At 36.5% G+C, this 102478-nt stretch overlaps 13 protein-coding genes and 1 pseudogene across 16 annotated transcripts; 7 read left to right on the forward strand and 7 right to left on the reverse strand.

Annotated features, from left to right (window-relative positions):
- Positions 1–252: 252 nt before the first annotated feature.
- On the reverse strand, positions 253–1218 carry LOC137734758 (wound-induced protein 1). Its single transcript, XM_068474040.2, has one exon. The coding sequence runs from the start codon at positions 930–932 to the stop codon at positions 558–560; it is 375 nt and encodes a 124-aa protein (XP_068330141.1). The 5' UTR covers positions 933–1218; the 3' UTR covers positions 253–557.
- Positions 1219–16008: 14790 nt separating this feature from the next.
- Positions 16009–18886, reverse strand: LOC137735077 (uncharacterized). 2 transcript variants are annotated; one of them, XM_068474450.2, is made up of 2 exons: positions 18551–18886; positions 16009–18010 (listed from the first exon to the last, which is right to left on the reverse strand). In XM_068474450.2, the coding sequence occupies exon 2, from the start codon at positions 17921–17923 to the stop codon at positions 16265–16267; it is 1659 nt and encodes a 552-aa protein (XP_068330551.2). In that variant the 5' UTR covers positions 17924–18010; positions 18551–18886; the 3' UTR covers positions 16009–16264. The 2 variants fall into 2 exon arrangements, with proteins under 2 accessions (XP_068330551.2, XP_068330550.2); XM_068474449.2 differs by having other exon boundaries at positions 16009–18105; positions 18551–18882.
- Positions 18887–19999: 1113 nt separating this feature from the next.
- On the reverse strand, positions 20000–23920 carry LOC137733814 (alpha-soluble NSF attachment protein 2). Its single transcript, XM_068473007.2, has 9 exons — positions 23607–23920; positions 22712–22761; positions 22552–22624; positions 21895–21974; positions 21245–21396; positions 20817–20976; positions 20686–20733; positions 20477–20557; positions 20000–20347 (listed from the first exon to the last, which is right to left on the reverse strand). Exons 1-9 carry the CDS (start codon positions 23749–23751, stop codon positions 20267–20269), a joined length of 870 nt encoding a protein of 289 aa, XP_068329108.1. The 5' UTR covers positions 23752–23920; the 3' UTR covers positions 20000–20266.
- A 5494-nt stretch (positions 23921–29414) lies between these two features.
- On the forward strand, positions 29415–32311 carry LOC137735126 (amino acid transporter AVT6C). Its single transcript, XM_068474506.2, has 5 exons — positions 29415–29870; positions 30002–30154; positions 30287–30490; positions 30942–31407; positions 31936–32311. Exons 1-5 carry the CDS (start codon positions 29513–29515, stop codon positions 32060–32062), a joined length of 1308 nt encoding a protein of 435 aa, XP_068330607.2. The 5' UTR covers positions 29415–29512; the 3' UTR covers positions 32063–32311.
- On the reverse strand, positions 32109–34361 carry LOC137735127 (uncharacterized). Of its 2 annotated transcripts, XM_088696723.1 has the most exons (7): positions 34123–34361; positions 33944–34019; positions 33729–33836; positions 33508–33606; positions 33134–33259; positions 32546–32672; positions 32109–32446 (listed from the first exon to the last, which is right to left on the reverse strand). In XM_088696723.1, the coding sequence occupies exons 1-7, from the start codon at positions 34150–34152 to the stop codon at positions 32377–32379; spliced, it is 636 nt and encodes a 211-aa protein (XP_088552849.1). In that variant the 5' UTR covers positions 34153–34361; the 3' UTR covers positions 32109–32376. The 2 variants fall into 2 exon arrangements, with proteins under 2 accessions (XP_088552849.1, XP_068330608.2); XM_068474507.2 differs by having other exon boundaries at positions 32109–32672; positions 34123–34349.
- An 863-nt stretch (positions 34362–35224) lies between these two features.
- On the reverse strand, positions 35225–38711 carry LOC137734056 (ribosome biogenesis protein NOP53). The gene is made up of 12 exons (XM_068473316.2): positions 38443–38711; positions 37615–37787; positions 37484–37529; positions 37348–37373; positions 36970–37050; positions 36759–36869; positions 36409–36497; positions 36182–36301; positions 35977–36099; positions 35820–35886; positions 35638–35714; positions 35225–35504 (listed from the first exon to the last, which is right to left on the reverse strand). The coding sequence occupies exons 1-12, from the start codon at positions 38609–38611 to the stop codon at positions 35498–35500; spliced, it is 1089 nt and encodes a 362-aa protein (XP_068329417.2). The 5' UTR covers positions 38612–38711; the 3' UTR covers positions 35225–35497.
- A 217-nt stretch (positions 38712–38928) lies between these two features.
- Positions 38929–42398, forward strand: LOC137735226 (pentatricopeptide repeat-containing protein At3g16610-like). Its single transcript, XM_088696724.1, has 2 exons — positions 38929–39181; positions 39333–42398. The coding sequence occupies exons 1-2, from the start codon at positions 39104–39106 to the stop codon at positions 41598–41600; spliced, it is 2346 nt and encodes a 781-aa protein (XP_088552850.1). The 5' UTR covers positions 38929–39103; the 3' UTR covers positions 41601–42398.
- An 8811-nt stretch (positions 42399–51209) lies between these two features.
- Positions 51210–53248, forward strand: LOC137735772 (transcription factor bHLH61). 2 transcript variants are annotated; one of them, XM_068475212.2, is made up of 4 exons: positions 51210–51467; positions 52469–52603; positions 52750–52920; positions 53026–53248. In XM_068475212.2, the coding sequence occupies exons 1-4, from the start codon at positions 51390–51392 to the stop codon at positions 53119–53121; spliced, it is 480 nt and encodes a 159-aa protein (XP_068331313.2). In that variant the 5' UTR covers positions 51210–51389; the 3' UTR covers positions 53122–53248. The 2 variants fall into 2 exon arrangements, with proteins under 2 accessions (XP_068331313.2, XP_068331312.2); XM_068475211.2 differs by having other exon boundaries at positions 51216–51467; positions 52747–52920.
- Positions 53249–56784: 3536 nt separating this feature from the next.
- On the reverse strand, positions 56785–63684 carry LOC148695968 (BTB/POZ domain-containing protein At3g56230-like; annotated as a pseudogene).
- A 4428-nt stretch (positions 63685–68112) lies between these two features.
- On the forward strand, positions 68113–71122 carry LOC137734473 (sororin-like protein). Its single transcript, XM_068473735.2, has 4 exons — positions 68113–68536; positions 68914–69049; positions 69740–69803; positions 70398–71122. The coding sequence occupies exons 1-4, from the start codon at positions 68257–68259 to the stop codon at positions 70536–70538; spliced, it is 621 nt and encodes a 206-aa protein (XP_068329836.2). The 5' UTR covers positions 68113–68256; the 3' UTR covers positions 70539–71122.
- A 1144-nt stretch (positions 71123–72266) lies between these two features.
- On the forward strand, positions 72267–74446 carry LOC137733195 (mitochondrial dicarboxylate/tricarboxylate transporter DTC-like). Its single transcript, XM_088696725.1, has 5 exons — positions 72267–72644; positions 72877–72938; positions 73336–73694; positions 73795–73985; positions 74090–74446. The coding sequence occupies exons 1-5, from the start codon at positions 72348–72350 to the stop codon at positions 74144–74146; spliced, it is 966 nt and encodes a 321-aa protein (XP_088552851.1). The 5' UTR covers positions 72267–72347; the 3' UTR covers positions 74147–74446.
- Positions 74447–74852: 406 nt separating this feature from the next.
- Positions 74853–76675, reverse strand: LOC137734742 (peroxidase 4). Its single transcript, XM_068474016.2, has 3 exons — positions 76181–76675; positions 75907–76098; positions 74853–75659 (listed from the first exon to the last, which is right to left on the reverse strand). Exons 1-3 carry the CDS (start codon positions 76388–76390, stop codon positions 75105–75107), a joined length of 957 nt encoding a protein of 318 aa, XP_068330117.2. The 5' UTR covers positions 76391–76675; the 3' UTR covers positions 74853–75104.
- A 15948-nt stretch (positions 76676–92623) lies between these two features.
- On the forward strand, positions 92624–96386 carry LOC137735107 (protein NRT1/ PTR FAMILY 5.1). Its single transcript, XM_068474484.2, has 4 exons — positions 92624–93009; positions 93112–93329; positions 93961–94517; positions 95353–96386. Exons 1-4 carry the CDS (start codon positions 92901–92903, stop codon positions 96242–96244), a joined length of 1776 nt encoding a protein of 591 aa, XP_068330585.2. The 5' UTR covers positions 92624–92900; the 3' UTR covers positions 96245–96386.
- A 3509-nt stretch (positions 96387–99895) lies between these two features.
- LOC137734971 (peroxidase P7) lies at positions 99896–101703 on the forward strand. The gene is made up of 4 exons (XM_068474318.2): positions 99896–100164; positions 100440–100631; positions 100732–100897; positions 101221–101703. Exons 1-4 carry the CDS (start codon positions 99955–99957, stop codon positions 101610–101612), a joined length of 960 nt encoding a protein of 319 aa, XP_068330419.2. The 5' UTR covers positions 99896–99954; the 3' UTR covers positions 101613–101703.
- Positions 101704–102478: the final 775 nt, after the last annotated feature.

The following is a 102478-nucleotide window of genomic DNA, read 5'->3' on the forward strand; positions in this document are numbered from 1 at the left end:
ACCGTAATCATTTTTGTCATTTTATTTCAATAATATTTATTTAAAAATAAAAATAAAAATAAATAAACAACTAATTACATATCACGATTATCATTTTTTTCAAATTAAAAAAAATTACCAAGAATTTGACCTGTTCGACATCATTTGGGTTAGTCCTACACGACAAATCTGCCTTGTTATATACTTGTTGTCACGTTTTATTTTATCTTAATTATTTTAGTATTAGTATTAAAATCCAAAAAACTCCAAGGATTATTAAGCAAACACGTCTTTATTGAAATAAAAGAGTACCATAACACCGCTACAGCCGCGTCAGGATAAGACCAAAAGAGCCTCGACCCCATGGTTACACCCAACACCAGCACCACACACAAACGAAATTTCAAGAAAAGAAGAGAAACGAAAAAGCGAGAAAGAAATACAGTAGGATAGGACTTCAGCAGTTCAGCCCATAACGAGTACCGGACAGCCAATGAGGTTATGACACCTCAGCTCCCGCTTATTTAGTAGTATTAGACTCCACTGCACAGGACCGCAGGGGATTATTTTTGTGGCTTTTAGATTGCGAGGACCAGACCCGGCACGGACTTTCCGACCGAGACGCTGCTCTCCCAAACGGACGGGCAATGGAACGAGGTAATCTCGGATGTCGACGACGACGACGACTTGGAGGAAAACCCGGAAGGCGAGGATTTAGCGGAGGCGGCGGGAGAGTTGTTCTGGGTGTGGTTTCCGAGGCGCGTGACGGTGAGGGAAGTGTTGAAGTACTCGCGGACCCCGGTGATTACCCCATTGGCGACAGTCCAGGCGTGGACCCAGGAAATGGAGCAGTCGCGGTCGCAGCCCTCGACGAGGACGGTGGGGCCGAAGGAGGCGATGGACTGGGGAACGAACTGAAAGGGTTCTTTTTGGGAGCCAGTGAGGATGCGCATCAAGAACTGGTGGGTCGGCGGACCATGGAACCACCACTCGAGGTCGGGGGCGACGATCTGGTGAACCGTGTCCACGTCGTGGGAGCTTAGGGCATCATAAAGGGCGAACACCACCCTTCGATTGCTGGAATCAGTGTCTTCCAGAGCTTCCTGAGAGTTAGCCAGTTCTTGCCTAAGCCTCTGTGGCGGGTTTAGAGCGAGAAATTCAAGGGTTTGGAGAGAGAAAGTAGAGAGAGAAGGCAGAGGTTTAGAAAGAGAGGGGGATTTGGGAGGAAATGTGAAATGATAGTTCTGGAGAGCAAAGAAAGGTGGGGTTTTATAGCAGGTGGATGGTGGTGGTGGTGCCGGGGGGTTAGGATTGCCTGCATCCGTTTCTATGTCTAGGTTGATCGACCAACCAATTGGACTACTGCCTTTACTGCTGACCTTTGGAAAGAAAATTACTTTGACCAAAATGGCCTTGTGTCGCCGCTTGGTACTACAGTTTAATGTTATTCATCTTCACTTGTGAGTAAGAGGTACTCGATTCGATTCTCGTCGAATGCAGGTTTGAATTACTCATTACCAATTCATTATGAGACTAAACCCATCACACACATATAGTATAATAATATCGTTTGTTCATGAAAAAAAAATGACCGTGTCGCAATTACGCAAAGGTACAAACATGACAAGATTTGATTAGATTGAGAATCTTACTTATTGTGCAGAAATTCTTCCCAAAAACTTGAAATAACACGTTGGCAGTATTATTATCCGAACGGACTTGAGTATTAATTTTTTAGCATACTATTAGGTGATTGGTTTAAGAAATAAACAAATTGTATTCTCGTTGAAAATACGTTATTACAACAATTTTGATGTTTGAACGAGCAACAAATTGTCACGAGTCTTAACTTTCTAAAACGAAAAAGGTATTTACTAGATTGAGATGGTAAGACGAAGACATCCTATGTCCAAAGAAGTTCTTTCCACAATTTTGAACGGCCGTGTGGTAAACGGATAGAGTATGCGGTCTCGTAGACCGGGGGGATATTAATGACGTGGCGTGCTCTTATAGGTTTGGTGGTGAGGAATAGGTGGCACGCGATGGGGTGGCCCTTGATTTTCAGGTACGCGTACAAGGGCGTGAGGAAGGTGAGGGTTTTGGGGACACGTGAGGGAAGGGAAGCAGTCAAGCCAACTTTTCTTGACAATTTTGGGCCCACCTGCTCTTTCCGCTTCGAGAGCCCACATAATTCCGTTACTCGGTTAATTTGTGGTTGGCTGAAAACTGAAAAGTTTGTTTAATTTCTCTACGCTATTGGCTTCGTGTGTTACGAAATGTAAATTTTGGGAAATTTGAATCAAATTAAGGTTTATTTTTAGTTGAAAATCGATTTCAATTTCATTTTGGTTTTTATAATTTAAAAGTCACAATTTTAATCTTTGAAACTCAAAATTCACAAGGTATCTTGGAGTTCGGTTTTGAAAGCTCAATTTACTTCTTAAAACTTGAAAGTCGCTTATATAAAATTCAAAATTTGCTTCACATTCGAAATGTGTTTGACATTGCATTAGAAAATAGTCAAGCCAACTTTTCTTGACAATTTTGGCCCCACCTTCTCTTTTCGATTCGAGAGCCCACGTAATTTCGTTAGGTCATCTCTAACCTATCCAGCCAAAGGATCATAAGTCAAAATATAGCTCGTTTTGACACGAAAACCGTCTCCAACCGAGAGTTAGACCAAAAAGCTTGTGGGGCCCAAAAATTAGACACCAGGCCAACGGGCTAGCCATAATGAGCCAGCCAGCCAGCCCAATCATGTTGATTGAAAGAAACAATATTGTAGCAGAACCTCCCCAGGATCTTCCTTTTATTTCGAAGCCCTTTAAATTTTAAATAAGGCCCGGTTTAAGTGATGCATCAACTTAATTAATTAAAGCAGCTTTAGCAAAAAGTTAATTAATTGTTTCTTCTTGTCGTACACAAAATAAACATTTTAATTGCATATTTTGCAAGTAATACCATCCCCAGTATTGCCTATTAAAATTTCATAATATTATTTATATATTTTTCTTATATTATGGACTTTTTTTAGGGTATTATCTTATGTACTTTTTGCAAAAAGAATCATCCCATGCATGTGGACGGACTAATAATTAAACCTTAATTTGGGCTGAAAAAAACTAATAATACAACCAGGACGCATGCAATGCAAGAGGCAAAATATCGTTGGGGTTTGGTCCATTGGAATGTTGCATATATACGTAATTAAATTTAACTTATTTGATAAACCTAACATTAAACTATTTAGTGACACTGATTTAGGTACAACCTTTTTTTATTAAGGAAAATTAACGAAAAATCTAAAAAAACTTTAGTTTTAATGAAAAATGACAAATAAAGGTGTAATGAATAGTACCAGAGAAAGGTAAAAATGTGGTTTTTCGTTAAATGTGAACAGTACCGGAAATGTTTCGTTAAAACTCTATTTTTATTATTGGTTATTGTTCGGAGGTTTTTTTCGTTATAGAACATATTAAAAAATAGCCCGTTTCGGTTGGAGATGGGGTTTTTTGTAAAAAGACTATGTTTTGGCCTGTGACCTTTTGGCCCCCTTCAATTTGAGATGATATAAAATATGGTCTGACACTATTAATTAAAAAACAATTTCTTGTAGGGCTATAGGGCTAGACATAATCCTATGGCCCCCTTCCAGTTGGAGATGACCTTACTCGGTTAATTTGTGGGTGGCTAAAAAGTGAAAAGTCTGTTTAATTTCTCTACGCTATTGGCTTCGTGAGTTACGAAATGTAAATTTTGGGAAACTTTGAATAAAACTAAGGCTCATTTTTAGTTAAAAATCGATTTCAATTTCACTTTGTTTTCTATAATTTAAGAGTCACATTTTTATTCTTTGAAACTCAAAATTCGTAAGGCTTCCTGGAGCTCGATTTTGAAATCCCATTTTACTTCTTGAAACTTGAAAGTCGTTTCTATAAAACTTAAAATTCGCTTCACATTCGAAATTCGCTCGACATTGCATTAGATATGTTAATTGGTTTGATTTGGGTGAACCAGATTATCGATTTCTTTTTTATCCTTTTCATCTCTTTATTTTCTTTTAGACTTAATATTCTTTGATTGTTGAATGTTGACGCATAATGAAGATTTATAATCAAATTTATTGCACGTGGAATCGATTTATTGAGTGTTGGGTTCCACATATGTTTTAGGAGACAACCTATAAATTTCAGGGAGAAGATAGTGCTCACAAGTCAAAGTGAAACGAATTTTGGGTTTTAGAAAATAAAGTAGTGACTTTTGAGTTACATGGGGTAAAGTGAGATTAAATGGAGTTCTAGGGGGTGGAGCTAAAAATAAGCCTAAAACTAATATTTGGACCCCAAATGAATTATAGTCACTCTTTCTAAGTTTATAGTGATTATAAACAAAAGTTGATACAAATGGAGATTTATAATTCTTTATTGCATTTTGGTTTTTCTGAAAAATCTCATTTTCAGGTCATATTAGTACTTTCATATCAAATTTTGGTTATAATTATCATAAACTTAAAAGAGTGACTATAATTCTATATTTGATCCAAAGTTTGATTATTTTTTTGATATTTTCCGTAATTTTTTGGTCTTCTACCTATTTAATTTAGTCTTTTTATTGACCTAATGTCCAAAATTTAGTGTGGCTATAATATTCTGTAAGAATAAAATTTTTGAATCTATAATTGTGTGGTTTATACTAGTGAGTACTCTAACTTTGATAAACTTGCCATTTTCAAAGTTAATATTTAGTTTTTTTAATAAATATATATGTGTGTATGAACACAATTTTTTAGAAAATGAGAAGGAGAGAGAGAGAGAGAGAGAGAGAGAGAGAGAGAGAGAGAGAGAGAGAACGTTGCGAGAGTGTGAGGTTTTTGTTTTTGGTTTTTTTTTAATTTTTAATATTAGAGGTATTTTAACATTACTTGTAGGTGAGGTTTCGATAAAACAACAGTAAAATTTGAACCTGTGAAATTACATTATTGTCCATCATTTTTTTGTATGATAGAAGACTAATTTGTCTTTTCACCCTCTTTTGGTTGACAAAGAGAGTTTTATTAATTAGTAGAGATAAAGAGAGTGTTTGAATTTGCGACGCAGAACAATCCACTACTTGCAAAGTTTAGTTGAACTTGAAATGTTATCTAATAGAAGGGTCAATAAAAGCAAATGCAAATTAAATTCAGTGATGGGGGTAAGATAATTTCTAAGAGTAGGTTAGTTTCAAGGTTCGCACATGCTCAAAATTCTTTAATGTAACAAAAAAAACAAAGGTCGGTAAAATAAAATGCTAATTAGTTCCAGTGGTGAGGGTGGCTATAGGGTGATGGGTAAGAGTATGCGGGTGTTAGGTTTAAGCTTTGAAACCTTTAAATATAACAAAAAAAAAATGCCAGTGAAACCACACGACTTTTAGGTCAATTGTCGGGGCAATTTACTTACACTTTTGCACTCGTTTTTTTTTTATTATAAATCAAAATAACTATAAATATCGGGCTTTTTATCTACAATAGTTTATGAAATTGGCACAACTTCTCACATTGGTCTTTGAGATTTAAAATCGATAAAAGCCGTCCCTAAGTTTGTCTATCATCAATCATGTTGGTCATTCCATGAAAAATCTCTATTAAATAAAGATAAAACGACAAAATACTCTTAATTTTTATCAAATCATTTTGACCCATTGTTTATTAAATCGGTCCTTATTTATTGAATTTTGAATGTCTATATTTTGTATTATGTAAAACCAATGTACAAGGGAAGCTCATATAAATGAGCTTTGGAAGAAAGGAAAAGAAAAACAGAAGCCGAAAGAAAGGGAGGACAAGCAGAAAACATGGAGCATAAAACATGGAAAAGTAAAGGTGGGGAAAACATGGAAAAGTAAAGGTCACCATACACCCATGTTTTCTTCCAATACTCCCCCTTAAGCTGGATCAAAGGGATTAATTGATCCAAGCTTGAACAAAAGACGTTGAAAATCAGCAGAGGGTAATCCTTTTGTGAAAATATCCGCAAGTTGATCATGACTGCGCGTGTAGTGAGTGTCGATCACCTTGGACTGAACTTGATTTCTGACGTAGTGACAATCAACTTCAATATGTTTAGTTCGCTCATGGAATACAGGATTCGATGCAATGTGCATCGCAGCCTGATTATCACAGTGTAGGGACATGGGTTGTTGATGAGGAAAACCTAAAGTCAACAGAAGGCTTTTGAGCCAAATAAGTTCACAAGCAGTGGACGCCATAGCATGATACTCTGCCTCTGCACTAGAGCGTGCAACAACACTTTGTTTCTTGCTTTTCCAGGTAACTAGGTTGCCTCCCACAAACGTACAAAACCCAATGGTAGACTTGCGATCGAGAGAATTGCCTGCCCAGTCAGCATCAGTATAGCCTGAGATCTGAGTGTGACTATTGTTGCGCATAAGAATTCCTCTACCAATGGAACCCTTAAGATAACGTAGCACACGATGAACAATCTTCAAATGATCCATGCTTGGAAAGTGCATAAACTGGCTAACAATGCTGACAGCATATGATATATCAGGACGTGTGATAGTCAGATAAATGAGTTTGCCAACCATTCTTTGATAGTAACTTAAATTGGGAACTGGATCACCGTGAGTTTTTAGCTTCAAGTTGCTATCCAAGGGGGTACAAGCAGGCTTGCAATCTGTCATTTTTGCTTCGTGAAGAAGATCCATGACATACTTGCGTTGGTTGAGGAAGAAACCCTTGTGAGAGTGTGCCATCTCGATGCCCAGAAAGTATTTGAGAGTGCCAAGATCCTTGATAGCAAACTTGTTGTTGAGATACTGTTTAAGAGCAATAATCTCTGACATATTATCACCTGTCACAATTAGATCATCAACATAAATGAGCACAACTAGTTTACCCACTAAGCTGGAACGAACAAATAGGGAAGAATCCGCAATACTTCGACAAAAACCAACCCTTTCCAGAACATGACTGAGCTTGGCATACCATGCACGTGGACTTTGCTTGAGACCATAAAAGGATTTATGGAGTTTGCACACCATTTCTGGATTATTTGATTGAGGATGACCTGGGGGTAGCTTCATGTAAACCTCTTCTTCAAGTTCACCATGCAGGAAAGCATTTTTAACATCCATTTGAAAGAGAGGCCATGCATTGTTAATTGCAACCGACAACAATACTCTAACAATGTTCATTTTTGCCACCGGAGCAAATGTCTCTTTATAATCGACGCCATAGGTTTGTGTAAAACCTCGAGCAACCAAGCGAGCCTTATTCCTTTCGATTGTGCCATCTGAATGAAACTTAGTTTTGTACACCCAACGACTCCCCACTGCCTTCTTTCCTTTTGGAAGTTTCACTATAGTCCATGTGTTATTTTCATGGAGGGCTTGAAGCTCCTCTGCCATAGCATTTCTCCACTCACTGTGAAGATTGGCTTCTTGAAAACTTTGAGGTTCTCGAGCTTCATTAATGGCACTTAGGAATGTAGCAAAAGAAGATGAGACTTTGCTATAATCAATAACATCAGTCACGGGATACCTGGCAGTGTAGGTCACATAATCATGCAACTTGGATGGAAGTTTCCTCTCTCGTGCAGGATTGCGACGAACTGTAGGAGATTGAACTACAGGTATTTGAACAACATCATGGTTGGAAGGATCACTGGAGGGTGCAGTGTGAATCTCTGATGAGGAAGGGTTTTCATCTTCAAGATGTTCCACCGAGTGAAGGTTAACATCATCCGGCACATGATCACTAGGAGTGCATGTTGCATCTTCTCCGTTTGGATATGGAAAAGGAAATAAGTCCATCAAATGCTCCCCCTGTCTAGAGTAATCCAGTGATTGTGAGAAGTAAGGAACATGTTCTTCAAATTTAACATCCCTTGAAACAACCATTTTTCTAGTTGTTGAATTATAGCACTTGTAACCTTTTTGGGTAGATGAATAACCTAGAAAGACACATTTGGCAGCCCTTGGGTCTAGCTTGTCACGATTTTGAGTTTGAATGTGAACAAAGCATGTACACCCAAAGACTCTCAAATGGGAAAAGTTGATCTTTCTATTTTTCAAGACCTCATAAGGTGATTTAAAATTCAACACTTTACTAGGCAATCTATTGATGAGATATGCCGCAGTAAGGACTCCTTGAGACCAAAACTTTTTAGGCACATTCTTGTGAAACATAAGAGCTCTAGTTTTCTCAAGTAGATCTCTATTCTTCCTCTCGGCCACCCCATTTTGTTGAGGTGTTCCAACACAGCTTGTTTGGTGTAATATACCATGCGTGCTCAAGTAGTGTGACATGTTATGAGACATATATTCTGTGCCGTTATCTGATCGTAAAATATGAATTTTTGAAGCAAATTGGGTGGCCACAAGTCTATGAAAATCTTGAAAAACTTCTATCACTTCACTTTTAAATTTCAAAAGATACAACCAAGTAATCCTTGTGAAATCATCCACAAAAGTTACAAAATATTTGTATCCATCAAAAGACTCTATAGTTGGTCCCCAAACATCGGAATGCACAATTTCAAAAGGGTTACTAGCCCTAGACAAAGAGGAAGTAAATGGTAATTTAGTAAACTTAGAAAAATGACAAACATCACAAGGACTTGTAACTTTGCACATATTTGGGAACAAGGTGGATAGAACTTTTTCAGAAGGATGTGCTAGGCGTTGGTGCCAAAGTTGTTGTTCTTGAGCTAAGCTTGAAGTGACTTGAAAAACCTTGGGAACTTGAATATGCTTGGAAAGATAGTAGAGACCATTTAAGAAAAATCCTTCACCAATCGTCTTCTTGGTGACTACATCCTGAAAGATCACATTTTTGGGAGAGAAAATGGCAAGACAATTTAATGAGTTTGTGATCTTGCTAACAGATAAAAGTTGAAAAGGGAATGAGGGAACATAAAGAGCCTCAGACTCGACATCACTTGAGATCAAATGTATTTTTCCTTTTCCCACAACCATAGCATTTTTTCCATTGGCAACTGACACTTGGGATGGAATAGAAAATTTTTCAAATTTATGCAAGTTTGTAGACTTGTTAGTCATATGATCAGTGGCTCCAGAATCTATAATCCAATAATCATGCACATTACCAATGTTGAGAGCAGTTGAGAAGGAGTGTAAGATACCTGGGATGTCCCTTTGTACCACGCCTTCATTTCCAGCCAGGAAGCCAGCAAACTGTCCTAGTAGTGCAGTTTGATTGTTGTCACATTGATTTAATGGTCCTTCACTATCTCCAAGACCTTGTTTCTTGTGAAGAAACATAGCAAACTCGTTGATCAGTGCAGCTGGATTAGTGGTGAACTTCAGTGCTCCATCAGAAGAAGTTGTGGCAACATGATTTGCCTTGTAAGAAGGGTTGTACGAGCCTTTCGAGACACCTTTGTTATCCCTAGGAAACTTTGGTTTTAACTCTGGATGAAGAATCCAGCATCGATCTCTTGAGTGCCCACCAGCATCACAATGGCTACATTTTAAGCCAGTTTTCTTTCCTTTGTAGCCTCTCTCCTCACCAAGTTTTTGGTTAGAGAAGTAAGTCCTAGCTTCTGGTATATTTGCCTTCATGTCCAAGGTCATGACTTTCCTTCGAACCTCTTCTCTTTGAATTGTGGCACACACACTTGAAAAAGAAGGCAGGTCGGGATTCATGAGGATATGACTTCGAAGATCTTCGAATTCAGGACTCAGACTTGCTAGGAGTTGGAATATTTTGTCTTCCTCGGCTCTTTTAGTTAGCACAGCAGCGTCGATGGTGTGTGGTCGATATACATTCAGCTCGTTCCACATAGTGGTCAGCTTTCCAAGATGTTGCACAAATGGCTTCCCTTCCTGTTGCAAACCAGCAATGTCCTTCTTTAACTGAAACACTCTAGCCGCATTGTTCTGATTTCCATACATTTCCTTGAGATTTTTCCAAAGAGTTATGGAGGATTCAGCATAGCTAAAAATTTCTGCAATCTTACGATCCATGGAATTGAGTAGCCACGACATGACCAACTAGTCTTTGCATAGCCAAGCATCATACTCCGGTGAGGTAGTCTCAGGCATTGGAATAGCACCATTAACATAACCAAGCTTTGATCGTCCTCCCAGAGCAAGAGAAACTGCTCTCTCCCATGGAAGATAGTTAAACTCATTTAGCAAGACAGAACTAAGACGTTGATTTGGGTTGATATCAATATCTGAGTGTGGTGATGGTGGAGTAGCATGAAAGCCGTCTCCTTCCAAATTTACTAAGCTTTCTTCAGCCATGATTGAAGGACAAGAAGCTCACAAATCTCTCAAGAGAACATCACAGAGACATGCCGGTTAGGGTCACTGCTCTGATACCATATTGAATTTTGAATGTCTATATTTTGTATTATGTAAAACCAAAGTACAAGGGAAGCTCATATAAATGAGCTTTGGAAGAAAGGAAAAGAAAAACAAAAGCCGAAAGAAAGGGAGGACAAGCAGAAAACATGGAGCATAAAACATGGAAAAGTAAAGGTGAGGAAAACATGGAAAAGTAAAGGTCACCATACACCCATGTTTTCTTCCAATATTATTCAACAGAGATTTTTCAAGGAATGATCAAAATGATTGACGACGGATAAACTCAGGAACCACTTTTATCAATTTCAAATCTTATGGACCAAAATGAAGAGATGCCAATTTCAAAAACCATTTTGGTTAAAAGCCTAAACATCGCTTTGTCAAAAGAAAATGGTTGGTTGAAAGTAATTGGTAATCTAGTCCTTAAAGATAGCAATCGTATCCCAATCACATTCCATTTTGCTTAATCTAAAACGTTGTTATTAGGTTAACATCATTTTAAGAGAAATTAACTTGGGGGGTTGAAAATTGAAGCCGATCGATCTCAACTTTATGGTAAAGTTAGGGTGCGTGGGGGAGCAACTGGACCGACCCAAAGAATAACATAGGTTTCTTGAAAGCGAAGGGAACTAAAAGTTGAATCAAATTTCGGGTCCACAAAATGGCGCATGAGTTGCCAAATTGCACATCAAATGTGAGGGAAGCTATTCCCCTTAGTCATACGCCTAGGAGGATAGCAATTTGGTTTTATTCAAACTTCAAACTTTCAAACCAACTAATTCTTTATTTGTGTTCTTAGAAATTGATGTCACAAAATCGATTTGGGACGTCGTATTTATGATCATACATGATTGTTGCAGAATGTGAATGTTCAAAACGATCGGCTATATAATGTTTATTGACAAAGTTCCACGAGTTTTCAGACATTGTAGAAAATCCAAGGTGTTTACGACCATACGAGATAGTTGCAGAATGTGAATGTTCAAACAATCATCTTTATAATGTTTAATGTTCAGGTTCCACGATTTTTCCGACATTGTAGAAACCTTAAGGTGTTTATGACCATACCGGATAGTTGCAGAACGTTGAGTGTTGAAACGATCGGTTGCATAATGTTTATTGATCAAGTTCTACAATTTTTCCGATATTGTAGAAAACTCAAGATGTTTATGAACATACCAAATAGTTGCAAAATGTGAGGTTCAAACGATCAGTTGTATAATGTTTATTGATCAGGCCCCACGATTATTCCGTCATTGTAGAAAACCCAAGGTGCTCCACTATCAATAGTTTTGAACTTGGTTGCTCATCCACTAATCAAAATTAGGTCCCCTTTTTGGTGAATGATGACAAGTTGTATTTTGTATTCACAAGTAGAAACAAATTGATTTGGCATTCTCCATTATTTATATGCAGCAGTAGCAGTACAGTGCTAGACTGGATGTGACTCAGTCTAGACCATCTTGTTCTGTTATTGACTCATTAGTGCTAGGGATTAAAATAAAATAAAATATTTACCTGTGTCAATCGTCTACAAGACGAGTAGTTTATTTTCTGAATGCCAGATAGTTTAATATTTGGTTCCATGAGAGAATCTCGCTTCGCTAGAACGTAATCTCAAGTTTTAAGTTTCTCACGTGCTAACGGATCATTGGCTTGAAACACTACTGAAATGGCACCCATGCTCTTTCATTTAACTTGGCTTTTGGTGACGTGGATAAAGACTTTGTACTCTACCACTCTGGACGAACCATGCAACTCTGATGTTGCTCTCCCGCTATTCCAAACCATATCACACACTATCACGTGTTTTTAACTTTTCTACTGGATGATGTATGATTTGCTTGTAATACTGTCATTAAAAGTAACATTTCAGTTGCATGTAAAATTGTAAATTCATCTCCATGGGTAGCATGGGATCCAAATCAGACAGCTAGAACAGCCCCAAGTTTTACCAAACATGGAAATGGTCCATCGCTCGTGGCTATCCAGTATCCAATGTCCACAAATTTCTAATCATGCGCTCTCTGAAAACAACAGGTTCACAGTAAACAAGAAGTTGAATGTTAAATAAAGGTGCGGATGATTCATAGTCATGTCACAGAGGATGCCAAAGAATGCCATCAGAGTGGGATACCACTGCAGGTAAATGTTTTGGAAGGCATGGGTGAAGTGACAAAGACCGGCACTAGCTGTGCTTTGAAGGAAGGAAAGTGGATTGTGACATTATTCTTGTCAGCTTCCGTGGAATAGCATCAAACTTGGTAGATTCTCAGAGAAGTGGATCAACACTTTGTGGTTAATACAGAGATCTTAAATGCTCGTTGGACTCATTCACTTGGCTATGGATGATGGAGTTAGTAAATAGGGTTAGGTTTTGGGTTGGGGGTTTTCTTTATCTCAGAGCAGTTGAGGAACTACTACCGAAACATGTCCAATTTCATCTTTTTCCTTTTAACAAAGAAATATATATACACAAACACATTATTGAAAAGGGGAATCCTTAGCTTTCTGCTTGCATGGTGCTATCTAGACATCTATTTTTATTTCTCATATACCTCTCTCAATTTCTAACTGTCAGATCAAATGAATTGGAGAAGATCAATGGATAAAGATTAATAAGAGTGTATAAGATATAAAAAGGAGTGTGAATAGCACTACCCTTCTGTTTTACAAAAATATTATTCTCATCACCAAGTGACTAACACTTATATTTGATATCACATGTGAAGAATAAGTAGATGTGTTTTTAACGTTTTAATCTCAACCATGATATCAAATTCAAAAGTCAGTGACCAAAAGAACGAGATCTTGTGTTTTAATACTTGAAAGGAGCATGTGTTTCCAAACAAGTGAAAAACTAGTTGTTGGCCAAGCCACTCTCACATAGACCTTGTGCATTGAGAGTTGTATCCAGATACAGCGCCTGCTTCTTTAAGAGAATATTTGACAATCCAGCTAATCATGTTACCCAACTCAAGTTTTTCTCCGTTAATTGTAACTAGCCAAGCAATCTTTCTTAACAAAAAAAATAGTTTAATTCCCCAAAAACTATAGGATCAACTAAACAAAGTTCATGTTTGTGGAGGTACTAAAAATGGTGGGTGTGCTTTTGTCTGTTTAAGGCAAACATTTAAACCTGATTAAAAAAAATATTAAGCACTTCAGGCAAGAAAATGGAGTCCTCATCATATCCCAACAGTCTCAAGCCTTCATGGTCACTTTTGGCAGCTCCAACCCATCACCAAATATTAAATTCTACATCAAAAAATTATATAAAGTTCTCACAACAACTAGTACATGCTGTCAATTAGTGCAATTTAAAATGGGCACGCATTCTGCAGATAAGGGACTCACAAAACTGGAAAACGAGAGCCTGCACAGAAGTATATAGGAGTATCTGGGGGAGGGCTGATATGAAAACTTCATCCGAAAGCGATAAGATATCGAAAACAAAGACATTAGCTGAAAAGTCGAAAGCAAAGCGAAAAAAGAGTTCAAAACTGGGGGAATATAAGCACTTTTTTCAAACCAACAACTGGAAAACTAAGGTAAAATAATTGAGTTACTACATTGCTTAGTACACTGAAACGAGTTGATTGCTCGAACAACGGTCCTATAGGACAACTATCTGAGGAACAAGGGAAATCGAACTCCCTTTATTTCCCATGCACTAGCCGTAATATTGAATATAACAAAGTAGAATCGAGCGGCAAAAAAACGAGGAGTACATAACGAGAAAATGGAAGTGTGAAAACGCTAGGCGAGAAACAAAGTTATTACTCTCTTTACCTAACATAAGCAAGCAAACCCCACAAATGACCTGGTGGCCCAAGTCATCATGCGACATCCTGACATAGTACAAACTGCTTCTCCATTCTCTCAAGCAAATGTGTCCAGGTGCCCGTCACTACTTAATCAAAAGCATATCCCTTTTGCTGCCATAGATATCAGAAATCAGAGATTATGTACCCATGAAGGTCTCGTTTGGCGTCTAGTATTGAATTGGAATGAATAATCCACTATCTCAACAGAGAAATGAAAAAATTGTGTCCAACTTGAAGGTAGTAGATGAATTACTTATCAAACAAACCTATCATTTCCAATCATTCACCTCTACTTTCGATATACCTTAAATTTTAAGAGACAACAAATGAGGCCTTAAGTGCAAGTCCAGCGGGAGGGCTTAGGCCGCTCCCAGTACCCTTTTTGGCTCGGCACCCAGCCGATTCACTCCAGCCCACTCCAATAGGCCAATTGACAGCCCAAGCCAGTCTCTAAACCAGCCTAAAATGTGTTAAGCTATAGGACGGCTCATCTAATGTCAAGCTGAAGCAAGCCTGACGTCGTCAAAGGCCACTGAAATTTTTTTTGTGCCAGGCCCGTGCGAAACACGCACGCATGGCCACGAGTGGCTGACAACGTAGCAAAGGCAGGGCCCATTGTGCAGGTGCAATATGGGGTTTCCGGCATGGGGACACGTGGCTCATCTATGTCCATTGGATTTCCAATGGTAAAATTTTTTTGAAATTTAAAATTAATGGCTACTAATGTGGCACAATGACGACCATTCGATTTTTAGACCAACGGTCTAGATTTTTCCGCCAAAAAAAATATAAATAAATAAATAAACTGTCTGATATTATTAATATTTTTTTTATAAAGTCGGAAATTAAAAATATTTTTTTATTGTTTTATAATAAAAAATAATAATATTTTAATAAAATTGACTAGATTATTTTTTTTTTTTAGGGGTGGAGATGCATTTGGCCTATCACTATTCACTGAGTAGATTAAATGGGCTGGATTCTGACGCATTTTTTTAGGGGTGAAGATGCATTTGATCTATCACTGTTCTCTAAAGCAGAAATCTGGCAGACTGCTGGGCGGATCATCATGCAAGCTCACAAAGCTTGTATTTGCACCCGCAGAGCTGTTCTACTATACCTCTAACTCAAAGTCTTCTATCTTTACCGTTTTACCCTTTCTACACCCGCCCGCCCTTATTATTTCTCTTTTCAAATTTTTTTTCTTTCTTGTGCTTAACGGGGTTTGGGTTCGAACTTAGGACATCTTCCAACATTGGGAAGAAATTTACCACTTGACTATATCTCTTTTCAAACCTAAAGGAAAACAACACACAGTAAGTCCAACAGCTACGAGTATTCCTCTCACTCCTGTTTGTGGTGAGCTGAGCATGTACTGATGAATCAGTACCATCTTCTCTCAGCACCTATATTTGCCTTCACTGCCAAACTTATACAATTTGATCTATTCTATGACGAACATCCTATAAATTGCACGATTGGATCATAAGAGCAGAAGCTGTAACTCGTTCACATATAAATGTTAACTAGTCTTAACCACTAAGATTACTTCTTGTAGTTACTCAAGCTACTATTTCTCTATTTCATTGCTAACCCAAGCCCCCAAAGGTGGAACCACCTGAAGTCAATACTTCAAGAGCTAAAAAGCAAGCATCAGTTATGGAAATGGAAAAAGAAGACGAGCTCTCAAGTCGATGAGGCTTGTACAAAACCATTTAAAAGTCATCAAAACCTCTAAGCAGCCCAACCATTTTCAGAAACTCGACGACAAACACAGCTAACTTTGAATCAGATGTTTATATCTCCATAGAATCAAAAGAGAATTACTCATTCAAACGTAGGCAACTTATGAGTTCTTAGTCAGATAAAATAATAGAAACAGAGAAACGGGCAACTATACTACTCAGCAAAGAAATATTGCTCAGTAGAAATAATAGAGTAGATAATTTCTTTATGCTGAATTCCCAAGTGCTATTAAACTATCAATGATCACAAGATAGCTAATGGTGAAAAAGAAACTGAAGAACGAAAAACAGTGATGCATTCGAACACAGAAACAAAACTTGTTTCAAAATTATACTACAGAAATTCATATACAAATCATAACGTTATCCTCGTTTTTGGGGCTATGTTTCTTCCCTTTGTATCATTGAAGGTGCAGGTGGGGTCATAGTTTCATCCTTACCTCTTACATGGGACTCTTCTTTCACTGGACTATGAAATCCCGCTGGAAGTCTGCTTTGACCCGTAGAACCACCTATGCCATTCTTGGTTGGGCTTAAGTAGTTCCCAAGAGGAGAATTCGGGCCAGATCTAAACCCAACCGATCCATCTTCACGAGGCAAAGGTGAAATCGGTAAAGGGCATCCACTTTCTGGTTGTTTTCTATAGAACTTTTCTTCCACAACGTCATAGGAATTCCCGGTCCTCACTTCCTGAGCAAGAGAGCACCAACAACAGCAAAGCCACAACGTGCAATCAGAGAGTGCTGGTTCACCAAAACAGAAGTTATAAGAAGGCAAATTGAATCTCTTTCTCATTTGGATCCTCCAAAAGCCACCATAGAGCAAACCAAATAGACATAGAACAAGGCCAGTAACTCCAAGAGCCTCCCGAACAGTTTCATTGTCGATATTAACAGCAGCCAAGTTAAAAATCCAGAACGGAGCCATGCAAAACAGAACAAATGTCATAATATGAACATATATGTTCCCGAATCCAAGCCTCTCCATATTCCACCCAAATACACAAAAACTACAAAAGAGTGAAACATACGCAATAGAAATATCATCCCAAATGTCAAGTACTCCTCCGCTCCATTGTGGTCTATTCTCAACGACTCGTTGTTCAGTCCTAAATGCAAAAGAATATCTTCTCTCGAATGATTTTAACCTTAATGTTTCTGCTCCTTCACCAGTTCCGATCTGAACCTGTGCTTCCTCATCCACATCTGAATCATAATCCTTCCCAAGGGGGCTGACAATGTTGTATATACCAGCAAATGCAGGTGCACCAATAGCAAAAGATATACATACTGCAACTCCTATGGGTGGCCGTTCAGCTCTTCTGTAACCCAGGTTTAAACCACAAAGTGCATACTGAGCAAAGCAATTCAGATGAAGCAGGGCAACAACAACCATCATGTGGGCCCATTCATGTGGCTTATAAGTCCCATTTTTACAGTAAATCTTTCGAAGTCTGGAAATGTCTTCTGGTTTCCATCTACACAGAAGTACAAGGTGGTGGAACCGCTTCGGATGGTTATACAAACACATAAGCGTAAAAAGTGCATTGAGAATTTGATTATTGACTTCGAACCATGTATCTCTCTGGGATTTCTTGGGTATTGCCTTGTTCAACATTCCAGTCATGACAAGAAACAAAATTGCACCCGAAATAGCAACACAGGCAATCCATGCAAAAAGAGCCATGTTCATTGGATTTCTAATCCACACTTTGCTCATTTTCAGGAGTGAAACCCAATCAATTTTCTTAGAAAAAACCCCATTGATTCGTTCTTTGAAGCCATGACCGCTTGAAGCCACAGATCGTGACATTTCATCTCTCTCCTCAGCCAACCGCTTGAACCTGGCAGATGCAGAACCAAATTTGAGGAACCTAACTCTATTAGGAGGAGCATCAGGAGGGAACCTTTTCGGAGACTTCTCATTGACTAGAAAAGTCTTTGGGGATGCTGAAACGTCAAGGGGGATTTGACCCTTCACTTCACTACCATTCGATTCTTCAATTTCCTCCTTGTGGTTTCCATTTTGAGTCGAAACCATTCTCAAATCAAAGAACAATTTTCTTCCAATCGATGTCAGAGTTGTGACATCAATGTCGCAATGTGCACTCTTTCTTCAACATTTCCACTGAGGTTAAAAGTTGAAAACCAAGCAATTCATTGCATGTGATTTCTAGTATGCACAACTAAAAGGCGTTCACGGAAAGAAGCGAATCAAGGAATCTACAAGTAAAAAATCACACATTGAAACAGAAGACTTTCAAGCCCAGGAAGCAACTTAAAAGAACCAAAACCACTAACCAAGACTGAAATTCCACATACAGAATTAAACCCAATTCGTAAAAACACAAAATATGATCAAAACCTCATGACATTCAAAGAACAAGAGGCTGCCACAGTAAACCCTCATTAGCTATTAGCTAAGCATCAATATATTAATCAATACCCATGATTTTGCAAGGAAAAATGAATCATCATACTTAAAAAAACCCAGAAACTGATTTAAAAAAAAAAGCCAATTTTTCATCAAAACAGTGATCACATGAACAATTCAACACATTTTCATTATAAAGAATTATTGATGCCCAGAAAACCAATCAAACCAGCTTTATGCATGGAGAAATAAGAGCGGAAAATGTACAGTTAAAAGTCAGAGCTCAAGACATACCTAAAAATGGCGGAGAAACCAGAAGAAGCCATGACTGTAACTTTTTAAAGGGAATTTTTTTTTTTTTTCCTGAAGACTTCTCCTTTTGTGAAGAATCAAAGACCCTCCATTGAAGTTTCCAAAAAGTACAAACTGCCAAAGATTTGACAAGTTACAAAGGGGTCGAACTGGGGAAAGCGGGGGACGGAGGCCAACTCGGGGAGATAATCTGCCAAAACGACGTCGGGTGCGTGACTGGCTAGCCAAAATCTGCGTCGTTTGATGAAATTTGAGAGGTTACGCTACATGGAGGTTAAAGCTGAGAGCTTTGAAAAGCATTACTGTGCGAAGGCAAGTAGTGCAATTAAATTAATTAATTAATTAAAGACAATGTTGTATTTGCATTGTGTATTCGCCCCACCTTCGGATGCGGACATATCACAACATTGTGGACCTATCAATTAGGATTATTGTTGGGTTTTTTTGCTAAAAATATTGTTTGAGATTAACACAACTCATCACTTCTCTAAGATTTAAAAGCAATATAAGTAGTTTTTGAAATTGTTTACCGCCAATCATTCTGATCTTTCCACGAAAAATCTTAATTAAATTAAGGGTATTTTTTACCAAATGAACCATTCCACATGAATTGGTGATTTCTTCAATTTAACAAAAAAAAATTCATAAAATAATCAAAATGATTGATTTTAAGTCTCAGAGACTAAATTGAGAAGTTATGATAACTTAAAAACTATTTTGACTAAAAAACCAAATATTGTTTTTTGGTAAAGGACAGATGTGGTCGATGATCCGTTTCCGAAACTTGTGGAAGGGTGGAAATCATCCATCGCTGAAAATGACGTAAATTAGTTCAACTGTTCAGACTAATTCATATATAAAAATGGTTTAGAATTTCACTTTTTGTCAGGAAAGAAAAAGATTTTGTAGTCAAATCATATGCGAGGAAAAGCTCGCGTGCAAGGGCAAATAGATAATAAGTTGTTGCAAGCAACGTACTCAATAGACGAGAAAGACTCATTCTGCACCCCTGTTTAATGGTTTAATCATATTTGTTGTTTTCGTATTCATTCAATCCAACGATCAGAAATAGAGAATGATGTGTATAAAGAGATTGGGGTATGACTATCAATTCTCATAAAACTTTGCAGCACATGAATGGCATTGATATGCGATTCACACAAGGTTGTAAAAAGATTCTCTCCTGCAACCAAAATATTACGAGGGTAGTCAACCCTGCGATAAATACTTGTCGCATATTCAAAAATCGCACTAATCATCCAATAGACGTCTACCACATGGTAAATTATTGACAAGAGTATCTCTCCAGGTTTTGGGTTCTTCTGCAATCACACATTTTGTGATCGAACCATGAGCATGCAAGAAATTAGTAATAATCTAATAAAGTTAAACCAACCAACGCTCATAAACTGGACAGGTTGACACAAGGGCTGAAGTTAAGATAAGGGCAGAATAGAACCCCATACATTTTAGAAGCAAAGCCAATTCATACAGTGGTTTGAATATACATACAATCCCACGGACTCACAAAGATCGATTAAAGTCGAAAACGCATGGATTAAATCCCAAATCAACTACAATTCAGTTCCAACACATTCTCAATGAAGTGTAAAGGAATGATGTACGCACAATAAACAAAACACAATCTTCACAAACAAATGGACAAACCAAACAAACATCATTTCATTATTTTTCACCTTAGGTAAGATCGTCCTCCTCAAGTTCCTTGGACTTCAGCTTTTCCTTCACTCTCAGCAGTAAGGTTGTCTTCCATGCATCCTACACGGCAAATTCAACACCGAACATCAAAATATTGAATTTGAAGAGATATGCAGATGGGAAAGAAAACACAAATGAAATAGGTATTTATTGAACTTGGATGCATAACATCGAATGAAAGAGACATACCAGTGGGGTCATACTATCAAATTCCTTGACCACGTCAGTGAACTTCGCAATGTCTTCCTCATCAACTGCAGCGGCAATATCCTGCATAAAACACAATGATGACTTTCTCAAAATTACTACCTTGTTACGTGCTGTTTTCATTTTTTTAATCAATCAACCATGAAACAACTAAACATCACTAAACTGAAAATACTTCCAAAATAACTCACCGCTAAGAACCTGTACTCCCTTGTTCCTGAAAAAGTAGGATCTAAATCCTGCAAAAGTACAAAAAAGTATGTAATTTTCCAACTGATAAGGTAGTCAATACCAAAATCCTAAACAAGAGCCAAACTCAGACCTGATATCGCTCTAATGCATTGGTGATTGCAACTACATCTCCTTTGCAAAGTTGGCATATTCCAGCATTAAGAAGATGCCCCTTAACTCCATACTTAAGCAAGTTGTTGTTGAGTGAGTGCCGTGCAATTTCTTCATAAATTTCAATAGACTTGGGGTACCTGCAGAATATAACATATTTGTTGGTTATTTACCAGCATTTGCAACAATGAGAAGCTATAAAGAGGTCTTCTAGATAAGCAAAAAAAGTGAAAGAGTGATTACTAGTTATAAACTAGAAGGTTCTAATTAAAAATAAATAAATAAAGCTGTAAAAGCGAAGAATGTAACACAAGATGTTATCAAAAGTATGAGTATCCATATTAAACTAGACAAGATGGCAAGAATACACAAAATGTTTTTGCTATTAAATGGTAGGGAAAGGCTTACTGTTCAATCTGAGCAGCAAACTGAGCAACTTTCTGCTTGCACTGGTTGGCCGACGTTGTTACTTCTTCGTTTTGGAAGAAATCAGCTGCCCTTTCAAAGAACTCAATAGCCTTCTCAATATTTTGTTCAGACTCATATAGTTCGGCAATTTCCTACATGGAAAACATGTATCAAGTAATGATTCCTATGGTTTCCATAGCATCATATACTACTGACGCATTCAGCATGAAAAGCATCAATGCCAAGAGTACAAAAGATGAACACTTGAAATATTTTTTGTCATCACCCCTTCCCTTCTCCCTCTATATGGGGTTAGACATGAATTCTGATCTTCCATTATTTACTATTACATATTCTATCTCCTTTCGTAACTGATCCCAAGTTAGTCTTTGACAACTTCTTTGATCTTCTAACTTCTAATTTAACTAATCCTCTTTGGTTATGGGAGAACTTACAAATATACAATGTACATGTCTATACTGTTTCTCTTATCTGCATACTATTACAAACAATGGTAGAACGGCAAAGGGAATTGCATATTGAGAACTTACAAATGGGACACCAAATTATAGCACACAATTGCAAGAAGAGATTTAAAATATCATCTTGAAACAAAAGATTGATTCTTATATAACTGTGGAAAACAATACCTTATAGTATCTTGCAGCCATATTAAGCCTTCCAATATCACATAGCATATTTACCGCCTGCTCTAAGCAAGAAATGGCCTCTGTAGAAGACCAGAATTATGTTACAAAATCCAATTAAGATTATCCTAATCAAACACGAACACAATAGAACAAGAAGGATATAACTGGGGATGAAATGCAAGTAGAATGGTTTTAGACCATACCAAGACCAAAAAAAGAAAATTAAATTTCATGCCACAAAAGTACTACAACCATATTACAATAAGATAAACCAAGGTAAAATTACTAACACTACCACCCGTTGTACCCAAGTTGCTTAGTTTGATCTAAACTGTTTCAAAGGTCATGAACCAGCTAAGAACACTGGGGTTTTTTTTGCCAAACGTAGATATGTCTACCAAAATATCTGCTACTTATGGTACACTATATAACAAATTCTGTATTGCTAACGTAAAAAACTTTACTCTATGTGATGTATCAAGAATGAGATTACAGACTGAAGCTTTGTGTATGTTATCCATATCTTTTGCAGATCTGTAAGACGAAGCAAACAGTTTGGCTCATTCTCTTCATTTCCCAGATGATTATTTCCCCTTCCAGGACTTTGTGGGCAGTGAGGAAGCATATACGTAAGATGTAACATAAACATATACATACCATTAACATTTGTTTTCTTGTAGCAATGTGCAGCATCAACATAAGCTGTGGCGGCTTCATGTTTGCTTTCGCTCTATAATGGAAAAGCATTGCTATCAGGTTTTATTAAAAACATTAAAAATGAAAGAAATTGCATAGTCGAAACATCAAAACCACTAACCTTCAAATGACAGTTTGCCAACTTGACATATGTTGCTCCGGCTTTGTCCCCTGAAACGCCATTTTGTAAAGATTAGAAGCAATTGAAGTGATCATTGACAAGATCTAGTTTCAAGCAACTCATAAATATTGTAAATTTTGTATTTCAAATAGCCACCACGGGAAAAATACGATATGAGAGTTGTCTTCGTGAGAGAGCGAGGCATCAGTTCCATCATATTGATATTACACCATATACATGCGACCGTACGGTTTTCCATGGCCATCAGTTGGAAGGATCCATATCCCAATTTCATCCTTTTCATAAAATTGCAGAAAGAAAATCTGATACTAAGTTAGAATTAGTTGTAAATTGAACACCATATGCAGATTTATATCTATCTTCTCTTACATAGGGAAAGTTTGGAATTTGGTTGTTGCAGCTACCAAAATTCAAAATATTTAAACATTATTTCCAAAACAAAATCCATCACGGCTTACACCAATAAGCCTATTCATCTGAGGCCCATTCCATTCATTGTTCATATCATTCAATTCAAGGCCTCCAATTCAAACAAAGTTCAATCCTTTCCAACAAAATGAGATCAAGCAAACCCTAAAGTTCAAAATTTAATAGATTTTGTTCACCAGGTCGAAGGATTCGAAGATTTCCACTTCATAAAAATAAAAATAAAAATATAAAAGAAAAAGACCCTATAAAAAGGGAAAATCCACATTCATCGATCAAGGCCATTGATTGTGATCAAAACCCACGATTGAATCAATTCAATCGCCCAAAATACCAAAGACGTGAAAACCTCCAACAAGAGATCCCCCAATTCTTATTTTCGTCTGCAATTTTCCCTCCAATCAAACGATCGGAAGGCAATCAAGGACGCAGAAAGAGGAAAACTCACAGGATTTGGCGAGCTTGTAGGCATTGGCAGATTTGTCGTAGAGTTCGGCGGCGTCTTCATGTTTGGAACCGAAAAATCCCCAGCTGCTCAATTTCTTCTCTGCTTTCCTCTCGAAATCCTCCGCCCTAGCAATCTGATCGCCCATTGCTTTTCAAGTTCCTGAGTTTTTCTGAGCTCTGGAAATGGAGGCTTAGGGGAAAAGTAAAACAGAAGTCGCGGTGGGAAATAATCTTTGTCAAAATAGTTCTCGAAGGTTTCTTTCAGGGACGGAGGGCGTTATTTTATTAGAAACACATACAAATAATGATATAATTAGATTATAAGCATAATATTATTTTGCTTTTAAAATAATTAAAAGTGATGTAATAAAAATGTTTTATAACCAAGTTTTGGTAAAATACAAGTGAATTTGAAAAGACACTTAAAACATTTAAAGATCAGTTATGTACTTTTTACATAAATACTTATGCTTTTAAAATCAAAAAATATTTTCATTAAAAACTTTCAATTATTTTAAATGAACTTCTAAACCAATCCTACAAACATTATTTGTGTTTGAAATATATAATCACTTAGTCAATCAAATATTTTTGTTGTATAATTAGCCATATGATATGAAAATTTAGATCAATTGCTTTAAAAAAATTTAAATTTGAATCATGTTGATTAAAACACATAATATTCTAATATACTTTAGCATATTCTTCTAAAATAATTCCATTTTTTATAAAATTATTCTTGTAACAAAAAAGTTCTTCAAAAGTGAAAAATAAAATATAAGAAAAAATTATTAACCATGGCCCAAATATGAATAATGGAGGCCCAATCTCAAATAGTTTTCTTGCCGGGTAGATTGTTTGGGCTCATCAACGACTTAGAGATCCATAGATAAAGTAATACAACACCCCAGAATTATGCTCATCTTCTTTCTGCAAGAACTAAGAAATGAGATTAAGCTCATAATTCCCATTAATTCTGGATTAAAATCGTGAAGCCAAAAATAATCCTAAAAATCATGGAGTTGACATATAGATTATTTTTCAAGAAAGACAAGACCGCCCTTTATTAAATGAGCAGGGAGCATTCTCATTCACCGCACATAGTTGAGATAAAGCAAGCAGAGAATCATGACTGCTGAAGGCACCCCTACTCGTAGGAAAAATAAAAGGTATTTATGATAGAATAATTCCTTATTTCTATTATAAATACATTCCTAATCAGAGAATACTTCTTCAAGTAATCCTAATTCCATTAATTTAGAATAATTACCTAATTACTCCAAGATATTTATTTAGACAAATAATTTGAAATATTCCCACTAAAATGCCACCCTAAAGCAGGCTTGTAACATCCCACATTGACCAACGAAGAAAGGGTGATGTGCCTTATATGTACATGCTCACCTCCATATAGCACGAGACCTTTTGGGAGCTCATTGGTTTCGAGTTCCACCAGAACTCTGAAGTTAAGTGAGTTCGTGCGAGAGGAATCCCAATATGGTTGACCCATTAGGAAGTTCTTGTGTGAGTTCCCATAAACAAAACCGTGAGGGCATGGTCAGGGCCCAAAGCGGACAATATCATATTATGGCGAAGTCGGGTTCTGGATGTGTCAGAATGGTATCAGAGCCACTCTGTCGTGTGGTGCAAGTGTGCCAACGAGGACGTCAGGCCCCTAAGGGGGTGGATTGTAACATCCCACATCGACCAACGGAGAGAGGATGATGTGCCTTATATGTACGAGGCATTTTGGGAGTTCACTGGCTTCGGGTTCTATCGAAACTCCGAAGTTAAGCGAGTTCGCGCGAGACCAATCCCATGATCAGTGACCCACTGGGAATTCTCGTGTGAGTTCCCAGAAACAAAACCGTGAGGGCATGGTTGGGGCCCAAAGCAGACAATATTATGTTACGGTGGAGCCGGGTTCAGGAAGTGACAGGGCCACTCATAAACCCTAGAGGGCTGGCCCTTGTCCCTCTTCTCTTTATCTCCAAAATTCATGACCCACAAACTCTCAAATACATTCTTTTTAGAATTCGAACTTTGGCATTGGAGATTTTTGGCCCCTATTCATCATGAGCGGCTTTTGGTACTATTATTTTACAGGTGCATTTAAGTCAAAGAAAAGTTGGCGAAAATTTGCATCCACAAAAATAACACTCAACAAACAGCCAAGAACACATCAGGTTGTCAACTATATATTCCACATCCAAAACATCACAAAAAATAAAAATAAAAATAATAATAATAATAAATAAAACCAAAAAATGGTGAAACAACAAGAAACCAATGGAGGAGCTCAAGTCATTGCCCTTCCACTCTTACAGGACCCCAAGCCCTTGAAAGGTTTCTGCTTTTGATCGAAAGGTCATGAGTTCAAGTCGTAGAAATAACATCTTTGCAAAGAAAAGGTTAGGATGCGTACAATAGCCATTTTCTCCAACCATCGCAATGTGTAGAGCCTTATTGGCTTAGGATCGTCATTTATCTTTGGTCATGAAAATCTACAATTTGATACATCAATGTGCAAAGAATGTTCATATGTATAGTTCTTATCCTTCATGTACATATTTAACCAACTCAGTTCAAGAAGAAAAACTTTGTTATGATGAAATATCCCGCTTTCTCTCTACCTCAGGTAATGAGTGAGATATATTACATGTAAGAATTTTCAAAGTTTACGACTCTCTTTAGGATTTGTTTGAGACTATATAAAAGAACATGCTGATAAGCGGGATAAATTTTTACTGCTTCGGGAATATAGTCTAGTACATCAAGTGTCATCATATAAGTGGTTGGATACTCAAAAAAATAATTCAACTGCTAGTATTATGATATACTAATCCGTACTCTCGACACACTAAAAAGTCTTTCGTAAAGAGAGTCAGGGGATGCATTTTTGTATATTATCTTACAAAATTAATTGTCCTATTTTTGTATTTTCCACATTTGCGAGGTTTATCTATTTTTCCCTTTGAATATGACATCTCATCCACCTATTCATTTATCCGAAAGAAAACAAATACATCGAGAAAAGCATGATCCTGAAGCATCCACACACTCATATGCCCAAAAACGCACATGCTTGTTATGCATTGTTGATAACCTAACTTTGGTGACCTCGGCGCTCCGTCCACTTTGTCGGATAAATTTTATATTCGAATCACAAAGATATGATGGCTATATATATATCTTTATAGCTAGTGAGTTGGATATTAATTTAATTTGTCAATAATAATATAAAAAAAAAGATCAACCAGTAACTTTGACATTGTAGTTCTCTTTCGAGGATTGAAAAAATTCACAAAGTCATTTTAACATTCCCTGCTCACCATTGTGTGATTTATCAAAATCAGAAATCAAATTCAAGACATGCAATGTAAAATAGGAGCCTGAAATTCGTCTGCAAGCACTGAGTCACCCCGTAGTGGTTGTCATTTGACAAGTTTCAAGACTCCTACCTATGTAGAAACTCTACTTCTATAATCCAAACAAGTCATTGTTACCAAAGAAAAAAAGAGAGAGTAAATGTAAGATTTAACTAGTTTAACAATACGTTAATTTTGAGGTCCGACTCTAAAGCAGCGTATGTTGCGTTATATCTCGATCACCACGTTAAGATCGAGATGTCGCATAAAAGTAGACCTGGAATGATGCCAATTAATCATGAACAACCTATGTTCAAATGGCATCCACATGTCCAGAAAATTATAGAAAGTGAAGTGTCCCCGTTTTGTGCAGCTACACCTCACTTTCCAACCTTACTTTCCTTTTGTTTGTGGCATCTCGTATGCCATCCGATTTGCAAGAATTTTTTTTTTTTTTGGCAACCGATTGTTTTCAACAATATTCGGATAATGAAGAGTTATTATGTCAATGTCGTAACACAGTCATACAGTATAAGTAATTTATTTTTATTATAACACGTGAACTGATTATCATATATTATATATCAAGTGCGAACTCATTCCATATTATTGAAAATAAATCTTATATTGATGATTGGTTTTATAGTGGAATCTCAACTTTCTTCATGGTATCAAAGCTAGTTGTCCCACGTGTGAAGCCCAACGGCTACTCGTACTCCTCGTCATCCAATTTGTGCTTATGAAAAGTTTGATTACTTCTCATATTGTCAATTGATTTTATAGAGGAACGTCAACTTTCTTCACACATACATAATACAAAGTAATTTAATTATGGATTATTCTTAGCTATGCCATTTGAAACTTGATTTTAATCTCACATTGCTCTATGTAACTTAAAAGTCGCAACTTTACTCCCTAAAACTCAAAGTTCGATCCACTTTGCTCTCTGGAACTCAATTTTGATCTCATTTTGCTCACTGAAACATGAGAATCTTTCTATAAAACTCAAAATTTGCTTTATATTGTCTTAGATCTGTTAATTTCTTATGTGAGTTTGATTTGGATGCGTTAGGCTAATCAAATTTTTTTTTCCATTTCTTCAAATTTTTTTTTTAATTTAATATTTTCTAATTGTTGAATGTTAACACATAATGGAGCTTCATAATCAAATTTATTGCACACGTGACATGGTCTTATTGAGTATTAGGTCTCATATATGTTTGAATATGCGACCTATAAGTTTTAGGAAAAAGAGAGAGTCCACAAGTTAAAGTGAAATAATGTTTGAGTTTCAAAGAGTAAAAATAATGACTTTTGAATTATAAGAAGCAAAATAAAATCAAAATAACGTTTCGGGGACGTAACTAAAATTAAGCCATTAATTATACAACTTAACTATTTTCTACTTGTGTTCTTTCTTTTCTAGAATTTAGAAGAAGGGGCGATAATTAAATGGTAGGTCCAAATTTTTAACAACGAAAAAACGCGAATAAATGTTTGACCACTTAAGTTAGGAACTCTCTACATGCGTCTTCAAATTGATTAGTTTCATCTACAGGCATTTCTTCCTCGACAAAAAAAAAAAAACACAAAAAATTGATTTGACCTGGTATAATTGTTCTGTCACATCTAAGTTTTTGACATGATTAACAGGCTAATTATAAAGGAATATGATTCTCTCTCTTTCTATTACCATCTTCTTCCATTCACTCATCTCACATTCTTCTCTTTATCTTATTTTTTATATAAAAAATTCAAAACATGATATAAACGTGACGTAATCGTAACTGTTTAAATATAAGAAAATGAAAGAGGAAAGAGATTAGGAGGGCAGATAATCGTACTCTAATTATAAAAGATCAAAGCATCACACTTGTTGAATTTTAAATCAAATTATCCCCTAGTAAGGCCAAAAATATGAGCAAAATGGCCATTATATTTCTTCTTCGGCAAATTAATTAAAAGAAAATTTAAACCTAATTGATTGGTTTAAAAATTTGCCAGATGGGACTCCTCTTCTAATCCGTTGATTTAAAAATCCCCCAAATATTTTCACTAAAAAAATCCCCAAAAATTAAGCTCTCACCAAACTAACTTAAATTACAATTCTACCGTTCGTTAAACATCCACAAAATAGGGCAATGTTATCTACACACATAATTTTACTTCTCACACATTATTCTCAATTTTCGACCATTATATCGAATGAATTGAAAAAGTTTAATAGTAAAAAAATAACAGAAAATATGTAAAATGTAAAAATAAATGTTTGAATAAGACTATTCCACAAATAATCACACTCCATGCACATTAACTACTCCATGCACATTAACTACGTTTGAAAAATGTTAAGAAGACTCTCAAGAAAAACTCTCTACGCCAAATTAAATCGCCCCCACCCCACACGCGGTCATCACATATTCATCCACAACCCTACCCTACATGCAGTCATCACACATCAAAAGTTTTTCATGTACAAAAAGACAACATAACGCAGAACACACTCTTTCTCTAGCAAGAAAACCGAGCATCCATCGGAATGTCGCCGGCAGCCGAAGCCCACGTGCCACTGCTGCAGGACAGAAAGCCGGTGAGGCGGGGGTCTGTTTCAGGGGCCGTGTTCAACGTGTCCACGAGCATAATTGGTGCCGGAATCATGTCCATTCCGGCCACTCTCAAGGTGCTTGGTGTGATACCGGCTTTTGTGCTTATTGTGATCATTGCTTTGCTGGCTGACGTCTCGGTGGAGTTCCTGATGAGGTTCACGCATTCCGGCGAGTCCACGACGTATTCCGGCGTCATGAGGGAGTCCTTTGGGCAGGTGGGATCGGTTGCCACACAGATATGTGTCATGATTACTAATCTTGGGTGCTTAATTATGTACCAGATTATAATTGGTAAGCTCCAATTAAATATTCACATACGTCGGCGAGCTTGGTAGGAAAAGAATCAAATTAGTTACAGGGACATATACGTCGGCGAGCTTGGTACGAAATTAGAAGGATGATTATTTTCTTTTGTTTTTCAGGGGATGTTCTATCTGGAAATGGGGCTGCCGGAGTTGGGCATTCCGGTGTTCTGCAAGAGTGGTTTGGAGTTCATTGGTGGAACTCACGTGATATTGCCCTCCTATTCACGCTTATTTTCATTTTCCTGCCACTGGTTTTGTTAAGGCGAGTAGGTCAGTAAATTCACACAAGTAAACAAACCCCTTTGTGCTAAATTTAAAACTCTTACTGGGTGAAATGATAAATTTCTAAACTTTTTAGGGGTTTTTTTGCTAATTTTTAAATATTTAATTGGTGTTTTGCAGAGTCTCTGAGGTTCAGTTCAGCCATATCAGTTCTTCTTGCTGTGGTTTTTGTTGGCATAAGTTCTGCCATGGCGATCTATGCAATCTTTGAAGGGAAAGTCAACACCCCAAGATTGTTACCAAGCTTGGGCAAACAAACCTCCTTCTTTGACCTTTTCACTGCTGTTCCAGTCATTGTTACAGCCTTCACTTTTCACTTCAACGGTAAGAAATGTACATTTTTAGGAATCGAACAGTTTGCGATGTAGAACATATGGCATAATGGATCGAAGAGAGTTTAGAGTCCAAACAATGTTAGCTTGAATCGGGATACGAAGCCAGGAATTTTCACATAAGTAGCCTATAATTCTTCTTTTTTCCGTTTAAAGAACTGTTGTGTGATGCAACGGAAAAGTTGCTCCTTTTTGATTAAAAGGTCGCGGATTTGAGTTTTGGAAACAATCTCTTTGTAAAGTAAAGGTAAGGCTCCGTACAATAGAAGTTCCCCCCTGACCCCTCACAAAGGAGCCACCTGAGTTTAAGGGTGGCTCCGCCCTTGTATGAGCGTACACATGTCAAACTGCTCTTCAATCCATTCTGCCATCTGTTATACATCAATTTACTATTGTCATCTCAAACTTTATAACCATTGCCTACTCTGATTGACTTCATGCAGTTCACCCAATTGGCTTCGAGCTTGGTAAGCCGTCTGATATGATATCAGCGGTCAGGATTTCATTGGTGCTCTGTGCAGTCATCTACTTCTCCATTGGACTGTTTGGGTACCTTTTGTTTGGGGATGCAATCGTGGCTGACATACTTGTGAATTTCGACAGAAGCTCAGATTCAGCAATGGGGGCAGTGCTGAATGATGCTGTCAGATTAAGCTACGCCCTCCATCTGATGTTGGTTTTTCCTCTCTTGAACTTTTCTCTGAGGGTAAATTTGGATGAACTGCTTTTCCCTCAAAAGCGGCTTTTGGCCACAGATAGTAGGAGATTTGTGCTCCTCACTCTTGGCCTGCTGGTTTTCTCTTACCTGGCTGCAATTGCCTTCCCAAACATTTGGTACATTTTTCAGTTTTTGGGATCAACTTCTGCTGTCTGCCTTGCCTTCATTTTCCCTGGTGCGATTGTTCTACGGTACTCTCTCTATGCTTTTCATTTTATTAAACAATCGTCGTTTACGAAATTTAAACTCAGGCCTTGTGTAGGACTCCTAGAAGAACTAAAAGCACTTACCAAAGCATTTTTGACTATGATTGATTGAAAAACTTGAAAGACTACGACTACAATACAAGTCATGAGCCATAGCAAAGCCACGTCGGATAAGCTTGTTCATGTCGAAAGCCCCAAAACTAGCTATCTTATAGCAGACAACTAACGCAAGCCTACTCTTATCTTCTCCATTTCTTGGTGCAACCTCTCTTTTTCTTCGGCATAGCGACCTGAGAATCAACTACTTTTACAGGAAGCACGTGAAATTTTAATAAAAATTTTCAACGTGTTTATGGCAAAAGCGCTTATAAGTGCTTTTTATATAGTATAATCGGCCCTTAGTCTCCAACAAGTTCAGATTAGGCGCCGTCAGACCAACTAGTGATATGTTCTATCTTTATGTTCAAAAGAATGTTGAACTTGACATTCTTTTCTATTTTGTGCAAATTGCAGAGATGTACATGGCATATCTACAAGAACCGACAGGATCATGGCAACTGTGATGGTAGTCCTGGCAGTAGTAACAAGTGCAGTTGCCATTTCCATCAATGTATATAACTTTTTTGGGAACAAGTCCTAGTTGATTTTCCTTTTTATTATTTTCCAAATTGTTGTTATACTTGGAATTAACGAAAGACTTGGCATAAAACCGAATGCAGTGACATTCTAAAATTCATACAGCTGACCCACTTAATGGGATAAGGCTTTGTTATTGCAGCGATGTAGTTGAGCTTAGTGTTGCTTCTACAGAGTTCAAAGACATTCTCTATGTTTGTACCAAAAATAGATACAATTATTCTGGTAAAATTATTTACCAACTTTTGAAGAATCCGCCAAATCCCAGCATTTTACAGAGTTACTTTCATCGACTATTGTTTGAGTATGCAACGTTTTCTAATCTCGAAACAGGGTTGTGCACCGGTGAAACATCCGGCGATCATTCATATGAGTTAAAGCCAACTTTCTGAATTCGAGACATGGCGTTTTAGAGGTTGTGATGCAGCCTATAATTGGAGATCAAGAGTTTACAGACCTTGAAACATCTGCGGTTGGAAAATCGTACCTCAGATCTTGGAATCTCCCGAGTAAGCTTGACTTGTATTTCTCAATTTCAGCATTCTCCAGGGAATCCAGGGTAGATCTGATAACTGAGATTGCCCCAGCCTGGTGTAAAGCTCCAAGAGCTTTATCTGCAATTACAGAAAATAGATTAGACGACCAAAAGAGATAAGAAAGAACTGATTACGACAGAACGACTCTAGCATGTTTGCGGGGACATCCAAAATGCTTAGCATTTTTACTTTCTAAACACTTCTATCGCATACTCTCCCAACAACTGTCTAAACATAACTGTCAAATCTTTTAGCACCGCAATTATCAAATGTGCATTACGCTTGCCGGTGTGTTACTCAACAGCTATATTGTTTCACAATATGAATGTAGGGTACAGATAAGATATGCTTCATAAATCCAGAGGTTTTAGGCTACGATATGCTGGAATCCTATCCTTCCATTCAGTACTAGCGATGTATGATGGCGGTTATCTGTAACATCCCCTAACTTTCAGTTGATACGCGCCTTTTCTAAAAGTGGAACAAAGTAGGGATAGACAAAGGTGCATGCGGCAGTAACTGCAATGTAAAATTCTAACCTGAAGGTGACAGAGCAGAAAGAGCTTTCAAAGCCTCATTTCTTGTGCGGTCATCTTTAGCACCGCCCAACATATTTACCAACTCTTGAGCACCACCCATCTCCACTATTTTCATCCTCCCTTCATCTGTAAATCAAAACAAACGAACCCTCAGTTTCATGCGCTACCTATTCAAAAACCTCGATACAAAAGTAAACATAAAAATTTACAACCTGATTTGGAGATCAAAGAAATGATCACCTATAACATGATGCAGCTCAAAGACAATGCAGTTTCATAAAACGACTACATCCAACCAGGCAACGGGTAATTAAATGAACGAATTTCCTTGAAATGAAATGCTGCACAACGGAAAATAGAGCTACGCGAGTTACCATCAACCGCAAACTGAGCTAATCGAGAAGCCCCCATTCTCTTAAACAACGGATCCTTGACTGTCAACAACGACACGGACTGTTGCAACAAAGTATCACCTGGAAAAGTAGTAAAATTCAAGAGCAATGTCAGGTGAAAACCTGAAAATCGAAACCGCATAACAGGCAATTCTCATTTTTTCATAGATTAATTAAGATAAATTAGCTAAAGATTAGAATACCCATATAAGGCATTATGTTGTAAGCTACGCAAGTTGCAGTCCCAGCAAATATCAGTTTCAACATCCACCCAATTTTTCTTTCAGCTTCCTCTTCAAGAGAGAGCTCATCTGCAATCCAGTACCAGAATTCAAATTTTCCTTCATTTTCTCAGCAAGCAAACAACAAATTACGGAATCAAAGACAAAATCTTGAGATGGGTAAGCATTCGAATTACCTCTTCCGTTGTAAGTTGAAAAATTGCGGGGCGGCGCATTGCGCACCGGGCTTCTTGTACAGTAATACTTTGAACACTGATCACGAAATTTTCACATCACAATCAAAATCGGAGAAATTCGGACGAAGAAAAAGAGAATCGGAATGCTGGACGGAAACCAATTCGAAGAGGGAGCTTACAGTGGCGAGCTTGAATGCTAACGTGCGCATGGTGCGAAGAGGTGAGTCCTCCGAAGCTCGGTGCGGCGGAACTGAAGAGCAGGTCCGTCCTTGGACGCCCGGGAAAGAGTAGAGGCCGAAGGGTCTGGGTCAGCTGGTTTTCTGTTATTTTTGGGTCTAAACACAGTGAGTCATTTTACCAACGGTCCAAATAAAATAAAATTTTATTTTCTCTATTAATTCTTAAATATTTTAAGAAATTTCTAAACTACAAAAAAGATTTGAACTCAAATGCGCAGAGTTATTCGAACTTGAGTGTAAAAACAAAGAGCACAATGTTCTGACCAACCTAACTAAGCTTGAATCTGGAAAAACAAAAAAACTTAACAATTTGATAAAGAAAATTAATTTAATCTAGAAAATTTGACTATATTCTTGCATGGAGCTTACACTAATCAAGTGTATATCCTCCTTCAAAAATAAAAGGCTTTCTAGCCAAAATAGCCCTTGAGATTTGCATAACTTCTTACTTTGGTCCTTGAGATTGTTCACCATCAATCATTTTGGTCATTTAGCGAAAAATTATGTTAAATAAGGATCAAAATAACAAAAATACTCTCAATTTAACAAACAATAGGTCAAAATGATTTGACAAAAAATTGAGAGTATTTTTATTATTTATTCTAATTTAATGGAGATTTTTCATAAAATGATCAAAATGATTGATAATGGACAATCTCAGGGATCACTTCTATTGATGAAATAACCAAGGTGAGGAGTTACGCAAATCTCTTGAACCATTTTGGTTCAATAGATTTCAAATAACCAGAATGTGGAATTATGCAAATCTCTTGAACCATTTTGGCTAAAAAGCCAAAATAAAAACTCAAGGTGCATATCCTCTTGTGCCAATTTTATCAAGAAAATTTACTATTTTGTTATTATTCTTACATTTCTCTACCAATTTATAATTATTTTTTTCCTAATTTCTTTGCAAATTTGACACGTAGAAGAACCTGCCTTATAACCGTCTGTATCCTCTTGTGCCTGTCGCCTTGATCACGTGATGACAGATACACAAGAGATGCAACTAAAGATATCAAAGAAGTCTCAAGGGACGAGGTTAATGTAAATCACAAATTGAATTCTTTTGTAACTGAAAAACCAAAAAGGCACTGGCATGATACATCTCTGTGTCGATTACAACCGGAGCTGTTTTAGAACTGAGAATTTCCATGCGAAATACAAAAATTGAAAACTGAGAGTGAGAAATAAGATAAGTATAAAACTTCCGAGCTCAACAGTCACGCTGACAAAATCTGCTGTTCTTCTCGAACCCGAACTAATGATTTTGAATCCATGCTTCATCTTGGTTAATCAAATCAAGAAAAAGGCTCTATTTCCTGTCAAAGAAGTAGAGAAATCTTTAAAGTTGTTTGTGAGGAAACAAAGAACGAGTTTTGATTAAAGTTCGGACGAAATCCAGTGAACCCTCAAAGAAACTTGGTTTAAGACACGAAGAGAAGATTGACAAACCTTTTGTTCGCTTTTGGCGGGATTAGTCCTCTTTTTTCGAAGCTCTTGAACCTATCATTGACAAGGGTGCAACAACCCTTTGGGGGAAAAAAAGAAAAGCAATAAGACTTTCATTTAGTCTTTTATGAACACAAAGAATAAAAGTGGGAAAATTTTGGCAAAAAAAGAAAAGTGCAGTGTACCTTAAGCTTCCGGAGGGATCCTGATAACTCTTCAGTCAAGAGGACTTGAACCGGGGCAGGCTCGAACCTGTAATAGAAGGATTATACATAGGAAGGTAAACAAACAAACTATACTAAATGTGTGTGTATGAGAGGGAGAGCATTGTTTAAGACATACTTATGCTTCCCCAATCGTGGGGGACATGACTTGAGTTTTTCTTGTTTAGCTACAACTTGTCGAAGATGTCTTTTATGCCTCTCCTCGTCCTCTTTCGCTATTTCTTGAATGATATCTGGTAAGCTGCGACCAAAGGGCAAAGCAAATATTAGAATGTAATCTTCACCAGAGTACTGTAGAGACAAAAGTTGTGTAAGTATATTACCCGTCAATTTCTTTGGAAAGCTGCTTCGCCTGTCTAGCTTCTGCTTCCTTTTTAAGCTGTTCTTTACGCCTAGCTCTCTTATTTAATATGACTGTTGTCACCCTCTTTGTTTTTAAAGGCCTGCACCATGTTTTTTCAAGCAATATGAGCTAATGGCATTTAGTTTAGATGACCTTATAATGCATACAACATAAAATTACCCATTATCAAACAAAAACTGGGCTCACATTTTCTCAGATGCAGCATCCCCATTCTCATCCAAATTTTCTGGATTCATATTGTCATCACTGCCTTCATCTGCCTCAAGAAAATACATCTAAAAAAGTAGATTGGTAGTCTAAGATTCTCATTTATGAATATATAAATTAGAGTAATATGTAAAATAGAAAATACTTGTCGTTATGACTCCTTGTCCATCATGTTTTGTACTACAATTGTTAAGATTCCTAGTTATATTCTTTATACCGAAAACAATTTCATTATCCAAGACAACTATAATTTTTTTAATGACGTGTATGTAAAGCTCTACATTAAGCCCAGTGATGACTAATACATGAAAGGAACGAAAGATACTCACTTCTTCTTCGTCAACAGCCTCTCCAGGAACAGTTAGAGGAACTGGTTGAGGTCCTAGCTCTTTTTTATAGACTTTCCCCATTTCTTCTGCAACAGCATGAGCCAATGTTTCCTGGATTGACAAAAGAGGCAAAGATGAGAAAACTTTATGCCATACAAGCTGAAAGGTCAACAAACAAAAAATGTACTAGATGAGTGTATTAAAAAACTACCTGATGACTTTCAAATGTGGGATTGAATGAGGATCCTGGAGGCTCAACTTCTACGGCAGGAATAATTGATGGCTTCCTCGTCTTAAAAAAAATTCAATAAACATACATCAACTAAGAGCTATGCACTGTTAGCAAAAACAGTGTCTATTCAAACAATAACACAGCAGCCTAATGCTGCTTCGGAGTCTATATGACTCCCACATAAGATATGATCCATGACGCATCTTATTATTTATAATTATGACTTGGTGGTCAGAAGTTGCATTTTAGTGTGCTCTTCACGCATTACCTGAATTGAATTAGAGTTACAGAAACAGAAAAAAAACCAATATGAACAATAACATGATCACATTCTTGAACTTAAACAATGAGCCTTACCTTCTTGGTTTTTTTGTTGTCATCACCTGCACGAGAGTTAAAAACAGTCAACACAATGCACAGAACCATGTATGAAAAGAAAATAACAGAAATAAAATAGTGGAAAGAATGCAATAGATGTTAAGGTTGAGGAAACCTGTGTAGCCCCATAAGTCAGCCATGCCAGAAGATGAGACAGAACGCTGCCAGATTCAAACTAAAATTAATACCAAATCGCTAGAACTATATAACATCTGCAGGTTTACATTTTATAATATAACAACTGACCTCAGGATTCCATCCAGATTCATCTATTAGTTCTGGAACCTTTTTATGTGCTTTCTTAGATTTCTTCAGAGTCGAAGAAGGCACTGGTTGTACAAATGGATTTTTCTGTAGCATGCTTTCAACATGGAGTACTTTCTGTCTGTGCTTTTCAATCTTCCTCTTCACCGAAAGATCTGCTCCGGCCAAAGCATACAAGTTCAGTTCCACGTAAAAAAGGACAACGTTTAAGAAAACGCAAGAGCATAAAACACAAGAAAAGAACTGAACTGAACCAAATTCCATACTTATTAAAGTATATATATATATATCAATAAGTGACTATTTGACTCACTCCAGATTTCTATACAGTTTTCTAAACCCAGATTGAATACAACAAGATTCCTTCCAAGCCATAAAACGACTCTAAACAATCAAAATTCAAGCTGAATTCTATCCAAATTAATCAAAATTCAAGCTGAATTCTATCCAAGCAAAATGGCCCTCATTTTCTCCGAAATACAGTTCTTCGTAAATGATCAGAGTTTGTTTGACCATCACTCACATTAAGCTAAAGTAAGCTCATTTAACAGAAAATGCAACAATCCAATCAAATTTTCGACATACAATAATCTGAAATTCAATCAAACTCTTCCATTTATTTGTTCGTGTCGCATCTCGATAAGTTCAACACAAAAATCCAGCTCAAAAAAATTTCTAATTTCCTACTCAGAAAACCAATTAATTCAATGTCAACCAGCTAGCAACCACAGGGAAGCGGGATACATAGGGGAATTTGGCAAAACCAAAAGGGTATGAAGGTACAAACATTGCTTCGGAGAAAGTAGGTACCTTTGGACTTGTCTTCGAAGAAGAGAGACTCGGCGGGGGCGGAGGCGAGAGAGCCGCCGGAGAGGGCGTCCTTGGTGGACTGCTCGAAGAAATCGTGGATGTCATCGGTGCTGATGTTGGCCCTCCATGCCTTCTTTCCCTTCCTGGAGGTCTTGGCTTTCTTCCCCATCGCTATTTTCCTTCTATTTCTGAGTTCTGAGTTCTCAAGTGCGCTGCTTTCTCTGCGGGTTTAGGTGGTTCATTTATAAACCCTAATTCTGAATGGCAGGTAAACGGCGTCGTTCGCTAACTAGTTTTTTCTTATATTGAAATTCTTTTTAAGAAAAACTAATCAAAATTATTTAAATATTTTGAATTTTAACACAAAATAAAAACGTAAACTGAATAATACCAGAATTAACATTTTAATATAATATTATGATTTTTCGTTAAAATAAATACCATCGAAAACTTTTCGTTAAACATATCAATTTTTTTTTTTTTAATGGCAGAAGCTTTTTACTTTTTATTTATTCGGTAGAGTACTGTAGAATATTGTGGTGGGGATCGGAAAAGATAACTTCCGATAACAGAGAGACATTTCAAAGCATAAGCATCAGCAACTTCATCACCTCATTGTGATCACTGGAAGACGACAATCGGCTAACTGCGACGGAGGTCCATGGGTCTGGCCGTTAAATTGGGCTTTCCTCAACCTGCTTATCCTCGGGTTCTTCCCGCTTCGACTTCCAAAAACAAAGTAAGCAACTCCATCTCTCTCTCTCTCTCTCTCTCTCTCTCTCTCTCTCTTCTGCCTCTTTTGTTGCTGTTTTGGTCTCTCTTTCTTCGTTAACTTCATGTTCGTTCATTCACAAAGTAATAATAATAATATCAAACTTAATTGATTGCAGAGTAAAAATTCAACATTAATTCAATTATCTCCAACAACCCAGAAACCCAATGGAAGCAAATTTCCCAGCTTAGTTTCTGTTGATGAAACTCGGAAAAGGTTTCAAATTCAACCCTTAATTGATATCCTTTATGGTTGTGAGGACATGGGTTCTGTAGGAAAAGTTAAATCTGTTCATGGGTTGGTGTTAAAATCCGAGCTTTCGGACAGGGACTTGCTGGTGGTGTTGAACCATGTTGCCAATGCCTATTCGAAATGCTCGGATTTTGACACAGCTCGGCGAGTGTTTGATGAAATGCCGGTAAGGAACATCTTCTCTTGGACAGTCATGATTGTTGGGTCGACAGAGAGTGGGTTGTTTCTTGATGGGTTTAAGTTCTTTTGTGATATGGTGGATAGTGGAATTTTACCAGACAAGTTTGTGTATTCGGCGGTTGTGCAGACATGCATTGGGTTAGATTGTATCAAATTGGGCGAAATGGTGCATGCCCAGGTTGTTGTAAGAGGCTTTGCGTCTGATACTTTTGTAAGTACATCTCTTCTTAACATGTATGCAAAGTTCGGAATGGTTGAGAATTCGTGTAGGATGTTTAATTCCATGACTGAACATAATAAAGTCTCCTGGAATGCAATGATTTCGGGGTTAACATCAAATGACCTTCATTCTGAAGCATTTGATCAATTTGTAAGAATGCAGAAAGAAGGAATTAAACCAAATCTGTATACACTCATCAGTGTCTCGAAAGCAGTCGGGAAGTTAGGTAATGTTGACAAGAGCAAAATTGTTCACAGTTATGCATCTGGATTGGGCATGGAGTCTAGTGTTCTTGTGGGAACTGCTCTTATCGATATGTACTCCAAATGCAAGTCTCTGTCTGATGCAAGATCTGTTTTTGACTTTAATTTCACCAGTTGTAAAACCAATCCACCATGGAATGCAATGATCTCTGGCTATTCACAGTCAGGTCACAGCCAAGAAGCATTGGAGCACTTTGTGAGAATGTGTGTAAACAATATACAACCAGACAAATACACTTACTGCAGTGTCTTCAATGCAATAGCTGCTTTGAAATGTTTGCGTTTGGGAAAGGAAATTCACGGGATGGTTTTGAAGTCTGGGGTGGAAATGAAGGTTACAAGCATCTCCAATGCAATTGCCAATGCATATGCCAAATGTGGGTTGCTCAAAGACGTACAGAAGGTCTTTGACAGGATAGAAGAGAGAGATTTAGTGTCTTGGACAACACTGGTGACTGCTTGTTCACAATGTTTTGAATGGGAGGATGCACTGATAGTCTTCTCGAAGTTGAGAGAAGAAGGCTTTACACCGAACGAGTTTACCATTTCTAGTGTGCTTGTTGCATGTGCCAGCCTTTGTTTCCTGGAGTATGGTCAGCAAGTCCATGGCCTCCTTTGCAAGGCTGGCTTGGACTCGGAAAAATGTATAGAAAGTGCTCTAATTGATATGTATGCCAAGTGCGGTAATATAGACGAGGCGCAAGAGGTCTTTGAGAGGATTTCTGAACCAGATACAGTGTCGTGGACTGCTATTATATCAGGCTATGCTCAACATGGGCTTGTGGAGGATGCTCTTGAACTCTTTAAGAGAATGGAGCAGATGGGTGTGAAGGCCAATGATGTGACGCTATTGTGTGTTCTGTTTGCATGCAGCCACCGTGGTATGGTAGATGAAGGCCACTATCATTTTCATCAAATGGAAAAATCATATGGGGTGGTGCCAAAGATGGAACATTATGCTTGTATTGTTGATCTCTTAGGTCGTGTAGGTCGTCTTAATGATGCAATGGAGTTCATAGAAAGAATGCCAATTGAGCCCAACGAAATGGTTTGGCAGACTTTGTTGGGAGCATGTAGGGTACATGAAAATGTTGGGTTGGGGGAGATTGCAGCTGAGAAGATTCTTTCGGTTACACCAGAATCCTCAGCTACCTATGTTCTTCTATCCAACACTTATATCAGGACAGGGAGTTATGAAGATGGACTTAGTCTGAGGGATGTGATGAAAGACCGAGGCGTGAAAAAGGAACCGGGTTGTAGTTGGATTTCTGTGAATGGTAGAATCCACAAATTTTATGCAGGGGATCAACAACATCCGGAAAAGCATGATATTTATGCAAAGTTAGAAGAGCTGAGAGTGAAGCTTAAATCCATGGGTTACATTCCAGATTTGCGTTATGTATTGCAAGATATGAATTTGGTAGGAAAAAAGGGGGATGCATGGATGAGCTTGCTGAATAGAAAAGATTAATGTCAACAACTTGTTCAATATTTCTTGTATAACCATGTCAAGTACGGGGACAAAATGTTCAGGTCTGGTGTATATGATCAACATAAAGAGAAGTGGCAGCATCTAAAAGAGTAAATGAATCTTTGGATGATAAAACTCCAAGGGCGGAACTGCCATGTACATTCGAGGATTTTTTTTTTCAGCTGCTCAGTTCTTCTTTCGAGGTACATACAGGCTACAGATGAAAAACCCACAAAGTTCATGTTGCCACATTGGTTCAATGAACTTGTGAAAGAATGTTGATCTCATTGACTGGCAACGAAATATCATTGTTCAATTGACTATGGTGGATTTTTGGCTTCTTTGATCAGAGAGTTTTTTCGGGCACATGCGGTGTTCTCAAGAGGCTGTGTATAGGGTCAAGTGGCAGAATTGACTTGAGTTCATTATTAAGGACCCTGGGGCTCACAACTATTCGACGACACCCACCGATACAAAGGTATTGAACTGTATGGCTGCACAGGATTTCACACTCCGTGTTAAGAGGTGCAGGGGAAGAGGGTATGAAACCGTTACATGTAAGTCTTTCTCCCGACTTTGAGGAAAACCAAGTGGAAATCCTATTCTGAAGTCAGGCTATTCAACTCATCGTGTTTTGGGTTTCCACACATTCTGATTGATATAGTGAGGTCACTAATCAGCTTTGTTTTATGTAATGAGCTGATGAGAGGATGTTGGCTACTTTTCCTAAAGTGTGTTAAATGGGGATGGGACATATTTTGTCTACACTATATATTTACTGGAGGAATTCACATCACATATCATTGCGGGTTCAATCATTCATAATCCATGTTCAAAATTCTGCGCCTTGTCCAGTCTCTCCAGAGGATATAAGCTTTTTTAACTGAATAAAAGCAAGGAAAGTGTGTACTTCCTTTCACTCAATAAATCTTAGTATTTTGGAGTTTGATCGGCATATCCACGTACCACACCGTGTGGTGTTACTAATTTCCATGTTATAATCCTAGATCTGTGCATATCAATTGTGTCATCCGCTCATACCATAACTCATAGATCAGTACACCAATTGTCATGTGGCAGTTCGGCCGTTACACAAACCATTTCTCCTGGGAATTTTCTAGTATGGACCAGGGCATAGCATACATTGAGATCATTAATTGTTTGATCTTCATCCATTGAATTACTAATCACACGTTTAGTCGTTCATTCACTTGGTTGATGCTATGTGTAGTGTCATTGTAGAATTTTCCTTTTCTCTACAAGGTGGCTAAAAACTTATTACTCTTTTGCTTCTCCAATCTCCAACCCAAAATCTCAGTTGTGTCTCCTATCTTTGTGGGGCTTTTGCTTAAGCTTGTGGGGCATTAGAAAATTTGCAAGCCAAAAGAGGACATGAAGCAGTAAGAGAGCCAACAATCTGTGCCCTTGAAACAGTATCCAAAAATCAACAAAAAGACAGCAACCTAACAGTTGAAAACACCCTTCCTTTTGAGATGTCTCTCTTGCCTTGCGTGTACAAATATATACATATATACATATTCATTATATGAGGACAAGCCTTTACGCAACAGAAAAGTTGCTCCTTTGTGACCAAAAGATCACGGATTTGAATCATGAAAACAACATATTTGCAGAGCAAGAGTAGAGTTGCGTACGATAGACGTCTCTTCCCTCCTTCCAACCCCCTCAAAGAGGAGAGCCTTGTTGGCTTGGAATCGACTTTATATATATGCATTATATACACACACAGATCCATCTGGTTCTGCCATCGCTGGGAGGATCTTTGCAGGTTCCAATTTACCTGTGATGAACAAGACACACATAGCTAGGGACACATACATTTGATATATGATCCAGGTTTCTCTACTTTGCTATGCTCCATACAACTTTTGCAAATTATTTTATTTTCTCATCATTGTGATTGCAATTATGTCATCTTCGATGGCTACAACCGACCCCGTGACCTCTATTTTTTTTTTTTTTTTTTTTTTTTTTTTGGTTTTTATAAATTTTTTATTTTGTTATCTGGGTCAAGATCAATGACTCGGTGGGGTTGATTGCAACTCGAAATAGAACAATTAGGTGCACTCTGTGACTTAAGGCCATGCATAATGATGCTATACATAGACCATTGTTTGTCATGATAGATACGGAGGTCACCTCCGTTCAAATATTTCACATCGATCATATCTTTGAAAAAAGAAGAGTTTAAATATCTTAACTATAATTTAACTAATATTGAGGTTTTTTTGTGATAAAACTCCACAGATTGTGTAGGTGGTAATTAACAAATTGAAGATAATATCGATGTTGTTAGAAGTAGGCATTTGGCTTGTCTTTCTGATAATTTGACATGGTATCAGAGTCAGAGAGCGGACCCATACCACCACATGATGGGTGGGTCTCCTTGGCCCACCGAGATGATGGTGGGTCCTTTGGCCCCGCGTGCAGGGTGAGCCACCTTGGTTGCCAATGTGTAGATCTCCTATGTGTGACCCACTAATTAGGTGTCTCAGGTAAGGAGCTGTGTTGAAATAGCTCGCATCAACCGTACCTTTGAGAAAAGAAGAGTTTAAATATCCCAACTCTAGACATCCTAACCTCAGTCTAACTATACCAAAGTTTTTTGTGATAAAACTTGGTAATTAACAAGTTGGGGACAATATCGGTAATAATATGACACCTTCAAGATGATGGCTCCAAGATGATGGGTACGTATGTCAAGTCCTTGAAAATCACACGAGGCCACCGCCATACTTATTTTCATGTCACCTTCAAGATAATTAATCTTTAGAGAAAGTCGGGTTAACTAATCCTATCACTAAGATCTCGTGTCTCTGGACGTAAGATATAAAACCAAACGTGGGCACATAATTAGGTTAACTAATCTTGTCACTCAGACCCACGTCTGATTGACTAATCCTCTCACTTAAACCTCATATGATCCGAGACGCAAGACCTCTACAACTTAACTGTATATATATTTTTTATACATGGCACTTGATAGACATAGTTTAAGCTCTATATGTTTATCACTATATTCACCTCTATTTCAAAAAATTAGAGGCAAAATATATTGCATGCCGTAAACCACAAGGAATGCAAATTGTAACTGAACCTTAAATATATATACAGTGTGTAAATATAAATGATTATTTATATATTGAAAAGAGAGGAATGTAAAAGAGAGAGGGAGAGAGAGAAACCCACGTGGGTTATTTATTTATTTATTTTTATTTTTTTATTAATTAGAGATATGTTTTGATCATATGTAGGTGAAGAAAAAAATTTCTGTGCGGAATTATTTTAATGTCCATATTTTTTTATTTTTTAATATTTTCTTTCAAGTATTCATGTAAGGGTATAATAGTATTTATATTGGAATTTGGATGACAAAGAGTATTAAGCAATATAGATTGATACCCAGAAGAAGAGATTCACTAATTTTTCATGTCAGTGGCAACGACGCGAAGGAAATAAGGTGGTTCATGAGTTAGCAAAATTTGGACTTTATAATGATGGATTTCATACATGGATGGAGGAGGAGCCAATTTGGCTTGCTTCTTTCTTGGAAGTAGATTTGGAGAATGATAATTGAATGTAAGTGGGGAGTAATTTGGTGAAGTACTCTTTTTTCCCTCTTCTCTGGAGGTTTTTAATGAGGCTTCCATTGCTTCCCCAAATCTTTTGTACTTTGTTATTTTTACAAAAAATAAAAATTCAGTTTTCGATTAAAAAATAATAATAAATAAAAAGAAAGTAAGCAATATAGATTGCATGCCTCATATAGTATCACTCTGGGGGCTCTTTCAATGAATGCTATGGATATTTTCAGAAGCGGTATTGCCCGTATTGTGGAGATGAGTTGATTGGTGGTTTCCTTTTCAGATTAGTTAGGTTTTAAATTTTTGTGATATTCCCCACTTCTCACGTTTGTGATGTCTTGGTGTCGCGAGTTGATGTGGCCTCGTTATTGTAGTGATGGTTTGATGTGGCCTCACTAGTTTAGTAAAGGCCTATTTGTACACGCATCTAATGCCGAGTGTCGTGTAATCCTCTTTGTGGCAGATTAGTACTGTATGTTCTTAATTCTTGCGGTAGCTATATAGGAGTTTAACTTATTTTTTGGTTGCACTAATTTCTCTTCAGATCAAAAAATTGGTCACTAAAAATATGTGAAAGGCATTGGATTGGTTGCTCGGGTTTAGAAGACACAAACAACCATATTTTTCGAGCCTATTAGAGGGGAACGGGCACGCTTTTGTATTTGTTGGTCCCTGTTAATAAAATCACTCTAATATAAAGAATAAAATTCCAATCTAATATTGCGCACCAAAAGAAGCATTTAAGTATTATATCAAAGTGTACGCCAAATTTAGATTCTTATTTAGAAATTGTAAGGGTGGTGCTATCTACCAATTTTTATTTCTTACACACCTCTCTTAATTTTTTGTTGTCGAATTGAAAGAATTAAAGAAGATCAATGAACACAAATTAACAAAAGTGTGTAGAAGGTAATTAAAAATATACGTATATAGCACTATCCAATTGAAAATGACTTTCAATACATCTTAATCTGTCGTTAATTTTTTGCTCTGGCTTACCATGCATATAAGTCAATAGATCGATTAACCAGTGACCAACCAACATACTGTTTCTTTATATAAGAACTTAATTTCTTAAGAACATGTATTACACAAACGAAAGTATAAAGGTTATTAATTTAAGAAGAAACCAATGCATGCCGATATCATTTTAAAATATTTGGCATAATAATTTTTTGGCTTGAAAAAGTAAAAAGCAATACAGCTGTATGAAGTCTTAGGCCGATTTGTTTGCATGGGTCATGGGTACTCTCTCTGCACATAACAAGGGTCATGGGTGCTCTCTCTGCACATAACAAGATTATTACAGCAAAGCAATTTGTAGGGATTATATAACTGTAAGCTAAAAATTCTAAAATGACGACGTTGGACAACGACCTTTTTTATTCTCGAGCGTGGGGGATACATGGGGGATGAAAATGACATTTTCTTCAATCTATTTAATGAATTAATCATTTATGTAAGTACATATGTAAAGAGATATTCTAGGTTGCAATTACCTGTAGTGTCGGTGAATTACACAATCGTGGTTAGAGGTAGTTGAAATGTCTCTGTGAGTCATTACAGTTTCTTAAATGTGAACATGCACTTGATATATGATTTATATGTTGTTGTTATTATTGTTACCGTTAATATATAGGGAACTGTTATTAGCACTCCAAAAATCTCATTCTACACTCTTCACAAGTGTATTTTTCTTTTTAAATACAAAAAGTTTGCAGTGTAGAATAAGAATTTTGGAGTGCCAATAACAATTCCCAATATATATTGTGCTTGCAAATTTAGTTAACTGCAACTTAGAATGAATGTATATGTAAATGTGTATGTATTTGATATATCTAACCAAACTTTTGGATATTGTCACTTATATATATATATATATATATGTTATCCTTGCATGTAGATTCTTCAATTGCCTACAAGAACTCTCTCTCTCTCTCTATGAACAACAGAGGCCCTAATCACTCAACTTTATGCATCAAATAAATTTTGTTTCCACTGTCACATTTGCATGTGAATGTACGTTCCCAAAGTGCAACTCACGTGAGTTTTTTGCAAGCAAGAGTCACAAGAATCCTATATACATATTACTACACTAAAGAATATTTCTTGGACACAATGTTTATGTATTTGTATATGACAGTAACAATTTATTGGGTTATTTTTTTAAGTGAATCACAAAATTTTGGAACCTTATGACGGAGCACAGATTTGTTGTCAAGCATTGCAAAACGATGGCTTTATGTGGTGATTGTGGCAAGGCTTGTCATTATATGAGATTTTTATTCCATTTTCAAATAATATGGAATGTCACGAGAAGCATTTCTGAATAAAATAATACTTTCATTGCATGATTGTGCATGCCCTAATTAAATTGGTTCCAATTCTTTGTTGTTATTTTGATTTGCTTTGTCGCATGTTTTTGGATACCTAACAGACACCAAAACGCGTACAGGTCATGAGTAGTGCACCATAATTAACTACATATCACTTTCTAATTGAGATTATTATAAACAGTTAAGAATTTCATTATTGCTGTGATCTCACAAATACAACAGAGTTTAACGCGTACATATGTCCTACGTTGATCAATTAATTAATTAAAAATGAATAAAATAAAAGCCTTTTAAAAATGTATTAATATTAAGGGGAGGGGGCCAAAACTATTACAATAATTTAAGAAATGAGAGAGTTTCGAACCTGGATCACATAAGTAGAAACATAACAACATATTCACTAGGATATTGAACCACATAAGATAAAATATAAGCATATTTGTCTTCGTCGGGTTTATACCCCAAAGCATTCCCTTCATTATGAAACAGGTGAATGAGAACAATCAAATCCTCAAAGATTCTTCTGCAGCAACCTCCAACTTTTTCGCAACTAACAAGCCCTAAGATGAGTACGTATAATAGGTTAATTTATAACCCTCAAAATCGATGATAAAATAGAGCTTAAAATCCTTTGCATTTTGGGTTTGAGGGATGGTAAAATAGAGCTTAAGATCCTTTGCCTTCGGGTTTGAGGGTGAACCTCTGTGTCCTACATATCGTTCTACTCCGATAAACTAACATTGCGTAACCATCTATTTATTTGTAAAATAAATCGGAATGAATCAATTCATTGTCATCAACCAAGTAGAAATTGCATGCATATATCCTCATAACAGGTTTTCCAAATCAAATAAAAATGTAAAATGGTTAGGGATTATTAAGGGAAAAAAAGGGTTACGGAAAACCTGATAAGAATTGGACAGCACTGAACAAATTAATAAAACGAAATCAGTCACTTCAATTTGATGAAGAAATGCTAGCTAATAGGTTTCAAAGGTATCAAGACAAATTATTGCTTATCTGTTTTAATTTGTTTTTTCCTACTTTTTTCTTCAGTATATTATCATATCGATAAGCATCAGGTCACGCTCAGTATTTTGATTCATGCCTTCCAGCGTATTACAAGTAGTGCATTTCATGGAGATAAAACCAATTAACCCAGTACTACCTGATCAGTAAGTTGCATGAGAAATCAAATCAAAATTATGATGGATCTGTTTACATATACAAAATCAAAGCGCATGCGCCATGATCAACCAAAACTAATCTGGGAAAATAATTGAGGGAAACCCTAATTCTTGGAAAAAAAAAATTAAAAATAAGCTAAGGAAACCCTAATTTATGGAGGGCAAGAGACAAGGGTTGGGAGCAGGGTATGTGTATGTAGAGTATTGTTCGGTTGTAATGATTAATGGGCACACATGTGAATAGAGTTAGTACGTGATTTGTCTCTGTGGCGAATGGAGACAATGCTCGAACGAACAAGGACTAGCTAGGGAAAACTCTTGCTCTTAAGTCTCCTATAAATGTACATTTACAATTATACATGTATACACGCAGTGACTATATATGTTTGATTCATAAATATAAAGGTCTCGTCATGCATAAAAAGTACATATATTGACTGCAGATGGAAATTGGTATTTAACTTGCATGCTTATTGGTATTTGGTGCAAGCTGAGGTTCTTTTTCCTCATCTACCTGTCCATGGAAGGAAATATATTTTTGGAAATATTTGACTAATCTTTTATAAGTTTATATGCAAATGCATTGTCAAAAGTTAAAGAAGTGCTAATTCAATTAACTTAATCTGACCTGCAAGTTGCACTCAAAATGATCATATGGTCCTGGAATGGATATAAAATTATAAATAGATTTTGGTTCATGATTAATTAGTATAAAGAACAAGTAGCTAGATAGAACATGATGAAATCAACTATCCTCATGCATAAATACTTAATGTTATGCATCTATGATTGCATATACATGGTACATATTTATATGAGTTTCAAAAAATTTAATTAAATTAAAAGAGGGTATGATGAGCAGATACGAGCGTAACCAATTTGGGCAGATTGTATATATGCATATCTCCTTACACTCAAATTTGAATCATCTTATTTAATGTTGATTATCTCATCGTTTGTCAAGAAAAAGGTATAATGAATATGAACTAGAAGGTTATTTGCTAGCTAGAGATGATGAGAAGGTAGACATGGCACGTGTAGAGAGAGGAAGACAGAGAAAGGGAGAGGACAAAAGGGAAAACGGAGATGGGGAGGGGGATTGCGTGTTTGGGAAGAGGCTAAGCTAAAATAAACCCCGTGAGGCGTGTTTGGAGGCATTCCAAAACTCACAAACTAAACATGTATCGATCATATTTTGTTGCTTCTCTTCTCATGCACTTGTTTCGATGGCTCGATGGTTGGCCTATTCCACAAATCCACAGTTGCCACTCCCACCTCGATCCCTCTATATATCTCCCTCACGTGCTCATGATTCCCCCATTTCTTCCCGCGCTTCACTTCTTTTTTTCCCTTTCTACCCCTTTCTCTGTATCATTTTCGCATCTTTATTCACTAACAATTCATAATTTTGGTGCATACATACACATACACATATATATGTGAAATGAATATTCAGAATGAATGAAAGACATAAAATCTCTTTTGTTTTCAAGCTTATATTCGATCCTAAATGTTTTCTAGCTTACTATCTAGTGGCCTTAGCTTTCTGTATATCAACTTGCAGACTACTCCAAAAACATGCATGTGAAACTGATCACTCTCAATATCACTATTACTGTTTTTATCACCAGATAAATTATATACAGAATATATATGCAAAGATAAGTAATTATAATACATGTATGTATAGATTTTTTTTGTCGAAGACATGTATATATAAAAATTTGGCCATATAATTTGATTAGAAACTAGAAGAATATATACCGTATAATCTTAATCATTAGCAACTTTGCAGATATGATCTATGATTTTTTGCTGAACAGCTTGATAATGTTGGAAAGTTCATATAAATTATTAGTTTAGGTAGTACGTGGCGTGGTATGCATTTCTTTAATCAAGGACATTAATGTGATCTTATTTATAAGTAGTTAAGTTTTTTTATCTGAAAAATTTTCAGCAATATTGCTGAATTCCACTTTATCATGTATATACATGATATGATGAATATGTGTTGTTTCATGTTAAATTATTTTGTTTAGTGAATAAGTCACGTTGAATTCGATTTTTTCTGGAACAATTTGGTCATATGCACTGTTATACCCAACAAATTAAGTAAACTTTAGGTTTAAGAAGCACATTAGTACGAAAAATTTTTAATTGTGACGGAACACAAGTGGTACATCACGTGTTTTAATATGAGTGGTGAGAAATTTTATTTTTTAAGTTATTACCTTTTTAGCACACATATCTTACCATTTGTATAATGACACTTGGTGTACCACCTACCGGTCACATTGAAAAATCTCTTCATTAGTACTAAATAAATAAGAAGACAAATGATTAATTATGTGCAATTAATCATCCCAAGGATAAACGAGAAATGTTATTTCCTTAAAGCGAGGGCATGTCAGTAATTGCAGCCAGAATATATTTTCTATAGTACATTATTAATTTGTTGTGGGAAAAGAAAAAAAAAACTGAGGCAGTCATGTGCAGGGAAGCAAACAGGATCATATAGATTTGAGAGCTCATCGCCCTCTTATAAAAACTTTCAGAGCTTTTCAGAGACTTGTATAAGGAAGAGAAAGAAGAGAGGCGAAAGTGAAAGCTGGGAAATCTGAAATATATATCGAATCCGATATCCTACTTTTTTCAGTTTCCATGGTTTCTAGGGAGCACAAGAGCGCAGCACTCTATGAAAAGCTGCAACTTCTTCGTTCTATTACTAACTCTCATGCTGTAATTCCCCCTGCTGCATTCATTTCTCAGGCTTTCCCTTTATTCTATTGGCCTAAATTCTCGAAGTTTTGTATACACTAGTCTACAATTGTTTCTTTTCGCTAACACAAAATACATGCAATTGGTTTCGTTTTGTGTTGGCTGCCAGAAAAACCGCTTTTCTTTCCGGTTTCGCACCAACTTGGGCGAAATGGGGTCCCCCTGTTAAATATCTCATTTCAGCACCACTCTCTTGATTTTTAAACCGATGGAGAATTATTATTATGAATCTCATCCTTTTGGTCACCTGATAACTAAAAATTCATGGTCACTCACCTTTGAATTTGATTTCAAAGGTTGAGATTAAAATTCTTCCTTTGATATCAAATCCAAGAGTGAGCGACTATATATATATATATATATATATATATATATATATATATTTCCTTGTTGCCTGATGGCCATGAGAACATTTCTTTTAAGATTATATTCGGAACCAATTTATTTCTGTGGTTTGTTAAGCTTATCAAGAGAAAACTGAAACAATATTAAAAGTAGTATGCTGTGAGTTGTCGAAGGCTAAAAGTTCTTACGGTTTGTGTGTATGTGTGTGTCTCTCATGACTGCCCCTCCGATATATATATTCGTTTTCTGAAACATCTCAATATTCTATGTATGTTATCTTGATTTTAAACTGAGGATCGAGCATTAGAATTATATTGATAAGAATTCAATTATCTATTTGTGTAATTTACTACGTCTATATATATCTAAAGAGAGAGATCAATTAATTTGGAATTTCATTATAAGTACAGAGCCGTCAGTTATGGCATTGATGTAATTATATGACACATATCCAAATCTACGAGAGAGTGTGTTTGTGTGTGTATATATAGGTATATATACATATTGGTTATATATGTATATATGTGTTTGTGTGTACATATATATTTTGATTATTGATCGATATCAAAAGTATACATGTCTAACAGTACAGTTTTTGGTTTGCGCATGTGTCTCAGCTAAACAAAACCTCCATCATAGTAGATGCCTCCAAGTACATTGAAGAGCTAAAACAAAAGGTGGAAAGACTGAATCAAGATATTGTAAATGCACAAACTACTTCATCATCAAGTGACCAAACTTCGTTGCCTGTGGTACTTATACAAACTGAATTGACCCTTTTCCATATCGGGTGCTATGATTAATATTTTATTAATGTCCTTTTTAGCTGTATGCGTAGTAATATATAATGGGATTTTTAATTTGTTATAATTTGTATATGTCCTTATTTTTTCAGCAGGTGACAGTGGAAACCCTAGAAAAAGGATTTCTGATAAATGCGTTTTCTGAGAAGAGTTGCCCAGGTTTGCTTGTGTCTGTTCTGGAAGCTTTCGAAGACTTGGGTCTCAATGTGCTTGAAGCTAGGGTTTCCTGTGCAGACAGTTTCAGGTTACAGGCAGTTGGAGGAGAAGTAAGACAATTCAATTTCTCTCTATATATAAATAATTACTATGGATTATATATAAACTTGTTCATGACAGCAGCTATAAAGTATATTCGCTTTAATATTGTATAGAATGAAGAGGAAGGTGAAAGCATTGACGCTCATGCAGTAAAGCAAGCAGTGGCAGTGGCTATAAAAAACTGGAGTGAAAATACCGAAAATGAGTAATCAAGATTCGGTTGCTATATATAGCTACCTAGGTATGTTTGATGATGATGATCATCAGTTTTCGCTTTCTTGGATAATGATGTAGCTTATCAAGGAATTAATCAAGCTTCAAACAACTTAAGTATTAGATCGGTTTTGTTGTAGTAGCTAGTTGGCTAGGATGGCATGAATGATATGTTGATTATCAAGGAATTAATCAAGCTTTAAACAACTTAGTTACAAATGCTTGATCAGCTAGATCCATATGAATGGGATGAATTAGCTCCTGATTAAATAAAAAGAATAATTAATCAACTTCGGGTCATATCAATATCAATAGTTCTGATTCTTAGGTTGATTAATAATATTAGAGTGCTTGTAAATGGCAGAGCGACCACGATCTACTGAAGTTTAGTCATACATTGCTTCAGTTCCACTTTAAAAATTTATTTAGGGGGTGTAGTTAAATTAAGATCTGGAAAAAGTTTAAAAGACTTTTTTAAGTAGTAGATTTGCAGTGGTACTGAAAAATCAAAAGAGTACTGAGTCCAAGAATTAGAATTTCAAACATGCCCTTGATGAAATGAAGGCCCTGTATCGTGTAAGGATAGTGGTCAAGGACATTTCGTTTCATAATGGTTGGGGTACTCTTGGTTTATGTAATTGAAGGCCCCAAAATGATTGGAGCTATATCACCAAACAAAAAGAAAAAAAATGATTGGAGAACAAGGCTTATCTTGCAAGCAACTAATAGGCAATAACAATCCCACACCCACCCTGGTGGTTCTGATATAAGAAATCTGTATATAAACGTTATAATTTACTAGATCAATAGTTTCTGATACAAAACGACGTCTAAATTAAAGTCTACATTCTACAATTATATATTGATTAATAAACTATCCCTATATATAATCATTTTATAAATTTTGATTGTTACACTGATCAAAATCAAGTACTATCAAATTTTGACAGTTTGTAAATTGATCAATTCAGCTAATTTTTCAAGAATATGCAATTGATAATGATCTGTTTGATTTAATTAATTAGGGAAATATATTTTTATGCAGTAGGGTATTATATTAACAGATCTAGCATAGAGAGTGCCGGGGCTACCAATATGATTTTATGTGCTCGAATTGAGATTTTATCACCAGGATGGACAAGTATGTCACTCCAAGCAAGAACATCTGTCCATATGCAGGCCCAAAGGAATTTCATCTTCTCCTTCTGTGCTTTAACTTCTTCAATTGATTCTAACACCCACCCGGGCACGTCTTTGAGTGTCTGGATGCCATTAAAAAAAAGGATAATTAACAAAATTAATCATTCCCTAACCCTAATTGCAGATGCAATATGGCTGAGTTTTAAAAGATTGAACTATTGACACAGTAAAACTCTTTCATTAATTAACCTACATATATAGATTTTCCTTTCAAAGAAGATGCTTATGAAACAGTGAATGCCAAAGACAAAGAGTGCAAATATTCCAATTGTTAAATCAAGTCAAACTAATTAGAACTGCATACTTGCTTACTAGGATACAAAGAAAGCAGCCAATAACCTCAAATGGAAAACGTGGTTCAAAGGATTTTTTAAGGGTAGTTATGCATGTGGAGCGGCACAGCACATCACTAAACGGGAATTTCTCATATGTAACCAATATTTACCCTCTAATTTCATAAATATCAGTTTTTTTTATAAAAACTATCAATTATAGTAAAAAACACGCTTAAATAGACCAAACTGCCCTAAAAATTATTATCAAATTACACTACACCTAAAATCGTTGGAATTCCTTTTCATTCGAACTCACAACAAGACTGTTTACTTGTTGTGAAAGCCTCCCCCACCGCTGCAACCTTCGCCCCTCCCCCCTTCTGCCTCTGCTTATCCTTCTCCTTCATATTGTTTTGAAATGTTCGATTAAAAAAACTAAAATAATAATTAGTTTTTGCTCTTATACTTTCGGTATGCCTTGAAAACCTAACAAATCAATAGGAAATATATTAGGAAAGTTGAACGAGAGTCTGGCTAATTGGGGGCAAGGATGGCATGTTGCCATCTGTTCACTGATCATTAGGAGCTCTACCTTTTGTCAAAGGCCCATCAGAATTGCATGTAGACAAACAAATTTCAATTTTTATTGCAAAACCAAAATCATAAACAAAATATCTGATTGATTGGGAGGTGGGGATGAGACCGTGAGCTATGGATGGAATTGTCAAACAGCAAGTTTTCTTGGAAATGAATTCAGGTTCATTCATCTAATAGTGTTTGGATTTAGGGTTAGGTTTGTTATTAACTTTGAGGGTATTGAGGTCTATTCCAGTAAAATTTTGGATATATGTGATAGTTTTTATAAAAACTGACATTTATGAAATTAAAGTGTAAATTTTGACTATCTATGATAAATTCTCTCACTCAACCCTGATCATTCCATGAAGGCTATATTCATCTCGCACGAGATCCGCGACTGCATCTGTTGCTTGCTGCACTTGTATGAGCAATAGTAATAATATGTTCTGACGAATAGAAGGCCGCGCAGAAAAATTCTCTAGCAAGTTCACATTCGTCATCGAGTTTATCCATTCAATCATTGTACTTGAGTTCAAAATCATCCATACTCATCTCCATCCCCTTTTGTGGATATACAAAAGCGACTCCGCAAGCAGCTGCGCCTCACATTATTGGTTCAACCATTTTTGTGGGCATACTAACTGCAACAGCCATGAGAGCGCTATAACCCCGATCAAAGATAGTGCTGTCGCAAATTAGCTTTTGTTGGAGCCACTGTCATCATACATTCATTCCAGTTCAATGTGCATGTAAGGCCATAAGACTTAACGACCTCTTCTACATTAGTAACCCTCCTTCTCACAGATCAGATCATCTTTCTGGAAAACGATAGTGGCCCCCTCCAGATGTTCTTCGGGCTGGTCGTCTATGTCTATTCGACACCCTCGTTTTGACTTTTGAGTAGACCAGGGTTAGGGTTTTTATCTTGCCTATTTTTTTGGTAATTAACGGGTTAGGTTTTGTATTAGCTAAGGTTTCCATCTTTCCGTTTTTCTTGTAGGCTAATCTGTGGGCTTCTGTTTATTGTTTGAGTTATATTGGGCTGATGTATGGTTTAGGTTTAAAGTTTCAGAAAATGTTTTTACCTACATTGTACGTAATACGATCTAATGATATTATTCAGTTATAAGTGAGAGGACTTAGATTTGATTCCCATCAAATTAAGGCAAATTCAGACTAAATTATTATGGCTAGCTTATTGTGAGGCTTAGTCCACTACCTTAACCGTATGTCAAAAGTTTCAAAAAAAAGGTTTAAAAAATTGTTTTCTAAAAGGAAAACAAACAAATAGAATTTTAGATTATTTTGGCATAATCACATTGGTTTGCGGATGTGCTTCTCCTAGGCATTTGAGCTCCTAGGCATTTGAGTTTGAATCCTCCTTCACAGATGTGCATTCCGCAAGTGACAAATAGCATATGAAATAAAACAATTTGAGAATAGGTTCGGTGATTTATCCTAAAATGTCTTTCCAAAAACGAAAAATCTTAAAAGCAATATTTGAAGATGTGAAAAATAGTAAACAGTACACACGTAAATACTTTTCCGAGAAGTCTTGGGTCAATTTAGATGTAAATACTTGCACAATTGTAAGGACATGATCAATCAATAACATTCCCTTACAACTGAATTTCTTTTGTCATCCATCAATGATGCTCTAGAAATCTGTACACATAGATGTGGATTCTTTAGGGCAAACGTATCATATTTATTAGAGAAAATTATGTCATGCATATTTTTAACAATGTATTCCAAGGCATTCTCCCTCAGTGTTAGGCTGGAACAAACGTCTGCGACCTCTAAAACATCAGGAGCATTGGCTGAGCTCAAAGACTTATGCATATGACGCTCACATAGCTTCTGCAAGTACGAGATTCCGTATTTATCAGCTGCAAGGGACAAGGAGTAGATGTGTTTGTTCATCTTCTCTTTGTTAGTGTATAAGCATTGAGCGAATCTGAGTTTAGGATAAATAAGCCGTGTATTTAGTTGTGTATCCACTTTGGTTAATTTCATCAAGTGTAGGGCTCATATTGTAATTCTGTCTAAGTGACATGTGGAAGGATCCTTGAACTTAGCTAGATGTGTGGTTGAGATCATTTTTGTTTGAGATTGTAGGAATCCTTATGTATAACTAATTGTTATGCACAATGTAATGGTGTGTGAAGGAATATAGAGAGAAAAACATTCTCTCTGCAATTTCTGCAAAGAGTGAAGCATTCAAATTCTTCTCCATTTTTTCTATGATTAATTCCTTCTTCTTTCTTCAAATTAACACACACTAAATCAAACTTCATCACGGCCTCAGAGCCAAGTTCGATCATTTGAGATCTGGGCGTAAACTGTGAAGCTAACGTCATCAACGTTGAAGCAATCGAGCTACATTCAAGCTCGTTTCGGTTCAGGTGAAGTTGTCGGAATTCCATAGAATCCGATTTCGATTCGTGTTCGTATCATCTAAGCTAAGAGATGGCTGGATCTGGAAGTTTTGAGCTGAGAACTCTGATCTTCTCTGGTGAGAACTACGAGTTCTGGAGAATCAAGATGATGACGATCTTCAAATCTCATGGGTTATAGAAATTAGTTGAAAAATGGGTTACAACCTCAGATTCAAAGAAGAAAAAGAAGGCTGAAGGAAGCTCAGTAGAAGAAGACGATGAGAAAACAATGGTTGCATATATCCAAGATGCAAAAGCTCTGGGTATTATCCAGAGTGCAGTCTCGGATCAAATATTCCGTCGAATTGCCAACACCAATTTAGCGAAGATGTCATAGGATTTGCTATATGGAGAATACCACGGTGGTGATCAGTTACGGTCGGTTAAATTCCAAAATCATCGACGTGAATTTGAGTATACTAGAATGCGTGACGATGAAATTATCTGGGTATCTTACACATTTGAATGAACTGATTAACCAAATGAAGACGTTTGGTGAAGTGTTATCTAATGAAAGACTTGTGCAAAAGGTTTTAATCAGTCTTAGCAAACCCTATGATCCCATTTGTCTTGTGATTGAGAATACAAAATGTATATAGACTGTTGAATTACAAAAGGTTCTAGCAATTCTTAAAAGCTAGGAACAGCGTTTTGATTTGCACACTGTTGATGCTACTGATAAGGCATTTGCTTCATTCTCTGTAAGTTCAAAAGGGCAACAAAATAGGGGTAACTCTTAATCTAATGGTCTTAAGTCTAAGAAGAACTGGAATGCAAAAGGCAGGAAGTGGGATTCAAAGTCTAAGTTTCAGCAAAAGTTATTTATGGGTCCTGCACAGAATGCAAATTCATCATTCTCCATGAATCAAGAAGTGACAAAACATTAGTGCAAGGTATGCTTAAAGTTTCACTTTGGTGAGTGCAGATATAAGGGAAAATCCAAATGTCACAATTGTGATAAATTTGGACATTGGGCTAGGGAGTGCACTGTGGGTAAGGCTATTCAAAAGGCTAACAGTGCAAATCAAATGAGGGTATATGGTAACCTATTTTATGCTAATTGTGCAACTACTGAAGCACAGGTGAACGGAAATTGGTACATTAACAGTGGATGCAGCAACCACATGACAGGAAATGTCAATTTTTTTGTTGATGTGAGAACCAATGTGGCAGGAAAAGTGCAAATGCCAACTGGTGATCTGGTTAATGTGGCAGGAATGGTATCTCTTGTCATTGATACAACCAAAGGAAGGAAATATATCAGAGAAGTGATGTATTTACCGGGGTTGAATAAAAACTTGCTAAGTGTTGGATAGATGGATGAACATGGATATTACTTGCTATTTGGAGGAAAAGTATATAGTGTTTTTGATGGATCATCACTTGATAGTTTGGTTATAAAAGTGAGAATGAAAGAGAATAGGTGTTATGCTCTGTTTTTGATGCATAATGATCATATTGTGTTAAAGAAAAGTATCATTCCTTGTACCTGAACTTGGCACAAGAGGCTAGGTTATCTCAATCTCAGAAGTCTTAAGCAACTTAGAGAGAATGAGATAGTGCATGGTCTTCCACATCTCGAAGATGTTTATGGTGTATGTGAAGGATGCCAGTTGGGATCGAGATTGGTTTCCAAAAGAGCAAGCTTGGAAAGCAAGTAGTCCACTAGAATTAATACACACTAACTTGTGTGGTCCCATGCGAAATGAATCAATTGATGGGAACAAATATTTTATATTATTGATGATCACACAAGGATGTCATGGGTTTATTTCCTATGACACAAATCTGAGGCCCTAACTTGTTTCAGAAAGTTCAAAGCAATGGTGGAATTGCAGTGTGGTTTCAAAGTGAAGTGTCTAAGAAGTGACAGAGGGGGTGAGTTTGTGTCAAATGAGTTCAATAGGTTCTTAGAGACTAAAGGAATTCAAAGACAGCTATATATGGCCTATACTCCACAGCAGAATGGAGTAGTGGAGAGAAATAATAGAACAATTGTAGAGATGGCTAAGGCAATACTTCATTATAAAAGCAAGCCGTACTTTCTATAGACAGAAGCTGTACATACAACTGTTTACATTCTAAATAGGTCACCTACAAAAGCTCTTAGCAATCTAACTCCATTTGAGACCTACAGTGGCAGAAAACCAGGTATTGATCATTTAAAAGTGTTTGGATCGCTCTGTTATGTGCATGTACCAACTAAGATAAGACAAAAGCTTAATGCAAAGAGTGTCAAATGTGTGTTTGTTAGATATGCAACATGTGAAAAAGGGATACAGGGTATTTGATCCATGCACTAAGAAGTTAATTTTGTCAAGAGATGTAGTTTTTGATGAAACCATGTCTTGGAATTGGAAGGAAAATTCAGAGAATTCTGTTGATGTGACCTACATTTAGAATCAATCTGAAAATATGATTGGTGTGAATTCACATGAGTTGAGTGAGATTGAAGGAAGTCTATCTAGTTCCAGTACCCCTTCCAATATTGAAGAACAAGATAGTATCATTCATGAGTCTGGAAAGGTCTCACAGCCTTATGATCATACTTCAGTGAAGTGGAGAAATATAAGTAACATTATGGCACAGTGTAATCTGTGCATTGTGGAACCTGAGAAATATGAAGAAGCTGCATCAGACAAGGCCTGAATAAAAGCAATGGAAGAAGAACTGTCAATGATTGAGAAAAATGGAACTTGGGAGCATGTAGATAGGCCAAGTGATAAGCAAGTCATTGAAGTGAAACGGGTGTTCAAAACTGAGCTGAATTTGGATGGCTCAGTACAAAAGAAAAAGGCAAGGTTGGTTGCCAAGGGGTATGTGCAGAAACCAGTAATCGATTACAATGAAACTTTTGCTCCAGTTGCTAGATTGGATACAATTAGAACCTTGATTGCTTTTTCTGCAAAAAGAAGCTGGAAGTTGTACCAATTAGATGTTGAATCTGCATTTTTGAATGAAAAACTACAGGAAGAGGTGTATGTTGACCAACCTGAGGAATTTGTAATTGATGGCAAAGAAGACAATGTCAACAAATTGCACAAGGTCATTTATGGACTAAAACAGGCACATAGAGCCTAGTATGGAGAGATTGACAACTACTTCACCCAGTGTGGATTTGAGAAAAAATTGAGTGAATCAACTCTCTACACTAAGATAAGGGGAGATAAAGAAATCTTAATTGTGTCTATCTATGTGGATGAGATAATATATACCAGAAGCAATGAAGAGATGTTGAAAGAATTTAAAGAATATACGAAGGTGAAATATGAAATGACAGATTTAGGACTCCTTCATCATTTCCTATGAATGAGAGTGATACAAACTAATTCAAGCATTTTCATTCATCAAATGAAGTATGCTTCTTCCTTGTTGGATAAATTTGGCTTGAAAGAGTGCAAATATGTCTCCATCCCTCTTGTTGCTACTGAGAAATTAAGCAAAGATGATGGAAATGGTGTAGCAAGTGAAGAGCAATATAGGAAAATTGTGGGAAGTCTGTTATACCTCACTACTACAAGGCCGGATGTGATGTATGTAGCTAGTTTACTAGCTAGATATATGCATTGCCCTACAAACAAACACTATAGGACAACCAAGAGAGTGCTCAAATATGTTAAAGGGATGTTGGATTATGGTTTGAAGTATGAGAAAGGCAAGAAGGCAGTCTTAATTGGATATTGTGACAATGACCGGGGAGGTTCTATTGATAATAACAAAAGCACATCTGGCTATGCATTCTTATTTGGAAGTGGAGTCTTCTCATGGGCATCTATTAAGCAGAATTGTGTTGCACTCTCAACTACGGAGGTAGAGTATATCAGTGTATCAGAAGCTACAACTTAAGCTATCTAGCTCAAATTTGTTATGGAGGATTTTGGGGAGCTACAAACAGAAGCAACTCCTTTGCAGTGTGACAATACATCCGCAATTTCAATAACTAAGAATCCAGTGTTCCATCAGCGAACAAAACACATTGATAGAAGGTATCACTTCATCAAAGATGCTTTACAGCTGGGAATTATCGATTTGGTCTACTGTCCTACCAAAGATCAAGTGGCAGACATTTTTACCAAAACTTTACCGAAGGAAAGGTTCAACTACCTCCGAGATAAACTTGGAGTCATATCAGCTCAAAGCTTAAAGGGGAGTGTTAGTGTATAAGCATTGAGCGAATCTGAGTTTAGGATAAATAAGCCTTGTATTTAGTTGTGTATCCATTTTGGTTAATTTCACCAGTGTAGGGCTCATATTGTAATTCTGTTTAAGTGACATGTGGAAGGATCCTTGAACTTAGCTAGATGTGTGGCTGAGATCATTTTTGTTTGAGATTGTAGGAATCCTTATGTATAACTAACTGTTATGCACAGTGTAATGGTGTGTGAAGGAATATAGAGAGAAAAACATTCTCTCTGCAATTTCTGCAAAGAGTGAAGCATTCAAATTCTTCTCCATTTTTTCTGTGATTAATTCCTTCTTCTTTCTTCAAATTAACACACACTAAATCAAACTTCATCACTCTTCTGACAAGTCCCCATGGTACATAAATTCCAAGAGAGACTCGAGCTCTTCATGGTTCAGTTCGGGCAGTTTTATGGCGTTGTTTGGTGGAGCCTTGCATCCATCTGAGTCTAGAATGTTAAAAATTTCTAATCTTATTGCCTACGTACATGACATTAACAACCTAAATGTAAAAGTTAGAATTGGTTTCTCAATACATTCATATGTGGTTAACTGCGCCGCGGACGATATATCGATGATCTGTTGATAACTATGTCGATCATTTCTTTACAACTATAAGTTTACAGTATCAACAATGTCATCGATATCAACCACGTGTCCTCATTTGAAAAATAAGGTTGACCGCCTCGTAAAACAACTTTACATGTACATATGTTATTAACTGGTTAATTAATTGGTAAACAAATAGAGAAGGAGATCAGTCACCAATAAGGCTCTATGGGCAGGGACTGGAGGACCATCATCAGGTTGCAACAATATGTCGGTGTGGATTTTATCTCTAAGTGCAACAGAAAACCCACTTAGGAGTCCAATCTTCATTGAGTTCTTTGGACACTTCGTTCATATTATGTACCCATTTCGATACATTTTCGAGAGTCTATAGGAGAAAAGAAATTAGCAGCACATCACAAAATGACACTATTCAGAATTGCATAATAAGTTCTTATCATAATTAAGTTTTGAGAGTAAAGAACTTAGAACACGAGTTTTTTTCTTTTCCAAAGTATAAATTGGTTTATTCTTCGACTATTTGTGATTTTTCTAGTTGAGGTTTGTCTAGGATTTAGGGGCCTTTCATCCTAGTTAGTGGGCCGGAATTGAGAAATAAAGTCCCATGTTAGATGAGGATAAATAAAGCCCAATTTTTTTTCTTTCATTTTTTATCCTAATTGCAAACAAAATAATGCTGTACATCTTGTATTCGAAAAAATAACGATGCATATTTAAGTACCAGAAAATTATTGTGTAGTATTAGAACATGAGGATGTTGTATAAATAAATATAAACTCATATTATAACACATAAACTGATTATATACTTTATGAAACACAACAATTTCTCAAAAATAGAAAGCTGAATAATATTCTAATTTAAACACATTTCCAAATGAGCCAATACGTACATGTGTGTGTAACTCATAGTAATCATGCCAATGAAGAGAATGAAAAGTTAGAATTCAAAGTGTGGCTAATATAAAGGACATAAAAAGAGAAAAGTTGGGAACCAGATAGCTTGCCTTACACAGATTAGGTTTTTGATCAGGTGATCCATGAGCAGTGTGAAGCTTGTTTATGAAGGAGATAACGCTCCTAGCTCCCTCATAGCACGTCAAACAAATTGTATTCCTCGGAGGCCTTAACATATAACTGGCATAGAAGTGCAGATGGAGCAGTCCATATCTTCCTTTGTGTATCACAAAAACCTTGAGAAAACGCAGGGAAATAAGTAGGGGAAGAAGACTAAGGAGAAGCTGCTGCTTCTTATGGTCAATTAGGGAAGATTGTGAAGTTGGTAGTCCACTTCTTTTGAGTGCGTTTTAATTTATTTTTAATTTGTTGTCAATGAGTGCATTAAATTTAAGATGTATAAAGAATAATGCCATGGCAAATGGCAACTGAAGGAATCAGAATGTTAGGAAGAAGAAAAGGACATTCCAGCCTTACAACCTTACAACAGCAAATATGTGCAAGGCAAAACACGTACCATTAACTACTTTAATTAACACTAATAAACTTGTACAATTAGTCTACATTTCGTTGCTCTAAAAAAATTAAGCTAGCCTGGCTGGTCTGTACACCACCCTCCAAAATGATCGGATCAATCATGATTCATGATCACCTTGACGTTGTTTAATTCTGAAGGGATAAAGATTACAGCAGTTTTAAGGAAAGTTTTAAACGGGACCACTTTTTTGTACCCAAAACTCGTAATCATCTTCCTAATGAAAATAATTATTTTTTATCATAATAAGGAAAAGAGATTCGAACTTACATGAGAAATACGTCAATAAACCAAGATCTCCTTATATATATGATGTACAATACAACAACTAGTAAAAGGGAAAGGAATTAAAACAGAGAAAATAATGAAACTAATAAGATAATGTCGAATTATGCAATGGATCTCTGACTTAGGCAGGTGGTTATTGGAGAAGCATTAGTTTTCTCCATCGTGGTGGGCAGCTGCTTCATGGTCCTCATAGTAATGGTAGATTGCTGCACCAGATAGAACAGCCAGGGTCAAGGCCTGTGCGTGCATCCTAGCATGTATAAGCCTAAGGCTTGGCTTGAGGGGTGTTCTTGCTCGTGAATAGGCTAGAGATGCTCCAACTGCCGATGCCCATATTCCTCCTGTAATAATGATAACACAAACCAAAGAGATTAACATTGTTATTATTCCCTTCTAATCTAATTTAAACTAGAGAAGAGGGTTTCGAAATTGGCTGCAGTCTTGCAAAGAGAAGCACACTGCTTTTAACAAACTTAACTATTAATACATATTAGAGTTTGTTTGAAAGTACTTTTAAAATAAACGCGATCACTAAAAACGCTTATGACTATATTGTTTGGTAGAAATATGTTCAAAGTGCTTATGGGTTAAGATATCGTTCGAAATGTTTTTTGCATTAAGTACATGCATGTTCATGAAACATTTTAAGTGTTTTTTCTTTCTCTTCAGAAATGACTTACATTTTTGTTAAGAACATTAATGTAGGTTTTAAAACAACCGCTTTTACTAAAATCATTTATGAACAAAGTACATTTTAGATAAGCATTTTTAATCAAGCATTAATATCAAAAGAGAGGGAGATTGGAGTGCTGGGTGTCCTCACCAATGCTTGTAAGCTTGTGTTCTGAAACCCAAGACTGAATTGCCTCCATTTGAATTTCGATTGCTGTTGCTTCTTCGTCTCAGAAAACTGATAAAGTGAAACCTATGAGTGAGTTTATAAGGTGGAATGGAATGAAGTGGAAGCAAAGGAGGGTTGCTATTTGTACAGATGAAGACGATAAGGAGAGCTTTTGACTTTCAGATTTGGTGTGGCCCCTGGTTTACGTGGTTTTCTCTTTGCTTGGAACACTGGAAGATGTAAACCAAATGCCACACTTACCCCGGTTTTTTAAAATCTTCGGTGGTGTGGTGCATGTTTTCCGTTTTTCATCCACCATGTGTACTGTACTACTGTTGCCATTTGGACTTTCTGCCTGAAAAATCTAGGATGCTTAAGAGTCAAAAAGTGTCGGATCACTAAATTATTTAACTTTTTCAGTGCAGCGGCCGGTTACAGTTTGACAAAATGTTTTAATATCTTTACTAATTAATAAAATACTTATTGTCAATCAAAATTTTATAAAATTATCAGGTTAATCCTATAATCAAACAGAAAATGAATAAGAAATATGGTGCAGAAATGTAATTTCATACAACTAAATTTTGCTGTTTTTTTTTTCAAAGCCTCATCTACATGTAATTCTAACATATAAAAAAAAAAAAAGAAAAAAAAAAGCCTTCTCACTCCCACATTCTCTATCACTCTCATTCTATTTCAAAAACAAAAATAAAAAATTTTCTCACACACTTTGTGTGTACCCATATGCTAGTATTTATTTATAATATGAATGTCCGTATGAAGGAGTTTTGGCTTTTCAATTAAACAATGTGCTGATATTTCGTGAATTTATGCACATTACATGTGTTATAATCATTGTTCTAAAAAATTTCGTCTAGCGTCTAGGCGGCACTAGGTAGTTGGACACCACCCAATTAGTCCCTAGGTGTTTGCAGATTAAGAAAGTGCGCTTAGACTCGCTTAGGTATCCGTTTAGCCTGCCTAGGCAGGCGTTTATTTCGTCAATACAATGCAAATAACTTGTTGAATACTTGGATGAACACTCATTATATGCTTGTTCTCCATGTTTTCAATATGTTCTAATACTTTATAATCTATATGTCATTTTATTTTGTAATTTATGTATCCCAATACATTATGTGTTTTTAAATATAAATAGACACTTATTTATACAATATACAATAAATTTATTTAAATCCTCTTAGGCCCCCACCTAGCCGTCTAGGCGGCTAGGCCACAACCTACCGCCCGACTAGTGCTTAGTGTCTTTTAGAACCTTGATTATAACAAAAAATAGGCGGCTAAACTCCAACCTGCCACCTGACTAGCGCCTAACGTCTTTTAGAACCTTGATTATAACAAAAAAAAAATTCATAATCTTAATGTATTTGTCTGAATGGAATTTGAATTTTCAATTAAACGATGTGGTGATATTTTATGAGTCTATGTACATTATACGTATTATATCAGAAATAGATTGATAATCCGAATATAAGATACTCACCTAGAAAACTATCTTAGAATTTGGGAAAATCATAATTTCCGATTTTCTTTGTTTTGAGTTTTGCTCTCACTGCCCATGTTAGAGACAAAAGTATGGAATCTGCAGATAATAAGCACATGTGTGATTATTTAAACCAAAGAAAATGTGAATTTGCCGACGAAATCATCACGGCCATTGGATTTCATGGAGAAATTAGTGCAAATCTTTGGGACACGTCCGAATTGTTTATTTTTGCGAAATATTTTCAGAGACAAATGAACACCCTTGGAGATATCTCATGTTTTGCTAACCCTCTCAAATTTATAAAATTACCCTAACCCTAAGATTTTAATTAATCAATTATGGTTTTCGTTTACTTTTTTTATATGAATCTCAATCAACCAAAGCCGCATGAGCTACACATATGTGTCGCGTCATCACATTAACAAGTTATTTGATAGAATTAAGATTAAAAAAACCACATTGATGTGACATATTTATATTTAAAAACGACATTGATCAAATTTGAATTCAAAGTACTAAAGTGAGGAGTCAAAATAATTTCAAAGACCGTTGAAATAAAAACCCCCAAAAAACATAAGAGTTTGTTTGGTATTCTATTTGAGTTCAAAGTTTTTAACTCAAAAACTGTTTCTCAATTCACACCTCAAAAATTTATTTGGTAAGCCTATTTTGCAAAACTTGAACTAAAAAATAACTCAAAAACTAGCCTAAATTCTGAGAACAACAAAAGTATGTTTTTACTTTTTTTTTTCTTCTTTGCGACATCTGCAAGACCTTGGCATCGAGGCCAGCGACACCAAACATCAACTAAGAGTAATTGGCGGTGATAAGAGATATGTTTCCCGCAACTGAGAGAGATGTTTCAACGACTGTGACATGAATCTTTTCGGCGACTGAGATATTTTCTTCCCACCATCCCTAACCCACCGTCCTCTCACTCTAATCACCCGCAAGCCCCAAACTCACCACTCCGCCATTACCAAAGCTTTATTTCAAACTCAATTTGCTCAATTTCAATGGCAACATTTGAAATTAGCAAACCACCATCATATATGTGAACAAAACCCATCTGAAGACAACATGACTTCATAGTATGAAGTATGAAATTGAGAGTTCCAAATCAAGTCGTCAAGATATTGGGTCTTGGTGATTATTTTCCAAGTCACTTCTCAGATCACGACCCGACCTTAATATCCTCCCTCAGCCACTGCCACCTAATGGTTTTGTATAGACAAGTTTTTGGGTTATGTAGCCTAAATCCTTGAAGATTTAAAATAGTTTCCAAGTTAGATACCAAACAAGTTTTTAGGTTGTAAAAAAAACTGTTCTTGAGAGAAGTTCATCCAAGTTGTTTTTAAGAATTATAAATTTTTTGAGTAGCATAGCAAATAGGCCCTAAATATTTCCAAACGTTTGGTTCGGTTTGGTAACGGCTCTACTCGGTTTTCGGTTCAGCTGACTCAAAGACACCAACCTCAACTCAGCCCAAAGATTTTTCTACAAAAAAAAAAGGGTACTCAGCCCAGTTTTTCAATGGGCCGCAATCCCAACCCAACCTTGATTATGCCCATAACCCGGAACACCGAGTTGCGAGTTAACTCGTAACTCGGTAAAGAAGGGACGACGAAACAGAAATTTCCCGCCACTCCAAAAGTAGCTTCCGCCACACTCTTCCTCCGTCCTCGCAACCCACTCAGTGAATCATTCATATATGAAGAAGAAGAAAGAAGGAGCAAATTATGAAGTAGCAGAAAAAAGAAATGGAAGCTGAGCCATCCAGAAGAAGACTGAGAGCCCCAAACCCTCTCTCCGATTGCACCAACACCATTTCCTCCACCACCACCACCGCCACCACCCTAGCCACAGCCGCCTCTTCGCAGTCCTCGTCCGCCTCCACCGTCAAGCTCAAACGCCAGAATCCCAAGCTCCCCTCCGTCACCGGGAACCTCCTCTCCGCTGTAGACCCTAACCCCTCCGTAGTTCCGCCTCCGATTCCCTCCACTCCTCCTCGCCCTCGTCCCGTCTCGTCCTCCGCTTCTGGTAATTTCTCTCCTCCGCTTTCCATTTCTCCGTTTCTCGCCTTGGGTTCGGGTGTGATTTCTGTTTTGTTCTGGTTTTAATTTCAATTTGGGAGTCTAGGGTTTCTGGATTTTCCTAGAAGAACAAGAGGTCGCTTGGAATTTGTTCGTTTCAATCCTTAATAGTACCTTGAATCTATTGATATTAGTTGAAATGAATTGCTCTGTGTTTGCATTTGAGTGCGTATTTTGAATGCTTTGTTTGAATACTTGAATTGAACTTGATGCTATGCTTCAATAGGAAGTATTAACTCCTGTGAATATACTTCATCTATGCATTTTCTTTGAAAGATCTGTGTGGCTGAGACCTTACGGGTATATTTGGATTTTCGAGTTTAGGTACCAGCGATCGTGAGGCTCTTGAGCCTTGTTCAGTGTATACTCGAAGACAGACTGCAGTAAAAGGGGAGGGCAAAGGGAAGGAAAACACTGGATCTTGGAGTTGTCCTCCTGCACCAAAGACCCGGAATGCTGGGTAAGTGTCTAATTCCTTGTAGTGCTATGGTTGCGGAAATAAAGGGAGGAAACTATGTCATTGCTTGGAGTTGTGAAAAGTTAGCTGCCTTGCTATAAGAAGTTATTCATCAAAAAATTGTAGGACTCGTTTGGATACGCTTTTGAAATGACTGAAAGCGCTTTTGGTGAAAAGGTTTTTGAAATCAATTCTTAGTAAAAATGCAAGTAAGTTCTAAAAAAGCGCTTAAAGTGTTTCCTGGAAGAAACATTTGTGCTTCTTTCAGGAAACATTTTCAGTGCTTTTGGAACCAAAAAAACATTTTCTCTAAAAGCACTTTCAATAATTTTAAAAGCACATCCAAACGAGCCCGTAGATTGTCAGTACATGAATATAATACGATATGGGTTTTAAGAGTAATGTGATAACATATCACTCGAGTGGTCTGCTGAGGCACTCATAAGTTGCAACACCCTGCGTTTCTTAAATGAGTAAGCCCTAAATACACGATCTATTGCTTCTTAGTGTGACCATAAATTCTACCATTCTGATTTTCCCCTCGTCATGCTTCAATTTGATATTCCATGTGTATTGGTATCGTTATAGATTGATGCATATGAGAAATTCTATCTCTAACTCATTTGAGACATGTCAGTCCCATGTGTGATGTTTTGCTAATGCTGCTGTATGTCTTCTTCCCATTTGAAACAGGAAAAAAACAAAGGCAAGCAGATGCAACAGTGTATCCATGGAATCCATGGCTCCTCACAACAAGGTTTGTTAACATGGTAACTTTTTCGTAGTCCCGGGTAGAAACTGCTACTTTTTATCTGACTTGGGGTCTGGTTCCTACAATAAATTGATCAGTTCTGTTGTGCTTTCATATCAATCCAAAACAACATTGTGCTATCAGAATTAGAATTTCTATATATCCCCAATCCTATCAAACAACATGTTTTTGTATTGACACCCAAAGAGTATGTCTATGGCAAGATTTATTGGTTCTTTACTGTGTGGTCGAGTTGTTTGGGCTACATTTTGAGAGAGAAATTCTCTTTCAGTGTTTTGATTCCGGCAGCAGACTTTTTTTTTTTTTATCGTCTATTAGTTTTTATTTCTATGCTAGTAAAAAACAAAAAGGGAGGGGAAATATTCCACTTAATATTATATGGTCTGTTTATCCTTTCACTTGTTTAAACAATCCTCAAACTTATAAGGGACCTTTAGTTTGTTCTAGGATGTTTTATGTTTCTTAAAACAGTGAGTTCTTGTTATATTCCTATCTGGACCGCTGTGGTCAAATAAGTTAAGTTCCATTTTACCACAAGCTCTGGGTTTATAGTTATTCACTTTAAATTTGTGTGTACAGAAGCAGCATGCGGTACCAGCTGGGAAAGAACATTCCGAGAAGCAAAGAGCTTTTTTTTATGAGATTGAACAAAAGAGAAAATACTTCGCAGAGATCGATGCATTTGAACTGTCAGAAGAGGAAGTCGATTCAGTTGATTAGAGTAAATGGAAGAGCTATATAGTGCACGTATAGAAAGCAAGGGAGACGAAACCTTTATTGTTCTCCATATAGTCACAAGAGTGTGCAACCGACTAATTCTGATGTAACTACCACCGCTTGCCAATTTACATCGCTGTAAGTTCTTGATAGTTAGAATTCTTTTATCTCTGTGTGCAGTCCACTCGAGATGAAGAAGAGGGGAAGGTTAAGAAAGTAAATGAAAGAAAGTATGAGAAAGTGTAAAGGTTCCACGAAAGCAACAATTGGAACCATCACTCGGGGTCCCTGTCGACCCATTTTTGTAGCGTCTCTTTAACCTACTAAGTTTTGTAGCGGATTTGATTTGATTTGATTATGTAAGTGGAAGCATAACTGTTAAATGTGTAGTTTTACATGCATGGCTTTGCATCTTTGTAGTAACAGATGTACGGTGGAGATTGGTTTATGATTGAATGGTGGCGGTTGGTTTAGGAAGAATTTGTTAAAAGGTTATAGTTAGGCTAGTGTAAATTGTTAATTTTCTCTCATTTTCTGTAATCTGTTCAACTATTAATACAAGATTTGATTTCCTTTTAAACCTTCAACTTCTTCTTCTCTGTAATTTGGATAGTTTCATGCCTCTTCCAATGTAGTTAGTACTTTGTTACATGATGATTTTTATATCCTAGTCTTGAAAAGGTCACAGGTTGGAGTTGTGGAAACCACCTCTTTGGAAAGCAAGGGCAAGGTTGTATACTATAGACGTGCCATCTCTAACCATCGTAAGGCAGAGAGCCTTGTTGGTTTGAGTCGGTGTTTGATGTTGGTGACATATTGACATTATATAATGCACAAACTTGAATGGTGGTGTATCTTTCCAACTTCCCATTTTTTTTTTTATCAGTGCATGCCCTAACATGTATAATATTTGAGGCACAGTAGATTTGTAGTTCAAGTAGTTTTTGGACTCAGAAGTCAGATGTTGAAAATTTAAATGGGAAGTTCGATTAAGATAGAGATAAATATAACCGGAAACTATGGTTATGAATTTTTTTCTTTATTAGTGCATGCCCCAACATTTATAATAGTTGAGGCATAGTAGATTACTAGATTTGTAACTCAAGTAGTTTTTGGACTAAGAAGTCAGATGCTGAAATTTTAAATGGGAAATTCGATTTAGACTAATGTTAGGAATTTTTTCTTTTATATCAGTGCATGCCCCAACATTTATAATATTTGAGGCATAGTAGATTTGTAGCTCAAATGGTTTTTGGACTCAGAGTTAGATGTTGAAAATTTAAATGGAAAGTTCGATTTAGACTAAAATCGAGCATAAATTTAACCGCAAAATAAGGTTACGAATTTTTAATTTTTATTTTTTTATCAGTGCATGCCTCAAACTCAAGTAGTTTTTGGACTCATAACTCAAATGTTGAAAATTTAAATGGAAAGGTCGATTTAGACTAAAATCGGGAATAAATTTAACTGCAGAATTAGTATTATGCACAAATTAGCCTTTTTGAGCATGTTAATAGTAACACAATTAAATGAGAGTTAAATATTAAATAAACGTATTGCTATTCATATACTCGTTTTTTACTTCTTACATTCTTTTTTTAATTTTCAATCATCAAATTGATGAATGGAAAAAAATTAATTGTAAAAAATTAATAAGAGTGTATAAAAGTAAAAATGACTGCATGAATAATCCTTTCCTAAATAAAATACAAGGGCGAGGTCATCAGGAGTCGAATACAGTAATAATTAGAACTTAAAAGGGATTTAAGGCGGGAGAGAGGCACAGAGGGAGCATCTGCACCACAAAAGATCATGGAAGAGAAGCTGAGATCAGTCATCGGAATCCCAAAGGACGTGCACGTGAACAAAGAGCTGGGTCTGACCATGGAAGAACACCGCCGTAAGAGGAAGGACAAGGCCGACATTGCTGATCCCTCGAACCCCCATTTCATCCGTTCACGGTGGCGGCAGCATTGGCCCTCTATCAAACCCTTCCTCAACGGCGGAGCTATCGGCGTTCTTGCGGGCTCCTGGGCTTCCCTTTACTACTCCAAGAGCTATATGTATGCTCAGTGTCGCCAGATTCCGATGCTCCACTATTATACCAAGGTTCCAACTTTTTCCCTTTGTTCGCTTCCTCAGAAAGGTGGAAGCTTTTTTTGCGTTTTCTTCTGCAATTTATCTTTATTTGGCAAAAAAAATTAAATTTCCCGAGTTGGGATTTCTAATATGATGTTGAAATTGAAATGGGTTAGCAGAGATTTATGATTTGTGAGCATTTAAATCATTTTTATTAACATGCATTTTTATGAATGTTGTTAGATTTCGTTGTTGTTTGCAGATTCTTCCCGGTGCGATTTACATTCATGTGTTGACGGTGAGCCAGCAATTGGGATTGTATGAGTAAGTTTTCTAGAACCCTCAAAGTAAATTAATTTTTTCCTTTCAAAGTAAATTCTTTACTGTTGTTGTAGTTTGTTATTTAATTCAAGAATTTACAAGCTTTGTTGTTTTATGGAGATTGAAGTGTAGATATCTGTCGAGTTTCTCTTGAGCTCATGTAATCCTTTTTTTTTTTTTTTCCGTTGATTTGAGGACTGACTGCTGCCATCTGGGATTTCTCTTTATAAATTTTCGTCGAGCTCTTGAGCAATTGATTTTAAGTAGGAAGGGGCATGATGGTAGCACATACATGGTTTTGTTCTGTAATCTGATGGATTAATGTTGCATCAACTATTTGGTTTTAGATTCAGAAGTGGACAACTTTTCAAACTTTTGATTGTTTGGCCTTTTTGGCCAGGATTTTGAGAAATAAAGCAATTGCTACAAACGAAGGAATGCCACCCACTCTTTGTCAAGAGGCTGCTTGTGGGTTGGCTGTTGGAGCAACTGGAGCATTGATCAATTTTCCATTATACTCTGGGTATCTTTTGTATAATTGTCATCTAGCAACCAAACGATTTCCTATTAACAGATACGTATTTTCATTTGTCCGTAATATGGCAACCCAGAGAGCTTTGTTTCGAGAAATGTGGAATTATGTAGGTCCTTTTCTGAAGAGGAAGATGTGGTTAGACATGGGCATGCTCGCATCATATAATCCAAGCCTTGATTATCTCAGGGAGTCTTGTGGTTTTAGTGAAGCAAAAGCACAATTGGGTAAAAGCTCCCCCCTTGCCAATTTTATCTCAGTTCCATCTTTTCCCTTTCTCTCTTGTATTCACATGTTATGTAATTTTGATTGTGTTCTTTTGTTCAGGTGCAAGTGCTTCGTCAGCATTCTTTGCTGCAGCATGCAGTTTACCCTCAAAACACATTCGCATAGTCAGACGAGAAACTGGATATGCTAGCTCTCTGGATTGTGCCCTTGCAATTCTAAAATCAAGAGGTCCTCTTGGCTTCTTTACTGGATTCCCCACATGTTTTAGCCGTGTTGCACTTCCAATCATGGTACTCTCTCTCTCTCTCTCTCTCTCTCTCAAACACAAACACAAGCACAAGCACACATCTATTTATTAGTAATGATTATGTTATCATGCTGCCTGATTTTGCAGACTACATGGTTTGTCTTGGAAAAGATTCGGAAACTCGAGATGTCAATTGGACTGTAGCAAATCTGGAAGTCTGCAGTGAGATCTCAAGTCGCTTAGGCTAGTCTGCATCAATGCTTGTCCACTCTTGGAAGTACATTTAGGATTTCTACCTACTTAAGCCTCACTATTTCCTTTTGATTTCATATTTTGTTTCCCCCTTGTTTTGTGAATATGTTAGGGAAATGTTATGCAATACGGATACCATTAACAACGAAAGGGTTTGTGACTCTTTCCCTTACTTCGCTTGTAGAATCGAACTGGATTTTAATCCCCTTTCGTCTAATTTAACCAACTTTTGGTTTAGTGGTGTTTCCTCCTCTTTGGTTGGTTTTATGTACAACGATTTTGGGGTTTAGTTTTATATAATAGTTCAAACCCTAGCTTGTGTGGTAATCCACCTCCATGTAAAGGTTAAGCCTGCTTGGAGTGCAAGTCATATGATAAATTATTACATTTTGACCAATTCTTCAATTAAATTAATTAAGGGTTGCACTCTCCAATTAAATTGTATCCTCATGTTTGTTTCCCCTTTGTTTTGTGTAAATGTTGTGGGAAATGCCATGCAATAGAGACACCATTAAGAACTTCTTTACCTTACTCCGCTTGTCGAATCAAATTGGATTTTATTTCCCTTCTGTCTTATTTTAACCTGTCGACTATTGGTTTAGTGGTATTTCCTCCTCGGTTCGTTTGAAATGACACACACGTGACCGAAACTCTGTACTAACCAAACAAAACGAATGCCATAATGAACAGAAAGCATTTTTACAAAAGAAAGTTTCAGTGACAACTTGTCTAAGAACAAAAGAGAATTTCAGAGACAACTTAGGTATAAGAAAGCAGTGGCCAGGTTCCTTCTTTTCGCTTTATGCGAGAGTAGAGTTGGCGGCTGTTGTCGTAGAGAAAAAGGGTACAAGAGTAGGAGTGGGTGAAGAAAGACTAATTACACACTTATATGATTCCATGTTGTAAAATTTTAATTCACTCTTCTGCAATTGGTTCTGATTTCGCCTTGACTTCCAGTAAGAGGATGGATGTTTCCCATTTTGACCATGGCCTTGGCAAAGTGCTTGAAGAATACAAAGGTGTTATTTGCGAATTTCTTAACCAGTTTCTCCGTAGAAGAAGTTCCATTGTAGAGCTCATTGTCTGAATGAAGAAGTCCCTTTTCTTTCAACAGATTCTTGTAGTACAAGTTATCAAAATGTGTTGGGGTCTGGAGGTCAAGGCTTGCAAGGTTGTTGTCACTTCCGCTTCTCGGGCAACTTCCCTGCAATGACCTGGCGAAGGCAGCATTGATGGTTGATTCGTTGTAGATACGTGAGCGGAATGATGTGCACCTTGCACGGCCAATAGTATGAGCACCCGAAAGAGCGACCAAGTCCCTTAACGAGAGGCCTTGTGCTGAGAAGCTTGAAATGAGAGCACTTATGTTGGAAGTTGGTGGAGGAATGGAGGTGTTAGCAGCACTTCTGCTAGCAGTGGTTGAATCTCTTCTTCCCAAACGAACTTTCCATGGAGGACCTCCTAACTGCAAATCCAAGAATTTCCATGTAAAAATAGATGCCAATGAAGAAGATTGATTAAAATGTTACTTCAAATTTGAGAACTTGGTGGACGAAACTAGGGAAATATGCACAAATGAATTGGTTATAAACTTGAGAGACACTAAAAGGCTTCTTGTCTGTTTAGTGTCTGCTGCATTATATTTTTGACTAAAAGTTTGTAACCAGTTATGTTTGTGCATTTTTTGAAAGAAATTAAGATAGGTTACTTACATAAACTGTAGATTCACGGGCAGCCAGAGCTAGAAGATCAGCACATGAGACCACTCCAGGGCATGCTTTCTCAAGCTTAGCTTTAATTCTATCAACAACTTCAAATCCTCTAATGGAGTTGTTGTTAGGAACTGCTGTTTTCTCACCAACAAAGCTTGAAGTGTCGTCCAACAGCACCGACGCATCGCAACCCTGAGATTTAACAAAGAAATTATGCCAACCTCCTTCAGTTAAGAACGCTCAATGAGCACATTAAGTGATGGTATATACTTACATTTACGAAGCAATCGTGGAAATGCAGACGGAGCAAGGAAGCCCCGACACGGGTTTCATTTTTTATGGCTGCTATAACTTCTTCTTGCACAATGGACAATGCTTTTGGACATTTGCATTTGTAGAAATTTTTAGTGAGCTTGCAATTGGATTCGAGAAATGCACCAGCAATGACCAAGATAAGCAGGACTAAGTTGTAACTGGAAGCCATGTTACAGTGTTCTCTAGCAGTAGCAGCTAGGTTAGTACAAGAGACACACACATATATATAACCGACATTTTTTCATGCCTAGTAACCACACAAAGTCACAACTCAAGCAAATTAACAAGCTTTGATAAAGACGGAATATTTGGGGTAAAGTAACAATGCATTATTGGGTTTAAAGGGACTAAAGGTAAAGCTAGACTGATAGATATTTTCTTTCGCTACTTTTTCTACACACAAGTATATATAAGGTTCGTTTTTCCAAATTATTATTCTACCTTTTGGCTTTGTGACTGTACACACGTTCCACTTTAGTCTAATTTATATGTATTTTAGCTCAAGGAAGGGCCCCTGCAGGTTGAAATGTCCATCTTTTGAGAGACCTTTGGTCTTGCGTAGTCTTGTAGAGCTTTCATCACCACGCTTCAAAGGTTTTTTTGGAAGCGTTGAGCCAAAGTTCAGCACGACGTGCTGGAACAACAGTTGTCTTAAATCAATTCTTCACCAACTAATCTTAAAAAAATGTGCAGTTTCATGTCAATTATGTCACCGTCCAAAGTTACACTTCACCTTACAAAACCGCCTTGTAAGTGTCGGGACTTGAGAGTGTGAATCACACATCAAAATAATCAGATTGTATCTCTAATCGTCAATAATGTTAGGTTGAATGTTCACATTTTAACATAGTATCAAAATAGAATATCCTAGCCTTGACCCGAAGGAACTAAAACTTGTCAAACAGTTCAAGAGCCCAACCCAACTTAAGAAGTACCTCATTCAGGAGTTCTAGCTTAATGGGTCATGGCATTCCCCTAAACCCGAAGTTCTTTCCTTCCTAAAACAGGCCCATAATTACTGGATTTTAACAGAAGTCCATATGCCAAGTGGAAGAGCAGCAGATGAATCCAATGGCTATGTTCATTGTCCTATTTGAGGCATGTTCTTCTGTTTTTCTTTGTTTGCCAGAATTGAAAGGCAGAAGGAGCTTTTTTTTCCCCTTTCTTTTCTCGTTGGTTTTTTCTTTTATTATAGTGCTGCACGATAAAATGTTTCTGCTCACATATACATCATGTTCACTTAAGTTTGTGGGAGTCTACGTAGCTAAGCTAGCCCGTATGTCTACTGTTAAAGTCCCACATCGGTGGATCATGTTGGCATTTTCGTCAGTGATTGAATATGTGATAAAGATTCCAAATTCAAGCCAAATTGTCTTTCTCTGAATGCATGCATGCGCGCGTCAATATACATATGTAAACCCTAACCCTAACTCTATCATTTCGTTTCGACAACTCTCGAACTAAATTGAATGCTTATGAGTTCTTGTTTCACATAAACTTCTGCTGTTTTCGGTATGTCCGTACGTTTTTGTAACTGCATGAATATAATGAACGATGGATACAAAAATGGCTGGACGTGCAGCTGTTGCTGTAGGAAGCCAAAGAAGTTCATTGTTGTTGTTGTTGTTGTTGTGGGGTCGAACAGCGATGTTGGACCGATTTCAATAGGTTGCCCTATTATTGAGACTACTCTTTGCAATTTGCAAATGTTGCATGCAGCGCCCAACTGGCAACAGATACATCACTGTCACCCACAAAACTTTGATATATACATCAAATAAATTTAGAGAAACTGGAATACTGTACTGTCTTATATAACTTATATAATATCTTAGCCACTGTATTATGAAGCCATCTTTCAAACTGTTAGAAGTATAAATGGATGGCTAAGATAATGAAGTCATCTTTCAACCGCTTCTTGGTGATTAACGTATTCTTCTTATACACATTTTATAATTAGATCGTCCATTTAACAATAATTAGTGTTTCTCTTAAAAAAAAAAATGAAACTAAAACTACATTAATGAACCCTCTTTGTCCACCAAAAGAGGGTGAAAATGCATCTTTATTTTTTATTACAACAAAAATGTTAAAGACAGTAAAGTAATTTCACAAAACAAAATTTTATTGTTTTTTTTTTTTTTTTTTTAACTTTAACAACCAATGTAAAAAAGTTCACACATTTTATGTGTGGGCACTAGTATATATTGAACAAATTGACCGTTTTAATTAGTAATAATTAACATTCTCATGAACCGACAGCATTTATTTGACACACATATATCTCATTATTTCCAATTTGATTGATTTGTTGCACAAATGATATTTTAATAATGATACTTAAGAAAATAAATAGTTTTGATTATGAAATTTTGTATAATTCAAGTACACTAAAATGCATGTGGTTCAATATTCTAGTGAATAACATGTTAAATGTTAATGCAAGTATGTTTCAAAAAGTGAAAAGGACCCAGTCGGCTATATGATCCAACATTTGTACTGTATGAGTTGAAGGCTGCGAAACATCAATTCACCGCCTTAAATGGTGGGGTTTTAGCCTTTGAGGATGCCAATAACCTTGTCTCGCATTAAGGTTAGAGTCAATAGACATCCAATTGCAAAGATAGGTTCTGGCCACAAATTTAACAAGAAAAGGCTTCCATTTGCTTAGGTAGGGGCTCTTGAGAACTAATAGAATCTAGGGTGTGGCTAGGTTTGATTGTATCTGGTTGGGTTGTCGCTGTTGCTGTTGCTGTTTACCCTCGATGTCATGCAAGTGCAACAGTTAATTTTCACAAAACCCATTTCACCTTGCAAACTAAAATGCTATTCTTGTCAAAAGTTCCCTGCTCATAAATCATGCCGAATGAGTGGTCCGAATGGCGTTGTTAAGATAAAGTTAACGAAATAGTAATGCGTATACGATGATCATCAGGAGTTGAAAGGAGGAAAAAAGAGATTAAAGCGATGGTCTGTCGCCTTTGAAGGGATATTTAACAAACTTCTATTTTTAGAATGTCAGTTTCACATATTTAGGCAGCAATTTTCTTTTATAAGAAGATGTGCACTTAATCAAGTTAGAGCAGTGTAGTTTTCTTTCTCTACTCAAATTTGAATACGTAGTTAAGATGAATTTCACATAGAATATCGTTCGTATATACTAAAATGTAAGAAATGGGTAATGATAGTTGAAGATCGTTAATATTGTGACGAATAATTATGGAAAATATTACAAAAGTGAGGTACATTGAATGAATGTAGCTAACATTACGATCACATATATAACCTCAGACATACGTAATACACTATTCAACCAAAGTACTATGAATATGGTGGACCACGACATACATGGTGATGCTCTTAACGATGAAGCATATGCAAATATGCAATAATGTGTACGACATGCAAAACAAAACAATTTTGGATTTGGGTTTAGACTATTCGGTTAAAACCTCACTTGTTCCGGTGCTATTTGGACAGGTAAATTGCCAATACCAATTTGCAATCTGTATTGGCATGTTTGATAATCATTTTAGTTTCCGATTTTAAATTTTTATAGTTATTTTTCTTTTAATTGAAAATTTGTTTGATACTTGTTTTCAAAATGAAAATTGAAATTCAAAATCAAGTTAAATTTTGAAAACTAAAAAAATTAATTTTTTTTTCTTTCATTTTTTTAAAATAAAAAATAAACAAAATAACTATTAAACGAATTAATAAAATCATGCATATATAGTACTTAGTGTTGCATTATCATTTTGGATTGACCTCAATGCGATGAGAGAATATTATCTCTCATTTCTTGTCATCACGATTCCGAAAAGACCGGCACCGGCCGACGTCTAAATTCTAACTTAGAAATATGAGTCAGTCGAAATTAGGGCATTTGAGTATAATTAAGTTGACTAGAATAATGTTTTCCAATTTAGCACTTAAGTTCATATATATATTTTTAGTTTAAATTAATAAGAATGTTGCTTAAATAAAAAATAAATAAATAAATAAAACATGAGTCCTAACTAAGTCATGGCTAGCTATAGCTAATTTCATAAGCTCATATACTTACCAATAGTTCAACATAAAACCATCGCACAAATACATGACATAATATGCAAGATAAAATCATCATACATATATATTGTCAAGCATCCACATCATCAAAGGCTTGCACCACCAGGAAAAAAAAAAAAGGCTATATATGTTTTCTGCCTGCCTAGGGTTCTAGGAATTGAAGTCATGATCTCAACCATTCGTCAAAAGCAATAATAATTGTCCCATGACAAGAATTCAATGCGAATATATGAGTCAAATGATACATTATATTCTTTGACGCACATGGAAACTTGATAGTCGAATCAATTATAATGTACAAGTTATCATGTATACATCCATATATACGTAACGTCCATGGCTTCTCCCATGGTTTATGTGGTTAAGCTAAAATTTAACAATATGTTTTTTACGATTGATTATGTGAATTTTACAAAGTAATATTGTTTAAATTTTATATGTGGGGTTGTCACTTAGTACTACGGTCTAGTAGTATTCCTCTTTGCTTGTAAGTAAGTGATCGTACGTTTGATTCTCACCAAAGTCGATTTGAACCTAGCCTAATGTGAAGTTTATCCCACTCTCACACAATAATATTGTTTGTTAAAAAAAAAAAAAAAAAAAGTTTATATATGGGGTTCACATGCAAGATGCAACCACGACCTTATAAAATGGATGGTTGAGCTGATATATAAAGATATGGACTTATTTTAGTTTTCTTTAAGAAAAGAAAAATAAAAGAGAAGGGGTATCTTTTAAAGAATACTAACAGAAAATGTTTTTGGTTCAACCTAAAAGTGTAAACTAATGTTTGGGATAAAACTCTTCTTTTGATTTCTCCCAATAAATAAATAAATAAATAACTCTTCTTTTGGAGGTCCATCAGGCCTTCCTTTTTTATTGTACCTAAATTGATTGCCTTAGGTGCTTTTCTCTTTAATGAAATCTTTTTCTAAAAAAGAAAAAAAATGTAAACTAATCTTTTTTTTTTTTTTGAGCAAATGTTTTTTATCTACATAAAAGGAAGGGGTAGACAAAGCCTCATAATGAGCTAGCAATAATGTGGTTCAAATTCACCTTTGAAGAGAATCGAACCTAAGATCTCTCACTTATAAGTAAAGAGGGAATACTACTAGATTGTAGTACTAAGTAACAAAAATGTAAACTAATCTAAGAAAAGCACTTGAAGTCTTTTTCACAAGAAGCAACTAACTGACGATTCTTGTAGGAAGTACTTTAAGTGGATTGAAACTGAAAAATATTTTCTCAAACAAGCTCATAGTTTTGTGAACTTTTGTTCTATCCCCTTCTCAAATCTTACCTTGGTTTTCTTTTCATTCTTTCTTTTTTTATAATTCCATTAACAAACAATAAAAATTCGTAAACCTATAGAAAATTAAAAGAAACGGTATATATAAAAAATTTAAGGAGAGCTGCTATTGACATTTTAAAGAAGTTGACATTACTCTTGCTTAGTGCAAAAAATAAAGTTAATATAATTTGGATCACTTACAATTATTCTCCCCTACAAAGTCCGTACACGAGTGTAACTCGAAATGAAGTGGGGAATACTGTGACAACCCGTTCCAAATTTTACGTTTTTATTTTATTTTAAAAGCATGAATTTACGAAATTGCCCTAGAGGTAAGGACTTTGACTTCTGTTGACCATCGACTTGAGAGATGTGAGACTTATTCTTTTAGCATATTCTCGTAGTACTCGTTGGTACGAACGTATAGGCGAAAGCCGTTTGCGAGTCCGGATTATAAAGGTATAGTTACAGACGTTCGAAATTAGTTATTCAAGGTTTAGTGTTAATTAAATTAAATCCCCACTTTGTGGGGTGAAGCCAAAAATCAGAAATGAGAAAAAAAAAAAAAAAAAAAAGGAAAGAAAGAAAAAAAAGGGGGAAAAGCTCCCGTGGGTTCCGTCCGTACACCTCTCCGACTACCCATCTTTCAAGGCCGATTCCGGCCAACTCCGGTGGAGTTTTTCGATGCCACCACCACCATCTTGAAGCTTTCATTTCCCTCTACAAAACCCACCCAAGAACCACCTTGATTAACCATGGGATGTGGCGGTTTGAGGCCACGAAAGTTGACGAAAATCAATAGTGCTCCGGCCACCCTTTTCGATTTTCCGGCAAATCGGCAAAGCAATGGCCGATGCCACCACTTGGGCTTTGTATCCCATCATCCCCGGAGCAAAACCCAACCAACCTTGACCCCGTTGGACCACCGTAGACGACGAATCGACGTCGGGAAATTTTAGGCACCCGCCGGCTTTATGGGCAAAATTGACCATCTTCCGTCCACTTTTGGACTTCGTGGCAGATGTGGAAGTTGCTCCACTCACCGAGATCTTCATTTCTGTGAAGTTTGAGAATTTTTGGAAATAGTTGAATTTTCCAGCGAGTCGGGACGGCCGACCGCCACCCGCCGCGGCGCGTGGCCAGTGGGCTGCCAATGCTATTTTTAGGCTATGTCGAATGTCTTGAATTCAGTTTTGTTATTTGAATGACATGGGTTGATCGTTGGAACCTAAATTCATTATGATACGTTGCTTGATGAAAATGTGAATCGACGATCCGATTGTTGGATCGTCACCAAATTTGGATACATTATAATATGTAATATTTAAAGATCATAGGAATTTATGGATCGGGAATCCGATGTACGGATCTTCCCGAATTGAATTTGTAAGTTAGTAAAATAAATGTTCACGTCCACTTGGTTTTGGGTAAATGGCGGAGATCCAACCGTTGGATCGTAATGAAATTTTAATATGTTACTCTAGAAACATATTGTGGATCGTTGGGAGTTGCAAATTGGAAATCTGATATGTGGATCTTCCAAATCGAGCTATACAGGGTTGTAGACCCTACCGTCGATCTTTGATCGACGGTTGACTTTTGGTCAATGGGTCTCAAATTATTCTTGAAGGTCCTTGAGGATATGTTTTATGTAAATTATGTATTCTATCGGTAAAAACTTTGAGATGTGATTTGATAATTGGTCACAGACGACGATAGATCGTGATGTCTCGATGTGCGTGCAAGATAATCATAATGTGGACTCCAGGTGAGTGGGCCTTTTTCTTTCATAGACATATAATTGATAGTTCCACAAGCACTTCTATAGTGATCTATGCTTGTTACCTACAATTAATCATTTCGAACTACGAATGGCTTGATCCCTATTTAGGGTACGTAGGCAGTCTAACAAGACGTTAGATGTAGCCATATAATAAATGAGATTAAATAATTGAGACAATAACCTTGTTTAGTGAATTGAGCAATGTGAGGGACATTAGTGGGAATTGTGAGATTTAACTTTATGATTTGGTGATTAAATGTTGATCATAAATCAATGCGTGAAGAATCAAGAAATTGAAGTAAGGAAAGGTAAGTATGATAGTTAATGTAACTAGGGTCTAATTGGGCTTATCACTAATGATTACTCTCAAAAGTAAATAGTTTGGGAGTAGGGTGTTATTGATTGTACATGTTACGCCGTATTATATATATTTTGGGAATATCATGAAATGTTTGGGTTTAGATTGCATCATGGCATATTCATATGGATATTACCTGGACCTGACTATTGTGAATGCTTTGGAGTGTTATATGACGCCGCGGACGCCCAGATAAGCCTCAGGTGAGTACATGTTGATGTTAGTGATGTTAGTGAGTATGATTGTGTTGAGATATAATATAGCTCATAAACCTGCACCCCGGTGTTAGTGCTCCCGCCCGTGGCCAGGGCACAGTCATTCACGTGATGTTCACCTCCCGCACCTTACGCTCACCTTGGATCTAAGGTAGGTGCACAGTCTTGTCGTACAGACCACTTTAGGTGGTTCCGACTCGTAGGTGACCCGCGATTATTCGCACAGTCTTCACGTGATCATAGCACTTGAGCATATTTATTTACACCCAGTCTTGTCGTAGAGACCACTTTAGGTGGTTCCGACTCGTGTGCAGATATACTTATTGAGTTATTGGCTAGCCATGATTGATGAGATATGAATAAGTCGTACAAGTCACTATAGGTGACTCCGACTTATATGCTAACCATGATTGATGAGATATGGATAAGTCGTACATGTCATTATAGGTGACTCCGACTTATATGCTAGCCATGATTGATGAGATATGGATAAGTCGTACAGGTCACTATAGGTGACTCTGACTTATATGCTAGCCATGATTGATGAGATATGGATAAGTTGTACATGTCATATTAGATGACTCCGACTGATATATCATTTTGTATTGATTAAGTTCATTTGGCATACTTATTATTGCATGGTAGAGTTGATGGCAAACCGTGGTTTTGGCCATTTCTGAGTATGGTTTGGATTATGTATATATGTTGTATTGTCTTATGGAAAATGATACGGGTTTTACATTTAGGGGCATTACTTTTAGAGAGGTAATAACTTTGGAAAGCTTGGTTTTATTGCTTACTCACACTCTCTGTTTGGTGCCCTCCAGGTTTTAGTTGTAGAGTTTATATCGACAAGAATCTGTGGTGAATCTTAGTATTGATGGATATTTCTGAGGGTATGATTCTTATCCACACTTATGTACCTTACTTATGTTTTGACATCGTGTGTGAAATGGGTTCGCTCCTGCTCGTAACGCACTCTGGTATTAATAATTTTTAGGTTCAAATTATTCACATTTTTCTACACTCTATCACATTTTATGGCTTCGTCACCTTTCAAGTGTCGGTCAGCACAGCTCGATTCAGGATCCAAGTGGATTTTCTGGGTCGGGGTGTGTCAAATACTGTATGGAATCATTACCTTATACCCTCCCTGTAAAATTTGGCAACCAAATGTTAAGACGAAAATGAGGCAATCAGTTTTATCCTTTTCCACCCTCTGTTTTCTTTTTCTTCCTCTCCTTCTCCACTCTGAAGGCCATAAACTAGCAATTGAAAATTTACATGTAAGTGGACATATGGTGCGATGAGGTGTGCTATCACACACCTCTTTTTACTTCTCACATATCATTTTAATTTTCGACCGTCAGATCGGATAAATTGAAGAAAATCAAAAAATAAAAATTAACAAGAGGTATGCAAGAAGTAAAAAGAAGTGTGCTATTAGTGCGATGTGTGAAATTCTTCTAGTATGTCTTTTACTGAACCGGCCTAGTGGGTCTGAACATACTCTTGAGATAGTTGTGTAGACTAATTAGCGCCATTAGGCATATTAATTTAAGAAATTAAGGTTTAAAGTTCGGTTTTCATAAGTTCGTGATGTTCCACTGTTATCACTTCAAATTTAGGCGCTGCAAAACTCCAATTCCTGGTCTTGAAAGCCATTCATGAAGATTTCAAAGGGTTGAGAGGGCAAAACTCCTTATTAAGATCTTGATTAATTAAAATTTTCATTTTGCATTAGTGAATAATATGCACAATTCCTGAATAAGGATTAAGGAAAATTAGGACCACATCCCAAAAATATCAAAGAGATGGGGGCACAAGTCAATTAGGGTATGCTATTCATACATTTCTTTTTACTTCTCACACACCTCTTATTAATTATATCATTTAATCTTCTTCAATTCATTCGATCCGGCTGCCGAAAATTAAAAAGGTATGAGAAAAGTAAAAATAAGTGTGTGTGTGTGTGTAGAGCACATCCATTCAATTAAAATTTAGACTTCAAGGGATAAGGCACCGATTTATTAATTTTCTTGGTGAGTACAAACGTGTTTCCCATGTTGGGAAAAAGGGCCACATATTTTTTTCATGTAGAAGCTATAGTGGGGACGGGAGAACCAAACTTTTGAGTGCAAAGGTGAATACTTTTAGTCACACTTGAATTACAAGTCTTTTTCTAAAAAAAAAAAAAAAAAAAGACTACAATGTTGTAAAATCGACGGTGTGTGTGCAGTGGAATAAATAAAATAAGACACAAAATTTATGAGGTTCCTCTACAGTCAGTGTGACTGGAGTACGTCATCGGGCAGCAGTGATGCTTTCATTATAATTTGAAATAATAGGAGTACAAAGATAACTCTATGTATTCTCTCCTCTCCTCTTCCTCTCTTTCTTTTTCTGCTCAATATTGAAAGCATATGGAGTGCTCTATTTATAGAGCAACTCCAAGCACACATCTTTGACAATATAACTTCATTCACCTCCCAGGTCAAGATTAATTTTATGGGCATTGAAAATCCATCCAATGTCTGCAGTTTCTATGTGGGCATTCAATACCCACTAGACTTTTCAACACTCCCCCTTGGATGCCCACATATCAACATGAGTTGCCTCGTTAAGATCTTGATCTATTTTTGGATGCTCCCCCTTGATGAGTATCTCCCCCTGATTTCAAATTATTTAGGCTGATCATTGATCCTGCTGCTTTAGTCTTTTAGCGGTGATAGTTGCCGAATGAGGTGTTTTACTTGTTGTTAACTTTTCACAGACTTGTTCTTGAACTGGGTTGAAGGGCCTTCTGCTAGACTTCCTCCAAAGGTCTGAATTTACCTATTTCATCTGGAGCTGAATTTGATTAAAGGATGGTGGACACTTGATCTTGAATCGGACTTGTGATTTCTTCAAAGGCCGTCTAGACTTGATCTTGAATGAAATTGGGTCATGAGGAGCTTCATGTGACAAGTGATCTTAGGCTTTGTCGGGGATGAACTGACATGTGTTTGTTGTGGTTGTCTCCATATGCTTCAATGTATCATTTTCACTTGCCTTACTTGCTCCCCTTGCAGAAGTGGTATTTTCCTTATGCAGGTTTGACATCTTCTCTCGTAGTATTTATCCTCTGATAAAGGAGTGGAATGCAAACCTTGCATTTGAATGGACCATCACTTCTTGGTGGCAGCGAAAGTTTGAGTGGAGGTTCCGACATATTGCTTTATCTGTCTTTGTCTTGGTAGGTAAGAAAATGACAAAGGAAAGGACAGGGAGATTGCATGATATGAGATACTCTTGCTCTCGTCCCTGATGATATGAGATACTCTTACTCTGGTGTGAATTGTTTGTAGAGGTATTCTCGGAGAGGAAGAAAACTGAGTATTTCGAGATACTTTGTGAAAGATGCATTCTCGGAGATGAGGAAGAGTTAGATATTTTTCAGTTCTGTCTTGCCATGGAGGACAGAGGTTGACATATATATGGATTTCCCAATATCAGGTAGTAGTGTTGTGCCTTTACTCTTGTCAGCAACAGTGGTGTAATTAGAACAGTAAGATTCACGCGTTTTCAACTTTATCAGAGATCTTTGACAAAGTTGCACGTGATATCTAAGAGCTGAGATTGCTTCTGAGAAATGTTGACAGACGTCATGCAAGGAAATCCAGCTTTTGAAATTCAAAAATCGGTGTCTCTTCGATTTTTGAATAAGTGATCCGGTTGCCCCTCCTTTTATAGAGATATCAATTTTGTTCAGAAACACTCAGAAATTGTTGCCTGCAGAAATTTCCCTTTCTTGCACTTCTGAGATTTTATCTGATTTCCTTCATCATTTCTGAAAATGGCTTGCCCATCTAACATTTGTTTAGATTTGAGTCTCAAGATTGATATAGACTAGCAGCGTCAGGATAACATATGGCGCCCGTCCTTCTCATCTTCTAATGGTTTTCTTACGGTTAGGGATTTTGTGATGAAGAATAACATAACCGCTACAGTGGTAGCCAGGAATCTTCTCACTCCAAAGGATAACAGAATCCTTTCAAACAGGTCTGATGAGGCGGTCGTTCAAGACTCATTGGCTCTCAGTGTTCAATGTGCAGGCTCTGTATCCAATATGGGCCAGTGCCTACTTGCTCGAACTCACCAAGTTGAATCATTAATGGCTGAGGTTGCAAGTCTTAAACAAGAGATTAGAGGGCTCAAACATGAGAATAGAGTGTTACACATGCTTCCAAATAATTACTCTACGAGCATGAAAAGAAAGCTCGACCAGCTACTAGAATCCGAAGGTCGGACTCAAAATGACAAGCGGGGGCTCGTGTCTTTATTCCAAAGACATCCATTGTCTCAGTTGTTTGGAGTTCCACCAAATATTGAGACTCCAAATAATCAACTTCTGGTGTCTCCCCCTTCTGGGGTACTTCAGAATACTGAGGCTTCACATGAGCAACCTTTGTGAAGGTTCCCTTCTGTTTATTTGTTTTAACCCATGTGTATGTAATTTCTCAGAGATAAGCTTTATTTCATTCAGTGTATTGTGTTAAATACAATAAATCATATATTTCACTAAGATGTGGTACTTTTGGACCAAATATCAATTTATCTTTACCCTTGCGAAGATAAATGATCATTCTTAGTGTCTAAATCATTTGAGTATTCAACTCATAATCTTCAATCCATATGATTCTTTAATGTCATAAACATTAGGGATAAGATTCTTGTTGGCATATTGTTCGATTCTGCAGTTCGAGACAATATTTCTCTCAACACTTTATAATCTTTCTTGACTCTTCAGGAGTCCCAATTTAATATCATCAACTCTTGCAAGAGATTTTAGTATGTTGCAACAATACCATAATTGAAAGTACTCACTAAGGCAATTTATACCATTCATTGGTATTGAGTACATAATTTATGCTTTACCCTTCCAGAGCTTACTTCAAGCAATTTGAATCCTTCATGGATTTTCTACAGTTCATGACACATTTTCCTTTAGAATTTATACAGAGCAATTCGTCATGTATATTTGAGGGATTTACTTATGGAGATATGATGTGGATGACTCATAACCCTTCGTATATAATTCTCCATTTATACGAACTCGTTTCCAACCTTGTGTCATATCATGTGAGTGTATTTCACGGTATTACAAATGCCCATATGTAACCTTCTAGGTTCAACATCTTTTGGCTATTTGTATGATATCCAAGTATATAGGTCTATTTTTTCATGTTCTTACAAAATTGTAATGGAATTGCCTTTTTCCATTTTTGGCCCATAATTTTGTTGATGGAAAAAGAACGGGACTCAATATCACCACAGCTCATTGATGAATTTAGTAGTTACTTGTAAAAACCAAAATTACCATTGGTTATCATCAATCTTTGATCCCATATTCTCATGTGCATGCGCATGCATAAAAGCTTTTCATTTCTTTTGGATATCCATTGCCTCTTCAAGGGCATTACACTATCTCTTCCAGGATAGTCGTAATTTAAAGAATGCGGATCATAACCTCCTTTTGAGCGTTATAGAGCCTGGATTTTAATCTCCACTTCGGGAGTTAAATCATTGGAACCTATACGTCTATCATTCTTCATGCATGAGACATCAACATTCCCATGTCCACGGATTGACCTTTCCGAGACAAGTATCCTTGCGGCAACTGTCATGCATCTGGCATATGACAGTTATGCTTCAAAAATGCAATAGTTTTAGTAGTGCCATATTCTTCTTTTTTCGAAGGACTGAACCTTTTGAGTCTTAGGGGCTGCCACGCTTCAGGCGTGCAACAGATAAATCATTTGCTGCCATATTATTTTGTCTAACAGAGACATTAATTCTTGTAGGCACATTTGCAACAAGTATATGTGATTTCATCACTTTCGTTGCATCATTAAATGCATCTGGCATTTGATTTGCATATCTTTGCATCATTCAATTATTCTCACTTCGTTTGCATATTGATTGCTTCATGAATCAAAATAAGACAAATTCTCTTCGTTCTTCTGGAATGGTTTTTTCTCATCATTCTTCTGGAATGATATTTGCTCATCGTTCTTCTGAAACGAAGTTATTTTCTCCCCCTAACGGCGGGAAAATTGTCTTATCAAAATGACAGTCCGCAAACCACGCGGTAAATATATCCCCAGTCAAGGGTTTTAAATATTGAATGATAGATGATGTTCAACATCAATGCCTAATCCGCAATGATGCTTCATTTTAGTATGTTGTGGCAATGCAATAGGCACATAGATAACACAACCAAAAACTCGTAAATGTATAATGTTTGGCTGGTTCCCAAACACGAGTTGTACTGAGAAGTATTGATGGTTGTCAACAGGTCTCAACCAAATCAATAATGCATCATGTAAAATGACATGTTCTATGTAGAAAATTTGGCAATTTCATTTTCATCAGCAGAACGCGGGTAATCAATTTCATCCGCTTAATAAATGCTTCTGCTAAACCATTTTTTAGTATGGACATAAGGAACTTCTGGTCCTTATTTAATAGTCAGTAGACTAAGATTCTTATGACTTTTATTGTAATTAAGTTGAGGCACTTTGACCCATCAAACTTTAGGTATTTATCAAGGAACTTCATGTCCTGATCTTGAGGATCAAGGGACTTAATGCCTGATCTTTTTGTTTGATGGAACTTCAGGTCTAATCATTTTTATTTGATGAGGATCAAGAAACTGCAGGTTCTGATCTGATCAAGGAACTTCGAGTCCAGTATGTACTCATCGTAACAAAAAAAAGTACAATAAATAAATTAAAGCAATAGGCGGTAATTCCAACCATAATGAATAAATTGCATTTAAGTAAATAAAGTTTGTGACAAGGGCTTTAATTCAGCACCATTCACATAAATCAAAACTTAAAGTAGTAGGCGGTAAAACCGTCCATGATAAATAAATTGATTTAAAGTAAATAGAACTTGTGAAAGGGTTTTAAACCTACACCAATTCACATAAATAACAAGAAGTATCATACCTCCTTTTATTTATTATTTTTCTTTCTTTTGTCAGCACTTATTCAAACCTTATTATTGTTACTTTTCTTATTCCTGTAGCATGGTGCCATGCACCAATAGAAACCATTTATATTATGTTGATCAAATTGTGTCATGCACTATTCAAATCCTTTTATATATATTTTTTTTTCTTATGTTGCAGTCAACATCCCTTTTTTTCTTCTTCATATGTGCCTTGCCATTCCATCAATCCCCCTTTTATATTATTTTTCTTCCTTCTCTGTCTCTGCCAGTCTAGAAACGCAGGGCCAGCTGGGTAGTAATGGAGGTTGCCCAAATTCAATTCAATCCAAAAGGCTACTAGAGACTGGCGTTGTTCTTGCATGACCCAGGGAACATGGCATCGTTAAACAAGAACCTCCTTACAGAGACATAGATGACAGTGGGATTGATGGAGGCACAAGAGAGGGAGGCATGTGTGGATTCATTCTTGCCATCACCATCTCAAACAACCAAGTATTCATGGGAGTTCTCAAGATCCGTAAAAAACAACGTGATCTGGGTTTCCAAGTCTGATGAGATTCTTCTGGATCTCTGGAAACCAGTTGTCAAGTACGAGTTTTCTCATCTCGTGACGACTTCATGTCGTAAATTTCAATTCTCACCGGAATTCGGTGGGGCGCTTCTGGCGCAGTGGGAGAGACGAAAAATGGACGTATCTTTTGTTCTGTAAGATTTTAGATGACTGAGGTGAGAGATGGATAGTGCTTCACCGGATTTATGGCGTTATGCTTTCCACTGACATGAGAGCTTTTCGTGCTGATAACGTGTTGTAAAATTGACGGTGTGTGTGCAGTGGAATAAATAAAATAAGACACAAAATTTACGAGGTTTCTCTACAGTCAGTGTGACTGGAGTACGTTCTCGGGCAGCAGTGATGCTTTCATTATAATTTGGAATAATAGGAGTACAAAGATAACTCTATGTATTCTCTCATCTCCTATTCCTCTCTTTCTTTTTCTGCTCAATATTGAAAGCATACGGAGTGCTCTATTTATAGAGCAACTCCAAGCACACATCTTTGACAATATAACTTCCTTCACCTCCCAAGTCAAGATTAATTTTATGGGCATTGAAAATCCACCCAACGTCTGCAGTTTCTATGTGGGCATTCAATACCCACTAGACTTTTCAACATACAATAGTTTTTAAAAAAAGTTTAGAGTTTAACTATAAAATCAATTGGCAATATGATGAGTAACTCAATTACTTATAAACACAAGTAAGGTTATTCCTCCCATCAATGTGAGATTCATTCTCAACATGCTCCCTCACGTGTTGCGAATTTTCAAGGCTAACACTTGGATAATACAAATTGGGTGATGTGAAGCACGTGTGGCCGCTAGGTTTCACACATAACTTGCTTTGATACTATGAAGAAAGTTAGGATTCCACTATAAAACCAATTGGTAATATGGGAAGTAGTGCAATTATATAGAAGCACATGCAAAGTCTCTCCTTCTATTTATGTGGAATTCATTCTCAACAATTTCGATGTTCCTTAACCACATACTTTACTCAATAGGGAATTTATAGACTACTTCAAGCACGAGCTACTAGAATTAATTTGGCTAGTGTATGAACTAGTTGGGTGTTTATAAAATTAGCTGGGTATTTTGTATTAGTAGTTGTACCTAATTAAGCAGCGCCTTGGATCCTTGTGTATCATCCTGTTACCATCAAAGCAATACATATATCAACAATATCATCTCACAGCATAAACGCTCTCACTTCAAGACTCTCGAACTCCCACTTGGTTTTGATGACGTGGCATTACAGTTACAATAAACCTTTTAGGGCTATAAAATAAGATTTACCACTTCCCCTTCTTGTATAATATATTGTTTCGGCTATATTTTTGGCTAGCTAAGCTAAGCTCTTATAGCCATATAGTTCTTCCTTCAGTTATCACTCTCATCAAACTCTCTGATGGAAGCCAAAGCTGCGGGTTACACCCGAGACGGCACGGTCGATCTCCAGGGACGCCCTGTTCATGCCTCCAAGACTGGAAAATGGAAAGCTTGTTCTTTCCTTGTTGGTAATTTATCATAACAATTTCATGCTTAATTTATACAAAAATATCATTAATTAATTTGTTACTCCCAAATCTTAAATAAGTTTGTTAAGTGCAATCTTTCAGGATACGAAGCATTTGAGAGGATGGCCTTCTATGGAATTGCTTCCAATTTGGTGAATTACTTGACCACCCAACTTCATGAAGACACAGTTTCTTCAGTCAGGAATGTCAATAATTGGTCTGGAGCAATATGGATGACACCGATTCTTGGGGCTTACATAGCTGACTCTTACTTGGGTCGTTTCTGGACTTTCACTTTCTCCTCCCTCATTTACGTCATGGTAAATTCATATTAATACTTATCTACTTTAAGAAAGTTTATTCTGCATGTGGTCGTTTTAATCCGGTAGTTACGGTACCGAATTTGACCTCCCATCCTTTACGTAATTTAGATTAGAATTATCACTTGTAACAAAATAAATAAAAATTATTTTGATCTAAGAAATTTCAACGTTTTATATTCTACTTCAATAAATTTGTTTCTTGACTATGGTTAAGGTGACGACTGTTCCACAAACTTTAGAGTTACGTTAAGAAGACTACACCATCTTTCTAGAGCATATTTTATTAAGGCTAATAAGATTTCTTCTTTTCCCTTGTGGGACCGATGCATGGCTCATTTGATTACTAATCTCATTTCTCAACATCCTAATGATTTGCATTAACCTCATATATATATATATATATATATATATATGATAAATTATAAAAATACAGATAATATATGTGGAGATAATATTCTGTTTTATTAATGCTTCCAACGTTGATGGAAACTGTACTACCAACCGACAGAAAAAGGATATGAAATTATTTGTATTCATCAGTAAAAACACCAAACTTGGTACCTCGATGGCTTAAAGACGACAACCAACATGTAAAACAACATTAATTTGTAGAATTATTTGAACACAGGGAATGATGCTGCTGACAATGGCTGTTTCACTCAAAAGCTTCAAACCAGGCTGCACCAATGGCGTTTGCAACAAGGCCTCCACTTCACAGATTGCATTCTTCTACATTTCTCTCTACACCATAGCAATAGGTTCTGGAGGGACAAAACCCAACATATCCACCTTTGGGGCCGACCAATTTGACGATTTTGACCCCTATGAGAAACAGCTCAAGGCCTCATTTTTCAACTGGTGGATGTTCAGCTCTTTCTTGGGTGCCCTGGTTGCAACTCTTGGCCTTGTTTATATTCAGGAAAACTTGGGGTGGGGGTTAGGGTATGGCATCCCCACAGTCGGTCTCGTGTTATCCTTGTTCATCTTTTATTTTGGAACCCCAATGTATAGGCACAAAGTTAGTAAGACCAAAAGCCCTGCAAGAGATTTCATTCAAGTTCCCATTGCTGCCTATAAAAATAGAAATCTTCAGCTCCCTAGCAACCCATCTGAGCTTCATGAGTTTGAACCACAATATTACGTTAATAGTGGAAAACGCCAGATGTACCACACTCCAATTTTTAGGTAAGCTATCTAATCAATACTATTATTATCAGTTCATAATTACTTATGGGACGCGGGATGCAATTTCGTTTTGATTTTTTTTTCCTTTTTTTTCTGTTCTTTTTTTTTTTTTTTTTGAAAAAAAGGTTAGAAACTGAAAACTTGTTTGATAATCAATTTTAGTTTGTGAAAAAACTAAAGTTGATTTCAAAATCAAGCTAAATTTTGAAAACTCACAAAATTGGCTTTCAACTTTCCCTTTTTTTTTTTTTTTTTTAAATAAAAAAAACTAAAATCTAAAGACTAAAATAGTCATGGAACGGGTCCTAATTTACTGCTTTAATTGTAAATTGTGAAGTAATTGTAGCTTGGGAAAAAAAGTTACCCTTTTTCCATCTGGTATGGAATATTCTAAGGACATAGATATCAATTAGATTCAGACCCCATATCGATTCTGTAGCCTTTCCTACAAGTTTAAAGCTCTACATTGATGGAATGAACAAACGTGAAGGGGGGACCGGCCGCCCACCAATTTTACGTGCATATATAACTTGGTGGTTTTCTGTGACATTTTTCTAGCCGTTCCTTCTTATAAATTTTCCTATGTACACTGTTCATAACACTACTTTTGTAGTATCTTTCTTCGAATGGTCACAATCTCTCCTAGTCAAGTTGTTTCATGTATGGAATGGCATCATGGTATCCACCAATAATTGTCTCAAAGACTTAAACCCAAACAAAACCTCACAACTCCTCTCATTAGCATTTGGGACAAGAAATATCTAGAAAAAAATTTATGTAAGATAGTTTGATATATTATGTTATTAATTGGACGAATTAATTCTTGTTTGAATAGGTTTTTGGACAAGGCTGCGGTAAAAGATGACGACAACACAGACGTCTCAATTAGGGCACCATGCACTGTGACTCAGGTTGAAGGAACAAAGCTTGTTGTAGGAATGGCCATGATATGGCTTGTCACACTAATTCCTAGCACCATTTGGGCACAAATCAACACTCTTTTTGTCAAACAAGGTACCACCCTCGACCGAAGCTTAGGCGGACACTTCCGAATCCCTGCAGCCTCCTTGGGGAGCTTTGTGACCCTCTCAATGCTTCTTTCGGTGCCTCTGTACGACCGTTACTTTGTGCCACTTGTACGTGCTAGAACTAAAAACCCTAGGGGAATCACACTTCTCCAAAGGCTTGGCATTGGATTCGTGATACAAGTTATAGCCATCGCAGTTGCTTATGCTGTGGAAGTTCGGAGAATGTGTGTGATTAGAGTGCACCATGTCAACGGGCCTAAAGAAATAGTACCCATGAGCATTTTTTGGTTGCTGCCCCAGTATGTGCTCCTAGGGATAGCTGATGTTTTCAATGCAATTGGGTTATTAGAGTTTTTCTATGATCAGTCTCCGGAGGACATGCAGAGTCTTGGGACAACTTTTTTCACAAGTGGGATTGGGGTTGGTAACTTCTTGAATAGCTTTCTGGTAACTATGGTGGATAAAATTACCAGGAGGAATGGGGGTAAAAGTTGGATTGCGAATAACTTGAATGACTGTCACTTGGATTATTACTACGGATTTCTTATGGTCATATCTATTCTCAACTTAGGGGCATTTTTGTGGGCATCTTGCAAATACTTTTACAAAAGGGAGTCTGTGGAAGTGGAGGAGGGTTGCGTACTTAAGATGGTGGAGGGTACAGCAATTCCCACTCCTCCACTTGGACTACAAGTCTAAAGAAGGTTAGAATGTTTGGTGCATGTATATTGACTACCGTACGTTGTAATATGGATTATGGTTAGTCCACTTTTATTTGCCAATATGTAAACTTTTTTACTTTCGATCTTTAGTTTATATTACATCATGTGGATTATGCTTCTCTTTTTCTTTTTTCACTTTTAGCTATAAGAAGAATCAAACATGATAAATTATATAATAGTCATGTAATCTTATTATTCTCTTTAAATTATTACACGTAAATTTATTTATTTTTAATTAAACATATAATAAATATATCGTTGTTAGAATATGTGACATGGTATATATATTCATAATAAAAATTCTGAAATGATCAAATTACAATAAGCTAGTGGGCAAACAACTTTCTCTTTCGTTTGGTCAATAATTCCTCGGCCTTTTATTATTATTATTATTAAGGGAGGGCAACCGTTCAAAACTATTATAATAATTTAGGGGATGGAGAAAGTTTTCAAACTCAAAACGTATAGATAGAAACTTAACATCCCATCCACGAAGATATTGGACCACATACAATAATTTCTCGAGCAGAAGGAAGATTCAATGATCTCAATGGTAACACAAAGAACTAATAGCACTTCAAGGCATTACTTAAACCACTACTTACCACTCCCAGTCAAATTAATATGATTGCAGTACTAATTTCAACGACCAGAAAGTACAAAGCAGAAAAGTCAAGGATCATAAGAGTAATTAACTAATTAGTTATGAACTTGATGAAGCGCGATTAGGTTAGCGTGTGTGAGATCAAGAAAGAAAATCGTCTATTCTTGCATCAAAAGTCCGATTCACATGTAGTATACTAGTAGTAGTAGCCTAGTAGGTGTATATAGAGAAGTGGTTAGTAACCACTATATTGAACGCCACCAACACCAATTCCTCCACGTAGAGCTTAATTAGCTTCTAATATAAAATTATTTTACTTGGTAATTAAAAAAGATGCCATATATGTGTTCATTTCAAACTTTGCAATCCATGGTTGCTGGCATATGTCATGGATTCTAGGTTGATAAATTAACTTTTCATTATTAAATAATCTATAATCGACATTAATATGTAATTAAAAACATATTTTGTGTGGACACTAACATAATCCATCTTGAGTCATAGCTGTATGGCAGTATGAATAGGTATCAAACACTAATGACGACAATAAATTTTCCACATGCGCTATATATTGAAAAGAGACACATATCAAACACTAATGACCGACTAATTAGATTTAGATGTCAGATTGTTGATGAAAATGAAGTATAATAGACATACCAACAACTTATTAAAAAAAAAAAGTAATGCTGCCTACACACACGGTTGAGTACTCTATTTAAGGAATGATAATTGTGCAATATGGGAAACATTTTTGCTCACCATCCTAATCTTGGTGTATGCTCATCGTACACTTAATTATTTGCTATGTGTCATTTCACTTAACCTTGATTATTTTTTTTTTTCAAAATTTAAAAAGTAACATTTAATATGAAAGTTAGCTAGAGTTAGTTGAAATGATACGTGATAAATAATTAAGTGTATAATGAGCATACACCGTAGTTATACGCTGGTGAGCAAAAATGCTCCGTTGCAATATGTGCAATTAGCAGTCACATTAATAAATTCTTGATCGCAATCTCTAAGCTAATATATATATATATATATATATGTACTTTTCAATGAAATCGAAGAAAAATACTTCAAATGTGTGTGTTTTCATGAAATTGGTCCATTTATCATAAATATCCAGTTTTTGTTCTTTGGTATATTTGTTTTGGAAAATATCCCTACGGGGAATGTCTTATATATACATACATATATACACACACACATACAAACACACGTTTCTGTCGCATACAAAGTGGAAACACTATCCAATGAAAAGGATAAATATTCATACGCAAATTTTCAGTAGTAGCTTACCTGCCAAAAGATGCTTTGGGGTCTATATATTTAAGATGATTTTGACTCTTTTCGGAAGCCAGACATTGAATTTCAATTAAAAATACTAGACAAAAGTATTCTATCATAACGAGTTATTGGGGAAGAGACTAAAAACGAAATGAAAAGGAATTTGACAAATCAGTGCATGCGCTTCGACACCAATCGAATTATTGAAGTAAGGCTTCTTCCTTGCCAGCCATATGAAGAAAGTTTAGAAAAATGTGAAGCATGCATTTCTTGTACGAAAATATCGAATAGTTTATTTGATTGCAAAACGTAAAAAATAATTTTTTTTTCTTCCACAAATAAATATTTTTTTTATTCGAATAGTTTATATGATTGCACAAATGTGTTTAAAATATCGATATAGGTAGGAATATCAATATGCACATTTATAAATTATCGATGGATACATCGATATCAATATCAGTTGTATTTGGCGGAAATTATGAAATTCACAATGGATGTGTATACCAACTCATTCATATTTAGTAGAAATTTGAAAAAAACATTGTTAAAAAAAAAAAAAAAATCTTAAGTTCAAAATCTGCAATGGATTTCAACAAAATTTCTATAATGAATGATAAATATCATTGATTTTCCTGTATCTCACCGATACATGTGAAGTTTGCATTTCACCCCCACTTTCCATATCTATCTTTGATTTTTTGGATATTTGGACGAAAATATCGACAATTTTGTGGATATTAAACATTGATTGCCCACTACTCTAACTTCTAGCCAAATTGCCTAAACTCAATCGGCGAGTAATTTGGCAATATTATATTTGGTAAAAACCGTTTTAGTTTTCACATTTTACATTATGAAAGATGAAAGCTAAAATTAAAAATTAAAGACTGAAATGAGTATCAAATGGATCCTTAACTTTAGAGTCGTGCGTGTAAGTCATCAGACAAACTTTCATAATCTAAAGTAGTCTAGTGTCTAAACTCACTGACTTGCAGATCGCTGCCGCATATGCAAACGAAAGTTGGTAATGCTATTTTTACCACAATTTTATACCGTATTTATTTACCATCTTAGTCTAATGTAGTGAAGTGTCTAAACTCACTGACTCGCAGATCGCCGCCGCATATGCAAACGAAAGTTGGTAATGCTATTTTTACCATAATTTTATACCGTATTTATTTACCATCTTAGGTGATAGATGAGTTGGATAAGTTACATCATTTAATTTTAATATTTTTATTAATTAAAACACTTAAATAATCTTAGGTGGCAGAAGAAGATTTATTGTATACCATAATTATCATTTAATTAACAATCTTTTTATTAATTATTGATTAACATTTTGAAATTAAATGCTAATTAATTTAGATGATGTAGATGTCCACGTCAGATGCCATCTAAGATGGTATACAATTATGGTACAAAAATATGGTAAGAATAGCATTATTGACATATGTAGTTAAAGCTTTCAATTTCAACATCCTAATTTGATTAATTGAACCCCAAAAACGGAAAACGAGTTCTAATTGGCTTTTACTTTGTCAAAAACACTTTTCTGTAATTTACTGTTCTGTTTACTACTTTTGAAAACTTAGAAAAATCAAAAGCCATGCACAAAAATTTCTGCGTGTTAGGTCACCTGCCGACCCTAGTCACTAGCTTGCCCGACCCTAGTCACTAGCTTGAGAAGACCTCTATATAAATAGCACCATGTTTGTGCTTGTTTTTAACACAAGCGAGCTTTACATTCTCCATTTCACTAAGAATATACACCGCATTCAGCGTCAATGGCTTCCTCTTCTTTCATGGCCATTTTGACCTTGGCTTTCCTTATGCTCATTAGAACTACTAACGCTCAACTTTCAACAAAATTTTACTCTAGCTCCTGCCCAAAGCTCTTCTCCACTGTGAAATCCACTGTGCGTTCCGTTATACAAAAAGAGACTCGAATGGGTGCTTCTCTTCTTCGCCTCCACTTCCACGACTGTTTTGTTAATGTATGCGCATTCAAGTCAATGTTATTTTCAAATTTATTACATGAAATAATTATATATAAAATAATTATAAAAAAAAACTTAGTTATGTAGTAGCTTTCAAAGTTATACATTAAAAAGTGACACAATGATTTGTGAGCCAAAAGGGCAACAAAACTGTATGTCTTAAAGTATTATATATCATGTCTTTGAACTTATATTCAGACACATTGGTTATTAAATGTGTACTTTAAATGACCTTCCTTAACTAGTTCTTTTTCATTGATGCCAATTGACAGGGATGCGACGGATCGTTGCTCCTTGACGACACATCGAGCTTTACTGGAGAGAAAAATGCAGTTCCTAATAAGAATTCTGCGCGGGGATTTAACGTGGTTGACAAAATAAAGTCCGCAGTAGAAAACGTGTGCCCAGGCGTGGTGTCATGTGCTGATATATTGGCCATTGCTGCCAGAGACTCAGTTACCATTGTAAGTCAACTTATTATAATTAGCTAATCATTCTAAATTTACATGTTTCAGCAAGTTAACCAATTTAATTAATTACGTTCTTGTTTGATGCATAATGCAGCTTGGAGGGCCAAGTTGGGACGTTAAGTTGGGAAGAAGAGACACAAGGACTGCAAGCCAAGCCGCTGCTAACAACAGCATCCCCCCTCCAACCCGAAACCTAAACCAGCTCATCTCTACATTCAATGCTCTTGGCCTTTCCACCAGAGACTTGGTTGCTTTATCCGGTATCTATTTCCCGATGAACATTGTCTCCGGTGATTCTAATTTCTGCATGCAGACACTCAAAAACTTTTGTTTTTCTAGACACCCAAAAATTGTCACTAGAATTAAGTGTCCAGATATAATCCTTTGGATTCCACAACAATCACTCAATAATTTTTGTTGTAATCAAGTATGGTAGCAATTGACACTCCTATTTAGCCATCTGCTCTCAAAACTGAGTATTTTATAATTCTTTATGCACTGTAAGAAGTTACAATGCATGTGAAAACCACTGGCTGTCAAGTATTCCTTTCTTAACTAATTTGGGTTTGTAAAATTTGAGCAGGATCCCATACAATTGGGCAAGCAAGGTGCACAACATTCAGGCCTCGCATATACAACGAGACCAATCTGGACAGTTCCTTGGCTAAAACAAGGCAATCCAACTGTCCAAGAACCTCTGGCTCAGGAGACAACAATTTGGCTCCACTTGATCTTAAAAGCCCTACTTCTTTTGACAACAGCTACTTCAAAAACTTAATCCAGAAAAAAGGTCTCCTCCATTCTGACCAGCAGCTCTTCAATGGTGGTTCCACCGATTCAATAGTGCGAGCCTACAGCAATAGCTACAACACTTTCAGTTCTGACTTTGCGAAGGCCATGATCAAGATGGGGGACATCAAACCTCTTACTGGATCCAAGGGGGAGATTAGGAAGAATTGTAGGAAGCCCAACTAAGCTTGCAGGTCCTATATTTGAATGCGCAACTAATGGCCTTGGAAGAATTTGAGAATTTCGTTTGAAATTTGACATATGTCGTTTTTATCTTTGTTAACATCTACTAAATTCCGCAAATATATATATTGGATAACATCTACTAAATATTGTTAACATTGGACAAGGATTGTCTGCCTTCCTACTTCAGGTGCCCTCCCATGTCCTTCTGTTTTATGTGGTCACGGTTAAGCCACGTCAACATTTTATATTATTTTTTTATAGAGATAATAAAACAAAAATGAATAGTGACTTAACCGTGACCACACAAACAGAGGACACGAAAGGACACCAAAAATAGAAGGGCAGACAATCCTTGTCCGTTAACATCTACTATCTTTGTTAACACCCTATCGATCATAGTCAGTCTATTTCTCTTTGGGCATAACTTCCAAGGAAAGGGATTGAGAAGTAAGATTTTGCTTGCCTTCTAGGTAATACAATCATGATAGGATAAGATCTCCAAAATCTTATTATATACTGCTTTTAAATTTACAAATCACTCTTATAATAATACTATTTACAATAATTTCAATTTTATCACAAAATCCGATGACAAAATCTCACGATGATTAAAGACGACGACAGAGACTCCCTTCTAAATTCGTCCAACTGGACGTAGATTCTAATTTAAGGTTATTGTTCGATTTCCTTTCAAATATACCCGCCACATCAAAAGACTTGCATTTTGACGTTGCTAATTACTTTCTTCATTGGGTAAAGTCTCAATTGCCCTTGCTGCCAATTTCGAGGGATGTGGACGTGGTGGGTCGTTGCTCCCTGACGACACATCAAGCTTTACTGGAGAGAAAAATGCCGAATCCAATGGT

Source organism: Pyrus communis, chromosome 7 (genome assembly GCF_041283825.1).
Source record: "Pyrus communis isolate YQ-2024b chromosome 7, ASM4128382v1, whole genome shotgun sequence".
In the NCBI taxonomy this organism is placed as follows: Eukaryota; Viridiplantae; Streptophyta; class Magnoliopsida; order Rosales; family Rosaceae; genus Pyrus; species Pyrus communis.

What these genes read in the sequence shown, in the direction of transcription:
- LOC137734742 (XM_068474016.2), bottom strand. Translation starts at nt 76,390, where the DNA reads ATGGCTTCCAGTTACAACTTAGTCCTGCTTATCTTGGTCATTGCTGGT. An exon ending in TCCACGATTGCTTCGTAAAT is followed by an intron (nt 76,099 to 76,180) that starts GTAAGTATATAC and finishes GTTAAATCTCAG; the next exon opens with GGTTGCGATGCGTCGGTGCT. An exon ending in CCCGTGAATCTACAGTTTAT is followed by an intron (nt 75,660 to 75,906) that starts GTAAGTAACCTA and finishes TTGGATTTGCAG; the next exon opens with TTAGGAGGTCCTCCATGGAA.
- LOC137735126 (XM_068474506.2), top strand. Translation starts at nt 29,513, where the DNA reads ATGTCGCCGGCAGCCGAAGCCCACGTGCCACTGCTGCAGGACAGAAAG. An exon ending in TATGTACCAGATTATAATTG is followed by an intron (nt 29,871 to 30,001) that starts GTAAGCTCCAAT and finishes TTTGTTTTTCAG; the next exon opens with GGGATGTTCTATCTGGAAAT. An exon ending in CTTCACTTTTCACTTCAACG is followed by an intron (nt 30,491 to 30,941) that starts GTAAGAAATGTA and finishes GACTTCATGCAG; the next exon opens with TTCACCCAATTGGCTTCGAG.
- LOC137733195 (XM_088696725.1), top strand. Translation starts at nt 72,348, where the DNA reads ATGGAAGAGAAGCTGAGATCAGTCATCGGAATCCCAAAGGACGTGCAC. An exon ending in TGCTCCACTATTATACCAAG is followed by an intron (nt 72,645 to 72,876) that starts GTTCCAACTTTT and finishes TGTTGTTTGCAG; the next exon opens with ATTCTTCCCGGTGCGATTTA. An exon ending in GTGTTGCACTTCCAATCATG is followed by an intron (nt 73,986 to 74,089) that starts GTACTCTCTCTC and finishes CTGATTTTGCAG; the next exon opens with ACTACATGGTTTGTCTTGGA.
- LOC137735772 (XM_068475211.2), top strand. Translation starts at nt 51,390, where the DNA reads ATGGTTTCTAGGGAGCACAAGAGCGCAGCACTCTATGAAAAGCTGCAA. An exon ending in CTATTACTAACTCTCATGCT is followed by an intron (nt 51,468 to 52,468) that starts GTAATTCCCCCT and finishes CATGTGTCTCAG; the next exon opens with CTAAACAAAACCTCCATCAT. An exon ending in TACAGGCAGTTGGAGGAGAA is followed by an intron (nt 52,921 to 53,025) that starts GTAAGACAATTC and finishes AATATTGTATAG; the next exon opens with AATGAAGAGGAAGGTGAAAG.
- LOC137734758 (XM_068474040.2), bottom strand. Translation starts at nt 932, where the DNA reads ATGCGCATCCTCACTGGCTCCCAAAAAGAACCCTTTCAGTTCGTTCCC.
- LOC137734971 (XM_068474318.2), top strand. Translation starts at nt 99,955, where the DNA reads ATGGCTTCCTCTTCTTTCATGGCCATTTTGACCTTGGCTTTCCTTATG. An exon ending in TCCACGACTGTTTTGTTAAT is followed by an intron (nt 100,165 to 100,439) that starts GTATGCGCATTC and finishes GCCAATTGACAG; the next exon opens with GGATGCGACGGATCGTTGCT. An exon ending in CCAGAGACTCAGTTACCATT is followed by an intron (nt 100,632 to 100,731) that starts GTAAGTCAACTT and finishes TGCATAATGCAG; the next exon opens with CTTGGAGGGCCAAGTTGGGA.
- LOC137733814 (XM_068473007.2), bottom strand. Translation starts at nt 23,751, where the DNA reads ATGGGCGATCAGATTGCTAGGGCGGAGGATTTCGAGAGGAAAGCAGAG. An exon ending in CAAGAAAACAAATGTTAATG is followed by an intron (nt 21,975 to 22,551) that starts GTATGTATATGT and finishes GGTCTTCTACAG; the next exon opens with AGGCCATTTCTTGCTTAGAG. An exon ending in ATGCATTAGAGCGATATCAG is followed by an intron (nt 20,734 to 20,816) that starts GTCTGAGTTTGG and finishes GTACTTTTGCAG; the next exon opens with GATTTAGATCCTACTTTTTC.
- LOC137734056 (XM_068473316.2), bottom strand. Translation starts at nt 38,611, where the DNA reads ATGGGGAAGAAAGCCAAGACCTCCAGGAAGGGAAAGAAGGCATGGAGG. An exon ending in ACAACAAAAAAACCAAGAAG is followed by an intron (nt 37,051 to 37,347) that starts GTAAGGCTCATT and finishes ATTTTTTTTAAG; the next exon opens with ACGAGGAAGCCATCAATTAT. An exon ending in CCACGATTGGGGAAGCATAA is followed by an intron (nt 35,887 to 35,976) that starts GTATGTCTTAAA and finishes CTTCTATTACAG; the next exon opens with GTTCGAGCCTGCCCCGGTTC.
- LOC137735226 (XM_088696724.1), top strand. Translation starts at nt 39,104, where the DNA reads ATGGGTCTGGCCGTTAAATTGGGCTTTCCTCAACCTGCTTATCCTCGG. An exon ending in CTTCGACTTCCAAAAACAAA is followed by an intron (nt 39,182 to 39,332) that starts GTAAGCAACTCC and finishes AATTGATTGCAG; the next exon opens with AGTAAAAATTCAACATTAAT.
- LOC137735107 (XM_068474484.2), top strand. Translation starts at nt 92,901, where the DNA reads ATGGAAGCCAAAGCTGCGGGTTACACCCGAGACGGCACGGTCGATCTC. An exon ending in AGCTTGTTCTTTCCTTGTTG is followed by an intron (nt 93,010 to 93,111) that starts GTAATTTATCAT and finishes GCAATCTTTCAG; the next exon opens with GATACGAAGCATTTGAGAGG. An exon ending in TACCACACTCCAATTTTTAG is followed by an intron (nt 94,518 to 95,352) that starts GTAAGCTATCTA and finishes TTGTTTGAATAG; the next exon opens with GTTTTTGGACAAGGCTGCGG.
- LOC137735127 (XM_088696723.1), bottom strand. Translation starts at nt 34,152, where the DNA reads ATGCGCACGTTAGCATTCAAGCTCGCCACT. An exon ending in TTCAACTTACAACGGAAGAG is followed by an intron (nt 33,837 to 33,943) that starts GTAATTCGAATG and finishes ACTGGATTGCAG; the next exon opens with ATGAGCTCTCTCTTGAAGAG. An exon ending in GGGAGATTCCAAGATCTGAG is followed by an intron (nt 32,447 to 32,545) that starts GTACGATTTTCC and finishes TCTCGAATTCAG; the next exon opens with AAAGTTGGCTTTAACTCATA.
- LOC137734473 (XM_068473735.2), top strand. Translation starts at nt 68,257, where the DNA reads ATGGAAGCTGAGCCATCCAGAAGAAGACTGAGAGCCCCAAACCCTCTC. An exon ending in CCAAAGACCCGGAATGCTGG is followed by an intron (nt 69,050 to 69,739) that starts GTAAGTGTCTAA and finishes CATTTGAAACAG; the next exon opens with GAAAAAAACAAAGGCAAGCA. An exon ending in CCATGGCTCCTCACAACAAG is followed by an intron (nt 69,804 to 70,397) that starts GTTTGTTAACAT and finishes TTGTGTGTACAG; the next exon opens with AAGCAGCATGCGGTACCAGC.
- LOC137735077 (XM_068474450.2), bottom strand. Translation starts at nt 17,923, where the DNA reads ATGGTTTCGACTCAAAATGGAAACCACAAGGAGGAAATTGAAGAATCG.